The 144,179-nt window shown below is 25.3% G+C and overlaps 7 protein-coding genes across 7 annotated transcripts in view; 1 reads left to right on the forward strand and 6 right to left on the reverse strand.

Annotated features, from left to right (window-relative positions):
- Positions 1–3,771: 3,771 nt before the first annotated feature.
- LOC145842704 (COMM domain-containing protein 8-like) lies at positions 3,772–6,706 on the reverse strand. Its single transcript, XM_082950179.1, has 3 exons — positions 6,629–6,706; positions 4,327–4,485; positions 3,772–4,207 (listed from the first exon to the last, which is right to left on the reverse strand). Exons 1-3 carry the CDS (start codon positions 6,674–6,676, stop codon positions 4,187–4,189), a joined length of 228 nt encoding a protein of 75 aa, XP_082806305.1. The 5' UTR covers positions 6,677–6,706; the 3' UTR covers positions 3,772–4,186.
- An 11,140-nt stretch (positions 6,707–17,846) lies between these two features.
- On the forward strand, positions 17,847–33,727 carry LOC145842658 (uncharacterized). The gene is made up of 11 exons (XM_082950130.1): positions 17,847–17,913; positions 18,676–18,713; positions 23,653–23,737; positions 24,308–24,466; positions 25,499–25,661; positions 26,212–26,327; positions 28,266–28,345; positions 28,821–28,893; positions 29,894–30,049; positions 30,248–30,359; positions 33,429–33,727. The coding sequence occupies exons 1-11, from the start codon at positions 17,905–17,907 to the stop codon at positions 33,467–33,469; spliced, it is 1,032 nt and encodes a 343-aa protein (XP_082806256.1). The 5' UTR covers positions 17,847–17,904; the 3' UTR covers positions 33,470–33,727.
- Positions 33,728–41,692: 7,965 nt separating this feature from the next.
- On the reverse strand, positions 41,693–52,541 carry LOC145842399 (uncharacterized). The gene is made up of 6 exons (XM_082949830.1): positions 52,237–52,541; positions 50,843–50,963; positions 46,843–46,966; positions 44,306–44,361; positions 42,511–42,596; positions 41,693–41,785 (listed from the first exon to the last, which is right to left on the reverse strand). Exons 1-6 carry the CDS (start codon positions 52,530–52,532, stop codon positions 41,734–41,736), a joined length of 735 nt encoding a protein of 244 aa, XP_082805956.1. The 5' UTR covers positions 52,533–52,541; the 3' UTR covers positions 41,693–41,733.
- Positions 52,542–59,019: 6,478 nt separating this feature from the next.
- On the reverse strand, positions 59,020–65,162 carry LOC145843329 (ras-related GTP-binding protein C-like). Its single transcript, XM_082950791.1, has 8 exons — positions 64,996–65,162; positions 64,348–64,551; positions 63,710–63,766; positions 62,464–62,597; positions 61,294–61,408; positions 60,386–60,528; positions 60,078–60,223; positions 59,020–59,504 (listed from the first exon to the last, which is right to left on the reverse strand). The coding sequence occupies exons 1-8, from the start codon at positions 65,140–65,142 to the stop codon at positions 59,350–59,352; spliced, it is 1,101 nt and encodes a 366-aa protein (XP_082806917.1). The 5' UTR covers positions 65,143–65,162; the 3' UTR covers positions 59,020–59,349.
- A 5,191-nt stretch (positions 65,163–70,353) lies between these two features.
- On the reverse strand, positions 70,354–92,471 carry LOC145842027 (GPI ethanolamine phosphate transferase 3, catalytic subunit-like). Its single transcript, XM_082949374.1, has 15 exons — positions 92,124–92,471; positions 89,938–90,129; positions 88,873–89,025; positions 86,335–86,450; positions 85,139–85,281; positions 83,931–84,027; positions 81,128–81,659; positions 80,451–80,729; positions 79,402–79,579; positions 79,024–79,148; positions 78,383–78,459; positions 77,203–77,395; positions 75,845–76,059; positions 72,123–72,253; positions 70,354–70,768 (listed from the first exon to the last, which is right to left on the reverse strand). Exons 1-15 carry the CDS (start codon positions 92,453–92,455, stop codon positions 70,574–70,576), a joined length of 2,958 nt encoding a protein of 985 aa, XP_082805500.1. The 5' UTR covers positions 92,456–92,471; the 3' UTR covers positions 70,354–70,573.
- Positions 92,472–99,779: 7,308 nt separating this feature from the next.
- On the reverse strand, positions 99,780–116,666 carry LOC145843403 (putative ATP-dependent RNA helicase DDX27). Its single transcript, XM_082950879.1, has 18 exons — positions 116,544–116,666; positions 115,150–115,302; positions 112,807–112,866; positions 112,577–112,664; positions 108,891–109,021; positions 108,396–108,531; positions 107,891–108,064; positions 106,884–107,034; positions 106,458–106,557; positions 105,912–106,053; positions 105,505–105,611; positions 105,240–105,374; positions 104,258–104,435; positions 103,333–103,533; positions 102,113–102,192; positions 101,333–101,499; positions 100,038–100,109; positions 99,780–99,969 (listed from the first exon to the last, which is right to left on the reverse strand). Exons 1-18 carry the CDS (start codon positions 116,628–116,630, stop codon positions 99,930–99,932), a joined length of 2,202 nt encoding a protein of 733 aa, XP_082807005.1. The 5' UTR covers positions 116,631–116,666; the 3' UTR covers positions 99,780–99,929.
- Positions 116,667–142,984: 26,318 nt separating this feature from the next.
- LOC145842908 (uncharacterized) overlaps positions 142,985–144,179 on the reverse strand; it is a 3,204-nt gene continuing 2,009 nt past the window's right edge. The window contains exons 1-2 of the mRNA XM_082950383.1: positions 143,546–144,179; positions 142,985–143,321 (exon numbers count right to left, since the gene is read on the reverse strand). The exon at positions 143,546–144,179 is cut by the window's right edge and continues 2,009 nt beyond it. Coding sequence (XP_082806509.1) covers positions 143,106–143,321; positions 143,546–144,179 — 850 coding nt within the window. The 3' untranslated portion in view covers positions 142,985–143,105. The remainder of the gene's footprint in view (positions 143,322–143,545) is intronic.

A 144,179-nucleotide genomic window follows, 5' to 3' on the forward strand; every position in this document is an offset into this window, starting at 1 on the left:
ATTCGAAAACAATAGTAATTTAAATATAGTTTAAAATTTTGAATTTATATACAACTTCGTTGAACACTATAACACATTAAAAAAACTGTTAATAAACAGTTATATAAGTATTTCAGGTTTTTCTGAGTAGTTTATGCATGTTTTGACGAAAATGATTAAAAGTTTTAATTCTACTTTAAACCAATGAATATGAACAGCTGATTGCTTTTTTGACTTTCATGTTTTCTGGTATACTTAAAGCAAAAAAAAAAATTAAAAAAAGAAACCCCGTTCTATCCAACTATTCTTAAGACTTTGATTAGTATTTAAATTACCACAAAGTCAATTGCCGCTTGACTCCCTTTTAAGCCAACTGTGAGATTTCCAACTATTTTATGCAGCAATGGTCGTCAAGCCAATCAAAATATGTGCATCCTAAATAGTCAAGTTTTTTTGAGTGCGCCACTAGTGGTAGAAACACGTAGACACTTTTACGGGAATTTTTGCGCTATTAGTTGATTGTAATATTTCTATTTCTAAACGGAAATATTCCATAAACTAAGTCGATAATATACAAGTATACTATCAATTAATCCTGTTTCCATTCTAACAAACTTTTTGTTTAATTGAGCTTATTTTTACAACAGTATTTTACTTATACCACTCTGGTTTTAAACACTAATTAAACAACGTTACGGAATCCCTATTGAAAATCAGTATTCTTTATTTGTTAAGTTAAATAATAAATGTATATTTAAATTAATTTTATCAATTTTTTTTCAGTGGTTACTCTTTGTGTAAAGATAATGACACAAAAACTACGTCGAAACGAAAAGAAACAACAAAAAGAAAATAATCTAAGACAGTTGAAAGGTAATATCCCCTTGTGTACAAAAAACGTTTTAAAATGAGTAGTAGACGTTAATATTCTCCTGAACAAAACTTTACACTTTTTATAGAAAATTGATCAAAAGCTGAATGAATTAGATTAAATTTTTAAACTTCTTTTGTTTAAAATTTAAAAATATTATTGTCATAACTGAAGTCAAATACAGCCGAATGATTGTTTTAAATTGAAATAATCAAATTTATATATTTTTTATAACTCTTTTGCACATTGATTTTTATGAATAATGAAATACTTAACTTAGTTAATATGGAATACTATGAGTCTTCGAGTATGCCTAAAATTTGTTTTTTATTAGCCAATGTATAAAAAATTAATTTTTTGATAAAAACTTCTTTAAATTTTCTTTATTATATTATTGTCCAATGTCTATCTAAACTATATTTTACCTAAAAACTGTACTTTCACAAAGATTTATTCTGATTAGCTTAATTTTACTCGTAATTATTAATTAAAGTTTATTTTAAAGAAATTTGTTTTAAGATATAGACTTTCCATATATAAACACTCTTTTCATTCACTTTTTTACCTGATTGAACTACTCTACTTAAAAATAACCGGAATATTGTTGCTTCTTAAGTTTAAGTAAGGTAATAAATGTAGATAAGTATAAAAGTCAGTGTAAGCTCTGCACTTCAGGTTTACAATACTTACTGCTTATGTCTGCTGCTTATAACTGGTATAATATGAATTTATACATAACATCTTTTTATTTGAACTAAAACTTAAGCTAACTACTTTTATCTTCGTTTTAATTCAGCAATTTTAATTTAGTTTTTATTAGTTGAGTTGTATAGAATATACAGTTTATTTTGATTTCCAAAAGTAGGTGTTATACTTTTATTAAAATGCTGTATACTAATGTCTAGTTCACACTTTGAACACAGCCCAAAATTGCAAACTTGTAATCCTTAATACATTATAATATAATCGCTGAAACCTATTTAAACACGTGTCATTCGACTTAATTAGTCATAGTTCGTTTTTAATCAGTATAATTATTACTAATTTTAAATGGTCACATTAGTATTTTAATGAACTGACAACGTGTTATCTATGTAAAAAATCATTTGTTGTTCTATTATGGTATTTGTTCTTAAGATTAAAAGTCATATTTGTTTATGTAAAGACGTAATTAACTATTTTAAAGGTTAAACGACAATTCAAAAACCTATAAGATTTTAAAGGGGCCATAATTCAATAAATACTTAAAATTTAAAAAAGTCAAATTAATAAAGATTAAAACTATAATAAAAAGACAAAATGTCTTGCATCCAACTTTATAGTGTATTTAGTCTTGACCTATTCATTTGCAGTATACTTAGTATAACTTAAGAACAAACAATATGTGTTTTGTATTGTTCAAAACAATTGAAGATTCGTACAAAATTATGTTTATTAAGTACAAAATGTTTAATTAAATAAGAAATTTATCAACATTTTCTATATTAAAAAAGTAATGATAAGTGAACTTATATAAACAAATAATTTACTCTAATGATTGTTAAAAATACTTAATATGCTTTTTTTACCTTAAGTTTGTTTTGACATTAAAGTTTTAGAAAACTCACGAATATTAATTTATACACGTAACTGGTTCAACTTACACAGCTTTACATTATTGACGATTTTATTTCTTTAAATAATTATAAATTTCTACTTAAAGATCTTTTTTCTGAAGTAACTTTTATAAAAAAATTTAATTGGTACAATTTAACAAATCTCATTCTTTTTTATGTTTCATACCATTTAAGCATATATGCGAGGGTAAAGAAGTATTTTCAGATGCATTTTAATCATAACTAAACCTTATTTTAATTATTTTTTTTTATTGATTAATCTAGCGATCTAAAAGATCATATGTAGTTTGATAAAAATTTGCCATAGTATCTAGTGTAAGTTTCAAAACTCCCTTCAATTACGCTTCAGACCTTTTTTTTGCTCTTCATCATAAACTCCGGAATATCTAGTGAAACTTTCAAATTTTCTTGTAATATATAGTGTAATTTCAAAAATCCCTCAACAATGTCTAAGACTTTTTTCAAGCAACCTGTGAAGACCAGTGCTCAAAAATTTCCAAACAAGATAATAACTGGATTGGGCTGAAACGAGTAAGTTAATTTCCATAACATAAGGATCCGGATATTACTTTCAAATTATGATTCGGCTGGATCCTAAAAAGGCATTATCTGGCACGTTCTGATAGATCACTAATCCAAACTAGTTTTTTAATAAAATTTAGCAGTATACTATACTTAGAATACTTTGGTTATGACAGTATAATATTTATAATATATATTTAATAGTTCAAAACGATGATAATGAAAAAATTAACCTACTCTAAAGGTGCGCAATTTTTTTTTCTACTTAAAAATTTAATTTGTTATTAAAACAAATCTATCAGTACTCTGTTTTTATCTATTTTTGATAGTTCTATAAAGTTTTTGTAGATCTTATACAAATGATTACAATTAAATAAGACTAAATTTTTTTTTTGTGATAGAAAATATATAGTATATAATCTACAGTGCATGATTATTTTTCTGCGGTCTACTGTTCGTCAACTTATTTTCAAAAGTTTTGGATAAACTGATCGAAGTAATTTCAATTAATATCAACTTTAAAATATTTTTGAGACTGTAGTACTATCTTATAAAGCTTATAATTTACTAAATCATCATATTGAAATTTTTTTTTTAGGTTTCAAATTAGTAGAAAAAAAATTGTGTTAATACTAAAACTCTTATTCATAGAAGTAGTGTGGTTATTGAAAACCAAATTTTTACTAATTCTGTGAATAATATTCTTAAATTATATTACACTTTGTACTTAAAATCAAATTAACAAATAAATTCAGTCAGCATTTATTAAATTATGACCAAAAAAATAAAACTTTTTACAATAAATCACTTAACAATTATTAAAGTAAATATCATAACTAGTTAACATACACTTATATTTGTCTAAGCTGTATACTAATGAAAAAAATTAAAATTTTGCTTATAAAACTTTATATTTATAATATTGAAGTCAGAATATTTTATATAAAAAAACTCAATTCAAAACAGTATAAAAACAAAATTAATATTTTGAAATAAGCTTTATTTTATTTTTAGGAATACAATATCTTGTTTAAAAAGCAGGTTATAAATTAGTTAAATTGTGTTAAATTAAAATTTTTACTGTAATGTCATGATATTAATTCAAAATACTTAATTTTATTGGCAACAAAAATCGATTAAAATAAATGAATATTAAAACAAAATCTTAAGTTTCTTTTATCAGTTTCTCAAATCAGCATCAATCTGTTTTTTCTAGGGCCTATAAAATTGTTTTTATTTTTGATGTTGTTTTAAAAAAACTAACATGTTAGCTTTATTAGAAAACTTTAAGGTTAAATTACGTATTTTAAATTAATTAGATGATAAAAACTAAACAACCTCACTGGCTTGCTTTAAGGAAGTGTACAGTAAGTTCAACTCATCTCCGTTCATTTCTATAGATTTCGGCAGTGTTTTTTCAACTGAAGAAGAAAGCAAGAAATCGACTTTTGCAAAAATTTGATTTACTGTAGTCAGTTTATCACTTGCTAGTGCTATCTGTTTATATAAATCCTTTAACAATTTTATAAACACTACTATATAACTTAAAAAAATAACTTGTTTTTTCTGTTAATTTAAAATACTAAAATTTATACTAGCATACTACATAATCAAAAATTAAGTTGCCTAGAATAGAGACTTATACTTTCATGATTACATTTTAAAAACTTATCATGCTAGTTAATTCTAAATATCATTTGTCTTTTTACTTATGATATAGCAACCTAACCTGAGTTGTAATTTTATTTAACTTTAACATATACAATATTTTAACTTAAATAACAGTTTTTTTTTGTTTTTTTTACTTTAAAGTTTTTATTTTTCAACATTTTGAAATTCTTTCCGACAGAATTTTCTAAATATTGCAAGGAACTTTTCCCATAAACTTGAGGTAATTATCTCAAAAAACGTAGGAGGAGATATACTTTTAGTGATTTCTAGTTATTTGCTGTTTTAGTTTGCGCCTCCCATAAGGATCCTACTATTGCCTCTGACTTTGACCGGCTATATCTCAAAAAAATATTTTGACCTTTTTAAATCTGTAAAAAACACTTTGCTAACTCTATACTAAAACTATATAAAATAAGAACAAATTTCAAAAAAAAAAAGTGTTTTACGTGTGCGACTTTCTTCTAATATTGGTCAGTGACAAAGTACATGTGTGCACTTAAAGTTATTTTTACCATTATCTTTGATGAGCAGGGTTGTCACAGATCGAGCTGTTAAATAAATCAGATTATTAATTAAAACCTATTCAAAATTTAAAAACCAAGATTTAAAAAATTAATAAAACATTTAAAACATTTTAATTAATTCCAAAACTCAATTAGACCTGAAAAATAAACTAATTGCAAAACTAATTATTTTAGAAAATTAATTTATCAAAACGCAATTTTAGTGATGACAAACTTTCTTATTAAGAGCATGTCTGTATCAAACTTCCTGACTTTTTGTTTTGAAAACCCTCTTTTTTTCTGACTTTTGTCACTTTTTTTTTTCTGACTTTGTGACAACCCTGGATGGCCGTTCAAAAAAATATTTTTCACAAAGCCAAGAATTCTTAAAATATGTTGGTTTTGACTTTGACTTAATAAAAATTTCATAAATATATAAAAAATTTAAATAAGTTCTAAAAACTGATCTGAAAAGTAAATCAACAATGATTAGTCTGAGTTTAAAACTTTATACATAAAGCATTAGCTTCTGTAATATTAATTCTAATCAAACACCTTACAACAAAAAATAAACTCACTCTCTATTGCATAGTAAATACACACTTGAGATCATAAAATTTTTAATTTATTCTATAAATTCAACTACATCTTGAAAAATAAAAGAATTCCAAAAGTTTTTATAAAATAACATTAGCAAAATGCAGATTTTAGTAATGATTAACTTTCTTCTTTAGAGCATAGTAAGAATAAATTTCCTGACTTTTTATCAAAAAACCCTCATTTTTTCCTGACTTTGTCTTTTTTTTTTTCGTTTTCTCACTTTCCTGACTTTGTGGCAACCCTGAAGACTATTTTTTCTATTTAGATAATAAATTTGAAAATAAACTCAAACTATTTAATTCATTAATAAAAGTTTAGAGAAATAATCATACAAAAAAAAAAATTAATTGAAGCATTGAAAAATAAAAGTTTCACTTACAAAAAAAATAAATAAATAACTCTTAGTTATAATAACAAGGCATATTTAAAAGTTGAAGCTTATTTAAAATGTCCTTTTATATTTCAAAGAAGAAGAAGTAACCTTGTTAAATTTAAAATTCTTGTCATAAAAATGTTAAAATCATTATATTTGCAGTCTTTTAATGACCTTTTTTTGAAAGTTATTACTAAAATATTTACAAAAAACTTTACTTTTATTAGTTTTCAAATATGTATTTTTGTTAAGTTTTAATTATGTAAAAGTTTTGCTATAAATTTTCAATTTTTAAGTTTATAAGTAAAAAGTATCAAAGTAAATATATATTTTACTATGATGCACTTTCATACATTTCTGTATGCTTATATACTTTTTAATGAACCATTTTACAATTAAGCTTTGTAAGATTATTTTTACATGTTTTTTGTTTTAGAAAATAACAACATCAAATTTATGCAAATAATCTATGTAAAGGGTTAACACAACTTACACGTAATTGCCAGTCTAAATCTTGAAGGTTGAGTTGATTTGTATTCATAATTTATTTCAAAGAAAACTGCAAAGACTTTGAATATTTTTTTATAAACAAGATTAAATTATTAAATGTAATGTATAACACAAAAAAACTGTTAGCTTTTAATCAATCTCTTAGTTCAACCAATTTTAGATGATGCATTTGTTATTAGTTTGAATATGTTTTTTTATTAACACTTAAAAACCTGTTTTGTTTCAAAATTGTTTAATCTTTGAAAAATTATACTAAAAAAAGAGCAAAGTTCATACACGTTGGTATATATTTAAATAATTAAATCTATATTCTCAGTAAATATTTTAACAAAATAAAATAAACAATAAATTTAAAAAAAATAATTTACTCACAGTAATGGTAAACCTTTCTTACGTACAACTAAAAAACTTAGGTTAAATCTGTACTATAACTTAATTTTTTGAATACCTTTAGTGATTAACCAGTTTAAAGTACACATTGATATGAACTTATACAGAGTTTAACTTTATTTTAAGACTAAATTCTACTAGCTTTGAAACTTATTTTATTTAAAAAAAATGAACAGTGTTAAAACATAAAAAATCGACTATAATATAAAGTGTTCATACTTTTAGTCTTAGATTCAAAACCGTTATTTCTAAACTACTTATGTTTGCCTGAAGTTCGGAAGTATATCTTTTTAGATTAATAGTAAATGTTACTTAAGAATTAGAGACACAAAGTGTTTTAAATTAGTATAAGTCAAAGGGTTTCTGCAATCTGAGAAAATAATAAAAACATCTAGTTTAAATTTGACACAATTAGTTATATTGAATATTTTGTAAACTTACAAAGAAAAAGCTTCAAAAAGTTTGTATAACTATTTAAAATTAGCATGTAAAACTGTTACAATTTAATTACAAAATATGTCTACTCAAGTGTCAAAATATTATCTATAGCTTTGATCAAATCTTGCACATTACTTTGAATTTTTACCATTAACATAATAAATAAAGGATCTTTTGATAACCAACTATCAACGCATCCTAAACTTTCTAATACATAATCAAAATTACATCCATCACTTTTAAGAATAAAGCTCAACCTAGAACTAGTGTTACTGTTAACAACCTTGTTAATAGACTTATTAATTAAACTATGGTCTATTCTAATATTACATTTGGATTTTTCTTTATTTTTTTCAACTTCATTTTGTTTGCTGTCTTCATTTTCATGGTACAACACAAGATCTATCATTAATGTAAAAAGTTTAGACACAAGATTCATTAGATGACCAGTATTTGTAAAAAGACAAACATTCAGTCTTGAATTGTTTGAATTATCTATACCAGAAAAAATTGTAGAAGCTAACTTACTTATAAATGTAGATAGACAATTGGAGAGTGTTTTTACAATAATTGTAAACAAGCTAGAACTGAGAGAAAGTATTTCAATTATTTCTGTGTATCTTTTTATATAGAAATAGTCTCGAAAACTAGTTGCTTCTAAAATATACAGCTGAACTAGACCTACAATCTCAATTGTTTTATTCAAAATAAAGCTTAGTAAAGCTTTATAAAAGGGGTCACAACCCTCAATATAACAAAATACTTCAAGCTTGTTAACTATCTTTGTTATCAACTTCATAGCTACTTTGATATTTTCTGAACACTTGTTGCTTACTAAACAAGACTGTGTTTCTAAATATATAATTTCAATTTTATCTGTCACAGTAGATAAACAAATCGAGTCTTTCTTCAAAGTCACACTTGAGAAATTCAAAAGTTTATCAGACAAAAAATTATCAAACTTGTTTAAAAAGGCAACAGACAACAAAAAACTTATTTGTGTGTCTGGAGAACAACTTTTTGAAGGCAATACTGTAAGACTTTTATCATATAATGAACATAAATTGCGTTTTCCAGGGCTCAAAGTATTTAAACTCGAAATGGAATTGAGTAATTCCTTGATTTCTTTCTTTTTCTTTGTATCATCACTCTTTTTATTTACAGTTAAGCTGTATAAAGCTTTTGCAAACTCAACTCCACTTAAGTTTTTAGGCTTGGTTCTTATAACTGCTAATCCAACTGCAACTTTTAAACCTTTCATACAATTTGATAGAGGTAATTCTTTGTGTGTTATATATTTTGTAGAGTTCTTACAGGAGTTCTTTAATACAACACAAGGTAATTCCATTACAAAAGTTTTTCTAAAGTTTGTTTGTAAGACTTTTATTATAAGTTCAATTTATTATTTGTTATATAAACAAATTCTAACTTTTATCAACTTTGAAACACAAAATAAACGGTTCTGTTTAAAATATATAAAACAAATTTTTAATATTGTACATTTGATACAGTATGTAAACAATATTACTAGCTGACTTTTACTTCTCAAAAGTTAACAACGTCCACCAAAAGATAAGCAAACTTTACTTTTAAAAAACAAATTAATCTAAAAAAGGAGGTAAAAAAATATTTTTAAATAAATCTTAATAAAAAAATTAAAAATTTATCAATAAAAATCAGGTTTTTGAACAAAATTAGCTACAAAAACAACTAAATCTCATTGAAAAACTAGACAAACATTTCAAAAAAATTTTTGACTTCCTCAAACTATCAAAAACTTTACGTTAGTGGTAGTGACAGTTTTAAGTTTTTGATAGTTTCAGGAAGTCAAAAAACTCACAATCAGTTGATTGTACACATACTCTGCCACATACTTTGAGACAGCATAAACTTGCTCTTTTTTTTATTATTTTATAGTAGATTATAAACTAACTAAAGAAATGTTTGATGTTTAAAACTTTCTTTTCAACTTGCATTTTTAATACATGCCAAATATTTAAAAAAATATTTATGAACTTGTAAGGATGTAAAACATTTATTAGTTTACATGGTTGTCACTATTTAAGTCAAAAAAACTGCCCTGAGTCATCCTGAGCTTTTTTTTTGAATCCTTAAAAAAATTTTGCATCCAGTGCAAACTACTTATACCTCATGTTCGTTTTTATTCTTTATAATTAAAAAGAAGGTTGTATGTGTATTGTGCATGCTTCTGCACTAAACTTATAAGAAATACTGTTTTCGAAGATAAAACAAAACTAGTCCATATTCAATTTTTTTTACTGAAAGCAAGTAATTATAAGTTATAACAAAAAACTTTATTTATGATTTAAAGATGTTAAAGACGTTTAAAACAATATAATTTTACTAAACTATTTAAGTAACTAAAATTATAAGTATATATAAGTATATATTTATAAGCTGATAATATTCATTTATTGTATATTTAGTTTTTTGTTTATTTAAATTTAATAAAATACAATTAATTTTAAAATGTAATACTTTTATAGTACTAATTTTAGTTTCATTTTTATAATTTACAAGTTAAAATAGTTTTGTGTTATGTACACAGCGTTTTTTAGTTAAAAAGTGCATACCCAAGTGGTAGGTTACTGTAGTTAATTTATTACTTTTATACAAAAAATTGAAAACAAAATGACATGTATATTTAAAAAAAAAATCTTATCAACTTAGAGAATAAAACAATAAACTATTCACATACAAACTATTTACACAACGCAAAAAAACAGATAAAACATTTTAGTCCTTAACATACATTTAAATAATGATTATGCCACTCTTTGAGTCAAAAACTGTCCAGGTTGACCTTAAACTGTCTTGAGTCGTCTTGAGTTTCTTCAAGTTCTTAAACTAACATAAAACATAAAACTTTTAGTTTTATAAAATCAATAAAATAGGTTCTTTATCAAAGCAGGTTATAAAATAACAAAACATTGAAGCTAACAACTTAATCTCATTCAAAATACAAAAAAACCTGGGTTGAGATTTTAAGAAATAGTTAAATTATTATGAGTATTTTGCATAAAAAAACTAAACTGGCCTAAGCCATCCTGAGTTATTCTGATTGCCTAAGTGTGTGGCAACCTTGTTATGTACACAAAAGCAATAACAAAATATTCTCACCAAAACTTCACAAATACATAAATTTCAAAAACAAAACAAAATTTTTTTTTTATAAATTTGCTCGGCTAAAACGCCTTTTTTTTTTCTTAAAAAATATATTTTATGTGAATTTATTTTTAATCCTTTTAACTTGATATTTATAATAATTAAGCTTGCTTTAGTAAAAAATACAGACAAATGATACTTAAGTTGTAAATATTGTTTAAAATGCAGTAAATCGCTTTGACAGAAAATAACTACTCAGTCTCTCACATACAAACAACTTAGAAAAATTAGAAACGATAGTTAGAAGAGAAATAGGTCTATAATTGTTTAGATCATCTTGTTAACCTTTTTTTTAATTGACACAGTAAAAGCATGTTTAGTAACTAAGAAAACACACCACAATCAACAATTTTATTATAAAATTTAGAAAGATATTAAAAAATAACTTTTGCACTAAGCTCCGCAAAATTAATACTAGGAACATCAGAAAGCTGTTATTAGGATTCATAGTTAAAATATAACTTTCAATTTTAAGCATGATATATCCTAAACAAAAAAAACTTTAAGTCTAACGAAAACTGATCATAATCAAAAGTATTGTTGAGTGTGCAACTGAAATAGTTTTAAACTAACCAAGTCTATACAATAAAGTAACTACAAGTTTTACACTAAGTTAGTTTTAGATAGTTAGTTAGTTTATTTTTAGACTTAGTTAGTTTAATATTTTTTCAGTAGCCCACGCAACATAACATTTTTGAAATCATAAGAAACAAGTTAGACAATTTTTTGAGTTTTTAAACTTGCTTTGCTAGGATCTATATTAACAAACTTTAAGCTTGAAATATTAATTATTTATGTAATTTAATAACTAACTTTGCTTTACATTTTACCAAAAAAAACATAAACATCTTGGATCAAGTAACAAAAATCACCCCAAAAGTTTTTTAAAAAAAGTAAAAACGTTGATTCCAGATATATTTTAACTAAAAAAAGAAACTTTTCAAGTTAAATAGTATATATTAAAAATTTGTTCAGTTTTTAGAGTTTACTTAAACAATTAGCAGAATAATTAAGTTTATATTTACTTTTTTTATTTTACTATCACTGTTATGCCTGTCCCAAACCCTTGGTTGGTAACTTTTTTATCAATTATTATTTTCTATACTATTACTGTTACCCCTAACCCTTGGTCAGTAACTTTTTTTTCTTGTTATTTTTTTTTCTATTTTCTTTTTTTTTACTATAACTGTTATCCATAACCCTTACTCTTGGTTGTTTTTTTTTATAGTTTATTAACTTGAAAAAGTAAAAAAATATCCCAGCTTTTAAAAAGTAAAAACAATGACCATGGGGTCATTTTTTTAACTTGATGTCAATATTTTAATTTAAGGACAATATTTAAACTCTTGTAGACATACTGCATTAGTATTACAACAAAAACAAGTCAATGCACATTTCATTGATTAATATTTTTATAGCTTTGGGGATTTTTTTTCAAGCTTCAGTAACTACATTGTTTTTTTTTTCGCTGGACAAATAAACATGTTTTTTCAAGGTAAAATATTAATGGTTAAAAAAATTTTATACATTAGTCAATGCAAAAAAAAAACGGGTTCAAAATTGTCCAGATAACAAAAAATTGAATTGCTTTTATAAAACTTGTTTTGTGTTAGACTGTTTTGAATAAAGAAAAGAACTATACTTTGAAAAATAAAATATAGGTGCTTTTAAGGCATAGTTCAAAGTCTGAACTGAACTTCAGTCACTTGTAAATTTTTAATACTTTAGTTAGAACAGTAAAAAAAACGTGTCCATTACTTAAAATTTAACAACATGACTTTAAAACTAAAACTATTTTTATAAAGAATTGTTTTTGTAAGATCGCTTTGTCTAGTTTTTACAAGTCTAACTTAGTCCAGTGAAAAACGACTATTCGCTCTTTTTCTGCTCTTCATCAGTACAACATAAAATAGCCTTTTGACGTAGTCAAACCGATTTTAGATTGTAATTAGCGCGAAGAAAACTTGTAAAAGAACAATTGTTTTTTTTTTTTACAACTTTTGCTTTGTTTAAAAAAACTTAATTGCACCACTTTTAAAAAGAACCTTAAAAAAACAGGGTATTATACTTTTGCTTAAAGATAGTCTTATTTTGAAAACTAATTTTCGTTCTATGGAACAATAATTTGTTGTTGAAACTTAAAATAATAAAAAATAAATCACAACTTTTTCAACAACACGGATTAAGGTTTTTGCAGAAATACCTATTGTAATAACAAACTTTCACAGTACTCTTTCTTTATTAAACTAATATACTTTTCTTTGTACATTTTCTTTGTTACACACAGAAAAATATGTTAGTTTAATAAAGAAAGAGTACTGTGAAAGTTTGTTTTACATATTTCAGTAAACTTTCCTCGCTAAGATCTCTTTTAGCAAATGATTAACTTTGAATTTTGAATATATTCTTTTATTGTATGAATAAATCTGATCTTAAATCTATGTTGTGATATTTTTGATTAATTTCGTATATATATTTTTAAATTACGTCCTTTTTCTGTGTATTAATTTTAGTTACTCGAAACTTACAAAATCTTATTAGGAATTAAAGTTTTTGTTTACGAAAAATGCATAAATATTAAAACTTTATCAAATAAGATTCAGCCAATATACAGAAGTTTGAAACTCAGTGTTAGTTAAAATATCAACACATACAATCAAACACAAAAATAAACATTACTATAAAAAAACGTACACATTTAGAACCAGACCAGACTTGGTAAAAAGCACTGTGTTTAATTTTAAAAATCATCGGAAGTAGGTTTAAAATCAATTAAATAATTATTTAAATCATACTGCTGGGATTTGTTTTGCACAAAACACAGTGCTTTTTAAATAATCTGAGCCAGACTGTAAATACAAAACAAAATCTTTAAAAAACGACAAAATGAAAACAATGTTAACCTAAACATTATTATAATACGCACTTTTTAATATATAGTACGTACGACATACATAATATTTATTACATATAAAAACAGATTGTTAAAGTTCAAGTATAAAAGATGCAGTAAAGTAGTCTCTCGCATCTTTACGCACTCATGACGTTACGCACTCTCGTTTAGTTACGCATTTTAGAATTCTTAAATATTCAAAAAATAAAATTTTTATTTTTCTTAATATTGCACAAATTAGTTTTATTGTATATTTTAAATTTAAAATGTGTTTTTAAATGCTAACTAACCTCTCTTTATCTTAAGAATTTGTAAACTTATGTTTCTAGACTATAAACATTAAGTTATACCTCAGTCAGTATATCTGAAATTTTGTTAACAATAAAAGATTAAATTAAAATTCTGAAACAAGTATGACAGTGTTAAAATATGAACGTATAGTGAAAAAATGAGAGTTTGAAATACAAATAAATAGTACAGCACTTTTGCTCTATTTATGAATAAACATCTAAAAAAGAAATCTAATAAAACTTCCTAGCAAAAAGTAGCAGCGGTACTTAATAAATATAGAGCTTACACTTTATATAAATCTCAATTGTTTTTTTAGTAATATATCACTTTTAATTTGACGTTTTTTTTTAGTTTAAGTTCTTCTTCTGTAACACTTGATTTGCACAGCAAGAGTTAAAACTTTTCGCCTGTTGCCTTCCATTCTTCGTAATGCTCACCAGTTACAGCTTTAAAGGAACACAACTACGAGTTAAAACTGATGGTTAAAACCAAATGCATATTTTGTAAAAAGCTATAGAAACAAATTTTAATATAGACACAACACCATTTCTTAATTGTAAACAAACGCTTATTATAAATTGAATTTGCTAAGTAGAAATGTTAAATATCAAATAAGTTGAAGTCAGCAGATACTGATGGCTCAGTATCTGCAAGACCCGTTAACTTATTTTTTTTATCTTAAGCCCTTCTTAGTCTTAATCATTTTAATGGTATAGTAGTCACTTAAATAGTAGCTTAAATTAAAAACAACCGGTTATAAGTTACACAGCACAGTTTAATAAACAATATTTAAAAACAAATGTGATTTAAAAAATACGTATTAACTCAAGTAAAATTATACAAAAAGTTGATAAAGCTAAAGAATAATTCAATAATTTCTTTAATAAGCAACAAAGTTTAGTCTATAATTTGGTACTTCTTTTAAAGCAACAAATTTACAAAAGTTCAAACACTCAACTGCAATCCACTCAGAGTTCCAATTCAATAAGGTAAATGCGCTGTCATCAACCAGAATTCATCAATAACTAACCGTTGCTACAACAAGAATAGCATTTTGTATTAAAAATTCATCGTTAAGCAAACGTCATATTGCTTTAATAAATTTAAGCTTGTCAGTGTTTACAACTAGTTATTTTGTAAACTTATTAACTATTATCACAACGCAGGGACACATAGAGATTATAAAGTCACATATAGATAAGATAAAATCTACTTATTATTAAAATTAGTATAATTTTTCTACAAGTATATTATTTTATAAAAACTTAAATCCCTTTTTGATATATGTATAGTTTTACCTTTTGGTTTTTATATTTATAAATAAAGTACACAAATTGTTAAAAGTGGGAAAGTCCCTAGTCTGCTTATAACTAGAAGCAATATTAAAAAAACAGCCATTATAGTAAGTATATTTGGTACCTCTAGTATCTTTACGATCTCTCGTATCTTTACGATTTTTTTCTGTGGACTTAATGTGCGTCAATAAGCGAGAGGTTACTGTACATACTTCTTTCAATCTTAAAACAAGACTATTGGTTTTTTTACTTTAACATGATGTGAATCTAACGTAAATATTTCTGCATTTTAAGAACAGTTAGCTTAGCTCATAATATTGAAAATTAAACTGTTTAACCTTTAAACGTTTTAGTAAGTTTTTCTCATAAAGCTTTTGATTTAAGCTAATAATTATGTAACGGAAATAAACAATAGTAAAAATAATAAATCTATTTGAGTTACAACATTTTTCAAAAATGACAAACTAAATATGCATATTTTTATTTAGTAAATAATAATCTTTATTTTTGCAACACATAATAAAGTAAACAACTAAAGATAAACACTGATTTTAAACTAAGAAAAATCTGTAATATTTAATTAAACTAGTAAAATTTTCTTTTTTACGTGGAATATTTACAATTACATTCTTTCACTTGTGTTTTATACGATCCTAATTAGGTTTTTAAATAATTCTTTACTTTTTAGATACACAGTAAATTTTTGTTTATTTTACGTCTATTTGCTACACAATTTATGGTTCTCTATGTTTTTTTTTTACTTTTGTTAGATAAAATGATAGTTTTTAAATATGTTAAAAACTGTTTTATATAAAGCTAAAAAAACATTTATGTATTAAATTGAATGATATTTAAAACTATTGATAAATATATAACAGTTTTTGTGAATTTTTAGTTAAATTTTAATGTAGACCGAGAGGTTTTTTGTACACCAGCTTTCTAGTCTAGTTATCTAGACATTTTCGTTTTAGTGTTGAATAAACTTATTATCTATTTATTCATTAAATCATAATTTATTTGAAAAAAGTACTAGTTTTTTGTTGGGGAATGTTTTATTTTTCTTCTTAAATTTTGTATTAGGCACATGGTTTAACTTTTTAAAATCATACATCACTAAATATTTACTAAAACTATAAGAGCTAAGTGAGTCTTGCTTGAGAAATTGATTGCCACTTTTTTACAAAGCTTTAATATCATTAATTTATAATCTTTATGTAACTTTACTGAATTTTAAGCAGGCTATCATATAATTATGTGGCCCATTGCTGTAAATAGACTTTAACCATTAAACAGTTCTAGTTCAAAATTAAAGTCTTATATTTGACAAAGTTAATGCACATATAGTTATGAAAATTTGTACACATACTATCAAAAAGTAAATTTATTTAATTTTCAACTCAATGTATTTGATAGTTATGATGGGATAAGAAAAGATATCCAGATTAAAGTATACTACATATTATGTTTTATATGGATCAACTTGAAATTTGAATATATAACAGAATAATGTTTAATAACATGTTAAAAGTATTTATAAGTTTATTGTATTTACAGTAATTTTTCCAAAATTAAAGTTCATAATTAGAACTGCACTCTACTTTTCCTCCTATAAGAAGCCTTTAAATTATCAGTATGTTGTGTTGTTATGACCTTGAGTTTGTTTTTAAGTTTTGACAATTTATATTTATGGTTTAAATCAGGTTTAAAATAACTAAGGTCTTCTCCACATCTGGTCCATTGAACACAATTTTAAGTGTTCACATTGTACTATTTAAAAGAAATTGTTATGAAACTCAGGCTAGTTTTTAGTCATTAACATTTTTTTTTGTGGTAACTCTGATTGCATCTACCAACTATTTAAAAAGATATGTACAATATGTTGTATTTTAAAAACATTTACGATAACATTTCTTATTATAGTTTTTAACTACAGCGTTTTATTGTTTTAGTTATACAACACGAAAAAAGAAGTTTATTTAACATGCTGTAGTAATTTTACAAATTTAAGTGCTTGTAACCATAAAAAAGATGTTCTACAAAAATAATACAAGTATTACATCTTAATGTTTAGTAGTGTTTATTTTTGACTATATTTGTCACAGTGCTTTTATGCAATTTGTTGTTGTTTACAATTTTTCAGTAATTTATGGACCAATTGTCAAAGGAAAGTAAAGTAAAGTTTAACTAACTATACATTACAAAATTAAAAACATACAAATTATGATGTATTGAAAATAAATTTAGTTTTAATGAATAAATGAGCACTCAAAGTTTTATTTCTTTCCAATATATTTTGTCAAATTCTCTTTAAGGAAATTACAATTAAAACAATACAATAAAACACAACAAGTATATATACGAAAATTCTACAAATTAGTTGACTAATCGATTAAATAAACGTAAATGTAATCAACAAAAATGTAATAAACAAAAACTTTACAAATCAACATAAAATGTTCTTAACTAAATAAGGCTAAAGTATAGTCAAAGTCTTTCTTTTTACATAAATTTGGTTTATTTAGATGTAATCAATCACTAAGTATGACAAAAATTTCAAGTTTTAGTATTAAAGATTTACACTAGGTGTTGTGAGTTATTGTAATATTAAAAATAATATAAAAATAACTAAATGGTGTTATCTTTACTATATTATACTTTAAATGTTTTATGTGCTTCTTTTCTTATTTTCAATGAATAATTTTTTACAAGAAATTTTAAAGATTAGCAAAAGAATTAAATTTGTTAAAATAAAGACTGAACAAGAAAATGTCACAGGTTTGTTAACATTAATTTTAATCATATACTGAATCATATTAGTATTATCATGTCAACAGCTTCCAAATAAAAAAGTATAAAATATATTTCAGTTAATTTTTATTTTTTTTAATAAAAATGACAGTAACATTTTTATTTGTTTGTTTGTATTTACAGGTATAGGAAGTAGTCATATTTAGATTCTTTGTCATATTTGCTAAATAAAAAATAACAGAAATGTCTTTGACAAGTGTTTTAAGAAATTCAAATCTATAAAATACAATATACTCTGTTTTGTCTAAAAATTATCAATAAACTTTCAGAATGAATAACAGTTTTTAAATTAGAAATAGTACATACTTCAAAGAACTTTGACGTTTTTAAATTAATACAAACCAACTGAAAAAGTATTTGTATAAAAGCTATAAAGGTATATTTAGCAGTTGCAGTAAGCCTTAATTTTCACATAAGTTCTAGTTTTTTTTTGAGTTATTTTTAAACTTCAAAACAGTAAAAAAATGCTAAATTTAGGCTTACACAACTTATAATATACTTAAAACAGAATAGAACCAGTTACAGTTTGACTATTAAGAATTAAATAAAACTTGTTGTTGAATTTTTTAGTCACTAAAATGGTCAATGGCTACTTACCAGCCAACAATGTACTTGTTTATTATCTTTAACAAATATTTATTATGTCTACAAAATTGGTATATTTTGCTATAACTTGTTATACTTGTTTTAACTAATAACATTTTCATTTATAAACCTTTTTTTTTCAAGATACCTGATTTTTCACAAGGTGCAACATCAACTCCAAAGTTAGTTTGAAGTAATATTAGTATATAGAAATTACTTTTTAATAAAAGTAAAAAACAAGTTTTTTGTTTTATTAAAGAGCAACAATTTTGTAGTTAGCAATTCTAAAGTTAAAAATTTTTTTTGTTGCTTTTAAAAAAGATAGGCTATTGAAAATATTTAAATCTTATAAGTAAATTTTTTTTTCATTAGCTTGTGAAATTTTTAAATATATTGATTTAAATAGATTTTCCAGAAAATCAAAATACCTCAGGCTAGTTTGAAAAAATAAAAAAATTCATGCTGACTCAGGCTAATTTTGACTCTTTTTAAAAACTCACACTGTCTCAGACTTGTTTGACTTTTTTGTGCTAAAATTAGGCTGGTTTGAAATTTTTTTACAATTCTCACACTAGTTTTTCTGACTTGAAACTTTTTTTTACTAGTTATGAAGGCCTTTTGTTATTATTTTCGTGTGTTTAACTATTGAAGGTTGATTAACATATTTTAGCTTATACTACTTTTTTATTATTTATTTTTAAAGTTCAGACTGACTTAGTCTAGTTTGATGTAACTTAGGCAGATTTTAGAATACTCAGGCTGATTGTATTGCTTCAAAGAGTGAAAAGTCTCTTTTAAAAATTTAACTTTTTTAGTTTAGTTTAAGTTTTAGGTCGCTCAAGATAGTTTTTATTTTGACTCAAAGAATGGCAACCCTGAAATTAGTACCTGATTGAAGGTACCATTGCACGACTTGGTAATAAGCACTGTGTTTAGTGTTAAAATTCCCGGTAGTATGACTTAAATTAATTTAAACAATTATTGAAATCCTACTGCAGTGGACTTTCAACACTAAACCCATAGTTTTTTACCAAGTCTGACCATTACCCATATGGAGAGTTACCAGAATTCAAAAATTAAAGAGTTCATGATACTGAATAAAGTTCTTAAACTTTAAATGTAATTCTGTAGTAATCTTGTGGCAATTTTCATATAAAAGTCTTACATATACTTCCATACTCAATTTTAACTTTACAAGTAACAATCCTTACAGTTTATTTAAAGAAAAACTAGGTTTTAGAAAACTTCTTATTAATATCGCTAACCTAGATTCCTTTGAATTTCAGACTTTTAATAAAATTTTAATGAAGTTCTGATGTATTTTTTAATGATTTCAACTTATTTTTTTTCTTCACACTTTAGTATTATAAAGCTCAACTATCAACTAATATCTTACCTCTAAACAAAATAATTATCTTAATGTTGATAGTCTTAATTGATAAGCTAGGAATAACTCAGGCTAGTGCTCTTTAATTAAATAGTGGAAAATTGTAATAAAAACATTCTTATCAAAATTATACAATTAAAATAACCGAAACAACTTTCGAGATTTTCATTATTTTAAATTTAACTTATGTTCTTTTAAATTAATTTGCATCATAAAATTGCAATTGTTCATATTTAAAAAATAATTTGTTTCTCAAAGCTGTTTGGCTTTTCATAAGCCATAAAGTTTGTTTATAAGTAATAATTGATTCAGCATTTGAATTGAAAAATCATGTACAGTAACCTCTTGCAACTTTACGCACTTGTGAGGTTACACACTCTCGTTTAGTTACGCATTTTAGAATTCTTAAAAATTCTAAAGTAAGAAATTTAATTTTTTTAATATTGCACAAATTAGGTTTATTGTAAATTTTAAATTTAAAATATTTTTTTAAATGCTAACTAACCTCTCTATATCTTTAGACTTGGTAAGCTTATGTTTCTTGACTAATTGATAAACATTAAGTTAACCTCAGTATGTCAGAAGTTTTAATAAAAATAAAAGATTAGATTAAACTCTGAAAGAAGTATGACTGTGTTAAATAATGAAAGTATAATGAAATAATGAGAGTTTAAAACACAAATAAATAATACAGCACTCTTGCTCTATATAAGAATAAACATCTAAAAAAGAAATCTAATAAAACTTTCTAGCCAAAAGTAGCAGAGGTACTTAATTAATATAGAGCTTACACTTAATACAAATCTCACTTTTTTTTGTAACATATCACTTTTCATTTGACGTTTTTTTTTAGTTTAAGTTCTTCTTCTGTAACACTTGATTTGCACTGCAAGAGTTGAAATTTTTCGCCTGTTGCCTTCAATTCTTCGTAATGCTAACCAGTCACCATCACCAGTTACAGCTTTAAAAGATCACAACTGCGCGTTAAAACTGATGGTCTTCATTAACATTGGTTTAAAATCCTCAAATTCAAATTTTTCTTGCTCTGAAATTTTTTTTCATCAGTTGTTAATAAATTGTTAAAAGTGGGAAAGTCCCCAGTCTGCTGTTAAGTAGAAGCAATATCAAAAAACAGCCGTTATAGTAAGTATATTTGGTACCTCTCTTATCTTTACAATTTTTTTCTGTGGACACAATGTGCGTAAATAAGCGAGAGGTTACAGTACATAAGTTTAACGTTATGTTGATTTAGCAATCTAACAAACATATATTTAATGCTTTTGGCAAACATCAGTGTTTTACATTAACAGGCTTTCTATAAAAAGTATGTGTAGTCTGTTTGAAATAAGTTTACTTCTTTATCTAAAATGGTAATTTCTCATTTGCAGATATTTTTCAAGTAAATTGTCAGTTTGAATGCAGTGCATTCATCTTGTTAAAGAAACTGTTTGGATCATTGTTATTTTCCATGAGCCCAACCCAAACATACCTCATGTAAATTTGTTTAGAATTTGGTATTAATAGTAAGTTGTTTTAAGCCCTGAACTAGTTTTTTAATAATGGTACCTATTACAGTGTTGTCTCCTTGTTTATTGACTTATCATTATAGAGAAAAACACATTGTGAGCAGGAGTATATTTTATTTGCAAAACATTTTTTGTTAGTTTTGCTGCTTTTGAAAATTAAGTTAGATTTTACATCGTAAACTGTTGTGTAAACATCTTAAATGTTTTCATTTAAACTAAATGTGTTAGTTGATAGTTTTGATATTTTGAATATCAAATGTTTTTATATTTTGTATTTCTAGTGATAATTTTTGAACTTGATGTTGTGCTAAAAAGCTCAGTTAAAAATGAGATACAAAATAATTAGTGAGAAAATTTTTAAATTCAATTTCAAGCCATTTATCCAAGTTATATTCTGGAATATTTATAACAGACAACGTTTTAGAGTCATTTTTGTGAGTTTTAACCGTTTCATATAACTTACCAGGCTAGGTACCTTTTAAATCAATGTTGTAGTAAGTATTTTTATTAACCATACTTTTGTTTCAGATTTTTTTTTGAATTATCCATGAAGCTAGTTTACGATTTTAGTATTTTACCAGTTATTGTTGTAATCTATTTCTTGAAATTAGTTTTGTATAATACTATACATTTAATTTATGTGATCGTGTGTTTTTAAAAATTACAGAGTTACAGTTGTCTATTCTACAAACAAATATTAAAGATTATTTAAAAACATTACTTAAATTTATATGTAGTAATCCATTTGGACTATATGTATGCTTTGTGCTTTACATAAAATAATTTAGTTGTATTTTAATGAAAAACTTTTTCATTAAAAGTTTGGTCAACTTTATTATTAAATGACAATTTTTTAATTTTTGTTACTATATTAGAACGTAACATAGTTTTATTCATGCTTTTATGTTAAAATACTGTTTTTAAGTCCATATATAAATGCATCATTTTTAGTAGATGTAAATTTCTTATACCTTGAACTAACAAGAGTACAGTAACCTCTCAGATCTTTACGCACTCGTGACGTTACACACTCTCGTTTGGTTACGCATTTCAGAATTCTATAAAATTCAGAAAATAAAATTTTTATTTTTTTTCTAATACTGCACAAATTAGGTTCAATGTATATTTTTAAATTAAAATATGTTTTTGAATGCTAACACACCTCTCTATATCTTTAGAATTTGTAAATTTATGTTCCTTGACTAATTGATAAACATTTAGTTATACCTCAGTATATCAGAAATTTTGTTAACAATAAGAGATTAAATCAAAATTCTGAAATAAACATGACTGTGTTTAATAATGAAAAAATGGAGTTTAAAAAACAAAGAAATAATAAAGCAGTCTTGCCCTATATATTAATAAACATCATTTTATAATTGTAAAGAAATGCTTAATTATAAATTGAATTTGCTAAGAAGAATAGAATATAAATGTCACATATAAAATACTTAATATTAAAAAAATAAAATTATTTCTACTTGTATTATTATTTTATAGAAATTCAAATCCTTTTTTTTAGTATATGTATAGTTTTATCTGTTGTTTTCATATTTATAAATAAATTAAACAAATATTTAAAAGTGGGAAAGTGCCCAGTCTGCTTTTAACTAGAAGCAATATTAAAAAACAGCCATTATAGTGAGTATATTTGGTACCTCTCGTTTCTTTACGATCTCTCATATCTTTACGCACTTTTTCTGTGAACACAATGTGCGTAAATAAGCGAGAGGTTACTGTACTTAGTATTTTTTACTTTTTTATCAATATGTTGTTAATATTTTTTTATGTCTATCAGTTGTAGTTTTTATATGCAGTTAAGAATTCTCATTTCAAAAAAAAAATCAGCCTTGAAATAACCGAAAAGCTTTAAGAAATACATTTCATAAACAATGTGCAATTTTATTTATGTTGCATAGATTTTTAAAATCTTCCAATATTATAACTTATGTTCATTTTTCTAAACATAACATTAATTCTAAGATGGAATTTCTATAAATACTTTTTCAAATTATACTTCAGGTGTGTTAAGTGTGAACCCAGGGTACAAAATTAAAACATGTACTAAGTTTTTCAGTAGTTATTTATTTTAAAAGGTGTGATTTTAATAAACAAGTTAACAGTAGTAAATTTTCCGCATAAATGAGATTTTGTAAACAAAATAAAATTGAAATTTGTTCTAAAATAAATTTTATTTATGTTTTTTAGATCCTCAAAGCAAACGAAAATCACTAGTTTTTTTCAATCAACACCTATTAAACTTGCAAAAAGTAAAACAAATCTTCAAAAATGTGTTAGTTTCGTTGAATCATAACAACTTTATAAACTTAAATATAATGATATATTAACTAGTGTTCTACCGGATCGGAATTGATCCGGATTACTTTGGTAAGATACACTAATATGAACAGATGCTAATTTAGAAAGTGATTCAGAATTATCCGACTGATGATTTTAAAAAAGAAATTGATCCGCATCTAGTTCCTAAAAAAATAAAAATAAGAGTCTTTTTTGTTTAGCTTATTCATTATTATTTGCTATTTAGTTGATATTATTAATTTGATTTTCGTATTTTACTGCTTTTATAATTTGAATAATATTTTCAACATATTTTTTCTCTTTGTAATATTAATTATTTTAATAAAAAATTGTAATGGTTTTTTGCTAGTGTTCTCTTTGGGATTTGTTGTGAATTTAATTTATTGTAAGTTACGTTTAAAAAGTGATATGTAGTTTTTTTTTTATTGCTATTTTTTTTATTGTTGTTTAAATGGTTTTCTAAATGTAAATTATCAACAAAATAACTGTAGTTTTGTTTATTTAACTAATCTTTCTACAACTAAACTACTATTTTACAATACAGAACAAGCTAGTCCAAACTGAGTCGAAATGCGAATGTGATTATTTTGATTCTGACACTGTTGAAATGTTTAGCTCTGAAAAACAAGATCTTTCGTTTTATCAACGTAGTTGTGAGGACTTGAAGCCTATAGTTGAAGAGTTAGAAAATCGACAACACATTGTGAGTTTAACCTGAAAATTGCTCAATCTTAACTATTTACTAAATCTATTGAAATCTCTATATATTTCTGTAATTTTAAATGTGTTATATGCATTGTAGACATAATGTATATTTATTTATTTTGTGTAACTTAATAACAGTTTTAACTAATAGGATAAATTCTGGATGCAAACTTTAAATACAATATATGAAGTTAGTGTTGTTGTATTTATAATCGACTTTGTATTTTATAAAGAAACTAATGTAGTACAATTATTTGGTTCTTTGATTAATTCGGTTGACGTCGATTTTTGTTTTGTAAGACTTAAAAGCTACTATTACTCCAACTATTTTACCCTAATTTATTGTTTTAAAACTTTAATTACCTAGTCTTAATTATTTTCACATAAAATTTAAGAAATTTCAAACGTTTAACAATGAATTTTTATGAAATTTTAAATATAACTAAGTTAAAGCTTTTACAAAACACAACTTTCTAGTAGTTACATAATTTAGTATTGTATTTTGTATACATTTTATTTACTATCAATTGAACTTAGAATTTTTTACTGGTGTGTTTAAGCTAGGGCTTGGCAAGTTTTTGAGTCAGGGGGTTTGATTTACCAATAAAAAACTTTGCTTGCCTGGTAAATACACTTTTTTTTTAAAGTCCAAATTGTGTAATGTTAGTTAAATGATTAATTATTAAACACTTTAATTTAATGATTAACTAAAATAAGAAGACAATGCAAAATGTTCGTTACAAAAACGTTCAACTTCTTTTTTAACAATTTTAATTTAAAAATACGTCCCCGCCAGAGACTTTTGCATTTGGACCGAATCTAGCCCTCGGGCCGAAAAAATTACCCTGATAAAAATAGATGAAAAACTTATTTTTAAAGTTCATTTTAGATATAACCGTTTAGTACCTGAAAAAACATTTTTCGATGAGTTGTTGTCAAGTTTTATTCAGAAACTTAACAAAAATAAAATCCAAGCTAGTTTTTTAATAAAAACTTATAAACGATAATAAGTCTATATAATTTTCAACAGTTGTCGCAACAAGTTGATAGTTATAAAGAAAAAACTGAAAGCTTATGTGAAGAAAGTTTAGAATTAATGAACAAATTTGAAAATATAAAAGATTTATTGGATGATTCAAAAAATAATCACGTTGGTGTTGAATCTGAGGTAGATCGCACTCCTGATAGTCTAGGTAAGCTTGTAAACGTAGGATCATATTCGTTTGATTAGAACAGCTACTTGATAAGGATGTTTATAAAATAATAATAAATGTGAATGTACTATTATAGTCTTTAACTTAAGTAATGAAAAAAAAATCCTTTCACAAATAAAAGTATTCTAGATAATGTCTAGTTTAAACTAAGGTACAAAACAAAAAGGTACAAGTATATAAATTTATTAATTTGAAAAATATAGTGGTTTCAGTTGCAAATTATACTTTTATTTTGCTTTTCAAAAACTAAACTGTTTATAAAAACTTTGTATCACTAGAAAATGACTATAATATTAAAAATTATATTTTTGAAAGTAAAAAAATTAAAGAAACGGATAAATAAAAATTTTTCTAAAAAAAAGTCTTTTTGCAAAAGTGATGCTCTATGCAAATCTAACAACTACCTATTAAAAATTCAAAATAATTTTGTATACTAATACGCAATTTTTGGTTTAATAGATAAGTGTTTTTTTAAACTACATGTATGCTAATTATTAATTAACATTTTTTATTAAACATTATATTCCAGTATCAAAAAGTTCAGAAGCTCCGCAACTAATTCCAACTACTATCAACTATGACTCGGATGAAAGTAATACTGCTGATGAGATTGTGGAAGAAATCCGTAAAGAAATAGGTTTCAAGGTACTTATTTAAGGGTTAAAAAACTTATTATGACATATTTTTCAAAAATTTATTAATAACCTAATTAATTCTGTTTGTCTAACTTGCCAAAACTGTTTCAATACTCAATACTGATAAAAGACTTAGCATTAATTTATCTTAATAAATTTAAAAAAATAATAGTTTTGATCCTGCTCTTTATTCGCAGTTTTCGAGCTTAAAAGTTATCAAACTCTAAGCTAAGTGTTTGCCAAAAAGTAACTTGAATTTAATATTTAAAAAAATTTAAAGGTGACGATAAGAATAATTTAAGTATAAAAGAAACTTCACACATTTTTGGCCATATTTTCCCAAGTTCATTTTTATAAACGCCCCCTTGGCAGAATAAAAAAATAATTTCCCCCATTTATTAGATATCGCTTTTTACTGGTTACTTGCCCAAATACTTTTTCGCCGCCTTACTAATTAACGCCTCCGGATAGCCAAAAAAAAAACCCTTAAAGGGCGATACTCCCCATTCTGGGAAATTCTATTTTAGTCATATCAGGCTAACTTAAAATCGTTTGAAAAAAAGAACAGCAAAGTGATTGTTTCTTGTATATATTTTTAAAACTTATACAATGTTTTGAATTTAGATAGTTTAATTATACAGTTTATACTGACATAAAGTCAATTTATATTATTCGGAAATCATATATTATTTTAATTTACTTTCGTTTTAGTTTTTGCTTTTTATGGAGTACAGAATTTAATTATCCTTTAAGTTTTTGTTATTATTATATAGAATTTAACCTTTACTTATAGTTTCCTCATTTACTATTTTGTTCCTTTACTAGATATTGCCCCTGGTAGCCAAAATCGCCTCTGAGGGGCAATAACACATACTTGAGAAATCATGGTCTGACTATGTGATTTTTCAAAAAACAATGAAAAATAGAACTGAATTTTTAATATCCATACATATGCTTTACTATTTAGTAACTTGGTTGCATATGTAATCAGACAGTTGAGCTAATTAGATACAACAAATTTTTAATTTTATAAGAGATAACACACTTTTACAAATGTATTTTTGGTTTCGGTTGAGAGATATGATAGATTAATAAAATGGTTACAGTAATTTTACCTTGAAGGTGTAACATCAAAAAAAAAAGAGCAAAATATATAGTTTATTTAGAAATATTAATCCTAAGCACTTGTTTTTTTCTATATTTTACTCGAGCAAAATAGATTTTTTTTGTCAAAATATTATCTCAGGGTCGAATATTGAGTGGCAAAAAAAGTAAAAACTAAATAAAATTAAAAAATTCTATGGCAAGCATTCAATTCAAAATCGCCCTTATTTTGCCACTGTAATAGTTATTGCCCCAAAACTTACTTAAGTCACCGAAAAAGGGACAATAACACCTTTTTGGAAAATCATTTTTCAAAGTTGTTAAATAGTAAACTAAAATGAAAGGAGTTTTTATAAGCTAAAACTGGAGATTTTTGACCCAAATTTCAAAATCAAATTAACAAAAGATTTAAGAAAACTTGTTAAATGTATTTTTAAGCCTGTCTAGCTGTTATGTAAAAGTGACCTATAATTGATGTTATGTTTTACCATATTTAGTTTTATGTATTAATAATAATAAAATAATTAAATACTTTAACTTTTTTCTTTTGAAGTTTGTTGCACTCTATCAAATTTAAGTTTTTTAGCTTTCTAGTAACACTATATCAGTTTTTTACATAGTTTTTTTTTGGAATTTCAAATTAGTCAAAGGTTAATGTAAATAGCTACCAATATTCAAGTTTTTTCTTTGCTTATAAATTCTTAATATCTTACGCAATACTTTTATAATAAATTGAAAGCAGTAGTAGAAAAAGTTTTTATAAATCGAATTATTTTTTATGAACAATTTATTTTAAGGAAAAACTTTGAAATAGATGTTTATGTTATTTAATTATACTTTTTAGAATTTTGATGAGCAGTTTTCTCAATGCAATAGCAATACCAAAAAAGTAGATGCTTTGAATAAAACTATTGATGAACAATTGTAAGTTTATCTTTTATAAAAGCAAATAACCTTAACTAGTACTTAGTTCACTTATAATGGTGCTTAAATAGTACTATGCATATATAGCTGTTTCAAAAAAGCATATACATGGCTTGTATGACAACCAAATTTATTTAAATAAAGAATTTACAAAATGAATATAAAAAGGTGTTAACTAAAAAAAAGTAATATAAGTATAAAAAAACTAGTATAAATTTTAATGACTATAACAAATTAAAATACAGTATTTTTTTAAACTAGCTTGTAAGCAAACATGTTTTATTTTTAACTGATCACAATGTCTTTCATTTATTTTTTTAATCGAAATTCTCTAAATGTTTAAAATTTCTATTAATAATTTGCTAAATTAAATACTTTATTTACCCCGAATGAAATTTAAGTATTCTTACATTATTAAAGAAATAAAAAGCTTTTTTTTGTTAATTTATTTGTTTTATTTCTTCAATTTTTTCAGTGGAAACAGTAATACAAAGAATTTTTCAAAAGATGAAAACAAACAAAATTGCGAATCTGTTGTCTCGACACGAGTTTGTTTTTTGATATAATATTTTCAACTGGTGTAATGTTTAAAAGTAGTGTTCTACTAGACTAGATCTAGAATCCGGCTATTTTTTGTTAAGATCCAAATCCGGTCGGATCCTACCTAAAATTCCGACCTAATCAATTAATAAAATAAAGCAATATTTAGTATAAACAAAACCTCTATATCAAAAAGTAAATAAATCATAACAGATTTATATCAAAAGTTCCTTGAAAAGACACAAGTAATTCAGTTTTTTCACGGTTTTAGAACATTTACAAATTGTAACTAGTGTATACTATAGCTATACAAATTTTTATAAACATTGCTATAGAACAGGGTTTGGCAAACTACGACAAAAAAAAAAAAGTTTGCGATCTTTTATTTCGTAATATTTTTAAAACTTAATTAATTCTTCTGGGAAATAAATGAAATGTAAAAAAAATATTTGTAATGTTTGACGGAAGATTTTTAACTTGCACTAGATATTCTACAATCTGGAATCTGAAACTTACACTAGATAGAGGTTTAAAATGATCAGTAAAAAATGTTTTTGAAATTTGGCTCGTAAGAACCAAATGCCTGCTGACCCCTGTAATATACGAGTAAATATTAAATTCAAAGTGTAAATTAAAAGTTCAAGTTCACTGGGTCCGGTCCGATCTTAATTTGAAAATAAGATAAGGTACCGGTCGGATTTCAATATGAAAAAGTATACGAATCCCTATCTTTTTGAATCGGTAGATCGCTAATTATATAAGCAAAATAATATAGACAGTTTTATTTTTAAGTTTTATGAATGTCCAAGTTTATTACGTGACAAAATTTTGCTTTAAAAATTGATATTAGTTTTTACTGTTTGAATAAGATATAGCTTAACATTTAAAACATGTTTGTTTGTTTTAATATATAAATATGTTATATAAGTAGTAAATGCAGCATTATCATTTCTAGTGACAATTTAAAAACAAAGTATTATGTTGTGTAAAAATAACTGTATTGTTAAGTCGATGTATACACAAGTATCACTCTGTTGCACCTGCGATTGGAACGATGAAGATCATGTTCGCTTTATGACGTCATCAAGCTGTGAATTTTCGAGCATGCACTCCTTCAACAAGCTCAGAATGAAACAGTACGAATCTAGCGAGACTATCCCATTTGTAAGTTTTAGTTTAAAGTATTTGTTGGTTAAAGTAACATGCCACTATATACAGTGGCAAAAACTATATTGTTCATTCTTAAATGGTTATTGGTAGTATTTAGTTAAGAAAAAGTTTACTATTAATTTCCTATAAACTTTAAAGTACGAACGTTGTAAATGACTGATATATCCTTAAAGTAAGATAAAATGTTTTCAGCTTGAAGAAAGTTTACATGACTGCAAGGAAAAATACAATGTTATGAGTGAAACTCATAAAAGTTTGCTAGAAGATGTTAATGCTGCTATAAAGTTTGAAAATCAAGTTCTAGGTTGTTTAAACTGTTTTTATTTAATTAGTCTTTTTCTCTTTTTTTTTTGTTTCAAAAAATAATTTAAATTTTAAACTTTAAGAAATATGTGTTATATGTTAGTACAGCTGTTTAAATTGATATATTTAAAAACTTTTCAAAATATAATTTATTTTATAACAAAATTTCAATTTACCACCCGAACTATTTTAATTAAGCCATTTAAGCTTAACTTAAATAATTAAATTTATCAGATAATACTCTTCAATATTAGAGTTGAGAAAGTGAATAATCAGGATAAATTTGTATCGAGTATACTGAAATTTATTTGTCTACCTTATAAAAAAATACATAATTTTAATACTTATTTTTTTAGAATTTTTTTAAAGAAATTAACTGTTTTTTTTAATTAAAATAATCGTCTTTAACTATTATCTAAAAAGTTTTTTGTATAATTGTTGAAATAATTTCATAATATATATTTTTTTTGACCTAAATAAGTTGCTCAGTTAATTTTTTAAACTTCACAAAGTTTCAGTAAAAAAAAAAAAAAGTTGTTGTAATACACAGTGGGCTGGCAAGCGGTCATTGACTTTTCTGGTTACTAGAAAATCAAATCTAGTGTTATACTAAATTGGATGATAATTAATGGATAAAACTTAATTTGTTGTTTTCAAAACGTTTTTTTTGCACTAAGTATTTGAGAAATAGGGTAATTAAAAGTGTGACCAATTTTTTTTTAATTGAAAATTAACACAAAATATCGCACAACTTTACTGAAAAATTAATACTTCATTAAAATACATAAAAATACAAATATTACCTGATATTAGTTATAGTATATAACTAAACAAAGTTCTTTACATTTAGTTAAAAAATTAATATCCATGAATTTTAATATTGTTCTTATCATACTCTTTTCAAGGTTTCTTAACAAAGACTCTAAAATACCAGTCTTTCGAGCAATTTTTATATAAACAGAATGTAGCGAAAGGTGTTTACACAATTTTATGTACCAATTCATTGCTAATAACAAGACTTTTTTTCATTTAAACAGTTTATTGAGCAAAGCTTTCAAAATTTAACTAATTTCCCTTTCAATACAAAATAAATACTTACAAAAATAAATTAATCAAACAAAATACGAGTAAAATAAAGAAACAATCAATATAAAACTAATCAAATTGGTCATAAAAACTAAAATAGATAATTAGAACAAAAACGGACTATTTAAAAATGTTAAGTGTAATTCTAGATCCTTTATCAGGACCTAGTTGATGATTAAGTCTAGGTTTAATTTTTTAAATCATAATAGCTTCTACTGCAAGTAGAATATTTTGATATATAACTAAATTTTGTTCTTAATTTTTACTGCTTTTCTTAGATATGGTATAGAAGTTATAAGAAATTATGAGTTTTTTAAAAACTAATATATTTTAAGCTTAACGCTATTTTTAGGAACAGTTGAGGGTCATAAAAAAAACCTCAAAAAGTTTAATTTCTTCCCAGACAAGAGTGTTCATATAACAGGAAAGTTTAAAAAAAATGTACTTAAAATTCTGTTCCTAAGCACAAAACATTTTTTTTGTTGTTTTTGTAAGCAATATTTTAAAGCCTATTTACGTTTTTTGTTAGCATTTTTGAAATAAAATAAAAACTACAAATGTTGAGTTTTCAGACATTTTATTTTATTGGTGTACAGTACACTTTACCAGAGATCTTCAACCTTTTCAAAATCTTTCTCCTAAAACCTATGAACAATAGATTATCAAGTATAAAAATAATAAATTATAAAACACTATTTTTTGGCGTCTTGTTATAAAAATAACATGTTACGGACTGTTAATTTATTTTATGTTCAGATTTATCTGATATAAAGAGACAAAGCAACTGTTAAAAAAAGATCACCATACTAAATATTAGTGCACATTAAAATAATTTCAATGCACACCGTGAAAGACACTACATTATACCATTAAAAAAATGTAAAAATAACGGAGATAAATAAGTATTTCGGTTGTTTTTCAGAATTTTTGTAAGCCATTATCTGACAAAAGTTTGAATGTTTTTTTTTTACTTGAAAAATATACAAAAACTGGTTGAATGTAAACTAACATAACATACTTAAAACAAAAAGACAAAATTATATACTGAATATAATGCTAAATTAGTCCAGGACACAATCAATTTTTTGTTTGTGATTTTTTTACGGCATGGGTAATTAAAAAAAAATCAATTGGTAGGTATTAGTTTATTGAAATTTTATTTGGACAATGGTTGTGAAGCTGAAATCGTTTTATACTTATATGTTGTGCAATAAAAAATTTGGAGATTTTCAAAAACAATCATTTGATTTTTTACCATCAATTGAAGCAAAAAGGAAACAAATCCAGTTTTGAAAACATTTAATTTAGTTCTGTCCAATTAATTATATAACTTAATTTGTTTTTATAACCACCAAAAAAGTTAATGGCGGATTGCCTTTCCTTTCTAGCCCACTGTATTTTACAGATATAAAAAAAAGTCTATTCATAAATTTTTTTTTTTTTTTTCAAATTATACATAAACTCATAAATAATGAATCATATATTAAATCTTGAGCTTGTCTTAAAAATTCTAAACTTTTAATTTATTTAAAAAAGTAAAATATATATAGATTTTGTTAAATTCATAGTGACCTAACTTAAAAATTTATAAAAGAAACTTTTAATTTTCACTCTTAAATTAAAAACTGTAAACAATTTTAAAACATTGTTTTATTAGTTTATTTGCTGAAAAAGAAATTTAAATTAAGAATATTTATTTACTAATAAATGTTATATGAATTTAAACATACTTTAACTAATTTTATCATTTTTTTTCATTTTTAACAACTTAATTTAAGCATTTTAAGACAGAATATATAGCATCCATTGATTAAGTTATGATTATCTAAACTTAATTAGGTTTTAAAGTTTAGTTATTTTATATATTATATTGCATACTCGTACATCAAAAAACAAGTTACAGAATTTAAATTTCTTAAATAAATATTTTAAAGACTTTAAAAATATTTATTATAACCCTATTAATATTTTTTCTTTCTAACAGATAAAGAAACGGGAGATCATGAAACGGACAAAAAAAATTAAAATAGACTTTTTGTATAAAAATAGTAAAATTGCAATTTTTAATATAATGCATTAGCTGATACTTTTCATTTTTTTGCTAGATAGTTTTCTTTTATCGTGCAGTTTGAATTATTCTGCTTTATTGAAAACATAACTTAATAACATATTTGCTTGCAACACGGATATTGATGCCAAGTCTTTAGTACCTTTACATGGCTTAGAGTTATACAACTGTGAAAAAAAGCTAAGAATAACACTTTAGCGTGTTAGAATATTTTTACCTAGTTCTTATTGTTGTACTCGTTTTTGAATTTCTCTTGAAAATAATACTTAACAAATGTACATTATAAGATGAACAAAATTAGTTTTTAAAATTTGCTGTCATTATTTTTGTACTTTTTTTATAAATGGATTAAATTTTTAAGCTTTTTCAAGTTTATTTACAAAAAATAAAAACAGTGTTTAGTATATAACTTAAAAATAGTATTTTAAAAGCTGAATAAATGTTTGAAAAAACATATACATAATTTTCTACTAAAATAGAATTAAATTAAAATAAAATTCTAAAATATAACATTAAAAAAAAAAAACATTACAATTGCTTTACATATGTTTTGCATTTAACTTTGTAATATACAATAGCAAACTAGTTTTTTAAGTAAAGATTTGTTTTAAGTGAATATTATTTGTTTTTATTCATTTTTTTTAGCACTGTTTTCCGTGACTATCATATATCTTTCTGGATTTTTTTTAAAATAAACACTTAAGAGGTCTTTGACCGAAACTGAGTCTGCTTTAAAATATCTTAAAAGAGTTAAATAAATATAGCAAACTAGTGTAAAAACTAGAATTTTATGTAAGATTACACATAGTGTAGTCGCCTGAAGTGTTGCGATTACCCAGTGTGAGGTTTAAAACAGAAGTTATAATTATTATTTATGGAGTTATGTAGTTACTATTTATTATTTTTTAAGTAATCAAAAAAATTTGGTTGCAATAAAGCTTTTTACTTAAAACAATAGTTGGTTTTTAACATTTCAGTATTCATAAATTAACACTTCTATGTATAAAAAACGCATAAAATTTTAGGTATTGCAAGCCAGTCCTGAGATAAAGTTAACACTTAAGTTAATGGAAACTTTCTAAAAGTCTTTATTGAAGCTATATCTCGGAGGATGTTTTTGTAAAGAACGATTTGATTATAAGTATGCACCTTGAATCCATCTGGATCCTAATTAGGATCTAGTAGGATACGGATTAAATAAATTGGAAGGAGTAAAATTCAATTTCATGACAGAAAAAAAACGTATATATTTTAAATAAACCCTGAAAACACGCAAAAAAGAAAACATAAACAAATACATAGTATTAATATTTTTACAATTTAAAATAAGTGTGTTCTGTAGGCTTTCAAGAATTTATAAATAAAATTTTGTTGCTGTAGAATCTACATAAAGTTTTCTTTGAAAGTTCTAAGATTTATTTCTAACCAGCACTTTATTGGCAAATGTTTAGTTTTATGGATCAAAAAAGGATGTTAATTGAATAATTTGAAGTAGTTTATATACTACTAAACTCTTCTTTTAAAATAAGCATAAAGAAACAACTGCAGCTTATGATTGCGCGTGATTGACCAAAGAATAGATTACTCAGATCTTGAAGGTGGCTGAATCTACCATGGTATTAAAATATTTAATGAATTTGGTATATTCTAAATAGTCTTAGCAATTGTAAACGTACTCTTTGACCTAATAAGATGGTTAAAGATGCTAAGAAAGGATAAGGATGAATCTGAAGAGATCTGCAACACAAATGGCTAATTAAAATATGTAAAAGTAATCAAGGTCATCATAAAAAACGATCTCAAACTGCTTTACTATAGTATATGAAAAAGATAATACCTCACACCTGTCAAAAAGCAAAAAGACTAACAAATCGAAGATTACTTTAAAATTTGAATGCTGGCTCGTTTTTTTTTTCTTAATTTGAGTTTTTGTTAGCAATCGACAGACAGAATGTACGCAAAGTGGTCTGCAGTCATTTATGAGTCCGCTACATGATCTTTACGCTCAAAAGTAATTTACACCCATAGTGTTGGTGTTCAGTTGTGACATATATATGTATATATGTTTTTAATTAAGTTATAAAATTATTCCCAGATAAACCGGAAAACAATTTATTTTAGATTGTTCTATTTGCCTTTTTCTTAAGAAAAACGCCATAGGACTTAAGAACTTTTTTTTTATTGATTCATTTGAAAAAATTTATTTTTATTATTAAAACTTTATACTTAACATTTAGAAAATATTTAAAAGCTGTTTCAGCAAAAAAAAATATATTTTTGTTTAAGTTGTCTCTTTTGAAATTAAAAAAAAAAAATATTATGTTGTACTTTAAATTATTTTAAGTAGCAGATTTCACAGTTAAAAGTATCTAAACTAATTGTTTGTATTTAATTAAACATAAAACTTTGTATTTTTTTGTTTCGTACCGTAAACAATTTTTAAACGTAATTAAGTCTTTGTAAACTTATACTTCCATGTTCTGTAGATTTTAAAACAAAAAACGATATTGGTTTTGTAATTTTGGTACGAACAACCATTGACGAGAGTTAAGTATGTATAGTTTAATGATGTTAATATATTTAAGGGCATACAGTCTGTAGTTCTGCATTGACTACATTTATTATTTTCGTACCATCTTTTTTACTCAACATCTACTTTATGTAAGAAGGTTTGATAAACAAAAATTTAATAAATTTATCATTTGTAAGTAAGATCATATGGATTTATATGAAAAGGATTCTACATCACCAAAAATAAAGGTAAGGGTTTTTTTTTTATATACATAATATTTAGTATTAAGTTTACTTAGATAATAACACTACTTTTACTAGGTAGCTGTCTAATTTGCATGAGCGTACAAAATTGCACGAGTGAAAAAATTGCCAGAAGGGTAACTTTTGCACGGAGACATTTTTGCACAGGTTAAAATTTTTTAATTAATTTCTTAATTTCTGTATTAATTTTTTTTTTCCTTTTTACTATCACTGTAACCCCTAACCCTCGGTCGGTAAGTTATTATCTTTTTTTTTATTTTTTTTAATTTTTACTTTTATTTTTAATTTTTATTTTATATATATTTATTTTTACTATCACTGTTACCCCTAACCTTGGTTTGGCTTGTTCTTTGGTTTAGTTTTTGTTTGATTTTATAACGAGTCTATGACTTAAGAAATTAAGTTGGATCTTTTCTTTAAAGTAAAAGTATAATATTACTGCTTAAAAAGATAAAAACTTGATACTATTTTAAGCATTTATGGTATGTCTTACATCGCAACTTAAAACCCTAATTTGGTATTATAAGGAAAGAAAAAGTTATTCTATGAGATATGGTACAATATTATGACTTTTGAAACAAAGTTAAGACTTTAGGGGTTTCAGATAAATAAAAAAACTTTAAAAATTTCCACAACCTTTTAAAACATCAAATTAGAAACAGATTTTGAATTTACAGATGCAATTAAAAAATTATCAGACGAATTTTTCACACGGCTTTCTGACCTTCATCTATTAGAAAACAAATTCAGATACTATATAACTTCCATAAAAAATTATTTTGTTAAAGTGTAGCGCACATTTACAACCAAAGTTTAATACGTGCGATAGCTAGATTGAAATTGTTTTTTTTTTGTAAATTAGTGAGTACTATAATTTATTAAAGACCGCAAAAAAATGGCCAAAGAAACAAAAATTTGCCAAAAAGTATTGTTTGAAAATAAAAATATATACCTAACAAAAACTAATCTAATTTATGTCATATATCTTGTTTTAAGCGTGTCTGTACATTTTAGATATTACTTTTAGAAACAACAATAATAAAATATTTTTAAACTTAAGTTAATCTAACTAAGCATTAAATAAAAAAGTATTTCAAAAAATGAGTATCTGAGTACATTTGTTTGCAAAGAAATAATTTTAAAGTGCACAGAAAAGTTCTAAAAAACCAAAGTGTTGCGAAACCAAAGTATGATAAACCTAAGTTTTTATTATTATGTAATTTTTAATGTATTTGTGTACACTTAAATATAACATATAGTTATAAAACATCTAAAAGAGAAATATAGGTATAAATTACATGTTAAACTACATACTTAATTTGTAAAAAAATGACATTTTAATTAAATACTGTACATTACTCTTGTACATAATGGTAAACATTTGTAATTACTTTATTTATTAAGTAAGTATTATATATACAACTTACTAAATCCAAGCACTTTTTACTTTCTGTTTCAGATAATAACTTGCTGTTGTAACAAGAAAGTTATTATGAAACTGTGAAAAAAGTCCTAGTCGAATGCTAATCTTTTTAGTCTGTAATTTTATTTAAGCCAAAGCAGTATTGTCTTTTTTTTTTTTTTTTTGTTACACAGGGACTTAAAACGAAACTGGTCAAACTAAATCAAACTACCAAAAAATTTGACTAAATATATATTTTTGCTCAACGGGCCACATTTACATGCTCGCGGGTCACATAACTTTCTTTCGCGGGCCGCCCTCGATTTAAAATATAAACGTGCTCGCGGGCCGCAGTTTTTCGACCCCTGGTCCTAGACTATCTTTTACTTTTATTCTAAATATCTTTAAAAACTTTATTATAGTCTAACTTTGAAATCAAAGCTTTTTTATCTATAAGTAAAACAAGTTACAAAAACTTAAATACTAAAACTATTTTCACTGAAATTGTAAAAGTAAATATTAGTTACTTATGGTTTAAAACTTTTAAGAATATGGGAGTTTACTTAGATTAGGGTAAATACTTCTTTTTTATTAATATTTTAACTTTTTAGCTTGCTACACACTTGCTGGATAAAAACTGCGAGTATTGTACGCATTTTTTAGCCGAAAAACGCTGTGTTAAAAATAAAATTTCATTTTGGTTTGAATTGAAAAAAACCTTAAACTAGTAATACAAAAGCATTATATTGGAAAAAATGTTGTACTTTATCAAATTAAAACAACTTCAAACTAAAGGAACCAAAAAATAAGTTATAAACTTACGGACTGTATATCAAATACAATATTTAAAACAAGCATGTTACAGTTTATTTGTATACAGAAAATTATGCACAGTTAAGTTAGCATTTACATACCCAATGGTTGTATCATAAATATAAAAAGCGTATAAAATGCGATATTAACAAAATTAAAGAACACTGCAATTGACACTTACATACCCAATGATTGAAACATAAATGTAAAAAACGTATAAAAAAACGATATTAATGAAAAAAAAACATTGCAATTGAGATTTATTTAGAACCAGATACTTTTGAAAACATTTCTGTTAGTATAGCTTGCCGTTTGAGTTTAGCAGAATTTTTTTGTTGCTTTGTTTTTTGTTTAATTTTAGAGCCCTTAACCAGCGTTTTAGAGTGAACACAATTAAGTAAAAGCATGGTTAATGTTTTTACAAACATTTATTTATTTGAAAATAGTATCTACATAATTATTTGTACTATATAAGTTTTAAAGGTACAAAAGTATATGAGATAGATTTTAAAGAAATTGTGGGTTGTATATAAAATACATACATAAAGTATACAAATTAAATAAATACTAAAGACTTCTAATATAATTTCAATAAATATGCATTGCTTTCAGGATAAAAGTTTTTGTTTTTGGGGTTTTGATTTCATTTGTAAATTTTAGTGGCTTTTAACATATTTATATTAGGCTTAGTGTAGCTAATTAAAAACCAAAATTTCCTTGTTACGCACTGCAAGCTGGGTACACACTTTTGTGCTGTGTTTAAAGTGCATACCTAGTTGGCGTGGTAATATAAACTAATCTAAATTACAAAAAAATTATGCTGTTTTGGCATATAAACTAAAACTATTAGGTTGGCTATTAATATTTATCTGCCTTTTAAATAATTCTATCTTGAAGTCTATAAGTAATTATTGTTAGAAGAAAAAAACTACTTGCTTGTAATAAAAGAAAATCAGAAAAGTCTATGCTAAAATTGTGTAGTTGTTGTAGGATTCAGAAGCCTTTTATAAGTTAAAGGCAAGTTTTCCTTAATAAAAATTTTCGCGGGCCAAACGTTTTAGAAAAAGCCTTCCGCAGGCTGCACTTTTGATAATAATTGTAGTAATCATTAGAAATACTACTATATTAATTAAATATGCGTTAAAATATGTAGTAATAAAGAACTAATAATAAGGAACTTTTGATTAAAAGGCCAGATTTTAAATTTTTACCATAATAACTTTATTTTAAAAGTATGGTTTTAGCTGTTAATTATACCATGGGCCTTTGCTTTCAGGAATACAGTTTGCCTAGACCGGTATTTTTAGGCTTAAAAAAATAAAAACAAATATATAAAATTTTAGTCTATAGATATAATTGATAGACCTTTTGATCATACAGTTGCATAAGTTTAATTTTTTTAAATTATAACGTTTTATTTTTTAGAAGTTTCTCTTAGTATTTTAATATTCAGTTGAAGTATAATTATAAACAGCCATAAAAAGTAACTAAGAAGTATTTATTGAAGTCGAAAACTATTGACTTGTAAACTTTTTTTCTAAAAATTCGGTATAAAATTTTTTTACATGATGTTTGTCATACACAGGCAGATCATCTTATGTATCATATTAAAAACTTTAACTTATTCTACTTAAATATTTTATGTTTAATTTAACGTAAAAATACATATCGAATTGAAATAATTAGTGGCTAAAAGTTCTAAGACTTATTGCCAAGTTTGAAAAAATTTTTTTTTTTTTTTTTACAGGTGTTAAGTGCTGTTGCTACTTACATTTTTAAGTTTGTCTACTATTAAAGATCTATTTTGTACATTACTCCTTACTGTTAATTTTTACTAAACTTCCTGCACTAAAGCCTTGAGTTATAGCTTAATAATTATTAAAGATTTAGTTAATTTTTGACTACATCGTTTTATTGCGCGACTTCGAACAATCGCTGTTGTTAGACAGAAGTTTCATTAAAAAAGATAAACAACCCAGCTTAAAAGCGTTTAACTTTTTTTAACCAAATATAAACTTAGACACTTTAGTATCAATTAACATACGTAAAAACTTTTCTAAAGTGGAAATTATAACTAAACACGACTATTGAAGAAATGTCATTATTAAACTTTATTATTGAGTATAAGATTTCATAGTATCAAGATGATAAATCATCTTTAATTACAGGGAAGAAACCTTGAGGTCAACTTAAACATTTGTCTTTGTTGATTATGAAGTTATTTTAAAATCATGAGCAATTTTTGTCATGGAACGTTTGGGGTTGCTCCTTACTCTTTCTCAAACAACTTTGATGTGAATTTCATTTCGTGCGAATTAGCGAACGCAATCTCTTTTAGAAATATATTTGTTATTTCCGAACACATACCTCCTCACCGCATTATAAACTGTAGATTTTGTTTATTATAACTGATATGCATGTCTCCGCGCAACATAGCCAAATAATTGCACCACGGTTTAGTGATTTTAATAGTATAAAATGATATTTTATTAAACTTAGCTGGCCTGGAAGAAAGTTTAGCTACACAGTATAATACGATAAACTAAAAAATATCAGACGACTGAAATTTTAAAATTTAAATAAACTTCAGGAAGCGTTTCTTACTGCCTGTAAATGTTATCTTCGAAAAATACAAAACAATAGAATTTAAAACTAAGCTGTTAGCTTTAGATATACCCTTTAGCTAAATGTCAAAATTTAAGTAGTAAAAATTTAAAGTCTTAATGATAAAACTCTTTATTTCAAAGTTTATAAAAAAATAAAATAAATAACAATTAAAGTTAAACTTTGTATACGGTAAGTTTTACAACAAATTTATTAACCTCGTGATGTAAAAAAGTTTATCTTTATATGTCATACATACAGCATCTTACAAAAAATTTGAAAATTACTTCAGTAAATCACTTAAAATATCTTAAGGCAGTTTTAATTATTTTTAAAAGCTAAAAATCTAGTTTTTTTTTTCAAAATCTATGAAATACATTTTAGATATTTAAAAACAAATCAAACTGTTTAAAGTGTTAAAATTTAAAAAAAGGATAGCTAAACAAATCTTTCCTAAATAAATAAAAGCTTTTAAATTTTAGTAAAAAGCAATGTACATACACAAACTTTTATATAAAATTTGCAATTAACTCAAAATTAAAATTTACAGTTAATAAGTAATTTTTATTTAGAGTTTTATACATTTCTTTCCTAATAGTTTTTTAAAATCTAATATGACGTATACAGTCAAGATAACCACAGTTTAAGTCTTAATGCATCGACTCCATTCAGATAATACCTGTTGTTTAATTTGTTATTAAAAATATACGCATTTATTCTATAAAAAAACCTTCAAATTAAAACAAAAATTCTAACTAATAAAATATTATGAGTAAGTTACCGTATAAATCTACATAACATTAAATAACTGCTATAAAGATTAAAAAAAACATAATTGTATGTAAAAAATAGAAACGCTTTAACTTCAAGCTGATTCTTCATTAATATGTCCTATAAAATACTCATGTATACTTCGGTTTTTTTACACATATAACAGTAATAGAAAGTATATTTTGTTTTTTAAGAACTATAAATTTTGTAACTTCTGATAAAACCAAGCTTATAAAATTGATCATTGGATCAATAAGGTGCATTGTCATCTTAAAATATTTTTTATTAAAATAATAGTGATTATAGATTTATAGTGATTACACCAACATTTTTTTTTGTCTATAGACATAATTTATTTCAGTAAGACAAATGCATAGCTTATGTAGATATAATAAATAGAAAAAACCGTATTTAGTTTAATTAGACACGTAATAATACAAATAAAGATACTAGCTGACAAATCAGCAAATTAATAATCACTTTCAAATCGTTTGAATCGGTTTCATACTTCTTGATAATAAACTTTTTAAACCTCCGTCTTAATACAAAGATCACACAAAAAATTAGTCGATAATGTTATTCTTTTTCAAAAACAATATAAATTTTGTTTTCAAAAGAATTAGTAGTACCAACCTGTATAGTCTCTTGTCTCGAGTAAATCCAAGATTTTCATAAAGGCCTAAAGAAGCTGTATTTGTTACTTCTGTTTCAAGTACTACCTAAAAATTATTAAACAACTATAAGTTATAATAAAAGTGCTATTTTACAGTAAAATTTTATTAGTAACCGGTTTCAGAGAGTAAAAAGTCAGACCTTTTCAAACAATTAACAAAATAGAGAACATACAGTGAATAGTGAAAAATATTAATCGGTTAATTGAGAAACATTTTATAGTCAACACAAATAACTTTAAAATAACTAGAAAAATAAGTAAAAAAACGACTGTTTTTGTACGCAATACATTATTGACTTACTGCGTTTCACTATTCATAAAATATGAACAGTTCTACGGAGTCTGTAAAAGATAAACATACAAACATAAATCATGCAAAAATATGTATTTATGTGTTAGATTTACTTACTTTAAACGTATTTTTGAAAATAAAACGTGGGTTAAAATTTTGGATTTAAAGTTATATCTACAACAAGAGTACATTTGTATGACAAAACTTGCTTAAGTTTTTACAGACTCTGTAGAGCTGTTCATATTTTATTAAAAGTGTAAGTATTTCAAAACAGCTGCTATGGTTTTAAAATGAGCTCTGTTTGTTTGGATCATGAGGATTTAAAGCCTTTTTTCGTTATATCTTAAAATTATCTATCATTAAAAAAAAAACATTTTTCTTAAATATTTAAAATAAGAAGTCAGTAAACTTTACTGAAAGTTTCAATAAACTATGGAAAAGCTAAACCATATGTATTTTTAGCAAAAAAACTCTTTCCACTGTTTGTGTAAAAAACTTATCTGTACTTTGAAAAATTAGGAAAAAATAACGGTTTGTGCAAAAAGTCTAAAAGTTAAAAGTAACGAAACTTAAGACTAAAAATTCACAACAAATTAATTAAAAAATTGTATATATACAAAAAAAAGCATGTATGAAAAATATAAAAGAATAGTAATATTTTAACGCATGACAGCATATTTAGTGTTAAACTACATGAATGTACTATTTTTAAGTGCGAAAAAAAATTAGAGAGTAACCTAGTAATTATAAAAAAGCTAATTTTTAGAAAAAATTATAAATATTTAATAGTAATTAAATGTATGAACTTATTCTTTCAAGAATTTATTTTACAAACTAAGTTTCGGTCAAAGACCTCGTCAGTGCTTAATTAAATCTTATTCAAATAGAAACTAATTAAAAGTAAAACCAAAATTGAAATTAAAACCAAAACATATAATAGTATTTAAATGTATATCAAAAATTGAATAATCATTGTTTTATTATTCATTAGTCACTTAGGTTCTTGACATGCAGAAACAGAAACTTAAACTTATTTAAAACAAAGTTTTAATTAAAAAAAATGTAAAATCTTGTTCTTCTTTCCAAATGATTTTGTACAGCAAACACCAAAGCCTAGTTAAGATACTTACTAGATAATAGATACTTTTGATAGTTTCTATACTAGTTTTGCTAATAATTACCTTAAAACTTATTTAAAATTTTATTTAGATTAGTATCATATAAATATTATGAAACTTTCAGACATAACAATTTATTAAATTTTTGGTTGTTAATAAAAAAGCTGTTATAACAAATATTATTTTATACAAATTTTTTAAAACGTTGTTATATAAACTAACAAACTATAAATTTTAAAACCAGTGATATACTATAATAACAAATATGTAATATTATTTCTAACATAAATTTGCAATTATTTAATAAAAAAATCAAAGTGTAAAAAGCTGTAATTTAAAACCAACCTCATCACAGCCCTCTTCTATCATAGACTCAATTGCCAGCTTGACCAGTGTGGAGCCTGCGAAAATTAATTGTTATGTGTCAATTTGGATTGATTACAAACTCATTATTTTATAATTTAATTGTTAAATTGTTTTCTACATTACAAAAAAAAAACAGTTAATAAGTCTTAAGCAAGCCTGATGGCAGCTAGACCCTCTAGTACCTTGTTGTAAAGCGTGCTACCACCTACCAACAAAAAAATATTTTTCAATGATACATATATCCTAGTTACTCCAGTCTAATATACAGCAAGCCAGTCAGAACATCAACAAAACAGTAAACTTATGTTCTAATCTTATAAAAAATTAAAAGGATAATAAAGTCCTAAATTTCACAAAAAAAATATTTTAAGACCACCAATTTGTTTAATTTAGAACTTTATTTATTTTTTATTTGTCTTATAATTTACAATCTTTATTTAAAGCTCTTTAGCATTACTTTTACTATGTATTAATCACATACCAATTACATAGACCAACTATAAATAAGTAAATTCTTCACACAGTTCGTATGCAAAATTTTAGACTGACTTAGTCAAATTAGACTGACAACTTCCCTAATCTAAGTTTAAAACAAGATACTTTTCGGAGAACAAAAACTAATTTAACTTTTAAGATACAACTAGTTTCAGAAACAGCTATATGAAGTAAAAAATTAATTTTATAGTTAATTTTCTCTGAAATTTTAAAAAACTAATAAAAATCTATCTTCTCCTTGATTTTTAAAGCAATTTTATTTAAATGCTTAGTATTCTTTTTCAATATTTCGCACAACTTGTAGGAAACTGATATAGCAAATAAAAACATATTATGATCAAATTAAATAAAAAAAAAATTTTGTGTTTTTCATTTAGAAAATTACAACATAAAAGTAAAACATTTTTTACCAACAATTTCTTAAAAATTATCAAAGATTATACTGTGAAAATATCAAAAATAATTGTTAAAAAACTGAAGGAGGTGACATATTTTTAATGAAATACTCTATTTTTGTCTTCTTAGTTTGTGCCTTCTCTTAAGAGCTATTCGAACTCTTTAACTTTACTTATTTATATCTCAATATTAGTTTAACTTTTTAAAAACAGTAATTACCAACTGGTAGCTTAGTCTTTTTTCGTAATAAGACAAACTTTAGAAAAAACTTACCACCTATGGTCTTGAAATTTTAAGTTTAGATTGCTTGCTCACAGAATGCTGGGCTACAAAAACCAAAAGCTTATTCAGATAGAACTTTACAATTTTATAAGCTCTTTAAAATAAAACAAACTGAATCTTAATTTTCTTTTAGAATTCTGAAAAACCCTGAAATTTTGACACATTGGCCTTGTATTCAGTTAAATGGCTTTAAAATTAACCTTTATTAACAATATAATTTCAAAACTCATGCTGATCAGTCATTCAAAGGCTGATCCAACAAGCATGAATTAAAATCTCACAAGGAAGCTGACAATGTTTAATGTGTTGAGTAGTGAATAATTTAGTAGGATCAATTTTTTGCTGAACTAACAAACGAGCCCTTTAGTGAAAAAGCTTTTTAGCATGTTTGGTTTTGACTGTAACTAAGGGTTATCATGAATATATCTGCCTAATGATTTGTAATAAGAACAAAACCAGGTCACAGTTTATCACATGGATAGTTTTTAATGGTCATAAGGTGCAGTATAGTACTTTATCAAACTTAAAAATATAATTTAGTATACAAGTTAAGTTATAAAAATTTAACTAAACAAAAGTTTTATAAGTACAATAATTAAAGGCATAGGAGTTTATAGAGTTTTAACTGAGCAATCCGACATTTTTAACCGCTTGAAAGAATAAAAAGTAATTTTTGAGATATGAGTTATCAAAGTCGGTGACCTCAATAGGTTCCTAATGGAAGGCGCAAACTAAAAACGCAGAAAAAGACCATTCCACTAAAAATCTATCTACTCCTTCAGTTTTAAGCAATCTTCTTCAAATTTTCACAGAAAGTGTATTATTAAAATTTCAAAAAGATTAAATGCAAGAATTTTTTAAACTTCATAAAATTAAATTTTTATTAAAAAACCACCTATTTTTTTTCTTTAACTAAAACTTTTATTTTTTAATATTTCAACGTTCAAGTCTTTTAAATTATAAAAGAAACGTTTCTTGAAAGTTTGAGGTCTCTAGCTCAAAAAAATGAAGGAGAAGACAGAACTTTTGTGATTTTCTAAATTTTCAAGAAATTGAACCCAAAAAATTTAAGGTCTATACGTTTGTATCAGAAACTTTTTATAAAAATCACAATATCTTAAATGTTAAATAAGATTTTTTATTCTATAAAAACTGGCTTGTAGTTTGTACTTTAAGCTTTCATATAAGATTCAACGTTATTTTTAGTAAAAAAATTTTGGACATCCCCCTATGCCCTTAAGTAAAACTCAAAATTAATAACATAGTTTAAAATACTTATTTAGGATATTAAACACAAGTAAGTTAATACTTTTTGAAAGTTACAATCTAATACTTGTTTGTACCTATTTTTCTTCTGCGAAGATTTTTGTTAACAGCTAACATAGCAATATATCCTCTCTGAATTGAATTTTTATGCTTATCAAGCTTGCAAACAATTGCTCCAACATACTCATCTTCGTGCACTGCCTTTTATTTAAATTAATAAGTTTATTGTTATTAGAGTAAAAATCAAGTAGTAATTTATTTTAGTTTCAAAAGATAAAAATTATCATAACTGAAGAAAACTCATGCGACACAAAACTTTATTTTTAAGTTCTTATTAGGATCAGTTTGTTTAACTTGAATACATTTTAGTAACATTATTTTATTTTGAAATTTCTAAAAATTTAAACTTATAAAAAATAATTTTCTTATAACTCTTAGTACTAATTTATTAAAACTAACTGTTAAGAAATTGCTTGAGATCAAAAGTTAAAAAAAAAAATTCTACAACAAAGTATATTTTTTTAAATTAATAACTACATTCATAATTGCTAGAAATAAATACTTTTTCCATCACTATACTTTTACTTTTTTTTATGTTTAAAATTTTTTGAGTAATTTCAATAATCATATCTAGACAAAATTGGTAAATCTTAATAAAAATAGGTTCGTTTAGGGGTACTAAATATAATTAAAAAAATAGTTAAGACTCAAAATGCTGATACCTAAAACTAATTTTTTAGCTTATGTTTAACTAATCTCTCATCATACAATATATATAAATATAATACATTTTATACAGGTACTTTTCTTAATAGGATTTTATTATACATTTTAGGTTGAGAAAATAATTATTTTTACATTAAAAAATAAAAGATCTCATCCACTTATAAATACTGTAAAACTTTTTAGCAACTAAAATATGATATGGAGCATAATAATAAATATACTTAACATTCTAGTATTATTTCAAACTTTCAGTAGTATAAAATAATGTCTTTTAACATTTTAACTTTGTGTAATTCTCTAATTTAAAATCAGTAGGAATATAGTTGTATTTGTGAAAGAATTATCTTTGAATCAATCTAGCTTATATTATATGTCATCTCCAACATATACTTGCTGTGCATTAGGGTGCATTTGTTGCCCCTCAAAAAAGAAAATTTTTGAACTTCGCTTAGTCCATTTTTTTGAAGGTGGGGAATCACATAAATAAACAGCACAAAAAAAAAAAGCTTACCAGCTTTTACCACCGTCACGCTATTTACATTTTTCTGAAAACAACGCCTGTGTAAATTGTTTGGGACCTTAAAACTTCGACCTTTAAGTTTTTGGTTGAAATTTTTTTAACATGTAGCAATCATCACATAAACACATTCTACACGTTTTAAGACCATTTGAAGAAAGTTTCTTTGAGGTATTTCTTGGTTTCTTCAAAAAAAAATTAAAATAACCAAAAATGATAAAAAAATAGAGAAAATCTAAAAATACCTCAATGAAACTTTCTTCAAATGGTCTAAAATCGCGTAGATTGTGTTTTTGTGATGATTGCTACACATAATTTTAGCCAAAAATTGGAAGGTCAAAATTTCAAGGTTGAATACAATTTACATAGGGGTTGTTTCAGAAAAATGTAAATAGCTTGACGATGGTAAAAGCTAAAAAGCTAATTTTTTTTGCAGTTTATTTATGTGATATCCCACCTACAAAAAATGGACTAAGCAAAATTCCAATGTCAGGGCAACAGATGCACCCTACTGTGCATATGAATTTCAAAGGATTGTTTTTACACTACACAAATAGCAGCAAGCTTATAGCAATTTAATAAAAATATAAATACTGCTATAATAGAGAGACATCACTAGCTTTTATAAACAACACTTAATAAAAAAATGAAAGGTATTTAGTTGCTTTCAAAAACAATTACTACTCGAAAGTACTTAATTTATGTTAAAAAGTTTTTAATTCATAATATTTATTCATAACATATTAACTTTTCTAACAAAATATAAAGACCAACAAACATAATTTAGATGTAAATTGTATATTCTTATATAAAACTTTAAAAACTGTTATAAATTTTGGAGTCATTGTTGTAAACTTGATGTTTTTTAAGCAAGGTTTAGTAGACTTTTTTTGAAAGCTTATGGTTTTACTAAATTATTTGTAAATATTACAACAATATTTCCTTTGTTAGACTATATACTATATATTGAAAACTTATGTTGAACATTTTTTTACACTAGTGGCTTTTTGGAGTTTTAAAACATACACACAGCATATCATTTAAATTATAATAATTTAAATTTTTTATGTCTATTTTTGTCTATTTTTTATGTCTATTTTATGTCTTTTTTTTTTTTATGAATAATAATTTTTTTTTAATAAAACAACCTAATACTTAAAGTAAGTTACAGAGAAATTAATAAAATCAGGCACTATTATTAAATGATATGTCAATTATTTAGAAAATTTTATGTACACACTAAAGTAATTACTACTTGAAGAAAACAATTGGGTCTAGGTGCAGGTGTTGAAAACACTGCTTTAATGATTTGACTTAAAGTAAAAAATAGTTTATAGTTTACGGGTAGGAGTCTAATATGCACAAAGGGACACTTTTGCACAAAGGGTGAAATATGCACAAAAACACTTTTGCACAAAGGGTCACTTTTGCATAAGTTGAAAACATTTTTAAATCTATTTTTATTAACTTTAATGTTTAATTTTTTTTATTATCACTATTACCCCTAATCAGGCATGGTAAAATTTTAAAACCACTAATTACAGCTTTTTTTATCGCTATAGTAACTAGAAATCTAAAGTAACAAAATATAGCTAATTTTCTTCTATTATACATTGGATAAAATTTCATAAGTTATTCTTTATTACTTTTGTTATTATAAACTTACTATAGTGTTAAATTACTCAAGTTTCAATTTGCAATGTACTAAAATAATTTTTACACCTTGATTTCAAAACTAAAACAATTTTTAATAATATTTTTACATACTACCTTATCTTTTTTTTTTTCAAAAACAAAAAATAAAGTTCTTCTTAAATTATTTTTAGATTAAAGTTTAAAAAATAAAACAGAATAAATAAAAAAATTAATATAAAATGGTATTTATATGAACTTACTTTTTTATTCAACATTATTATTTGTTTACTTTTTTTTTTTGTATAATTTTTTTATTTAATTAAATACATAAGTTCTTTAAGGTACATTAGATTTAAATGTTTTAGTATTTTTATTAATCAATAAACGTTAGAAACAACATTTTTAGAGAAATACTTTAGTGTTATATTTACATTATATAAAAATAAGTTTTGTTTTGTGCATGCTTTGTCCTTAAATGAGAGTTGTAAATTATAGGCTGAATTGTTCTAAAGAAATAACTATATAGTTTAAATTGAGGCTACAAAATATATCAAAAGTTTAAATAATGAAACTAAATACACTTTAGTTTAAATTAATTTTGATATCCTCAGTATGAGAAAATCTATCTTAAGAATATAAACTAACTATTATAACTATTTTTAAAAGTTTGTTTACAATTGAGATCAAAAAATCCTACTGTCGGGGATTTTTGATAGTGATATATTTAATTTGCGACGCTTGTTACCATGTCTGCCCCTAACCCTTACCCTTGATCAATATTTTTTTTTCTATTAGTTATTTATATTTTTTCTTGTTTTTTTTTTATTAATAAATTTTATTAGGTATATATAAATCTTTTTTATCATTGTTACCCCTAACCCTCACTCTTGGTCGGTACTTGGTATGTTAATTTCATTTTTTCTTCATTTTTATTAGCTTATCTTTTTTTTTTTTTTGTTAATTTTTATTTTAATTATCACTCTTAACTCTATGTAACCCTTATCTTAGGTCAGTATATATTTTTCTTTTTTTGTTTTTTTAATTCACTTTCTTACTCTTGTGCAAAAGTGACCCTTTGTCAAAAAGTGTTTTGTGCAAAAATGTCCCTTCGTGCAAAACGTCTTCGTACATATTAGACTCGTTCCCATAATTTATAAATACAGTTTTCTGAATGTTTTTCTTATTCAAAGCAAACTTACCAAAAAACAAAGCTTTGGCCAATTATGAATAAAGTATCTGTATGTGTAAATACTGTAAGGTTCAGACAGATCTTTAGTTATAAGGTGCATGATAGGTGGCATTTGATTCTCATTCTTGTACCTATTTGACAAAAACTATATATTAAAAAAAATTAGAAACTTTAAATTTTCTTAACAAAAAAAATAACAAACTAAAATGTTTTACTTAAAAAGTGTTAAGTGTAAACAAGCATAAAGTACAATCAAATTTTAATTATGGACAGTTTTACTAAGTTACACTGACAAAAAATATTAATTCCTTTTTAGTAATATTGAGGTAAATTAAGAGTTTTATTATGTAAAATAAAAACTATAATCATCTGTAAAACTAAGGTATACAAGTTACCTGTTTTCTCGTCAGCTTTGACCTTTCATATCACTTTTAAGTAAAAAACGTTTGAAAAACTTTATCTTAAAACTAGTAAACTCAAGTTGGATATAAAGTACTTTGATAAATGTCTAGAAATAAAACTTGTCCATAACTAATTTAAATTCAAAATTTTAAGATTCTTTGAAATTGTTATACATTTCATTTAAACTTTGACAAAGAATCAAGGATCGATTTATAAGCTTCAAGCATATAAATTTGTAAACAAAAAATATAGTTATAATAAGTTGCAAATAGTATTTAAATGATCTTATTTGATCATAAGCATTTTTTTAATTAAAAACTTCTTTATTGCAAATTGTTTGTAATATTAAAATGAATATTTTATAAAAACTTGAAATAAATTGAATAAAATATGAAGAAGATAAGTTTTTTGTAAATTTTTTGTAATTCAATGAAATTTATTTTACAGAAAAATAGATGGTTAAAATTAAAAGTCCATTCTCTACAATTTGTAAGATTTTTTAAATATCAACAAAAATGGTTCAAAAGTTATAACTCTACTTGTAGAACATATATTTTAGTGATTTTTTTTTTTTTTTTCTTGGTTGTTGCTTTTAAAGCAACCTAATGAATTTTGATTACTTTACTTAAAAACATACTTTTAAATACTAAAAACAGTAGAAAATAACAGTTAGTTTAGTTATTACTGTTTAATAGTCAAAGTTTAAAAACAAAATGGTTTGCCCTCATGCCCTTAAACCAGAATCTCATTTTCACAATTTAACTTTATATAAGATATTGCCCCTATTACTTTACTCATTTACTTTTTGCTCTCATTCTAGTCAATATTGTCCACAAATAGGTTATAATGCCCACTTTAAAAACCCTGTCTTAAACTAATCTTGATAGTTTTACTTTTAATTTCATATAAGCTTAAGTAAGGGAAACCATGTAATGAGTTAATGTTAAAATTTTTAATAAATTATTTTAAAAAATGTAATAACTTAAAAATTTTATAAATAACCTTGTGTAGCAAATCCCTTGATTTGCTGTTACAATATGATTTATAGTATCTTCAGTGTTAACAAACAATTGATTATTGTTGTTGCTTTGAAGATTTTTCAAACATTTTTCAGCTAAATCAGCTTTGATAGAATTATTATTGCTTTCAGGCAGAAGTTTTTCATCAGTTTTGGTAATAGTATCACTTGTTACTCCAAGCTCTCGACTTTGAACATTTTTCAGAGAGTTTTTTGCAGAATTTAAAGTATGTAAATCCAAACTTTGAACATTGTTAAGTTTCTTGTCTTTTTTTTCCATTTCAATTTACCAAAAATCTAAACATATAACACAATTTTAACCAGTTTATTTCCAAATTTAAAGTTAAGGCTATAAATTTACAAAAGTCAAAACTCAGCTGAGTTACTTTAATGAGAACATATACAGTTTTAGCTCTGTATTTTAATTTTAATACTTTTTTTAACATTTTGATAGTTTAGTTCCCTTTCTTGTATGTCTTTTAGAAAATGATAACATAGCATTAACTATTACAGGGTTGCCATTCTTTGAGTCAAAAAAACTAATCCTAAGTTTTTTCAAATAAGTAAAAAATCTTTTTTTTTTTAATTTTTTAAAGTTCATAAAAACAAAATTTTTCAACAAAATTGATTATAAACAACAAAGTATTGAAATTAAATCAACTAAATCTTATTCAAAATCTTTAAAAAATCTTAGAACTATTATGAGTATTTTAAAGAAAAACAAAACTATCCTGAGGGAGTCTGAGTTCTTTATTAATTCAAAGTATCTTGAGTTATCCTGAGTGTCTCAAGTAATAATAATATTTATAATGTTTATATTATTAATAATTAATAATATTTATAAACTACATCAATACAATAGTAATGTTTAACTTTTTCTTAAAATTTCATAGCCAAAAATTTCAACTAACAATGTTCTTATATTTTAGAAAGCTTTTTAAAAACTGCCATTAAGGGCATAGGGGGGGGGGGGGGGGGTAAACACCCTTTTTTGGTTTTTGATCTTATTTTATATAGTTTTTACTAAGCTACAAGATGCTTTTTACAGATTTTAAAAATTCAAAATAACTTTTAAGATATAGCCGGTCAAAGTCGGATGCTACAATAGGATCCTTATGGGAGGCGCAAATTAAAACGGCAAATAGCTAGAAATCACTAAAAATCTATCTCCTCCTACGTTTTTTGAGATAACTACCTCAAATTTTCAGGAAATGTTCCTTGCAATATTTAGAAAATTCTGTCGGAACAGAATTAAAAAAATTAAAAAATAAAAATTTTATAATGAAAAAACTAAAAAAAACTGTTTTTTTTTGTTTATTTTTTTTATAGAATTTTTATTTTTCAATTTTTTGAAAATTCCTTCCGACAGAATTTTCTAAATATATCAAGGAACGTTTCCTGAAAGTTTGAGGTAGTTATCTCAAAAAACGTAGGAGAAGATAGATTTTTAGTGAAATAGTCTATTTTTGCTGTTTTAGTTTGCGCCTCCTATAAGAAACCTATTGTTGCCTCCGACTTTGACCGGCTATATCTCAAAAATTATTTTGAATTTTTAAAATCTGTAAAAAGCATCTTGTAACTTAGTAAAAACTATATAAAATAAGATCAAAAACCAAAAAAGGGTGTTTACCCCCCCCCCCCCTATGCCCTTAATAAGCTTGAAAATAAATAGTCTGAATTTTTAGTAAAAATTCTAATTCTTGTGAAATATTTTAAGTTTCACTATACAGAATTGCCAAATGTTTTTGAAAAATTCTCCCATGTTTTCTTAATTTCTTTTAGATTTTCAAAAGTACTTTCTGAATTGTGTATTTGCTTAGTAAGCATTTTTTTATATACCTTTATTCTTAACCCACCTTACCTAACATATTAAAATTAATCAAAAATAAATTTCTTATAACTTAAATAAAAACATCATGAAAAAAATATTTTTGATGACTCAGCATATATCTACATGATATATTTTTGTGTCAAATCTAAATGTTACTACTTAACAAAAAAAATGGCAAAAGTCTGCAGAACAGAAGTCTGGACTTTCGTTTGCCGTGAGACAAGCTCAAGTTAAAAGCAATTTGATGACCAAGAGGTCTTTATGCATATCCAGGTACTTGAACGAAAAATGTTTAGCAATTTTTTGTTTTTGTTCAATGAACCACTTTATTATATCAATTCAATTTATTTTTTATATGTGCACACTAGATTTTGATATTGTAATGTTAAACTCAGAGAGCTTTAAAAGTGTTGATTATGAACTCTACAACAATAGGCGGTTTTAATAGGACAAAAAAAAAACCTTAAGTTTAATTACTAGACTTAAATCAATTATGAAAACAATGGTTATTACAAATCAATTCAAGTTATTTTATATTTCATTAGATATTTTGCTCATAAAACAGCTGATAAAAATTGTAATTGTTCATCTTGCAGTAGCTTTATTTGTTAAGAAATACCCTACTATAAAACAGTAAACTTCATTGGTAGCTTGATGAAGCATAGCATAGTTTCCAGGGCCAAAGCAAAATCTAAAGGTTATACACGCTATAAAATAAATTAGACTATAAAACATCTAGTCTTCAAGCATACTATTAGAAAAATAAAAAAGACTTCAGTAAATACAAATTTTTGTTCTGGTTTGAAAAAATATAAACAAAATAATCCAAATACGAATAAAAAATGTCTCTTCCTGGCAAGTATGGCCGAAAATTAATTACAACTAAACATATGATACTATAAAAGATAATTGGTTATTTATATTATTAGTCACTTAATAACACAAGGTTTAAAATACTATTGAATACTTAGCTTTAAATGCTCATAAACGTTAGTTTTTTAACTTAAAAAATCATTTTAAAACAGAATTTAGATACATGTTTTTCGTAGCAAACATAAACTACAAATATTGAATTTGTTGTTTCTATCTTTCAAGTAAAGAAGAATGCAGAAAAAAAAATATTAGAGAGGAAGTTGATTAAAAGGAAAAAAAAAATCTTAGGCTTCAAGTTAATATAGACTTAAACAACCAGTTTTATTAAATAATTTACATGTAGTATGTGATTTACAAAGATATAAAATCAACCTTTTACTTTATTGTAATTTTATGATTATTTTTTAATAGTAAAATACATTTTTATTTTTAATTCAAAGCTGAACATATTTATACACTTTCAAAAACCTTACTAGTTTTTTTGAATAAAGCTTAGTTTTGCAAAAACTAAAACTCTAAACTTGTTTAGATGCATCACTGTATCTCCTTTGAATTAAGTCGAGACTCGAGTCGAGACATACACTCACCGTGAAATATTTTAAACTCTTTATCTTATATTTGCACTCCTTAACAAATAAGACTTTTTTTTTTCGTCTGTAAGGATAAAACTTATTTACCATTTCAAGTGTTTTTTTGTGTGGTTATTTACAATATTGTTTAGGTGTAGTTAAACTTCAATATTTAGATATTTATTAAAGATTGTAAAAACTGATAGTTTTAATTAAAACGATATATTTATTTTATACTTTTTATCTAGTTTAAGAATTTTTTTTTATGGATACAGCTTTATTTTTTTTAATTGTGCAGGTTTATTTTATATATTTATTGTTATTTTGTTTTTAATGTTACAACTTTAATTTATTTTTACTTAATTTTTAATAAATTGAAATAAGTTTATTGTAGAGTATAAGTTCTTAAACATACTTCAAAAAAGGAAAAAACTACTTCAAATTTATTTACTAATAATTTTTTTTTATCTTTTATTTAACTCATATAAAAAATATTTATTTGCTAAAATTATTGATGAATTTAAAAATAAATACATTTCAGATAGAAATTTTACATTTTGACGTAGAGTTCAAAATATATTTTATGTCTATATAATGTTAGATATAAGATGTATCGTTAAAAGGCGTTAAATCCTGGAGATCCTGATAAGCTAAGCTTGTCGGAATAAATACCACAGATGTTCTTGTGCTAAAACTTTATTTCAACTAACGGCGTTTCACTGCTCTCAAATAAATTTAAGAACAGATCTACGGAGTCTATAAAATATTAACACACATTAGAAAAAAAGCAGAAAAAGCATGTATAATTATGTATAGTGTTTATGTAGGTAGCAACTATAAATGAACTTTATGGTTTAAAAAAAAAGTTTGGGATAAAAACATAAAATTATAAAATTGTCTACAAAAAATACAAATTTAATAAAAGTAGGCACTAACCTCAAAAATCTCTAAGAATAGGCAAGTTTTTAAAATGAAAATTAAATTGAGTTGTGCAGAAATCTTACGTCATAATAAATTTAACAAATTTGTTTGTCCCAAGACCAAATACTTTGACCGATTTTATTTTTGTCGTTCAATAAAATCAGTATCTCCTACATCGCTTGAATTTAATTTGTTAATTTTGTCAGTTTTAAAAAATATGAAGAAAAGGGCTTAAATACCCGAGAAAGCGCTGCGTAAATAAATTAATAGTACTTAAGAAAAATTTATTCTTATTAAAATTTGAAATATCTAACGTAAGTTAATTTTTTTATTTATAGTTAGATTTGGATCCAATCAAGAATTTAAGTCCTAACAAATATATGAACATACAAAAACACAATTTTACTTTCCTTTAAATTCTGCATTATAATCATAACAGATTCCAAAGTTTTTTTATAAATCACAAGCAGCATAACGCTCTTAGTAGAATAAAATAATTACATAAAAAAAGAGTTTGTCTTTATTTTTATCGAGCTTTGTATTTCTAGATCTTTAGGATTGAATTCTTTGTTTCATTAACTGTAGTTATTATTAATACAACACTTTTATATAAATATTAGTAATAGTTTGATATTTTTATTTTAATCTGTATGTTAAATACATAATTAACTATTTTCTCAAATATCCATAATAAATTAATTTAAAAGGCGTTTGTGATTAAAAATAATAATTCGAAAATGTTGTTTAGTTACGTTTGAAATTTAAAAACGAGCTTAATTTGCGTGCAAATAACCATAACTGCTAACAACGTTTGCTTATAAAAATCTGAATAAAACAAGCTCCTTTAAATATATCAATATAAATTTGTAGGATACTTACTTTCTTACAAAATATGTTTTTTAATTTCAATTATTAACACAGTTCTATGATATTATATATTAAGAATGACATAGTATAATTAAAGTGTTCCACAGTTATTGACGAGAATGTTAGAAGAGGCCATTGATGACAAAAGTCCACACTGCAGTTTCCACTCACAGTGTGGACTAGAGTCTCGTTATCTTGAAAATTACCTTTTATTCTTGGTCAAAAAGGGTTAGGACTAAGAAAAATATTTTGATTTCAGATTTTGAAAATATATTAAACATCAGCTTTTTACTCTTCAACAAGACGAAGCTCCATTCAATACTGATAAAAAAGCCATTTTCATAAATTTTTGAGTAATGAGATGTTGTCTTCTGTTTTACATCTGGTAAACTTTTCGATGTCGTCTATGATAAAAGAAAGTCTCTTTTGTTCTTCATCCAAGTGTGTTGGTTTTAGGACAAATTTCCTGAAATAATTGTCTAACACAACTCATAAAAAGATGCGTGCCTCGGTCGATAGTTTCGGAGAATGTTCTATACTATTATTTATAAAGATAATTACTGGCAGTTTAAATTTGTCAGTATGTACTTATTATTCTTATAGTTGGTACTTAATTTTTACATATAAACTGGTCTTGAATAGAAACCTATGCCCCACTTTGTAAATATACGCATCTTGTACAACAAACAAAAAATATCTTATTTGTTTAACGAAAGCAATACACAGCTATAAAAATCGAAAATATGGAGTTTAAATTGTTAACTAGCGCTTAAAGCCAAATAAAAAACCAGAGGTAAAGCGCGTATTTGTTTTATCTAAATTCTATAAGAATACATTGTTTTAAAATTTTATTGTAATACACAAAAGTTATTTTCATCAGACAAGAGTCAGATAGAATTTTTATATAGTGCACAATGCACAATAAAAAAAAATTAATAGCAAAACTAAAGCGTAGTTTGAAAAATAAAGGTCTACTTTAAAGCATAAAGTTAATTAAGACTTGTCAGGTGTACTTCAGGTAAATCTCAACCCTAATTTTTTTTTGAAAAAAAAAACAGAGATTAAAACAAATCTTTTTCAAAAAAAAACTCACCTGTATACTTTACAAATTTAATAAATAAGTTACCTAATTCAAAACCGTTCTGTTACTAAACCATAATTATAAAACTAAAGTGTATTTACGTAAATTAGTTGCATATCAAAAATATATTGAAAATAGAAGAATATAATGTTGATCTAGATGTTCTTATTTCACAAGAGCTTATGAATAAATTTGAGATGGTTTTAAAGACTATAAAATACTAAATAGTCTTTTGGATATATATTTTTCAGATAAAAACAACTCAACCATATATTTTCACATTAGTTACTTTTTCGAAATTTGAAACTAACTTAAAACTACCTCATACTTTTTAAAGTAAGATTGCGACCAAAGAAATTTTCTTAAAAATCAAAAACACAATTTTAATTAAGAAATGTTATTGTTTGTTTATTCTATATAGATTACAGAACCTATCAAATTTCCCTTTTCACTTCTTATTTCTTAAGTTGTAGTTTAATTTTTTTGCAACGGTTATTTACATACAATTAATATTACAAATTTTCATCAAAAAATAGATTAAGGCAGCTATCAAAGACCTTATATGCTAAATATGACTAAAATTAATAAAACAAATTTATTTTATGTTAAAAAAAACTGTGACGCATCGTTTTTTTAATCTGAATGTAAAAAATATCAAAAATTGATATAAGTCAGAAGTTTTGTTAATTATACTAATGAAAGAAGTACATAAAAATAAAAAAAATCTCCATGATTGACTAAAAAAGCAAAAACTTGTTTTAAAATGTCCATATTAAAGTTTTATTTGAAAATAAAACCATTACATTCATTAAGCTAATCTAAAGCTTTTAGAAAAAATATGGCTTATTTCACTTAAATAAACATTTTTTAAAACAAAGTATTTCTTCAAACTGTTAATAATGAATATTTTATAAGTAAGATAGTTTGAAAAGGAATGAAGAAGTTTGTTAATATGTCAAAATGATGGCTCTCCACATGCCAAATTTGATGTGTCTAAAAGTTGTTGATTTCTCAATCCTACAGCTGTTTTGTTCACACTCTTTTGCTTTTCTATGTTAAAAACTTCTAAGATAGCGTTTTGGAGGCACATTAGATTATAGTCAATTATATCTGAAAATTTTAATCTATAATTAACTGTTGAAAACTTAAATCTTCTCAGCTAGTTTCATTTATTTTAATTCAACAAGTTTTTCAAACAGCTAACTTTTAGTATAAATTAAAAAAATCTAAGGTTGTCAAGTATACACCTAAACATAGAAATATTTATTTTATAATAAACTTAAAACAAAACTAAAAAACACCACTAAATTTAGAAATGAACTAGTAATCAACCGGATCTGGCCATACATTGACAAGATCTGGATTCGACTTGGTTATAACTTTTTTTCAATGATTCAAAACTGGTTCCAGTTTGATTTTAATTTAGATTTAAGATCTAAATCGGTCAAACTTATTTTAGACAAATCAACATAAATAAACCGTATTTAAAATTTTTATACTGAATAAATGATTTAAATTCTGTCTTGTGCAATAAAGAAACAATTAAACATGTTTAAATATGATACAAAACTATTCTACTTTCATAATAACTTATGCATCAATACTTTTTTTTTTAACTTAAATAAAACAATACTAATAAAAATACAACAAAAAAAATACGCATAATAATAAAAACGTCGTCACCTCTTTTATTGAAAGCTTCACTTCGACACACACCAACCAAAACAAGAAATCTGCTTATTTCTCTAAGATACAATATGTTAGAGTTATTTATCTTAATGATACAAGTTGAGTTCTGTTCTTTAGTGCTAGCTCCCGTTTCATCTTTGCTAATAAAATAAATAACTTGTAACTTACGTTGTATTCAGGTATTTTAACATCGTTGAACTTATAAACAGGGAATTTTTTTATCTTATTTATAGTACATGATGAAAACGAATCATCGATATTTTTTTAATCTTGTAAGCAATACTTATATTGATTAAACAAACCCGTATATTTGATTAACGTCTATCATGAGATCAATCATTTCGCAGCAAAGTTCGTACGATTGCATGTCAACCGCACCACCGTCAGTCGCTATGTATATCTTGCTGACAACGTCAAACAAAAATGCTCGTTCGACACCACTATTCTGTAAGCAAAATACTAAATTTTATGTTTTAGTTTAAAATTAGCATAAAATGAGGGAATATTATAATATGATCAAACTTTACGGTAATATAATTTATAAACATAGTTATTAAGTTTTAAAGATTACGTAATTTATCACAATGTAATATTTTATCAGAATTAATAAATTTTAGTAGTCCAGTCTTTTTAAAAATGATAAAAATATAAAACAGTTGTTACACTTAAAAAGAGATACAGTTTATTATAAGTTTTACAAACTTAAAGTCTTTTTTAGCATATAAACAAACTAAAAAGCAAAAATACTAATATTATTGTAAAAAGTTATTATTAAAAAATATAATTCTTACACAGTTATCGAAACATCTTTGATAAAAATAACAATTTGTTTACATAAATATACTTAATTTTTTTTTTATATACAAAACACAACTCTTTTTGTGATACAGTTCAATGGTCTATAAAACTAATTCAGCCTATCAGTCACTATATTGGATAAAGTAAAAATCAAAATGTACAATGTACATATTTAAACTAAAAGTTTGTAAGCACTATTACGTCACTAAGTTAATAAGATTTACTTTAAAAACAATTGTAAAACAAGTTAGATTAGTGTATAAACAGTAATGTTATTTAAAGTCATAACTTAGATAAGATATTTATAGTTTATAACTGATCCAGTATCAAATATAAAAATATGGCTGCATTTTTAATAGTAATAACTATTAATGATTTAAAACACAAGTGTACAAATGATATTAATATCAACCTGTACAAATATACTAAGTGTGAGTTCTAGACTTGACAACTGAGGAATTAATTTCTGCACAACCTTGCTAAATGCTTCAAATATTGAATGATCGTAAATTGAAGTCAGATGATAGCTGTTAAATTTAAAAAATAACATATATATTAATTTATACAACAAGAAAAAAAAAGTAATTGATTTAATAATCTTTATAATTTTACTGAAGCTTAAAATAAAAGTTGGGACCGACCAAAGTATTGAAAATGACCGATCCGTTAACAACTTCAAAAAAAATTATTGCAACCCAGGTTGTAATTCAGTTAACTGTTTTGTTAAGTTGTTTTTAATTGAAATAAATTAAATGATGAATAGAAAAAAAAAACAAATTATTTTGTAAAAATAACATATATAAATAGTTAAAAAAGGCAAACTTTGTAAGTAATTTATTACGTATGGCCAAAAAATACATTTTTATAAATTTATGTATGTTAAAAATGGTAGATCTTTTGATAAATATGCCTCTACAGGAGTCATATCAATGATCAAGCTTTTAAAGTTATGAGTATTGTGGAGTTTCGTATTGTTACTCAAAAAAAGTTTACATACAGATGTTAAACCTTGAGCACTAGTATAATATTCTAAATTGCAACAGTTTATTTAAATTTTTATTTGAAATACATCATTTATATCTTAATAGTTTCTATCAAATTTTATAACTAATATTATATTTATATTATAATTTGAAAATATATACTATAGATTAACAATAACAACAACATTCATAGTACTTGCTTTGTCGTACTTTTCTCTGTGTTAAACTATTAACACAGTTCCACGAAGTTATTCATGAAGCTTCTTATGTATAGTTTAGTCTTAGTCTTATAGTTTGTTTGTAATATTACATAAAAAGTTTCATTTAAAACTCTGTGAAACGAAGTTACTAGCTTAACACAGAGAAACATACATCAATTTAATAAACCAAGTACTTCGCAAACGGTTATTATTGCATATTCCAATGAACTTGTTTGTTTAGACCTCTTTTAACAAACGTGTTAGCAACCTAATAAATTTTTAAACATTTATTTTAGATTAAAAAACTTAAACTGTTTTGTAATGATTTTACAACAGTTAAAACTTTATAGTTTTTTGAGTTTAAATTTTCATAGAATGTAATACAAACTTTGAATCGACCTTAGATTTACACCAACTTGTGAAAGCTCTTCACCACTTCTCTTCGATATATCCCTTTGAGTTTCAATTTTTATATCATCTGCTAAACCATCTACTTTGTGAATGAAAGTTTCAAATTTTATGTTAGGATTCACCTGAATAATAAAATGAATTTAAATTAATAACCTATTTTACTTGAAAATTCCTGAAGACTTTTTCTGAAAAGAGTTTACTGTAAAGCAGTATTTCTCATCAACTTTTAAAGTAGTGCATAGAAAACTACTGAAGAAAAATTCTGTGCATGCTAAATAATTTTTTTTGATATTTTTGCTAAAACTTAATTTATTATGACTTAATTATTTTTACTGGTGTATATTACAAAGAAAACATTACTTATCTACTTAATTGTCTATTCATTTATTAATTAAATAATAAGTTCTAGATAAAATAAAAATAGTTTTGTCCTCATTAGGACTCATCAGGAAGACATTGTTACAATGGCTCACTGTTTATTTTAACTTGGCGGGTTAAGTGCATTAGTACTGAAGATAACGTTTGTAAGTCTAAAAATATATAACCGAATACCCTCCCTGCATATGTTTATTCTTTAGAAAACTTTTCTTTATAAAAATACAATAACTTCAGAATTTTACATAAGCTTTTAACTTAATTGAAGCTTGTAACTGTGGTTTCTATCGTAATTTGTTATATTTAACTTCTGGCAAATTAAATATTACTTTAAAAAACTTTAATTTTTACTGTATCAGTACAAAGTTTTTAGTACAAGACTTGAAATATTTAAAGAAGTATAATGACAAGTACTAAAGCTTAGTAAATATAAACATTTGATTTGACATATGTTATTCAAACTATCATATTAGTTTTTTATTAACAAAACTATTTTTTTAACTGTACTAAATTTAGTTCTGTTATCAAAAAATGTTAAAATTTCTATTTATTAAATTTTAAGTTTAACTGGATTAAAAAAATGTATTCATTTAGAACAAAACTAGATTTTCAAAGAATTACTGAGTACTAATTTTAAGATAACAGTAAAAACTTAGTATTTTTGATTTTCTACATATTTTTAATAAAATGTCTTTTTTTAAATATCACTCATTTAACTACAAAATGTAATATAATGATTAAATAATTTATTTTTACTTTAATAACTGAATGTTTACTGATTATCGAAACTTAAAATAAAGAACGTTTATTTTAGTCATTGTTAGTTTGTTTAATTTTAACTATAAAGAAAATTACAAACCGTTGCTGCTTTCATCACAACTGAAGTAAGACAATTCAGAGCTTGAATATAATCATCCTGAATGGATTAATAACATGTTAATCATTAAGCACAACTTTTTATACTCAATTAGAATCTTAAAAATAATTTGTTTTTTACACAGTCAATAAAGATTCAAGTAAACATAACAAATCTTATCTAAAAAGTTATTAATACATCTTAAAAAAGTTAAAAGATAATTTAAATCTAAAATCTCTAAAGTATAAGACATTCAACTACTTGAACAAAACTTGATGACACATTTATTAGTTATTGTAGTTAAGTGCAGGGACTTTTATGAGATGTATTTTTCAACTTATTACTACTAAAGCTCATATTTTTTTTAAAGTATTTTAGATCCAGATTTAATTGTTAATTACACTTTTTTTGCTTGAAAAATAATAAAAGCTTTGTAAAATTCTTTATGTTTTTTTTGTAATTAGTTTAAGTAATTGTGAATTAGAAATAATAATGGACACTTTGATGGTCAAAAGTTTTTTTTTTTTTTTTTTGATATACCTTTATTGAAACCTAACAGAGTTTTGCTTTAAGTATACATGAGTATGGTTATTTATTTCAAGTAAATTGAATTGTGTTTAAAGTACTTTCGAAAAACTTACCTGAGCATCAATAACAAATATCAAAGCTCCAGTAGACTTAAAAATTGCTTCAAAATCAAATGATGCATCATTCACATCTAATTGTCCAGGAATGTCCCAAATTTGAAAATTGATGAAAGAATTTGAAGAAATATCATCCCTAAAAATTTTGCATGTTGATTCCAGGAGCAATGTGTCATCAGGGTTCATTTTGTGAAAAACAACCTAAATTGTTCATTTTACTTCTACTTTAGAATTCAAGTACTACATAAACCATTATGGTTTATAAACAATAACAGATACAGTCAAATCTTTTTTTTTTAGTATTGCTTTTAATGGAGAACAACTAAAAATAAATCCTGGGTATAGTTTAAAAGTTGCAGTTAAATTACTTAAAGCTTTTAAGTTAAATGTATATTTCAATATGAATTATTTTCTTGTTAGTGCTAAATTTTTTTAGATTTACATTAGTCCACATTTTGATTTTTAAGTTTTGACTTATGTTTGCATTTATATTATATTTAAAAAAATTACTGATGAACTAATTTTTTCTAAAGACTAAATAAATATTAGTATCAAGAATAAATATTAGTACCATTTATAATAAATACATGTTTTAAATATTATAAGTAATTATGAGATTACAACTTATGAGATTAGATATCATACTTTTTGAATTGATGATTTTCCACTTCTTTGTAGTCCCATCAGTAATATTCGAGGCTTAACTGAATTTACTTCCTCATAATTTGTTTCACTTTCTACTTGATTTTCTCCTTGATCCAAATCGAATAACCCATTATTAAATTCTGACATTTTTTGTCAAACAATATAAGTAATCTATTATAGTGTAAAACAAATAACTAAAATTTGGTGCAATTCTAAACTAATGATCAAAAACATTTACATATTGAAAGCAAAAACAAAACACTAATGATTTTAAAGAAGGATGAAAAGTACAATATATTTTGATAACAAATTTACAGGGCTTATATCATTATTTTGTACTAATTTCAACTACTACATGTTTAAAATAAAAATTAAGGGTATATATGGGGTAAAAAAAAATTCAACTAAATATTTTCATAAGAACTGAAGAAAAATACAACAGGACTATTCTTAGTTACCCTGAGATTTTAAAATTTCTAAACATTCTGAGTTAATCTTAATTTTTGGCAACCCTGAAAAAACCTATTGTTCTCTTTAACTTAAACTGGCTATAACTAAAAAATAAGTAGGCAAAAAAAAGCAACTTGTATCTTAGTTTTAATAATATATACAGGGTTGCCAAATATTTCTGAGAAATTTCTTCTATGTTTCCTGAATTTCTTCCTAGTTTTAGAAAAGTTTAAAATTGAAAAGTGTATGAGTATATTGTTAATTTAAACAAGTTGAAAGTAAATAAAATTGTCTTAAATAATATAACAACGGATACAGGAGCTGTAAAGCTAATTTAAATAAGTTTCTAAATTTACAAAATATTTAGTATTAAAAATTTTAAAAATTATGATACATTTTTTTTCAAATAAATTTCATTACTTAACATGTAAAAACTGATTAGAATTTCAGGTTTTTAGTGATTTTTGTACAAAATTTCAGGTTGTTTAAATCTTAAATTTCAGGTTTATTAGACAAGATTGTCAAATTCTAGGTTATTCAAGCCTTTTAGGTTTTTTGGTAACTCTGTATATAAATAAAATACTGGAAAAATACTGTTATGCTACTTTAAATTTGTTTTTTAACAAATAAAATTTAATTGTTAAACTACTATGTAATAGATATCTTGAATCTAATTTAGACTTAAATTTTGGATTGTTGGTGTGATTTTTTTTTGTTGTAGCACTGGTGAACACTTACTTGGGGATTTGAGCTTCATGATTTTCCCAAACTTTGTAGTTTTTAGTGTTGAGACTTTAGCCTTGTGAGTGTTCTCTAAATGGCTTGTCAACAAGGTTTTTTTAATTTGTTTAAAAGATAGTTTTTGTTTATTTTATTTTTGGACAAGTTAAAGTTAAATATTATTGGGGCAGGTAAAATACATATGATGTAACACACTCACTTTTCCCAAGAAAACGTTAATTGTTACAAGGGGTAGAGCTTAAGACTGATGTTTTTTTGCCATAAAAAAATTATTCAAAACTCTAGATTTTTTATGGATTTGATAGAAATTCAAGCTTTCTTTTGAATTCTAGGTTTTTTCGACCTAAAACTTCAAAGTAATTCAAGTATTTTAGGTATTTTTGTCTATTTTTAGTTTATATACCACTTTAAAACAAAAATTTTGAAGAATTTCTAGTAACTTTTGAGTTAATAGTAAGCAACAACTGTCTGCATTGAAACTTACATAATTTCTAAAATATTTAAGGACATAAGAGGTTGTAACATTTTTATTTACAAAACTTAACATTGGCTCCTATATGAACACTTAAAGTATAAACTACAAGTCAGTCTTAAAAGAACATAAATTATTTTTAGTTTTTGAGATATAGAAGTTTTTGTAAGAAATTTCCGATAAATATGTAAGCAGATTGTACGCAGTATGACTAAAATTTTTTTTGAGTCAATTTTCTTTGAAGTTTAAGATTTCACTAAAAACTCTCTTCTCTTCTTTTTTGAGCTAAAGATCTCAAACTTTTAGAAAGCATTCCTTTTATAATTTATAAGACTTCTAATGTTGGGTTTTTAGAAGTGTTTAAAAATAAATATTTTAGATAAAAAATAAATAAATAAATTGTTGGTTTTTATAATTAACATTTTTTTATTTTTCAAAATTAAAAAATTCCTGCATTATATCCATTAAATATAAGTAATGAGCTTACCGTAAAAAATTTAAGAAGATTAGTTAGAAAATGAAGGAAGAGATAGATTTTTAGGTAAATAGTCTTTTTTGTTTGTGCCTTGTATTAGGAACCTATTGAAGTTACCAACTTTGATTGCTTACATTTTGAAATTTTACTTTGAATTTTGTTAAGTGGTTAAAAAGGGCTGATAGCTCAGATTAAACTCTAAAAAAATAGATAAACTTGTTAAAACCAAGGTGGACCCCCTCCCCCTATGACCTTAATTAATAAAAGAATCAAAACCAGCTATAATAAGAAGAAATCTTCTCAAAAATCTTCAAGAAAAAAACTAAAAACCTCTGAGGTGTTTTAAGAAGTTACAAAAGCAAATTTTGATATTTTGTATTTTTTTCTCTTCTACAACTGTCTATTAATCTTAGAAACTGTTTTACTTTTTATAAAAATCCCCAGACTAACTACTTTTATTAACAAACTTAACCAGGATCATTTTGTTATTAATTACTGTTTCACTTCTAGTAAATGTGGTTAATCTAAAATATTAAAGAAAACTATATCTTCTATAAAAAATAAAGTGAAATTTTTATAATTTGGTCAATATAAAAAAAAAATATTTTTTTTAGAAATAAGTGTTTTGTTTAACAACTTGAAAAATATCGTTAAAATGTTTAAAAATTAATAACTCTAAAAAAATATGTTTTTTAAATTAAAACGATGTTTATTTGACAAGCGTTACATTGGCTCGAATGAATTTTTTTCTTTTTTTTTCAGTTTTTAATTATTTTTGATTTCTGTAATGCTTACTTGGGACTTTTTTTCTTAAAGATTGTTCTTTTTCTTTGCTTTTCACTATAACTTCCTTCGAAAGTTCCAAGTTAGTATTAAAGAAGTTGAAAAATAGTAAGTTTTAAAAATTGGTTGAAAAAATAGCAAAAATGTCATTCGAGCTAAAATAACGCTTGTTATTTGACTTTTTGAATTGTGTTCAACTAGAACTTTAACAACTATTGAACGGTAGTTTTTAGGAAAACTAATTTTAAAAATTAGTCAAAAAACTAAATTGTACTATTAAGTATTAATAAATGCAAAAAAGGAAATTAAACAAAACTAATTTCTGAAAGTTTATATTGTAAAGTTAGTTAATGCTAACAAAATTTAAATAAATACAAAAAAACTAATTTGAAATTAGTTGCGGAAATATATGTACGTTTAAATTATTTAGAATAATTAAAAATTGTAATAACATATCTTTTTTAATTAAAATAAAAGTAGGTTATTATTTATTTCAAAATATTATTTTCAATTTTTGCTAAATGATTTTGTCTTTTTATTGCTCCTTGACTACTTTAAAACTACTTTCTTACTAAACAGTTAAAATTTTTTATATCACACTGACTTCGTATCGTAGTCTTCTGATAAGAATAACATGACGTGAATAAAAAGTAATATATCTTGTATAATAATTTGCACGTCCTGTTGTTCGTTATATACTTCTACTTAAAATAATAATAATACTTATTTTTTGTTGTGTTTAGGTAGAAGTTGATCTTTAATAAATACGCATTTATACTATCTTAAGACTTCGATGTTTACTATGTCATATAAACTATAATGCCTTTTGTTTTATAAAACTTTCATACTTAGTCCAGTAATTAGGAAACTCATACTTATTCCGAGTAAACGATATTTTATCAATTTTTTTTTGTATTTATCTGATCTTCAATAGTATAGTCAATGTTTTACTTTCAATTAGTATAGTTAAGTTGTATTGTATACAACTACATTATTAAGTATAATGACAATATTTGTTTTATTTGAAAGACCGGCTGGAATAGGTTGCTAACAAGTTTACAAATAGTTCTGTGCTAAAATCAATGTAGTTAACAGAGTTAAAATAACTTCAATAAATAGCATACACTTATAGTATACTATTGAACTAATTTGAATATCATGTATTGTATCCTGTAAGTTACATGTTGTAAACATTATTTTACTTAATTTTTTTGGAAGTTTTTAACTTTAAAATACACCATAGAACTACTTATATGTAATGAAAGTAACTGAACAAACAAGAATTTGCACCGAAATACCTAGTTGGCAGGTAACTGTATTTTTTCCAATGTTTTATAGCAGTGGTGTACCACTTCTCTATAGAGCAGCCAATTGTGACAGTCTTTTGTACATAGTGAGCCGGTTTTGATCAAAATAATTTACCGCGGACTGTTTTAAATTAAACTAAAAAAGATTTTTTATTTGTCTTAGCACCAAATTAGCAACCCAGTTAATCTCAATTTTATAACTTTCTTTTTAGACATTCTTATCAATTACTTCTTTAGAAACTTTGGAACCAGCCGGATCATACCCGCGGACTGTATATTACAAAATTAATATTTAATACACCATATTTTTTTTCATTTTAATAATACCTTACGTACATAATCATGGCATGAGGTTAGACGACATACAGCCATTATTTTGACCGCTAAGCAGAAACCTCTGGCTTAAAGCATATTTTTTACCTTAAAGACAACTTGTACAACACTGTATTTTTTTACAACAAACTGTTTTAAATTTGCTATATAATTTTTTACTCAGAAGTATTTAATAAAAGTATAATTAAACAAAATTTTGCGTTTTGAAATTTAAATAAAATATCCGTATCCCATAGGTCATTAGTTTTAGTACAGTTAATTAATATTAAACTAAGAAACCGTTCAACTTGAAGGCAGTTGAAAACTCCATACTACTATTTCTATTCGTATGTGAAGTTATTTATTGCTACTATAAGATATATCATTATATCTATTTAGAAAAAAATCACATTTTTCATTGAATTTATTAAGAAAGATAAAGCAGCACAAATAAGTAGTAAACCTTAGTAAGTTGCATCATGTTTAATTAAATTTTAGACAGTACTGTAGAACTATAAACATTTGACTAAATATAAATTAACTAGTAATAAATTAAAAATAGCATGTAAAAATTGTACACAAAAATATTTTTTTTTATCTAGGAACCGTTTAATATTTCGTTACATAAAGTGCATACAGAATTTAATAACCATCAGATTATTGTAAAAAAATATAAACTTTACGTTTAGAAAGTGACTGTTAGTTAGAAATAGTAACTATGGTATATTTTTTGAATAAATACGACAAAAAAAAAACTCAAATATAGTTTTCATTAGCTTAAAAGATTTTTAATAATCATATACCTTAATAATGGTACTTAGTTGTTCATATCAAAAACTAATTTTAAATCTATTGTAGAACTACTTAGTACAACATAATAATTTATATACAGTAGGAAACAACACTTCTAAATAGTTAAGTCAAAAGTGTAACATTTGATTGTTCAAATTTATAAATTACAAGAATTGTAAAACCAAACTAAAAAGTCTAGACTAGTGTGCCAACTATTTAAGTTATTGAAAACGGTGCCAACGAAGATCAGCTTTCAAGATCAACTTTTTTTAGCCATTTCCGAAAGTAATAAACAAACAAAACAAGGAAAATGTACAGAAACAGACTCATCGAACAGACAATAGCAAAAGAAAGGAGCTCGTACAAGAACCTCGGTGCAAATATCTTCCACACCATCAGATGTCGATTGTGTACGAAGCATGATAACATGCTCCCGAATAACTGTAATTTTGTTAAAAATAAAAACACAAACAAAAAAGTGAATAATACTTAAGTCTATTTCTGATATTAAAAGTTCATGTTGAACAATGGAAAAACAAAGGTTAAGTTATTTTACAATGGAACTCATTTTAATTAAAATGACCATAAAGTTGAGAATTAAAAAAAAAAACATTATATGATAAATTAAGACAATATGTACTAATTTATTTTGGAAATTAATTATAAATAACAATAATAATCGTAATAAATTCACGAATAAACGTTTAGATTGTTTTTAGTATTTAAAGCAATACGTAAAAACAATGAATTTTCAAAAAGTACTACATTTGTACTGTATGTATCACCTGGAGGGAACTTTGGTTAGTAATTTTTAATATTAGTGTGACGCAGTTGTTAAAAGTTTGTTTATCAATTTTATTATTGAGTTTCAGATAAAAAATTATTGAAGAGTTAATTTTCATAAAAGTTTTTCGTTCGATTATTGCAACTGTTTATACTGTATTTACTGTCTTATCTACACACGTTTACAAACAAACGGTTTTTAACTAAATTGCTAAAACAAATCAAATAATCACAACATATTATTTATTAACTTTTTTAGACAGTTATAGCAGACGTATTCTTCAGAAATACTTTTTAGTAATTATTTTTTTAAAGTATTTTTTTAATTAATTTCTGTAGAATAAAATCTTTTTCACTATCAAAACTTTTTAAAAAAATATTTATTAAGCGCTGTTATAAAAAAAACTTATCAAAGTATTAGTTTAACTTTCCTAATTTTTATATTCAAAATGAACCAATTTTTTAATAAAACAAAAGCACAAAGCAAAAAAATTTTAGAAAGCTACTACTTTGAGTCTAATGGTTTTTGTTTTAATAGGTTATTTTTACTTAACTTGAAAAAATGTAACTGATATAATCATGAGATATACTTTAAAATTATGAAATGATTTACATCTATTGATTCTATACATAAATTCACTTTATATTTTTTCCATATAATAAATGCGATAACTGTCCACTGTGAGAAGATTGACTTTTAAGTTATTTATAAAATAAAACTAGCCTGTATTTGGAAAAAAAGCGCGTAACCAGTTTGAATAACATATAAGGAACTCAAAGTACCGTGAAAATTTAAAGTTTAAAATATCAAGAACTATAATGAGTTTTTATTTCATTTTAGATCATTGCAAATTTGTCTATTTAAATGGCAATCCCTAACAGTGCTTAAAATGACAATAAAAATAGTTTTTAACAGCAATTATACATAATACAAACCTAGTGAGATTAATCTTAATGCGTAAAGTTTATTAACCTAATTGTAGAACTGTTTTAAAATGTTTAGTAAACTAACTTTGAATGCATTCAGCACTATGTATTTGGTTATCAAGTTTTCAACAGCTGGAGTAAATTGCTTGCTCACCAGAAAACTATGTTCACTCTTCGTTGAATTTCTCGGCCACAACAATAACAAAGGCAACAAAACTAAAATTAATTAGGTGGGTAAGGACTATCAAACACAAAGTAGTCTTTTAGTTAGTCTAAATTTAAACAAGTTTTATGCATCTTAGAAACACAATTTTACACTTGCTTACAACTTCTTTATTTTTGTAACAAGGTACACTAAAAGGCGTGATAAAGTTAAACAATAAGTCTGGTTAAACACACAAATAAAATAATGTACAACAGTCGCTATTTTTAAACAGCATTAAGTATTCAAATTTAAATCAGCATCAACTCTGTAAGATTTATTGTAAAGTTTAGTTTATTAATGTTTTAGGAACCATAACTGTTTTAAACAAGTTATGGTTAAGTTATACTAAGTAACAAACTCAAAACAAAATGAAAATAATTTTTACCAATCTTAATCTAGCTAGGGAACAATGTTAAAATGAAGATAAAGTTTAATAATACTCAGAAACTTTTAACTATAAAACTTTTTTATTTTTATATATTATTTAAATAACTCACAAAATATTACGAGATCACAGAAAAAAAAACGACAGTATTCATTAGAGTTGAAGCCTGGGCTTTCAAATATTCTAAAAAAAATTTAACAACAAGTTTTTAGCACACATCTAGCTAGATCATAAGACCACATGTTTTATTAGACTGAAACCCAGTTTTGGTTTCGTTGACACTGATCAGTCGTATCACAATAACCCTGCAGTCGTCAGTCTACAAAAAGAGTTGATGTTTTACCATGCAAATGACTTCAGAATTTTTAAATTAAAATGCATCCTATAATAAAATGCCCATTACCATAACAGCTGGTATGCTTGTTGTTTAGAAAAAAATTCGGCTTAAGTTTTAGAGCCCAAACCCGTGTCAGTCTGCCAAGAACTTGTAGTCTGATAACCAAGGTGATGTGATCAAAATTTTTTGTTAACAAATTTTTAGCACCGTCTTATAGTTAATTAACGCCGTTTTTTCAAACATTGTTAATACTTATATATAGTATTTGTAGCTTGAAAAAACAACTATTCAAATTACATTAATAAGTACTTTTACTAGTAGTGCGATTAATAAACGATTATAAGTATAAGACGTATACTTGTTGTTTTTTTAAGACTTAACCTCATTTGATCGTATTGAAAATCTTTTTCAATGTCATTCAATTCAAAGCTAAGAAATAGGAATAACTCTGATATAAAGCCTTAAGACATTTAATTGATAATAAAAGTTTTTATAACCCTTGAATATACAGTCAAATTTTTACTAATGAGTTTTCAATGTAGGGATCATCATTTTCTATTGTTAATGTTCTCAGAAATTTACTAAAGATCTCTCTACTTTGTTGCTTTTTTAGATAGAGACTTTGATCAGGAAATATCCTTTAATAGTACATATGTTTTATGTATTAATCATGTTTCAAAAACGCAAAACTCCAAAAAATACCTTTTCTTTTGCAAAAAAAAATTCTCAAAAATAAAAAAATATCTACCCACAATCGCAAGAGTAGTCTGTAAAAAAATGAGGAATATTGGTTAAAAATGAAGAAGAAAATAAATTTTATTAAATAATCTATTTTTTAAATGTTAGTTTGCAACTTATAGATAGACGCAACATATTGAGCTCATCCACTCAGAATTCTTATATCCCAAACAGTACTATGATTTTTTAAGCTGAAATGACTACCTGAAAGCTGAGATATAAGTAAACAGAACAAAACCAATTAACAAAAAGGCAAAATAATACTTCCTATGCATGGTTGCCACTGATCAAGCTGAGAAAACTTTCCTGACTTTTTACCAAAATTTTCCTGACTTTTATAAATCAAACTCTTTAATTAAACTTATTCTAAAATACATAATCTAACACTTGAAACTATATAAAGCTTTCAATCTAATTTTAATACAGGTTAAAAACAACTGTTTTTTGCTTAATTCTATCATCAAACTTCCATTAAATCACTTAAACCATCTGTGTATGATTGATGTATTTGCAATAAACAGCTCTACCAGCAAAATACTTGTATTATTACCTTAAAACACAGCTTGTCTGAAAAAAGGCACAATTTTTTAGCATTTCCTAGCATAAATGTATCTAGCAAACGACATATAAGGAACTTTCACAACTAAAATCTTAAAACAATAACAATTTTTTACAGTTGAAACCTTAAAACAAAAAAGAACACAATTTTTCAGAATTTCCTGGCATAAATGTATCTAAATAAACGAAACGACATATAAGGAACTTTAACAATTAAAACCTTAAATAAATAAGGAACTTTCACAACTCAAACCTTAAAACAATAACGAACTTAATCAAATACTGTTTTTTTAAATGAATGTACTAAAATTTATTTTCTCTGATTTTTTATTAGCACTTTAACCTATTCATCTAATGAAGTATGGTTTCCTTCATCTGAACTGCATTTCGCTGAGTTTTCTTGGCAGTTAAAATCATTTGCCTCATTATATTTAAATCGCTCTCATCTGCTGCCCCTACACTTGTTGAAGAGAATCTTTTCTCTAAATCAAGCCACAAATTGTGGGCTTCATTTCTTTTCTTTTGGCACTCATTTATTTTTACTTTCATTTATAAAATATTTCCTCTTATCATTTAGTATAAAATTTGTAACAAATAAATACTCTTATTTACTTTAAAAACTTAAGTTACTCTACAAAAAATACAAATAACTTAGTCTTGGCATATACCTCTCTTATAACTTATTTTATAAATTTAAACAACTTTAAAGAGGTAAAGTATACACATTAACTTGTTACATAAAATACTAAACTAACTGCTTAGTTATAAAGAACTCAACTATTTATACAAAAAACATTTTGATTCTAAAATTATACTAGATAAACTTTTGTGTATATATCACAGTTTCACTATGGAATTGTCCTTGCTACAGATCATCAATACTAAAAAGTTTACAAAATCTGCTTGTTCAAGTAGGGTACTTGTTCAATATGTAAATAGAAAATTTTTGCAGTTTTATAAAGGATGTTTTACTAATTTATACCAGGTGAAGGCATTGGAATAAAATTAAATATTTTTGTAAATTTATAGGAAAATTTTAAATTTTTTTTTTGACTTTAAAGGACTTTTAATTAATTTTTACCATTTGAAGGCTTTGGCAAACAAGGAATTTTGTAAATTTAAACTGACAAAATCTGACTTTTTATTTTATTTTATCAAATTTCCTGACTTTTTTCAAAACCCCCATTTTTTCCTGACTTTTGTCAATTTTTTAAATTTTTCCTGACTTTTCCTGATTTCCTGACCGAGTGGCAACCCTGCCTATGGCTAAGATTAACAGAATAAAGTAGGAATAAATGTATCCATACCTATAAAATATAATTTAAAAGAACAACATGAAGCTACCAAAATGTTTCAAATAAATAAAATATTATTGTAAAGCATATAACTTACTCAATGTTTCTATAGAAAAAGCTTACTATTTTATCTCTATATAAGCGTTTTAACGCATTAAGTGTTAAAAACAATTTCAAATACTAGTAATTTTAATAAAATATTTCAAGTTCACATTGAAAACCTAAACTTGTTGTCTTACTTTAAGGTATCTTATCACTGCAGTACTAAGACTAAAAAATTAAGACTGACGAGTATGTAGAATATTTGAAGCGAACACATTTGAAGCGACCATCAAAAAGGGGAGCACTACAGTACCATGACTCCCTACAACTCCAACGTAAGCGGAATTCCACGGAATGCAAGATATGCATGACTGGTGACCAGTCATGTAGAACCACGTTGTTGCCGACAACACGTACGCTGAAACAACACTCCAGTCGACAAAATGCTCTTCCCACTCATAGCTGTCAACAGTAATGAAGAGTTGAAAATACAATAATGTACTATTCTACTACACTTTTAAAGCACAAATGAGTAGTGTTTATTTTAAACTATAAAATTAACATTTTACTGATAATTTAAGACTTACAAATCTTTAAATGTGAAAAAATGCTTAGTCAGTCTGAAATTATATGGAAAACTTAATAAACTTATAATATAATACGTTAAACAAGCATTAATCAATTGCTTTTTAAGTAATTAACACAATGACTTAAATAAACTATTTAAACAAATAAAACAAAACTTTAGTTGTACACAATTTTTTACTTATTATAATACCTGCTTTTAAATTTCAAGAAAATATATAAATTTTGGTTTAATATTTTTGAGCATTTTGAATTTAAAGGTATTTAGTAATATTCTAGTTTAGAAATAATTTAGTGATAGCTCAGTAATATTCAATAAAAAATAAAAGTTGAAAGATGAAAAAAGAAAAATATATAGATTTAAAATACAATTTAAATTTCAGGAAACTAAATGATAAGCTTCTTTTACTTAAAAAAAATTTTCGAATTGAATTTTTTTTGAACAAGCTTATGATTTTTTTTAATCTTTATATAAATCCATACAACACTTGCTATACTGTATGTGAAAGTAGTAAAAGAGAAACAAATTGTAAAACAATGATTAATGTGAATATTAGTGAAAATATAAATATTACTTTTAATTTTAAGCTAATTTTGTTAAAATAGTTTGTTTAAGTGTTTAACTAATTTACATATAATCCTTACTTTAAGTTAGTGAGCAATTATCAAACTTATACCAAATACATTAAAATTTATAAAATAGTTTATAACTAACTATAAAAGAAAAAAATTTGGCGATACTTTTCAGAAATAAAACAATATAGAGTTTGAAATATTTTTCAAAGTTTTTAACACTATATTATATATAAAATAATTAAGTTTAAGTCTTATGAAAATAAATTAGCAGTTTACAGTTCAAATATAACTAATTTTAACAGTTATTTTTAGTTAAAGTCGTGTAACAGTAACACTCTTTATTATATCTAAAATAAGTTATAAGAAATATAGAATAAAGATAAAACTTAATAAACAAACTTAACTAATTAAAAAACTTTTTTAACTATAAAAAAAACCACAAACTTTTTATTGTTATTATAAATTTCAAACGGGATTTGTAAAAACAAGTAAAAACTTGCTACCATTAGGCAAAACACAATAGAGTATTCGTGTTCAGATAATAAGATAACTATTGATAGCATGACTTGACCAAATCCTATCAAACTTGATGAAAGTAAAGTGAATAGACCAAATGCCATTGGTTTCATCTCCTTTTCTAAAAAAACTTACTTTCAAATTGTACAATCAGACAAATCTTTAATAAATAAAAACTCATAAAATCAATATTTGGTTTTAATATCTAAATAAATGGAACTAGCTTACGAAAAAACTTACAAATTTCTTATTTAAGTCCAATTAAAAAAAGTATTCACATAAATAAGAGCTTATTAGTAGAATATTGAAAAAATATTCTATTAAGTACAAACTTATGTAAGATCATTTTAATTAAGAGCACGTATGAACTAAGAAATTTTCAGTATTTGAAAACAAATTAAATCAAAATACACTTAATAAAAACTTCTGTATTTTCAAAAATAGAATTATAGAATTAATACTTTAGGAATCCTTATTTCGGGATTTAAAACTTTACTTAATGTAAGAGTTTTTGACCGATCCAATTTTATTAAATTAAATTACTTTACTAGTCTAAAGCGTCTTAAAATCTAATTTATTATTTGTATAAAATCACAACAAAGTGAGTATTATGTCCAAATATTGACTTAGCTATATCTGTTAACTACAAAGCTATGTTTTTTGTTATATTTATTTGTATCCTTCATTTACAGATATTTAATCAATCTTAATATTAACAAACTACAAAACTTTATAGTTTTAAAAACAAGTTTTATAGTTAAGTATTGGACGTAAAAAACTTTGGTAACTTGGAAAATCAATCAATGACATTACTCTGACTGTTTGTACTTAATAAAATAATCATAAAAGTACTATTTACTAGGAGAGGTGATTTAAATGATGAAACTATTATAACCATTAGATGTCATTTTTATTAAGCTAAATATGTCTGATAGTATATATCTATATTTTGTTCTATCATATATATGGTCTTTATATAATTGTAAACACTTCTCGTTAAATGAAAGGGTTTTTATTTTATATAATTATTTTATTTTATTATCAGCATCATTGAATTGATATTTAACGCTTATTAAACAGAGTGTGTCTTAAAGTTATGAGTTTAAACCTTTGCTATTAAATGAGGTATTGTATTTTTTCATCATCTGGTAATTAGACGTAGGAGAAGTGTAGTAATTTCCATACCTAAATATAAACAAAATGTTATTAAAATAAGTACAATATTGTTCTAATATTTAATTAAACAAATTTATAAAAATATTAAAACGCTTTATACACTTCTACTTCATCTTTGAAAAAAAACCTTCAAAACTCACTGTAAGTATAATTATTAATTCAAAAATTTATATTTCAGTTTTATGCAGTTTTATTTTAGAAATAAGAATTATAATTAAACTTGAATTAAAAAACATACAAACACTGTATACAAACAAACTTTGTATATACAATGAAATATATATAACTGAAAGTAAAACTATTGTTCTACTACATGCTTTGTAAATTATTATTGCAAAACAGTATTTCATTAGATAACAATAAAATTTTGTTTAAAAGTATTCTTTTATAAACTTATGAATGGAAACATAACAAGTAAATACATAAACATATAAGTAGTACACATGCTAGTTTTAATCAAAAAGAAATAAATGTTTTAGTTGTTCAGTGAGAATTATATAATAAAACTTTGAGCTACAACAACATTTACTCGTGTTTAATTAAAAAGTTATGAAAGCTTTTTTTTTTTCTTACTTGTCAGGGTAAAGCAGGTGTACGTCAAAAGGCGAGATCAAAAAAGATACTAAACAGGCGATTAATATAATAAATGCTAGTTGTGGTATTTTGCTCAGAAGAAGCCTTGTTTCTACAGTTGTATCCTGCATAGTATAAAAAAGAGCTTTTACATCGTAAAACAAAAACAAAAGTTTGTAACATAATTTTACTAGTAATATCAAACTAACACTAAAATGTTTAGCAAGTTTGGAAAGCATGTTATGTAAACTCTTTACAGCTAAGCACTTGAAATATTAAGACTGAATAACTTACACTATAAAAAGTATTTGTAGAAAGCAAACATCACTAACAATACGTTTTAGAGCTTAGATCCTACTTGGTAGTTGAAACACTAACCAAGTTTTTTGAAGCAGACTGGACAAACCAGTGAACTGTAATCAACAGATTAGCCAACGGGAGCGCGTACTTGCAAACGGACGCAGCCGACATTGGAACGCTTGAGTTGCCTCTTTTCTGCACAAAACTTCTTATCACGTAGTTCACTGCCATCAGCATTATCGAACTTGCTAACAAGCTGTATATTTTAATTGTTTAATAATAAATCATTATTGTTACCTCATAACTTAAAAATAAACAATGTTAGAAATAAGGCTAAGTAAAATTAAAAACAAATTATCTGCAAAAAAATAATCAAGTTACTTAGCAATACAAACTTTTTAACAAGTCAAACATTATAAAAAACACACACATTTAAAAAGTCATTATTTTTATTTAAAAAAACACATCATTTTTATTTCAACAAGACAAACATATTGCAAACATTTTATCAGTGTGTGTACAACTGCAATAATAAGTATTAACTTTTACAACTTTCTTATATATATATATATAATTTGAAATTTATTCAATATTGCACTGTACACTTTCCTTTTAAACTTTGTGGAAACATATTTGTGCTGTTAAAAAAAATTGCTGTGTTGTCTTGTATTAAAACGTTTAAATATTAGATCTATGTTCAAAAAGTTAAATATAATGTATTAACTTTAATAGAATTTTATAATGGTATGGAAACATTAAAAAGCTTTATATGTAGCTCTAGTCTGTTTACACTAAAATGTTTATATTATGTATAGTAGTTGTTTTTATTAAAGCATTTTTATGAAGTATGATGATGGTATTTGCATGACTATTACAACTTTGATAATAACAAAAAATAAATACTTTTTTATGACCAAAAAGGAAAAAAATAAATTATGGTATTATAAAAATATTTTTTATATTATATCTAAACAAAATAATTAACACCATTTTTAATGACTTACTTGGTTAGTATTTAAATTACTTAAATATGCTTTCTTAAGACTTATTATATGGTTACACTAAGATGGAAAAAAACTAAATTTAATACTCGGTAACATACTTTTCTGTAAGTTTTTTTTAATTACCTCTGAGAACTTTCTTCAATTTTATGACTGCCAGGTTCTTTACTGTCCAAACCTTCGTCATAGCACCAAAACTGTTCAGGTCTGCACTTGTAGTAAATCCTCATGTATCTCAACAGCACAATTAGTACAATTGTGGCAAGAAACTTTTTGTTTGAAATTAGCTTAGTCAATAATTTTGAATTTCTAAAGGTCTTTGCAGACGAAAGCGACGCAATAAAGATGCAAACAATGGTTGAGGAATACAAGTAGAAAGATGCGACATCTTCATTGATTACAAAACTGTTTTTTATAAAAACTTTTTAAATAAATTAAACGAGACCTTCAGTTAATTAATAAAATCTTAATCAAGTGAAAAAACTATTTATTGTTGATTAAATAATAGTTTCTATTTTAATATAATTAAATTTCTTAAATACACTTCAAACAACTATAACGAAAGATTTATAAATAACAAAAAACATCGGACTGTGACATTAGAAAGAGTTTTTATTTTTAAGGTTTTATTAATATTTTAATTAAATATTTTTTAATATTAATTTTAAAGAAAATATACATAAATGATTATAATGAGTTAATTATCTGGATTCACAGTAAAACTTAATTGTTTAGTAAATAATAATGCAAAAAATATAATACAATGTTTTGTAGTAATTTAAGTCAAACAGTGATTAACTTACCTGTTAGAAGTAATTCCAATTGGAACAATCAAAGTAACAGAAAGTAGTGCTAAAGAGAAATTTGGTAGTTTATTTTTACGGTTGTTTGGTTGCAAAGATGCTAAAACTCCATTAAGAACAGTTAAAAAACTAGTAGATAGTAACAAAAAGGTTTCTTTTTGTCTTGCTAAACACATCAACGTGGAAAATGATGCTAAAGTAGACCAAAACAAAAAGTTTTTTACAGAGCACAAGAAAAAAAGGATGCTTGTAAAGAAAACAATTATTCCAGTTGTCATCAAAGTGACGTCAAACTTGGCCCAAATCGAGCGGATTTGTTCTCTGGTATCCATCATAACTTGCAATAAATTTTTGCTTTCAAATTCAAAGTTTTCAATATTACTTTCGTTTACATTAAGTGCTGTCTTAAACTTTTTTCTCATTTTTTGCAGCTCTTCCTTTTCAAACAAGTTGTGTTTTTGATTGTATATATTAATGTAAGAAATAATTTGTTCTGCATTCTTTTTAATAGCTTTCCACTCCTCCAATGAACCTTAGACAAAAACCATTTTTAGTTATAATAAAGCTAGAGTAAACAAATAACAATAAATATTTAAATATTGTATATGTTTTTATAACTTTTATTATGAAAGTTTTTCTTTACATAAAACTAATACATTTGATAATTGTACATTTAGTTTATAAACTTTTTTAATATTGATATTTAATAACATTATCTCAAGTGAGTTAGTACAGGGTTTCTAAGAATTAAACAAAAATAAACAATCTAATTTAAGTAACTCTACACTAGCCTTAACAAACAATTTTGTCCCTTTTTAGTATAAAATTATAACTAAGATAAAAAAGCTGTTATAATAGTTTAAAATATTCTTAAATATATTTTATTAACACTCTACATGTTTGATAGATCATTGACACCTGTATGTTTTTTTATAAAGTTTATCAAAGACTTTGTCGTAAGATTATTATAGAAACTTAGTCATAATTACTATAACACTAATAAAATCAATACACTATTAAAATTTAAAGCTACCTAAAACTGCTGTCTTTCATTTAGTATACAAGTATTAACACTAGAATTGTACAATTAAGAAGCTTTTCTTGAATGTTTTTTCTAAGAATTTTCAAAAACAAAGTATATCATTTATCATGAAATTTAAATGTTAGTAATAATACTTTTCTAATGTGCTCTATCGAATCCAGGATACGACCAGATAGGGTTATTTTTTGCTAAGAGCAGGAGCCAGCCTGGATTCTATTTTAAAAACAGATCCAAATTACGATTTCAAAACTAGATTCGTTTAATCAAATAGAGCAATATAATTTTTTTTAAAGCTATAAAATCTCTATATTTAAAAAACAATAACAGTAAATTTATTAAAAATTGTTTCTCAAAAAGCTTTACAAACCATTTTTACGTTTGATTCAAAAACGATTTATGACAAAAACCCTAAGGAAATCTTTGTTTTTATAAAATTAGAACTTTAACAAAAAATTTATAAAATCCTGAGTTAAAACTAAGGACAGCTATTTAAGATAATTGTAGAATTTGAAAAAAAAAAGGTTAAAATCTTAGAATAAGATAGATTTTCATGGCTTAATGAGTTTTTTTTTCCAGCAATCATACCGAAGCTTATAAACTTTCATTTTGGTCTATATAACTAATAATAACTTTGTTTTGCTGTAAAAAGTGGAAACGGGTCGAAATTGCACGGAGACGAATTTACACGAAGGGTCAATTTTGCATGAAGATACTTTTGCACGGGTTGAAATTCTTTTATTTTTTTTAATTATTTTTATTTTTACTACCAATAATACCATTAACCCATACCCTCGGTAAGTAACTTATTTTTTCATCAACTAACTTATTATTTTTTATTTTTATATCATTTATTATTTGTATTTCATTTTATTTCTAGTATCACTGTTACCAATAACCCCTTCATAAGGTGATTAGCTTCTTTTTTTTTTTACTATTTTTAAACAAATTATTTTTCTTGCTTTTTTATAGTAATTTTTATTATTTTTATTTTTACTATCACTTTTACCCCTAACCCTTGGTCGGTAACTTTTGTTTTCTCCTTGTTTTTTTATTGATTTATCTTTTATTTATTTATTTTTATGCTGTTTTTTTTTTATACAACTTCTTTTTTCTGTTTTTTTTACTCTCGTGTAAAACTGTCACTCGTGCATAATTGTCTTCGTAAATTTTTGTACCCTTGTGTAAATTTGACACCTACTCGTAAAAAATATTCCCTAGGTTAAATAAAAACTGTAAGTAAGAAAAAGTTATTAAAATTTAAGTAAGACACCTTTACAGCCTTAATTAGAAATTGATTTTAAAAATACCAATTATAAAATATGAAATGAAGTTGTAAAATACAATTTTTTTATATAAAAGTCAAAAGTTCAAGAACATTTAATGATTTTTCCAAAAATTATCAGATTCAAATATTTTCCATTGTTTTTCCTAATTATTCTAATTCCATAACTTTCTAGCACTTCATGATTTTTAGCCACCCTGACATATGAAAGTTATGCTTAATCAAACTGTTGATAACTACTAAAACTTAGCAACAGTACTATTTCTATTGAATTTAACAGTTTAATGTAAATAAATTTCTGCAAAAGTAATAATAGATAACAGAAAATTTTTAAATTTTATCAAAAACTTTGAAAAAAAAGTTTAACACGTTGAAGAACTAATCTAATAACAATAATTTTAATTGTTATTAATGTTGATGTTATTTTTTTTAACTAAAAGTAGTTGTTTATCACTTACTTATTATTATCAGTTACTAACCCTTTTTATAAGGTAACAGATCAGTTATCACCGAGCCAAGGTTAGAAAATGGAATATTTACATTCATCAAATTTGCTATAGTAGGCACTAAATCTATCTGTAAAATAAGGATCAACTTAAAATAAATCCTATAAACTAAGTTTTAAAATACTTGTGCATGGTAATTTTTATGTTTTGTAAACTCAGTGAAGAACATGTATTATTTAGCAATACGCATTTATTTTATATTTATTTAACTTATAATCTTTTTTTGTAATACATCTAATGTTTAGTTTTCGCTCATAATAAACGGTAAAGTATTATAAAGTACAAAGATATTATTTAGCGCTTTAAAAGATAAAAACAAAACAGTTAATTATTCTTACTTTTTTATTTAGCTATCAATGTGAACTAATTTTTATAGACCAAAACAACTTTATCTAGTTTTTGAAATAAAATCAATTTATAATTTTTTATAGATACCATAATACTTCCACTGTCAACTTTTAAGGAAACAGGAATTTCGCTAATATTTAACCTGTTTTTCATTTATTTTTCTAACTATAGTAAAACTCTCAAACGTTGGATTTTTGAAATAATTAAATTTTCTGACTGTTTTTATAAAAGAGGCGACCATTTACGTTAACTTACAAAACATTCCTGAACATGTTTTTAATCATTAAATAGTATTCAGTAAAAAATAAATATGATTTGTTAAAAGTTGTAAGAAAAAATGTATCTTAAACGAAATATTTATATATATAATATAATAGTTATTTTAAACCATTTCAATTTTAACTTCACACAAGTTGTTAAATTCACTAACTTTGACCGTTTTAATCCCTACTTTAAGGACTACTGTAATTTTTCTTAAACAGTGAAAAGTAAGTGGTAGCTGAGATAAAAACTCCAAATAAGACTGATTTGTAAAAACAAGCAAGACCCTTTATGTTGTTAGAAAATAATCACAAAACTAAAAAATCTAAAACAAAAACAGTCAGTACTAAAAAGCTAAATAAAATAACTAAAACTAATAAACTCAGCAAATTTACACCTCTATAAAAGTGTTGGGTTTAATAATTGAAAAATTGCTATATTTTTTTATTAAAATAAAACTATGATTTGTGAATCAAAATTGAACATAAAATATATTGCTTCAAAAGTGCGTTTAAGTTTTTTCATATATTTTATCTGAAACTTATGAGATAAAACAAAAAATGTAGAAGTACTTGTTGGACTTCACCAGCAAGACAGTTTTCATCATGCTCGTTTCGCCACAAACCATTGAATGCAGCCGTGTGTGAATACGCGAACAAGGTTGCCACCACCTCATCGTTGCTATCTCCTCCGTGATCTCCCGTTTGTGTCATACCTGTTTTATGAAAATGGGAAATAAGTTGTACGACTAGCCAGTACTAGAGACACTAGAGCAGGGGTCGGCAAACTTCGGCCCATGAAGGGTAAAAGTAGAATTTCTGTTTTAAATGGGACAAATGTATAACATGCGGCCAGCGAAAGATTTTTTTTGAAACTTAGACTAGATGTTGTGAAGTTTAAGGTGAAGAGCAAAAAAAGGTCTTCGGGAAATATTATGGGAAACTCGAAACTTACACAAGATATTCTGGAAAAGTAAAAACTGCAACTAAAACTGCAGACAACAAATATTTTTATTTTCAAATTTTAGCCCTCTACCACTAAATGCCTGTCAACACCTGCACTAGAGCAAATCAAAAATTACCTAATACTTTTAAAAAAATTATAAGGTTATTAAATTAAACAGCTGAGTCTAAATACAGTTATTTTCAAATACAGAAACTAGCTTGAGTTTTTTCTATGCTGTTCAAACCCTGTATAAAATTTCAAGAAAAATATTTTATATAAAAATATTTTAAATAAATGATTTGAAAAAAGTCTAATAAGGTTAAGTTTTCGAATTTTAATAACTTTTTAAAATGAATAATAACTTACCACATATATTTACCACAAATACAAGTTTAACTTGATGTTTTTCAGTGTATAAAAAAATAAAAACTTGCGAATAAAAGGCTTCTTAACATTTTACGTTTTTAACTTATAAACTACTTAAACATTTGAAAAAAAAAACTATCAAAAAAAGCTACTACAAAAGTATTGAAGTTTTTGAAACCAATTTTCTGAGATATGTAAAATTATATTTTGTTGACATTGTTAAAAACTTTTAAAAACAATACAAAGGTAAAAACAAAAAAAAAACTGTTAAAAAAATTTTAACAAAATATTTTACACAATAGCCTACAAAATATAATTGTTTTTATTTTAAATAAAACCTATAAAATTGTTTCACTACACAAGTTACAATATTATAGTACTTTTTAGTAAATAAAAAAGTTAATAAATATCATATTATTTCTGTTTAGCAAAATAAGTACTGTTCTTTAAATATTACCGTGATCTCCAAGTACAAGTAGAATTGTATTATTGTCCATTTTTTTAACAACGTTTTCAATTACTTGGTTCATTTGCTGTAGTTTTTTGCTCATTTCTATGTGATTTGGTCCATACCTTCATTACAAAAACATTAAGCAAACAAAACTTCCTAAAAGTAAACAACACACTAAAAGATCAGTTATAGCTTTATTTTTAAGTAGATTTGACTAGTTTATAAACTCTTGAAAGAAATATGTACAATAATTGAACATTTATGAGTTTTGAAAATTGTTTCAGTAAATTTTTTTTTTGTTTTTAAATAACTGTTATACATATTGCTTATTGAACAATAAAAAAAGGCGCTCAAAAAGTTTGGTCTAAGGATCTGGTGTACAAAGTAACCTTTCGGTTATCGAGTCGTACACCACATGCTTGTAAAGTTTCTTATGAGCTATTACACATAGTTTTTTTTATTATTTAAATATTTAAATCTTTACTAATAAAACAATCAGTTAAACAAAATGAAAAATGAAAGAAAATAAAACTAAACGAAAATTAACTGAATTTTATGTTTAATAATGTACTATGAATTCTGTTTAGTAACGTAAGAACAAAAAAAAATATATATATAACTTAAAATTAAGTTTTAAAAGGAGATAAACAACACTAACAGCAAACGTTTGGATATTTGAATTATAGGTTACAACCTCTTTAGAGAAAGTAAAATGTAATACGCTGTAAATATAATTTAACTTAAAAATAAAAATATTTTACATTTGAATAGCTAAATAAACTATTCTAATTTTTTTTAAGAACTTTAAAGAAGCAATTTTTACAATAACTGATCTTAACTTTTATAAATAAAAATATGAAGATAAGTACTGAAAAACTTATGCTTTTAATAAGAAAAAAAAACAATAATAATTTTAACAATAATGATATTAACAACAACAAATTTCTTTCCATTTAAAAAATGTTTCTTATTTTTTTGAATATTTGTCGAAGTCTTAACTGTAATAATAGAAAGAAAACAACATTTGCAAACATAAAAAAGAAGAATTTTTTCTTTGATTTCCTCAAAAAAAAAAGAGATTTATAATATAACTAGACTAATATATAACAAAGTAAAACTTTATAGATTAGTACTATTTTATCAGAAATATTTTTTTTAATAACAATTAGTTTTTTTCGTAATAATTAACTTAGTTTTATACCAAACCCTTTGTTAAGACCATATGGGTGATTAAACACTTTTTATTTGTAAACATTTAATTATGTTACGAGCCTTTTAAAAGCCTTTAAATACAAATTACTTTTTGAGATATAACGGGTCAAAGTGATGTATTTAATTGGGTTCTATATAAAAATTAAACACAGCAAAAAAAATTAACTTAATAATATATATCTTATCCAACGATTCGTAACTTTTTCAGTCAACTCATTATAAACTAATTAAAATATTCGACTGAGTTTTCAAACCTATCAGTAAAACATTTTTTTAACTAAGTTGTTTTATAATAATTTGCAAATTTTTGAAATGAAATGAAGGGAATGAAAATGATTCTTTTATTCTAAAATTATATGATACCTTACAAAATACTTTATAAAAAGTATACATTAGTCAATTAAAGTAAGTATTTGAAAATAATAAAAAAGGTTAAGTATTCTAAATACTTTATTAAAACTATTTTGTAAATAATACTTTTTTCATTGTAAATAAATATTTAATATATAACAAATATCTTTGAGTTTAAGAAAATTTTAATTTTTATTAGGGTATAATAGTAGTTTAAATTATCTGATCATTACAAAAATAGCTTTATAAGTACTTTAATATTTTTAGGCTTTGAAGTAGTATTTGTTTGTACTATTTGTTATAAAAAATATCTAAATTTTACTTTTTAAAACTGTAATACTTATGTGGTGTTTAGTATATGAATGAAATTGGATACTTATTTATTGTATAATTTGTTTAGACTTATATCAACACTAAAGTTATTTTACATAAACTAACATTAAAATTGATAAAAGACAGTGTAAACAAAAACAAATTGTACAGTAATCTTCCTTTATTGTGCCAACATATGTTTCTGTGTGTTAACGAATCAACACACTTCAACTGGGTTCTGCAAAAAAATAATACTGCAATGAAAGAATAGAAGCATAGAACAAAGTAGGTGTGTACATGTTTTCATTAAAATAAAATATTTTCTACAGATAATAGTTAATAATAGGTAAAATACTTAATATTAAATCCGACTGTTATAAAACTATATAATAAGTGTGTTGATTCATTAACACACAGAAACATATGTTGGTACAATAAAGGAAGATTACTGTACAATTTGTTTTTATTTATATTCCAGTGAAGTCACTTCACTAGGATTTTTTGTTTGCAAACGATTAAACCTATATTTTTGAACAGTTAAATGACAGTATATATATATAAATATATAACTTCAATTATAATTAAACTTATTAAAACAAAATACAGCTACTATTCTATCGTATTATCGCAAGCTTTAATCTAAGCGCTATAATGAAACGAATTAAAAACCTATGACCACAATGATCAACACCAAGGAAGTGAGCAATCATAAATTTCCAATCTTTTTGAAGTATTTCTTTATCTAAATTTTCTAATATGCCATTGTCTACCGTGTGTAAATCTTTGACATCGAATGAAGGAAAAGGAAAAGATCTTTTGAATCTGAAATTGCATAATACTTAAAAAACACTTGATAAAAAGTATTCATCAATCATTAAATTTGTATATTGAAAAACAATTCATAAGGTTAAGTATTTTAGATAAAATATTTACTTTTAACATTTTAGAATATTTAAGTTAATTAAAACTATCAAAAACTTTTTATACAATAACAAAACTTCATGTGATTTTCAAAATATAATCAAAAATATAATTATACTCACTATTAAACTATTATAAACAGTTATATATATATTATATTATCAATTATTAGTATTAATAACCTAATTACTTATAGAGTTATCTAAATTATTTCTTCATATATATGTTAAGTTAAATTATTTTTTTAAATGAGTAAACACGACAATAGAAAAAATCAAATGATAGTTTTTAAAATATACAAATTTATTGCTAATAGAACTAAAACATATTTATGCAACTAAGTAAAAAATAGTGAAAAATATATCATGACGCAGTAATTCAAAACTGTGTATAAAATTAAATTTGTAAAGGCTAGAAGATTTTTAGTACATTTTAATGTTATTATTGTATGTAAAAGTAAATTTATATGAAATGGAAATAAAAACAAACACTTTTCCGATATAAACTTTAAACTAAAAACTATCTTAGTAAGGAGCTGTTTGAAGTAAATTACTGTTAATAAATAGTTACTGTTATTGATGAAATAAAGATAACAAATTTTTCCCAAAAAAAAAATTAAAATAATTATAAAAAGCTATATCAATAATGCACTATATATATTTATTAATATGGGTTTTTATAATTAAAGTTTAATAACAACAAAAAATATTCAAGAAAGCAACATCCATAAATAAAAACTACAAAAAAAGTAGTTTTTACAACTTAGATTGAAGAACTTTAAATTTTTACAATTATGAGTATTTTTGTATTAACCTGCCAGGAAATAAGCCTGTCCACGTATCATCACCCATCATAACAACATCATTTTTGATTCTGTCAATAATGTTGTCTTCAGTTATTTCATTCTTGTCAAAGTTTGACGATAGGTCAATAAAAGTTGGAAAACCTCCTGTGGTCAACCCCTTTATTCTTTGCATTGTAGTAGTTGGTGCATCTGCAACAAATCTGTTCAAAATAAGTAGAACTTTTATAAGGCTTTGATACTTTAATTTTATAATCTTAAGAATTAAATATGTTATATGTTAAAGTTATAACAGGGTGGCCATTTTTTTACAACTTCTACAGGTTCTCAAAATTACTTTCAGGTTTAAAAAATTTCTTCCAGGTTTTTCTTTACTTCTTCCACGTTTTTGAAAATACATCTTTTTTGACCATTTTTAGTATTACAGTCAAAATTAATCTTAAGTTATAAAAGATGTTTTATGATAAACTTAAACTACTTTAATGATACAGTATTACTACCATTATTACTGGCATCTTCAAATTGTTTATACTGATAGCCTCTCTTAAGTATCTACTGCTTTAAACAAATATAACTTTTGTTAAAATTATTTCTATTTTATCTTTGACAAACTTATGATATAAATTTTGTTAGTTTACAGTGTCTTGCTTAACTAATAAAAACTATGAAAAATAAAATAATAAAGTCTAAAATCCATAGAAGACATAAAGCTAAAAAAAATAACTTATCAATAAAGGGTGACAAAAACGCATAATAAAAAACTCTTATAACCACACAGAGATATAAGATTACTAAATAAACAAATAAGCTTGTATGGTTTATAATAGTAAAAATCCAGACTATTAACCACAATTTAATAAAATCATTAAACCTAACAAAAGTAAATAAAACTTATTATAGATACTTTATATAAACTAGGCACAACCAATGACTTATAATTTATACTATAAAGTTAATATTTATTATAACTGCTATAGACACATTAGGCATAAAACATTGCATCACACATTTTTATTTTGGCTCTGATCTTACTTTGTTCTAGCTCATAGTTTTCTCTTAATTTAAATTCTAAACTCTATTAAGTTGCATCAATCAGAAATAGGTTCTTGTTGATTGGCCTTTAATGTCATACAAAACATTGGAAATGCCATTTAAAAAGTAATTTCATTAACTAAAGTTATAATTTAACTAATAATTTATCAATTTGTATACAAAATTTGTATACAGCTTTTTCAAGTCTTGAAATGATAAAACTTACAATTCTCATTATATCAATATTGTTAAAAAAATAAAATTTGACAAAAAACTTCAGGTTTTTTTTACAATTTTTGTACAAAATTCCTGTTTTTTTTAACTTTCTAAAATTTCAGGTTTTTTTGCTTAAACTATCAAATTCCAGGTTTTTCCAGGTTTTATTGCCAACCTGTTATAATATCACTTAATAATTCTAATATTAATTATTTAAAACTAATGAACTTTATTAGTTATTTATATTTCTAAGAGATTAAAGTCGTACTAAAAAAAATATTTCAATACTGTAAAATTTACTTAATTTGAAATTATAGAAAATAAAATAATTATTTCAACAAAAATACAAAATAATTAGTGTTCACGTGATTCTAAGTGAAATTAAAAAAAATTAACAATGAAAAATTTCTAGTTTTAATTTTTATTTTAATATTAATAATATTATTCAATAATTTTATGGGAAACTTTTAACAAATATTAATATATTTCAAAAAATAAATAAAGCTTTTAAATACTACAAATCTGGTTTTAATTTTATACTTAAAACCTTCATAAAAACCAAATGTAATTATTTTTTAATGATGTCCTATGACCTTAATCAGCAACTGAATTAGTTAACTATTGTCAAACTTAATCTACAATCATCTTCTACAATAATTTTAAAAATACAATAATAATTACACAATGAAATATAAATGATCCAAATTAACCAGAAATATTTTTAAATGATAATGACAAAGTAATTAAAACAGTAATAAACAGGGGAAGAGTAGTTAGTAACTAAAAATTTATTGAAAAGCAAATAAACTTGTTTACAAATTATAGCTAAAAAAAGGCATTCATAGAATGAATATAGCACGATTTACATAATATAATGTAGTAAAAAAAAAAAAAGTAACATCTTTTTGCTTAATAGAAAAAAAAACAAGTAAACTTAGAAGATACTAACTTAAATAAACGAGCTTTGGAACATCCTTTTTCTTTTGCTATTTCATGGAAAACTTTTAATTTGTTTCTGTATGGATGTGTCATATTTTCCTGTAGTTTAGGGTTAAAAAGAGCAAAATCATATCGTAGAGCATCTATGACTAAAAATAGTACTTTTTTAGTTGAATTCGCTCTAATTTGATCATCATTGGTATTTGGTGTTTCTAATTCAAATCTTGTAAGTAAAAATCCTTTAGTGAAAATTAAAAGTGAAGTCAACAGAAGAGAAACTTTCAACAAAATTCTAAAAAACCGAGGTATTTTAACAGCAACTTTAACTAAGGTACTTGCCATTTACAAGATACTCTCAATACCTGCAAATGTTTTATAAAGTAAATAAGATACAATTAAATTTATAAATTAGTATAAATATTTTAGCTATCAATTTACTGCTAAGTTCAGAAACATAGAAACTATTGTTTTTGCTTTTATTTAGATTCTTATTGAAATTTTACAACATTCATTATTATATAATATAATTTATATACATAATATAATTTATATCACAGATGTTTTTGTGTCAAAACTTTATTCAGACTAACGGCGTTTCACTGCTCTCATATAAATTTAAGAACAGATCTACGGAGTCTATAAAATATTAACACACATTAGAAAAAAAGCATGTATAATTATGTATAGTGTTTATGTAGGTAGTAACTATAAACGAACTTTATGGTTTAAAAACAAAGTTTGGAATAAAAACATAAAATTATAAAACTGTCTACAAAAAATACAGATTTAATAAAAGCAAACACTAACCTCAAAAAAGCTCTAAAAATAGACAAGTTTTTAAAATGAAAATTAAATTGAGTTGTGCAGAAATGTTAGGTCATAATAAATTTAACAAATTGATCAATAATTTATGCAGCTTAAAAACATGAAGTATAAAATTTGCAAGTGTTTGTAATTGTAAATGTGAATGTTGTGAAATAAATAAGTGCATAAGTAAACAGAGTTATTTAAAGTAGAATCGTCAGTTGTGGGGACAAATATTTGATAAATCTTGCCGCTTGTTCAGAAGTAGGTCTTTATCTTCTGCTGCAATTACTGCTCTTTCTGTATTGCAAGTTGAGCAAATTCTACTTACTCCGTTGGATGCATGTTTGATCTTTGAAACAATACTTTACTCCATGTTTGGCATTTTACCGTACCTGTGAAAAAAGCTCCAGACATAATCCAATAAACGCGTGCTTTGTTTTTTATTTATATTTTTAAAATTATGTTTATGGTTAGCATATCTATCCTTGAAACTACCTGCTGTACTTGCAATACAGAAAGAGCAGTAATTGCAGCAGAAGATAAAGACCTACTTTTGAACAAGCGGCAAGATTTATCAAATATTTGTCCCCACAACCGACGATTCTACTTTAAATAACTCTGTCTACTTATGCACTTATTTATTTCACAACATTCACATTTACAATTACAAACACTTGCAAATTTTATACTTCATGTTTTTAAGCTGCATAAATTATTGATCAATTTGTTAAATTTATTATGACGTAACATTTCTGCACAACTCAATTTAATTTTCATTTTAAAAACTTGCCTATTCTTAGAGCTTTTTTGAGGTTAGTGTTTGCTTTTATTAAACTTGTATTTTTTGTAGACTATTTTATAATTTTATGTTTTTATTCCAAACTTTGTTTTTAAACCATAAAGTTTGTTTATAGTTACTACCCACATAAACACTATACATAATTATACATGTTTTTTTTCTAATGTGTGTTAATATTTTATAGACTCCATAGATCTGTTCTTAAATTTATTTGAGAGCAGTGAAACGCCGTTAGTCGGAATAAAGTTTTGACACAAAAACATCTGTGGTATATATTCTGATAAGCTTAGCTTATCAGGATCTCCAGGATTTAACGCCTTTTAACGTTACATCTTATAATATAATTTATATATATAATATATACTATCTTTATTTTTTAGTTAAGCACTGTACAGCATGAACATTAATAATAATACTTTCATTACAATCTAGAACAGTTTTGTCTTTATTGCAGTGATCTCACTAAAATTTCAATTATTTAATCAACTGTTTTATTTTGAAAACATTAATCCAATTAAAATTTTTTGAAAAAAAATTAACAGCAAGAAGGTCAGATTTTTTTAAAACATATTTTCAATTGATTATACTTTATTAACATTAATTGTTTTACTTTAAAAAATCATTAACTATAAATTAGCCTTAGCTTAAAATAAATTCAAGAAGCTTAAATCTTTTAAAAAGTTAAAACTAGTCTGAGTTATCTTGAGTAGCCTGAATGCGTGACCAATTCTGATTGCATCAGAATTAAAATGATTTGCTATAAACTTGGTAAAACTTTGTGAAGGAGCAGCATTCTAGTAAATCAATTTAAAAATTAAAATACCATAGTCTTTTGTTATGTGTTAATATCACTTTAGTTTACAACTTAAATTGTTTTGCGCTTTAAATAAGCTATTATCTTTGTAGTAAGGTTTTTGAGCATCGTTGGCAATGCCAAGATGTACTACTGCCATGACTTAACATTAAAAAAAATTTATCTTTTTGTTAAAAAAACCTAATGAGTATTTCAAAAATTATGCAAAATTGAGTTTTTTTGAAAATTAGAATGAGGCATATTTGTAAAAATATTAACAAATTAATAAAAGAAAATAGCAAGTACTTATAACATAGATAAATAAGTACATTAAAAGAAAAAGTGGCCTACAACAGCCTTTTAAATAAAAATATCTAAAACAACCCATATTTTTTCAAAGGGGGCCCACTCAAAAAGTCAAATCTCAACCTGATAAAAACTATTGTTAAAGTCAAGGTAAAAGAACGTTCTCTATAATAAATAAATTTAGATAGCTTTATAAACAATGAAAATAATTGGAAAAAAGTTTAAAGTTTTTTTTTTATTCAAAAAATTGCTACTCAGGTAATTTAATGCTGTTATTGTTGATTCTTTTATTTAGAATTGCTTACTCAAGCAGAATGATCTTCATAATATAAAATTCCCTTTTTAAAAACAGGTTTTAAAATATCAAAAATTTGAAGTACAGAAATATGTGCAGAATAACATGCAGAATTGTCACTAGCAGAGATGCATTTCGGCTTGAGTTTGTTAATCTTCAAAAATTTTTGCTTAAAAAAGCTTCCAAAGTTAAGCTATCCGCTCTAAAGTTGTATATTTTTACCAATACTTTATCAAAACTCGATTGCATACGTTTTAGACTTTAGAGCAATGGTTCCCAACCTTTTTGATGCCCCGCCCCGCATCCCTAAAGTATTATACTTTGTTGTCGCACCCTTGCAGTACATGTAATAAACTATTTAAGAATAGCTTGAAAAAGAATAATGAAGATTTATATATCAATTTTTTTTTGAAGGCATACCGTATTGACAAAAACTAAAAGATATTACAAACTGCATTAAAACAAATTTTGTTTATTTTTTACCTAAGGTAGAAATCATCAGAACTTAATCTCCCCTCTGCAACAATAAATGTTTCCTGAAGGTAAAGCAAAATAGTTTTGCGTTAATCACTTGATATTCTACCTGCCCTATATTTTTTTTAAATTTTAATACTCACATTAGTCTGAAACTTGTAAACAAACTTTCGTTAAAAAAAATAACTTTAAAAAACTTTAGATTCAGGTAATGACAGTTATGTTGTTGTATAGCAAAACTTAAATCAAAACAACGACTAAATAAGTATTGAGCTTGAAAGTTTAGTTGAATTAAAGCAAATATATGTAGACCTAACATAGTTATCAAAATTTTATATATTTGTCTAATTGCTAGTTAGCTTTAAATATCGATAGTTATGTTTTGTACAGTAAAAAAAATTGGTTTACACTCTCAAAAATAAAGAAAAAAAATCCTTTTTTAACAAACTAAATTGAAATGCCATCTCGCATCCCCAGAACGTTGCCCGCATTACCTGCAAGCACCCCTGGTTGGGAAACCCTATTTTAGAGAAGTCTAAATGCACGAACAGGCGAAAATCCCGAACGAGTAAAAATTGAAACAAAACTAGCAAATATTTTCGAAAAATTTTAAAGTAAAAGCAAGTTAAAATAAAAAGAATACAAAATGTTAAAAATAGTTATTATGTTTATTAATCTCTATTTAAAAAAAAAAAGTAAACTCTCTCTTCAAAACTTAATTTACTATTTTATTATTATACGATATTCTTAAAAGATATTAGTGTTTTGTTTGCTCAAATATTTGTTTTAGTTGTTACTTTTAAACTGATCACTGAGTATAAGACAACCCTGCCGTTTGTTTTTGAAATTATAAACTTGAAAAGTTATTAATACAGCATTACAAAAATAAAACACATTTAATATTTCTTTTTATCAAACTAAGATATAACTTCAGTTTCAAAAATACAAACTGATTAACTTAAGAAATTATTGTTGTATTGTTTCGAAAAAAAGGGAGTTATTTAGTGCTTGATAATATTTAAAACTTTTTCTTTGTTTTACCCCGAAACAGTCATCAGGAAGAAAATTAAGGCAACTCAGACTGAAAAAAATTGCTTACCCTTCTTTGGTCCACATCCTTGCTTAGTTTACCTTCGTCTTCCTCACATGAGTAAAACTCAATTAATTTGGTCAGGCAAGCTTAACTAGCTGTTTAATCAAGTTTTGGTAGCGATTGTTTCGTGTTGTGTATAACATCAGTCGTCCGCTTTATGAAATAGTTTAAGATGCTACACTACAGCAACTTGGTATACGTTTTTAGTTGTTATTGCAGAAATGACTAAGTAGGTCGTACATCTGAATGTTTCCATGTCAGACGAAAGCAGAATGCAATAGAAAAACTAAAACGGTTCACTTTTAATGGTGACGCAAAGCCTAAAGGTGAACTATCATCAATATATCCATGGTTGCCACTGATAAAGCTGAGAAAAATTTCCTGACTTTTTCCTGACTTTTTATCAAAATTTTCCTGACTTTTCTAAATCAAACATTTAAATTAAACTTATTCTAAAATACATAATCAAACACTTTAAACTATATAAATCTTTCAATCTAATTTTAATATACGTTAAAAACAACAGACTTTACTGAGTTCTATCATTAAACTTCCAGTACATCACTTGAACCATCTGTGAGTGATTGATGTTTGTAATAAACAGCTATATCAGCAATATACTTGTATTATTACCTTATAAACACAGCTTGTCTGAAAAAAGACACAATTTTATAGCATTTCCTAGCATAAATGTATCTAGATCAGGGTTTCCCAAAGTGGGCCAAGACAAAAACTCAGGGGGCCATGAGCAGCAAAGGGGGAAGAGGGGGGGTGCCATAATTTGAAACTTACACTAGATATTCTTGAGTTGCAGATGAATAGCAAAAAAAAAAAAAAAGGTCTTATGTGTATAGTTTATGAGTAAACTATATGCTGAAGGGGGCCATTGCTTTTACAAACTCTTTAAAGGGGGCATTTGCAAAAAAGTTTGGGAAACCCTGATCTAGATACACAAATGACATATAAGGAACTTTTACAATTAAAACCTTAAATTAATAAGGAACTTTTACAACTCAAACCTTAAAACAATAAAAAACTTAATAAAATACTGTTTTTTTAACGTATGTACTAAAATTAATTTTTTCCGTTTTTTTATTTGCACTTCAACCTTTTCATCTAATGAAGATATGGTTTCCTTCATCTGAACTGCATTTAGCTTCATTTTCTTGACAGTTAAAATCATTTGCCTCATTTTATTTAATTCGCTCTCATCTTCTGCCCCTACACTTCTTGAAGAGAACCTTTTCTCTAAATCAAGCCACAACTTGTGGGCTTCATTTCTTTTTTTTTGGCACTCATTTATTTTTACTTTCATTTTTTAAATATTTCCTCTTATCATTTAGTATTAAATTTGTAACAAATAAATATACTCTTATTTACTTTAAAAACTTAAGTTACTCTACAAAAAATACAAATAATAAGTAAACTTAATCTTAACATTTACCTCTCTTACAATTTATTTTATAAATTTAAACAACTTTGAAAAAATTATAAAGAGATAAAGTATACACATTAACTTGTTACATAAAATACTAAACTAACTGCTTAGTTATAAAGAACTCAATTATTTACTTAAACAAAAACAATATAATTCTAAAATTATGCTAGATAAACTTTTGTGTATATATCACAGTTTCACTATGGAAGTGTCCTTGCTACAGATCATCAATACTAAAAAGCTTACAAAATCTGCTTGTTCAAGTAGGGTACTTGTTCAATATGTTAATAGAAAATTTTTGCAGCTTTGTAAAGAATATTTTACTTGTTTATACCAGATGAAGGCATTGGAAATAAAATTAAATACTTTTGTAAATTTCTAGGAAAATTTTGGAACTTTTTTCTGACTTTAAACGACTTTTAATTAATTTCTACCATTTGAAGGCTTTGGAAAACAAGGAATTTCGTAAATTTAAACTGACAAAATCTGACTTTTTTTTTTATTCTATAAAATTTCCTGACTTTTTTTCAAAACCCCCCATTTTTTCCTGACTTTTGTCATTTTTTTAAATTTTTCCTGACCGAGTGGCAACCCTGTATATCAATACCTCCTTAAACAATACTAGTTTTCTTAGAGCTACATAGATATTAGTTTCAAATATTTAGAGCGAAAAACACATACCACCAATGGTGGTATGTGTTTTTCGCCACCATCAAGTTTTAGAACAGCTGATTATTATAATTCGCGAGCTGAAAAACTTGAAAACAAAGAGATGTGTATAACTTTAAAAATAATGTGTTATCACTGTTGTAATATTTTATTTATTAATTCAGTGAGTAGTCTTTAACATGTTTTGTTCAATAAAATTTATTTCAAGCTTAACTTTAAATCGGTTCAGAACTATTTAATCATGATGTTAACAGATTAAATTTGACTCTTAATGTAGCTATTTTTAGTAATTGTGAAAAGTTTTAGCACCTTCATTCTGAAGAGAGCTATACGGAATAATAACTAAATTTTGAAATTAGTGACTTGTTCAAAGTTGATTTCATTTTAATTAAAATCATTAAATAGTGATTTTAATTAATTTTTTCACATTTAAATTAAAAATATCATCGGAGAACGGAGATAGCCGACCTCTGGTTTAGAACCAAGTTTTTTTTTTATTAATTAACCTCTTAAATTCTCTTAAAATAATGATTTGAGAACTATTTTCTTGGATTTTTACTAGTTTTATATACATATATATGTAAAAAACTTATTGAGAAAGGTCGAGTTTAAAAATAACATAACGTATGTTTCATAAAACAATAAAATTGTTTTATTTAATCGTCAGCTGTAGGTTCGAAATAAATTGCTAATTATTAATACAAAAGTTATAATAATATTTTTATTTTTATATATTTTATTTTATTATAATTTACAAAAATTATACAAAAGTTATACAAAAAACAATGATACTACAGTTGATGATACTACAACTGATGATTAAAAACAACCTTATTGTTTTTATGAAACATATGTTTTTTTATTTATAAACTAGAACTTTCTCAATAAATCATTTAAAAGCCCTTCAAGTGGGCTCTGTGGAAGGTGATTTAGTTTATATAACCACATTATTTTCTATGTATATACTATAAACATATTTATTTAATTGTTTATTAAAACGTAATTTTATTATAAAGTGTTTTTAACAAAATTTAAATTACAAATCTAACTCACATAATTATTTATTTTTGAAAACGAATCTAGTTTAACGACAAAAATTTACTATAAAACAATTAGCTAATATATGTTTCTATGCTTGTAATTTAGCGCATCTTGTTTCCCTTTTTCTTGTTTCCCTTAAACCTGTTAAAATTAATTTTTGTTGAGTTTTTATTAATTTTTTAGTTTTATAAAACTATTTAGCAACTGACCTTTGGTTTTTACTTTTCTTGCCGCTATTAGAAACTTCTTTGTCAAAAAATCCACCTGATTTCTTGGCTTTGCTGTCAAATTATATACCAAGTAGTAATTAAAGTTTTATTTATTCTGCTACTTATGGAAAGTAAAAAAAATGTTCTAAAAAAGTCAATAGTAAATAAAACTATAATTTTAAATACATTAAATAATTAAGCAGTTTTGTTAAAGTAACAAATACGGTACAACTTCAGAACTACAGACAGAGTTGCCGCTCATTCAGGCAAAATTAGTCTTCGTCAGCTTGAATTTATCAAGAAAACAAAATAAAAAAGCGGTTCATGCATTTTATAAATTATTTATTTACACAGTTATTTAATTTCAAAAACATTTAGAACATTTGTGATAAAATAAATGCTTTCAGACTCTCAATTTAAAAACTCAGTAAGACATAAATTTGTAAAGGAGCAAAATTCACACTAGCCGTCAAAATAGATCTGAGTTTTCTAGACAAACTATAAAAAAATCAAAATAGCCTGAAAGACAACCCTGTTTAGTTTTTCAAATTTAAACAGAAATTTTGTTCTCTGCGACAAATTAAAAAAAAAATATTAAGAAAAAATAATTACTACCAATTATAATTAGTAAGCTGTTTTAAACCCATAAATTAGAATACAAAATTTTTATTTTTACAACAACTTAATCAGATTAAAAAACTTTGTTTTTAAAGAATTACTTATAATTATAAATTGTATGCTCTTAAAATTACCAATTAATTTATATTTCAACGTTAAAAATTAAAACAATTTTATTATATCAATGAAAATGAAGACCCAATATTATTCTAAATAAAATTTAAACTTTTAGATATGTTAATAGCAACTGAAAAATGCCTACTAAATAACAACTGCTTAGCAAGCTACCTCATTCACCAAGCCACAATAAAAACAAATTTAAAAGCATTTTTCAATTTTTTAATGCTAAAAAATTTGAAAAAAAATGATAAGAAACGCATTAAATTATATTTTTATTTCAGTACTTTTAAATAACACATTTAAGCTAAACTTTAAATACAGATTCAAATTTTATAATCAAAAAGTTTTTACAAAACATTTAAGACTACTTTAATTTTTTTTACTACAGTTAAAACTATTAAAAGTATAAAAACTATATTTAAAACACTATTATTTCTCAGTTAATGAGTGAGTATAAGTATTTTATTTAAAACATTGAAAAAAGTATTAAACAGTTTAGTTTCAACGTCAATTATTAGCAATCTTTAAAAAAAATATTTTTAACAAATAATTTAAACCTTGCTTCCTTTCTTTTCTTTTTTGGTGGCTCCGGATCAACGCACCTGCCTACTTTCTTCTGTTTACCTGATTTTTTGAAACGCCCCTGTCTCACTTCCATCCGATTTGCTGACTTCAAGCGAAATTTTTCACTTTTGCTCAACTCCTGTTTCATGCGACTATCCGCCTGTAACAGTTTTTTTATTAAAATTATTTTTCACTTTTTTACATGCGCTAGTCATTTTAGCTCGATTAATTAATCTATAGTATCATTTCTTAAAAGAAAATCTAACTTTAAAATATTTTCTAGTTCAAAAATTAAAAAAAAATTACCGCTATAAATTTAAAGACTGTTTTTATTATTTTATGAGTAAAATATAGCAATTCCTAAAATTACTCTTAATAAAATAATTAGCTTTAAACTTAGCCGCAAAACTATCAACAACAATACATGTGAAAATAATCTTTTATAAATACATTATGGAGTGTGAACTATTATAAAAACATTTGTAGCTATTGAAAGTTCGCCATTCTTAAATAGATAATGTCTAGATAATGTAATGTAAAATAAATTTTACGTTAAAAAAGCTAATAATATTAATTTTGTAAAGCAAAACTGTTTATATAGGTATTCTTATACTTAAAGTCACTGAGTGCATATATTTACATACAATGTAGCTGATAAAGTCTTTCAATAAATTTGTATGTTAACAAGAATACAATGATTGCTTTCTGATCTTTGGTATATTCAATAAAATATTGTATTTGTTAATAAGCTAAATATTACAAACAAAACATACATTGGACGGTTTAGCAAGGTTTGGTTTGTGCTTTTTCTTTCCTCCTCCTGCTGATGAATGGTGGTCTAAACTCTTCTCAACTGAATGTTTTATTTTATTTTTTTAATTTAAGTGTATATTTGAGGTAAAAAGCTAATAACAAGTTCAACTTAAATAAATAATAAATATAATGCACATGATATAATTTCAAAATAGCTTATAAATACATTAAAAACCAACTAGACAAATTAGAAGCTGATTAAGGTAAGTTTTATTTCTACCTTAGATATCAGGGTTCGTAAGCTAAATTTTGATATTTTAAACTGACATGCCCCTATTCACACAGGTATTTTTCTAATCCTGGTTAATCAGCGCCTAATTTGGCTGATAACAGTAAAAAACTACGTTGCCTATTAGTTTGGTTGTAATTGCTTAACTTAATAAAAGCAGGACTTTTTTTTTTTGTTTAGAATTTATTGTTATTTTATTAAACATGGCTCCCTCAAATTACTATAACAATTTAATTTGCATGAACTTGAACTGTCACGTAACCATTAAAAGACATATTTAACATTCTACTTCTAGAGTCCTATCTCACAGAGTGCTGGGTAACTAAAACCAAATGGTTATTAAGAAAGAAATTCAAAACTTATTAGTTCAATCAAAATAAAAAAGTCTGGTTTTCAATTTTTCTTATAGTAATTCAGAAATTTTTATAGCATTTTTACTGACTAATCCTAATACTTTACCGCTAATAGCTTGACTTTAGTAAAATTAAAGTTACAAAGACCAAAATGCTTATATATAACGAAATTTACTCTTCAAAATTGTATTCAAAAAATAAACTGATTTTCAATTTTGTTTTAGAATCTCATAAATTTGAAGCAAAGGTATTAAAAAATCTTGATATTTTCGAATATTGCCTTAATTTTAGTAAAATTAAGGCTAAAAAATCAAATTTTTATTAGGGAAAAATTTAACATTTTAACAATTTAATCAAAAAATGACTGATTTAGCCTGATGCGTGTGAACCGTGGATGTAAAATGATTTTTGTAAAAATGAACTATTTTGGTTTTAATATCAGGTCAATAATTAACAGATCATTATGGTAAACTTTATAATTTTATAATTAAATTGATAAGTTTTTACATTCACACTATTTTTATATTTCTATGTAAACATTTGAAAATGGTTAAACTTGATATTTAACTTATACATCAAAAGAAAAAAAAGATCAAACTTCTTGAGATTCTTCGCTCAACTTCACTTTGAAACCAGCTTCTCTGAACAGCCGGGGTTTCGCCTTTGACAAACTTTTTCTCCATTCTGTTTATTTGATTTTCGGCCGCCAAAATTTTTCTCTCATTTGCCTCCATCCTCAAAACTTCGCCTACTTCCGACTCCAAATTGTCCAAAACATCTTTGTATGCAGCAACAACACCTATTCAATATAATTTTAATGAAAAGTTTTCCCTTTTCTTTATTATTTTATCAACAGGGTTGACATAGGTTTTTTGTAAATTTCTTCCAGGCTTTCTTAATTTTTTTTAGGTTTTCAAAAAAGAAGGTTTTTCGGCTATTTTCAGTATAAATTAAACATAAAGTAAAATAACTGTCTCAAATAGTATAATAACATTGTAAAGATACTGTAAAACTCCTTAAAAGGTATTTTTGATGAATTTTCTTTTATTATTCTAAAAAAAATCGTTTAGATAGGTTTTTAGTATCTAATCGAAATTTTGTTACTTTACATGCAAAACTAGTTTTTAACTCGAAGTTTGTTAATTAATTTTGTTCGAAATTCTAGGTGTTCCAGTTTTTTTTTTTTAATATCTCAAACTCAAGGTTTTTTGGTAACCCTGTATCTACTGTAAATTTTAGTTTTTCAAAAAGGTATAACTCATGCCTTTTCAAATATTAATAATTATATTAATTTAAAAAATACAATACCAAGCTTTAGTACTTTTAAAACATATAGTACAAAAATAAAATAGAATGTTTAACATTACTTAAGAAGTTTTCTTTAAAGTTTAAAGCATTTAAAATATCTTTTTACAATAATTAATCTTTTAAATTATAATATACAGTTACAAGTATATTAAAATAAATATTTAATATGTAAGAGATGCTCTTGCAAAGACTTCTATGACTACTAAAAAACAAACTTTCATGAATTTTACGTTTTTCCACACTTCTTTTAGCCATCTTAAGGACTTGTTTCAGCAATGGACGTTCTGTTTCGCCCACCAAGGAAACACTGACACCCTTTTTGCGAGCTCTGGCCGTTCTGCCTACCCTTTGAATGTAATGGGTGAGGGTGTTTGGCATAGTCAGGTTGATCACCTTTTGTTACAAAATTAAATGGTTGAAATTATGCTTTTATTTTTCAAGTAATTGTAAACTTATATTTTTTTAGACAAAAAACACAACTGTAAGTTTTTTCTTACTATTTTAATATTAAAACAAGTTCATTCCAAAATATTGAAATGTTTAGCTAACAGTATAATGTATAATGAAAAGTTAAAGTATCAGAATCATAAAAATCAACAATCAAATAATAGTTACAAGATTTTAGTCTATTTTGCACTAAACTCCTTTTTTTTTGTTATGTGCGCAAGGACTTAAATCAAGTATTTTATATTTCACAACACATTAGATTTGAACAATTTATGAACCTTTAAAAAAACATACATCTATCTTAAAAACTCATTTAAAAAATATTGAATTTAACTTAAACTTGCTGAAAACATATTGTATAAAACAAAAAGCGTTATACTTAAAACTACAATTTTAAAAAGACATGAAACTCATAATTTCTTAATAATTGTTTCAAAAACTTTACTTTTAAAAACTTAATTTTGTTAAAGATAGCAAATGCTTTAAAAATTACGTGTTTTCAAATATTATTGATTGTGTAAGTCTGTAATAAAAAACTTGCAAAATTTTAGAAATTTCTAAGAAACTTGTTATATAAATATAAACGGTTTTAAACAAGCTACATTAAAAAAAGATACTTATGCAAGTTCAGTGAAGACTTAACATTCATTCAGTAGTAAATATGTTTTTTTTTTTACTTAAAGAAATTTTGAGTCAATATAAAGTAAAAGATATTTACTTTCTATTTGAAAAATGTCAAAAACATCTTACAGTTTTAACGCCAGAAATATCAAGACCTCTTGATGCAAGATCTGAGCAAACAAGCACATCCGCATCTCCATTCTTGAACCTATTCAAACTTTTCATTCGTTCTGCTTGGCACAAATCTCCGTGTAATTCAGCTGCCTTTATAACAACGCTTTTTAATAACGGTCTAAAAGCTTCACAAAAGCAAAAAAAAAAATCATCTTTAATTAATTGAAAAAAATAGAACAATACTAAATTTTGAACTAATACAAAATAACTAAACACAAACTTTTATCTGGGGTTTCAATAGCCCAAGTACTATGTGTAGTCTGTGAGCTTGTTTCTTTGTTTGACAGAAAACCATTACATTCGTTAAATACGTTCTACTAAGAAGAGCTGTAAAAATAATTGTTTGTATTTACTTCAATTTAAACCTTTAAAACTGATGACTATTTAGTTTATTTTTTTTATTATGATTTAAAATATTATGTGGATATTTATTTTTCATACTATGTTTCTGTGACTTTTTCTTATACATGCTGATAAAAATTTTAAACACTTTATTCCAAGAATACATTTTTAATGATTATAGTCAAGTTAAAAAAAAATTAGTCAAAAAAAAAATTATTTATATTAAACTACTTAAAATTTGTGTTAAAATAAGTCGATTTTAAGGACAAATACAAAACAACAAACCACACAAGATTGCTTCGCGGTCGCCTTCTCTTTCTTCTCTGATTTTTATAAATTCTTGTTTGAGGAAAGGTGCCACTTCTTCCGAAGAGTTAACACGAACTCTCACCGGCCGCTTCAGCGCTATATTCGCCAACTGATCCAACTGACAATTAATTTTTATAATTAGATGTTATCTAGATGAAATAGCATTTTAGTTGATCTACTAAACAAAGAAGAATTTATGTTTAAGTTGAGTAAACGTCTTAAAGGTTTAGTTTAGAGCAGTTTTTTATCTATTTTCATTGTTTGAGTTTAAATCAAGGAAAATTAACATTTTACAAAACAAATTATAATATATATTAGAACCATAATATAAAATAGTAAGTAAACGACTTAAAGAAAAAAAAGAAGCTCTTAACTTCATAATAAACAAATTTTTATACCAGAATAAGTAACTTTAGCATATAATATTATGTTAATCTAAGTAAGCTTTTCGTACACTTAATCGGAAATGTACATTTATTATTTACTCAAGTAACTTGTTTTTATTATAACAACAAAAAATACCTCTGTAGACACAGTTGCTCCAAAAAGCAGTGTTTGCCTTTGTTTTGAGCAAACATCTAATATTTCCTTCATTTGATCCTTAAAATGTTCATCTAACATTCTATAATACAAAATAAAGATAATATTTAAGTAAACTTTATTTCAAATCATGAGAAATTTTCAAATTTTAATTACCAATAAAAAGGTTTTAAATTTTAAATTAAATTAACTTCTCTTTCATCATTGACAAAACAAGGTAGCAACAAGTTTTTAAAAGCTTGTTAAGGATTTTCAAATACAAATTTATTAGTTTTGTAAAATTTGAAGTTAAGAAAATAATATAGGGTTCAAATTCTCTGAACTTGCTAAGTGTGATTTAAATTTTATATGTCATTGTTTTAAATGTTTTAAACAGTTATGTAATGTTTAAAATCGTGTTTTACACACCTATCAGCTTCATCCAAAATCAAAATTTCAATAGAGTTTAAATCAAATGAAGGACAGTTGTGCAAATGATCTATCAGACGACCTGGAGTTGCTATGACAATGTCAGGATTTGTACGCAAAGATGCTTCTTGAGTTTTGATGTCATGGCCACCTAAACAAAATTAGTAAAAAAATTTAAAAACATTGTTCATTCTGAATACAATATGAAATACAAATAGTTGAGCTGTTAACAAATTTATAAGTTGTAATGATCGACTTTAAATTTTTTAAATCTCAGATAAAACAGAAAGAGTAATATCACTTGAATATAAATATGAGTATGACTTTAATTTTTGTGTTCTGTTCGAAATGGTTTCTATTGACACTTATTTGTATATAATTATTCAAAATGGTTAAAAGACACCTTATCCTTAATTATTTTTAATAATTAATACTGCGTGCTTCATAAAAACCTTATGAATGCTTTTTAAAGATTTTAATTCAAATAAATTACATTTGATACAGTATGGAAAATGTTCTAGGTAATTTAAAGTAATAATATAAATCTGTAAATAAATAACATATTTAACTTAAATTATACCTATGTATTAAGTTTTTATCAAATATTTTATATCATTATGTTTAATTTACGGAAAGTTTCGAAACAAAAAACAATATGTCTTTATCAAGTAATATAACAAACTTTACTAAGTAAAAAAGTTCAAAAATCAAGTTCAAAAGGTGATTATATCTTGTAACTGTTTTTGCCATGATAGATACAATTGTTCTGCAGATCAGAGAATCTCCTACATAAGAAAAACATCAGATAAGTTTTTCGAAGGATTGCAGACCACTGTGGAACAGACAAAAACAGCACAATATTTGATTACCTTTTAAATTCACACTCTGTCAAAATTCTGATATTGTACAAAAGAAATATGAACACAAATCATCAGTTTTGATAGCAGCATTGAAATACTTATTGAAAATGCTGTTTCACTTATAATTAAATAAACCAAGGAACATACCAACTGCAAGACAAATTCTGATGTTGGTGTACTTGCATAATTCTGTGGCAACAGTGAAAAGCTGTACACCTAACTCTCTCACGGGCGCTAGTAGCAAAACTCTTGTTGTGGCAATCGTCGTGGGTCTATTTATCAAGCGCTCTATTACAGGGAGCAAAAACGCTGCCGATTTTCCTGTTATTTGTTAGTTCGTCTTAAAAATTGTTTTTAATGTTGATATTTTTTTAACTTGATATTTTTTACAGATAAATAAGTTTAAATAATTTGTACAAATGTATTATATTTTTATCTATCATTTTTTTACACTGTACAGTATTTATAAAAGTCTATAAATTACTGACATCATGATTTAAGATTTTTTTACATTTAGACAATTTAAGATACTTTATTATCAAAGAAATACTATTTTTCAAAAATAAATAATACAAACAACCTTAAAACAAAATGATAGGTATAAATGCATAACGTAATACAATTGCTTACTACAAAGAAAACTAGAACTTACCAGTACCAGTTGCAGCACAACCACTTACATCTCTTCCTTTTAAAATTACAGGTATGGCTGCTTGCTGAATAGGAGTTGGTGTTATGTAATCCAAATCGTTTACAGCCTTCATCAGAGGTCGAGATAAGTTCATATCCTGATATGATTGAATTCGTTTTTATTTCAGGTTTAAGATATAATTATAAAACATTTTTTATTATCGTTACTGGAAAAATTATTAACAAAATGAAATAAATTAGAACAGCAAGTGACAAAAACAGTGTAAAAAGAGGACAATATTACATGTCATATACAGAAAATAGCCTAATCACTCACTATGTTTGTACAAAAATTAACAACAAACAAAAGAAATATATAATGCTTACAGAAAACAGGAAAAAATTAATACTTCATTACAAAGCATCTGATACCTTGGATAAAATTATACAACTTTTAAAAGTATTTCTTGTACATAAATGACAAAATTATAATAATAAGCCTTGTTAAGGAACTTACACTAAAATGTATGTTTAGGTTACATCCAATATTGTTATGATCATGATCATCTATGACTTCAGCCAAAACTATTTCATCTTTAATATCTTCTTCTTCTTCAACACTAGTTTTACCCTTTATTCTTAAACTGTCTAAAATTTATTAGGTTTTAAAAATTATTTACATACATAAGTTCACAAACTACAAAATAGTATTTCTTTATTTTGATTATTTACAAAAATATATATTTTAAATAGAATAAATTTGTAACTTAACGTTTTATAATAAAACACACCATTACTATTAGTCCTACTACCAGGGTTGCCACTCTTTAAAAAAAAATAAGTTTTTTAGACTTTTATACAATACAAGGTTTCAACTAAAGTCTAATCAGTTATAAATTTCTTATTTAAGTATAATCTATATACCTCTGAACTCTTTGGCCGAAATTCCATATTATATTTAAGTCTTATAAAATAAATCTTGTATATTACCACTTTCAAATTAAGTAAGTTAAAAACTATAATTTTTTGCTTTAATCTAAAAGCTTTAACAAAATAATACTGATGTTTGAGTTTTTGATAAAATATTAATTTTAACACTAAACAAGCTTTAATACTAATCAATGAGAAATGAACTAGATGGTTGTAAAATCTCAATATAACTTAAAATTAAAGAAAAACAACAAAATGTTATTTCCTTGATGTTACACATTAAAGAGATAAAAAGGAAAAAAAAAAACAACATATAAAAGAAGTTTTCCAGCTTCCCTCTTTTACTATAAAAAACCAAAACAAGGGTTCTGTTAGAGAAATTGTAAAGTCAACGAAAACAAGTTCACAAGAACACCTTTTTTAATTAAGATATTGATTAATTTAATAGACCAATATATAACAAAAAATGTAAGGTTTTGTAGCTCATTATATTCTTTTTCATTATTGTTGAGGTATTCAAAACTAACTTTATCAAAATGTCACAGATTTTATAACAGTTCACTCGTTTATTTCCAGGCAAACTGTAAAGACTTCCCTGTCGTTGAAACTAAACCGCCTAATAAGCATTCGAGTTAATGTGAGTTCCAATATACCAAATAAACTGTACTCACAAGATGATAACTTTACTGGTGAAATATCACTAAAGATTAAGGTGCCTGTTCAAAAACTTTATCATAAACATTTCTAGCATGTGGGTGGAATTATGTAAGTTTATCATTTTGTGGCATTTTTGTTGAAAATAAATTGTAAAAATGACACAAAATTACAAAGTTCTTTCAAACGTAAGTAGGTTTTAAAAGAAGTTTGAAGTTTAAAGAAGGATATATGGTTGTCAACTTACTAAGTGTGATGATTTATCTAAGTGAATGGAGTCATACTTTCGCCAAGTGGTGGTATCCATTAGTTCACAGTCCCGCTTCCTTAAAATCCTGTATTACACACATCTAGGAGTAATTTCTAAGCAACATTGTGCCAAATAAACTGTCCTTTGGCTGAGTATCACACAAGACAGAGAAGCAATTTGTCAAGTCTGCAATTACATTTGAGTGACTCTAAAGAAAGCAAAAAGTTGACTGAGATCCAGTGTTGATGTATCGAAATCTGGACAAAATGAAATAAGCCTAGAGAAAACTACATTTGTTTTTTAAAGTTTTCGAGTTAAAATTGTTTTTATTATTTCTTTATACTTTTTTTTATCCAACAAATCCAGTTTTTTGTAAATTTGTATCTTCTTCAATAACCTCTTTAAAATATTATTTTTTTAAATAAGCCAGGGGGATGTAGAGTTATGTAGCTTACTGATATTAATAATAGGCCTGCTATCCGTCGCGATCGGCTATGCGTAATTGTGCATAGAGAATAAAAATAAATGACAATTATGAATTTAAAGCACAGTGATGCAATTAATAAAACAAACAGACAATAAAAAAAATCATTCTGATTCTCATTTCTTCATCTTCTTCAGTTTCTTAAGTACTTTTTTTCCCTTACTTTCAGTCTTTTGTGTACAGTCAGGTCATTTGCAAGCAACTCAGATAACTTATACTCAAGTTTTTTGGGTCGCGCTTGCATACATCCTTTAAACGTAATTTTGGTGGACCTCGGTTGCGTTTGCCAACAACCAAATCGCCATACAAAACAAACTTTGGGACTCGCTCAGCACCCATCCTCAGATCATAACCGAGCCAGCGAAGCCTGTGCTGACTGAGGGTTAAGTACATGGTGGTAAGATTGTTACGTCTCAAGAATTTCTCGTCGAATTTTGACTCGTGCAACTTTGGTCATGTTAATAATCAACATGAGCCTGTCGCTTAATCTTAAAAGAGGAAGTAACACCTTGATGTTTTCTTCAAAGCAGTCTTTGTTGGTATGTTTGTTCTTTCCAAAATTTCTAGGCATTCTGGTTTATACTTTTTTGGACCCTAGACAAAGACTCGGAAGCAGGTGTGTCCAACGAGGAGACGGATGACATCAGAGCTAAGAAACTTTCAATATTTTCATTATCATGCATTTTTCCAATATTTAGTCGAAACTTTCAGCCTAAATTATTTGATTTGTGCATGAACTTTTTTTTATATGCATTTTACAGCAGACCAAAAAATGATCACTGCTGCAATCTGCGCTTTGATACGATCTAGTTAGAAGAACAACTTAGCTTATTATATTCTATTTTTTCAATTAGAAAATTCAGAGATCGTTCATTGCTGAAAAAAAACTAAACACACTTAAACAATTAGTTATTCTTCACAAAATATAATTCAAATTAACAAAAATTTATCAATTTTAGACGTACTTCAGAGTTATGACACAGCACCCGTCCATATAATCGAAAATGTTTATGGCATGATAAGGCCAGTAGTTAGTAAGAGAAAACACTTCAGAGGAAAAAATTAAGGTATCTCACCCGCGAAATATCAATATTATTTATAAGTTTAGTTTTCACTGCAGTAGTGTGTATAATCTTAGTTGGTAAGACTACCTAAAGGTTTCATTCAAGATAAAATTAAATAATCGGATAAAAAAAGATATAATCTATATCAGTTAAAGCTAAGTTCAATTTTTGCAGTAACTAACACTGAAATTTAATTTAGCAAATTTTCCTGTGTTAACAATGAGTTTAAGTAACACAGCCAGATAAAATCTATACAAATTTCAAAACCAGAGCTGTTTATACATATAAGAAACTTGTGGACTGGAACAATTTGTAACTGTATTTATTTTACACTTATTTGTAGATTTTCAATATTTAAATGTAAGTATAAAATTTTGTTTTTACTCTAAAGTTCACATCGTTTATAAAAAAATTATATGCAAAATTATAGGAATTAATTAGAAATGTTATAAAACTAAGAGTCGTAACACATTACGCTATAATTAATAGAAGACTGTTTTCAAATACTTTTCTAATTCACTTGTTTTTTTGATAAGGAATTTATAAAAACATAACAAAAATATAATTACTATATTAGTTTAAACAAAATATGTTTACTTGAATCAGTTTTGCTTTATTAAATGGTAATTGACTAAAAAACTTAAATAATAAAAGTTAAGAAAAACATGATTATAATAACATCTACTCACTTTAATTTAAAATAATCCAACAATATAACTATAAATAAAGCTATACGCCAGGTAAAATATGATTTTAGAAAGTTAACTTGTACACAATAACGTTTTCATTCAATTATAAAATTTAGAACTTATTTGAAATACCTTTATTGCTAGGTGCAAATTCTTCGTCACTATCAACCTGCTCGTCTACATCATCTTTAACAATAATTTCTACTGTGGCTTGATTATTCTGCAGCATAAGTATTTTTAAGTATTTAAGATACAAATTTCTACAAAACCATAACTATCAATGATAAATTAGTTTTATGCTATTAAAACTTATTTTTATAAAGATTCAAGCAAACAATGGTGCATAACTTAAAAATACTAACTTCTTTAGCTTTCGAGGCTCTGATGTTAGATATTTTTTCTTCTACTGTGGTTCTTGCTTTCTGTTAGAATAATACTAAGTTTAACACTGCTATACAAAACTTAATATGTAAAATAAATATAAACTATTTTAATTTTTTCAATTTTTGGTTTTAGTTATTCATTAAACACATTCAATCTGTTCTAATTTAAGTAAGCTATAGTTAAAATTTAAATTTGATCAGTTATAAAACTTGTAGTTACAATATTGTTTATATTTTATTGATGAAAATTGAAATCATATAAATAGTTAAATTAAGTTAATAACAATTTTGAATTATTTAAGTTCCCCAAAATAATAATTTTAATGCACAAGTATAATTCAAACAAAATATACAAAAAACTGAAATCAAGTTACAAAAATAAACAATTAAATCCAACGGTTAATTGTATTATAAACCATTTGGTAGTAAAAATACTTTTACAGAACTTGATCTGTAGATTTTTTAACCAGCTAAGACTAAAAATACACATACGCAAAATCTTGCATTTTTGGACTGACATTCTTTGACTTAGACCGACTTAAACTTTAATTCTTCTATTTAATAACTACCTCAACACTTATAAACTCACCTAATGGTACTCATTCTTTGTTAATAAACCTTCTACGCGTCAGTTGAAAAGTACACCACAAGTTAATAATATTTACTCAAAACAAAAAAAAAAACATCAAACTTCTTTTAGAAATTCAAAAATTTTTAATAATTTATACATGACATATTGCCTACAAAAACCAAATGCTTATAAAAAAATTTACACAATTTAATAGTCTCTGCAAAAAAAACATATTCTTAAATTTGTATTACAAATTTACGTTAATGGGAAAGATAACTAATTCAAATTTACTGTTGTTAATCAATGAACGAAATACATTCATTAAATCTAATAATTACGTCACAATATAAATGAGGTTATTTTAACTGTTTAATTTGTATTGCAAAGTTTGTTAATTTACTTTTTATGTTTATAATCTATTTTGAACAAAATAAAACATCAACCATTAGTTAGTGAATCAATAAAATTTAATAAAACTTAACAACGGCAAAGACAATAAAAATCACAGAAACTCGATATAACATGTATATTATATGTTAAAGCTTGTAAAGATTAAATCAAAGTTATATACAATTAGGAAGCAGATTTAGTTTAAATGTAAAAATGAAAAATGAAATAATTAAAATTTAAGAAATCAAAACACAAAGAAAACAAACTTGTTTTTGAGCTTACAAAGTACTAACCGATAATTAAGTTGCAGTGACATACATAAAATCACAATGACTTAAAATTACATATATATTGTGTATAATAATTATAAAAATATAAAAATATATATATAAAAAATAATTGGTTGATAAAGTAGCAGTCGGTTGTTTAAATTAAATATCCCATACAGATATTTTAAATATTTAATAAGTAAACTGTGTTATATATGAGAGTTAAAATGTAAAATAACAAGGTAGTCATATGCTAAGTATAAACCTGCAGTAAAAAACCTACTAGCTCTCTTGGGCGTAGTAGGTAAAAAAGCACGGTTTATCTGTGATTTGAATACAGGCTTCCAATTAAACTTGGAACTAAACACATAAAGGTATGAAGAATTATAGTAGGAGGGTAAGTTTAATATATGAAATGTCAGAGAATAGAAAGTGACTTGTGTGAAATAGATATGTGAACAGTAAATGAATAAAACTATATATTACTTGGGTAATATATTAATATTAATATTAATAAATGTTAAAAGAATGTGTAAATGTGTGTGTAAAAGGTGAATGAAAAATATGTAGTAAAATACTATTTGCAATTAAGTATTTTTATAAACAAACTAGGGTCTTTATAAATAAAACTAAGATGACCAAAGTAGATGCATAAAATTAAAAGCAAAAGGTTTAAAATTATAAACAAAATATACTGGCTTACAATAAAAATTTTCCTTGTTTAAAAAAGTGTGTTTTTATTGTAATAAACATGCAATTTTTTTAAAACCCTTATTTTACTTACTTATTTTGCTGACATTTTGATCAAACACTAGTAGTATTGGTAATACTACTTGATAATATGTATAATTAACAAAACTGTATCAAATTTTACCAGAAAATAGTCCAAGTAATTTTTTTTAATCTCGACCTAGTTAGAGTAAGATGATGCAACCTTATTAGTTGTACCTTTTTGTGTGTATAATTATACTAATTGTATTAATTAGCTACAATAAAAACATATGTGGACATCATGAATTTTATTATACACATTATGTACTAAAAATTTTTAAGACTAATAAATATTATACTAAAAATTTTTAAGACAACTACCTTTTTTTTTAGTCCTTTTTCTATTGCAGCCTCAATACTACTTGTAGGTTCAAACAAATTGGATCCTTGAAGTTCAAATTTAAATCCTGATGAAAACAATTTAGACTCAGCTTTTTTTTGAATTCTTGCTTTTACTGTAGTTACATGAACTTCCTAAAAATAAACTGTATGTTATAAATTAATTTTAGAGAGAGAATTTGATGCATAAAGAAATAAATAGACCTTCTAAATACTTTAAGGGCATAGGGAGGATAAAACACTTTTTTGACAACTTGATCTTATTTTATATTGTTTTTACTAAGCTACAAGATGCTTTTTACAGATTTTATAAATTCAATTTACTTTAGTTATAGCCGGAGGCAACAATAGGTTCCTTAGTTATGGGAGGTACAAACTAAAACGGCAAAAATAGACTATTTCACTAAAAATCTATCTCTTGCTACGTTTTTTGAGATAACTGCCTCAAATTTTCAGGAAATGTTCCTTGCAATTTAAAAAATAATTGTTGGTACATAACTTAAAAAATAAAAATTTAATATAAAAAATAAACAAAAAAAAATTATTTTGTTTTTTTGTTATAAAATTTTTATTTTGTACCAATAATTTCTTTTAAAGATTACAAGGAACATTTTCTGAAAATTTGAGGCAGTTATCTCAAAAAACTTAGCAAGAGATAAATTTTTAGTGAAGTAGTCTATTTTTGCCATTTTAGTTTGCGCCTCCCATAAGGAAAGTATTGTTGCCTCCGACTTTGACCAGCTATATCTCAAAAATGATTTCGAATTGTAAATGATAAAAAAATCTGTGAGGATAAGTGTGAAAAATTTTTTAATTAAAAAATGGTATAAGATAAATTCCAGACTATTTTTTTTCAAGTCAAGTCTATTTTGCAATTAAGCTCATTTAGGCTTACTTAAACAATACAAGCAGTGTAAATAGCTGGCTTAGTCAATCAACAAATAATGAAAAATATTTTTCATTTATGTAATACTTATAGTCTTTTCAAGTGCACATCTTTCATTTAAATTTTTAATTTATAAAGAATAATAAGCCTTCTTAAATTAATTACAACATTCAAATACTTTTAATTATTGATTTTAAATTGTTCAATTTAAAAATAAACTATTATGCAGTAAGAGAAAATCACAATAATTCAAAAAACATTGTTTATATCATAATACAAAATGTATACTATTTTGTTAGATATAACTTTTTTGTATACGGTTTACAACTGATAAATACAACTTATATATTAGTAATTCTCATTGTCTGTTAGGCAAAAAATTAATTTAGGTTTTGTTATGTAAAAAAACTATAATATTCTATATTTTTTAAATTTACACAGTGAAACTTATCACATAATACAGTCATTAAAAAATTGAAAACAGACTTACTTCCTCATTTTCACTATCATCAAGTTCACTGTTTATTACCTCATCATCACTGTCAATTGTCATTATTAAGTCCAAATCAGTATCCATTGTTTTAGTTTAAGCTTAATTTAGTGAAACTCCTTAGAAATGTAAAGTTTGTAATGGACTTGATTTATACAAAATTTTAAATTACTATTTTCAGGCAATTATTGTGAGATAATTAACATAGCTAACAAACTACTAGTTATATAATTGATAATGACAAAATCTTGTATTTAGCCAATTGACTAAAGTGTGTAAATAACTTTTGGCAATATAAACACAGCTTTTATACCACTACACATATGATTTGAAAAAACATAAATTTTAAATAAAAAAAAATATTAACACCACTTTATCAATAATATCTCATACTTGTCTATTTTAGTCAGCGAGATTTAAACTTTTTGTTTAGAGGGTCTGACCTACCAGAAAAAGTTGTTTTCAAGCCCGACTTAATAAAACATGTTAGTTGGTAGTTGATGTTTATCAATTTACTGTCAAATGTCTATGCAACTCAGTCAGGAAAATATGATATAACTAAATCATCACAACTCAATTTCTTCTTTGGCATTGTCAGTTTAAACGTGAGATTTATAGTCAAAATTGTATAAACTAAAAACAACTCTTTATAATCAAATTATCAATTTAAAAACTATTAAATAAGCTCTACTTAGAACTGAAAACTAATTTAAGAGTACTTTTTAAGATATTTTTTCAAGTAATGCTCAATTATTTCTATTGCAGAATTTTTCTCTAGCTGAGCAATATGTCACCTGTCAGAGATTTTTGTTGGCGGGTAGGTTCACCCCTGAAAGCCCTACCTTGCTCATCCCTATCATTGTACTAGTTTTATAACAAACTTACAAAGACACTTAAACACTAGATATTTGTGGAAAGGGGTACCAATAAATTCTTATGACACAATTAAAAACCAATATTAAGAGTGTTTTGTTGATTATGTTTAAAAAATATATAATTATTTATATTGACTTTAGTTTATATTTAGTTTATATTTAAACTATCCATTTATTTTTATACAAAATAACTTCCTACCGTGTGCTTATGTAAGTTTAGAAACTAGTGATGAAACATCAAGGCCACAGGGGTTTATTGAATTTTCATAAAATGTTGATCCCAATTTATTTTAAGACTTTTAAGGCTATAGGAGATTCCCACTTTGTTTTATACTTGTAATTCCTTCTTGTAGGGTTTATTTTTTTTATCAAACTTTATTCATCATCCAATAAAGTTTAAAATAGCTTCTGTGATATAAGCAATCAAATTTAGAAAGTTTATAAATTCCTTGTAAAAGGTACAAAATTGCACTTATAAGCAAAAAATAAACTATTTCATAAAAAGTCTATTTTTTCTATCACTTTCAAGCAAGTCATCACTATTGTTGAAACAACTTACTTCAAAAAAAAATATACATTTTATTGAAATCTTTTTTTTTGATACTCTTAGGTACTATTATATTTTATTAGTCAGATATAATTTTGAAGACTGTTGTTTTAAAAACAGGATAGCAACCAAAATTTAATTAAAATCAAGAAAATTTGGGAAGTTTTTGTAACAAATTTTATCTACTAAAAAAGCCCTGATTTTCAGTACATGTTTTATTTTCAATTTATTAACATTATTTTTTGAAATAACTTGTAAAATACTTTTTTACAAATTGAATTTAAATTATAGAGTTTTTTAATAAGCTACAAGTTTCTATTTACACCTGTTTAATAGCTAAGCCAACCTAATTTTTAAGATATAGCTGGTTAAAGTTAGAGTGTATAAAAGGTTCTATTTAGAGAAAACTAAAAAAGTGAACTAATTAAAATCACAAGAAATCTATTTTCAACTTCATTTTTAATATAAAGATCTTAAATTTTAGAAAACATTACTTGCAGCGAAAAAATCCAACATAACATTTTCTTGATTAAAAATGAAACATTTATTTCGACAAAGAATAAAAATATTTTTTGGTTATTATTAGAAAAATTATACTCTGTGAATTCTTTTTGTACATGTGTCAGCCATTGTTTTAGATCTTACAACATTTAAAATCCAGAAACCATCTTTCTAAATATTGCAAGGAACATTGCCTGAACATTTGAGATATTTATCTCAAAAATTTCTACCCAAAAAAAACCTATTGTATTTCCTGACGTTAACCAGCTATATCCAGGGTTGCCCCAGATCAAGCTAATAAATGTTTCTTAACTTTTCTTTATCAAGCTCTTAGTTTAAATTTATTCTAAAATACACAATCTACTACTTGAAACTATATAAAGGTTTTAATTTATACTGGTTAAAACAACAGTTTTTCTGCTGAATTCAACCATAAACTTTTGTATATATATCACAGTTTCACAATAGAAGTGTTCTTGATACAGATCATCAATACTAAAAAGCTTACAAAAACTGCTTATTCAAGTAGGGTACTTGTTCAATATGTTAATAGAAAAATTTTGCAGTTTTATAAAGGATATTGTATTAATTTAATTTATATATTGTAGAAAATTTTGCAACTTTTTTCTGACTTTTAAAGGGTTTTTAATTAATTTTTTACTATTTGAAGACTTATGAAAATAAGGAATTTTGTTAATTCAAACTGACAAAACCTGACATTTTTTAAATTTTTGTCAAATTTTCTGACTTTTCCTGACTTTTTTTTCAAAACCCCCAATTTTTTCCTGACTTTTGTCTTTTTTTTTGGTTTTTCCTGACTTTTCCTGTCCTTCTGGCAAACCTGTATTTCTAAAAATTAGTTTTACTAAAAAATGCTGAAAAAAAACAATTTATAGCTTAGTTAAAACTCTATAATTTAAGACTAAGATGAAATATTAAGATTTAGCTACTATTTAGTTTAGTAAAGTTATCTTTTAGACAGGGTGGCCACTGGTTTTTGATAAATTAACTTGTAGCATTCAAAATTTTTTCCAGATTTTTCAGAACTTCTTCCATGTTTTTGAAAGTCCATCTTTTTTGATAATTTTTAGTAGCAAAATTCGACCATAAAAAACCAAAAGAAAATAAATTAATCTTAATTTTAAAAAGGTGCTTTTTGATAGACTTGAACTATTTAAAATATTTATGATTACTATTATTATTTAACCTTTGTTTTATTTTATTGCAACCCATACTTAGGGTTGCTAACTGTTTTTAGAAGTTTCTTTGAGGTTTTCTGAATTTCTTGCAAGTTTTGAAAGTTCATGTTTTTTAGCTTAAAATTAAGTCTAAAAAATGTGTTTAGTAGCACAACAACTTTGAAAACATACTGTAAAGCTACTTTATATGTGTATTATAATAAAAAAAATTGATGATGACAAAAAATAATTATATATGATGCATTATTGTGTCAATCAAAATTGATTAAAATTCAAGATTTTTTGGTGATTTTTGTCTAAAATTCCAGTTTTTTTTTTTCAATTTATCAAATGCCAAGTTTTCTAGCTTAAATTGACAAATTAAAGTCTTTAATTTTTAATCTGCTTCTTGGTTAGATTACTCTGTCAAATTTGTGTTTAACTCTATAGTTAAATTCCAGGTTTTTCCAAAATTCCAAATTTTGTGGCAATTTTTGAAACACTGACTAAAGATACATTTCATATTTATCTATCACTTAGGTAGGTTTTGTTTAGCTCATTATAATTGTTTTATTTTGTATCTGTTGATCCTTGGTCTTAACAAAAAAAGCTAAAAAAATATAGAAGTGCTTTATTTTAACCTAAACTTGGTTGTATCCAATCAAGGCACACATTATTTGACATTATTTGCAGGAACTTTTTTTCTATTTTATATGATATTCAAAATATATTTACTACCAGGTCTAAATTTCTACAATGTGCTTTAAAAAAGTAAAAATTCATGCATATAACCCTAATTTTGAAACCTAATAGTTGAAATAATCAAAGTATTAGATTGTACTAGTATAAAACTTTATAAAAATAAATTATTCAAATGAAGATCTTGTTTAAATTATTTAAACAAAAAAAAACATTGATTTAGTATAAAAATTAAAAAACTTGAAGTTATAATCAAAGTAAATAGAAAGCCAAAAAACAGCATAAGTTTGTTTCTTTTTTTCAAACTAGCTTGACTCAGGTTGCAATAATAAAAAGCTTTTCTATGAACTAGTAAATAAATTACATAAGGACCAATATAACCAAAAAAGTATGGTAATAATAAGCTAGAGTTTGTTGCAAATATGACAATGTAGGTTTATCTGGTTATCTTCTTGTTTAGAAACATATTTTACTTATTAAACTTTTATTTTTAGAGAAACTTTTTTTAATATTATTTTAAATTATTTATATTAGCAGGGCTAAAATAAATTTATTAAAAATAACTGAAAAATAAATGTTATCATTAATAAAAAACAAGAAAAATAAGTAAATAAAGATAAATAATTAAAATAAAGCTAATGACCGAGGGTAATGGTTGGGGGTTACAGTGAAAGTAAAAATAAAAGTAAGAAAATAACTAATAAATACTATTTAAAAAAAATTAAATTAAAAATGGTTGTCTTGCTAAATAGGTTTCTGCAAATACGGACCTGTTTTTTATGGCTCACTGATCATGAAAAGCATTTAATACTAACTTTCAAAATTCAAGAAAAACTAATCAAAGACAATATGTAAGCTAACAAGTAAATTAAGCAACAAAAAAAAAGAAAGTCAATAATAAAAGATCGTTAATTTCAAATTTACTAAGGTATATGAGCCAATAAATAATATAAGGAACTAATTTAAAATTTAAATATTTGTAAGTTTTGTGCAAAATTATAAATAAAAAAATATTTTTTTTTTATTATAATTACAATTTATTGCTAGTTTTTTATTATACTTAATGTACTAGAAAAAACTAATTATATTCTTTAGCGTTGTTTTAATACTAGGTGAAAATACGTTGAATCATGAAAAGAAATATTTATTTTATTCTTTTACTTAATATTTATTAATGTAATTAATCACTTTAATTTGGTCATTAAAAACTAAAACTGCGTATGACTAATTTACTAATTACTAACTTATAATATCAATATTTGGTAGATAAAAAATAGTTTTTTTTTTATTGAATAACTGAAAGTAATGCTGATTAGTTTAATATAAAATATATCATTTTTAATTGTTTAGCAAATTTTTGTAAATAAAATTTGATTTTTAAATAATCGTGCAAAATAAAACTTATATTAAAACGAAATAAATTTTTAATAAAATTAGAACTACTTGGCTAAATCTTATAAGATTATACACTTTATTATGAAAAATTAAATAATTAAACTTTTATACATAAAAATGTTTCATTTAATAAGTATTTCAAGTATCTAAAAAGGCTAAATACAGATCATCTGAGTAGACTTTTCTAGTTTTTGTTAAAATTTTATTTTACTAGACATAATATTGATATTATTAGAATCCGTTGTTAAACTACGACTTTGAAAAATTACTCAACACATGCTAAAAAAAATAAAAACTAACTATCATTAAAAAAAACGAATTTACATTCTCAACCAATTTCCATCAAATCATATATTTTTTTAATTGTTTCTTTTTCATTAATAGGACTATCGAAATATCTTTACAACTCATTAAAGTTTTTGAAAACAGTAATTTCATTCAACCCACACTGCCTACGGTAAAATACTATACATGAGTTAATTTCGATAAATGCAATCTAATAATGAACCTTAACATTATATTTTACTTTATTAAATCAACCAAATTGCATTTAACAAAACTTGATTAGTAACTGTATTTTGAAACCTTTATATTAATTTTTTTAACATAAAATTAGATTTTTCACCAAAAAAAGTAATAATATTTACGGTATTTTTAAAGAATAAATTATATGTTTAAGCTGAGTGGAAAGAAAAACTCTTTAAGTTTATGATTAATAAGTAAATGTAAAAATAAATGATTAAAACTAAGAATGATGTAATTTATTTGTACTCAAAACATATAAAAAAGACATAAAGTTTGTAAAGGCAGATTTTAGCTTTTTTGTAAGTTTAAGACAAAATATTAGCTATATATTTCTTCATAACACCTTGAGTCAAAGAAATTAATACTTACATAAAGTTCGTGAAAATTACTGCTAGTTATGTTGTTTGGTTTTTGTATTATTTTTATAGTGTATCAATTGTTTTTTGTTTACTAAACAGTTTCAATAATGTACATATATTGTAGTGTTGTAAAAAACAATATACTTTTTTGTAAGTAATAAATTATTGAATCAAAATTGTGTATAGAAAGGAACTGCAATAACTAATTTTGTTAATAAAAGTAAAATATGTGAAAATTATAAACCCGAAATCGGCGAATCTAATGCAAACTCGATAGACGAACGGTTTAAGTCATCTGGCTCTTATATATGTACATGATCCTAAAACCCAAGTTAGGAACCACTCGGGTATACACTTTTATTTGAAATTATAATTGAATATTATTTTATTTTTAACAAATGAGTTATTTATAATCAAAGATTGGAAATTAAAAACCATCAATTGTTAATTAATTTGTTTTTGTTAGATTAAAAGTAAACTTATTTTATTGTTGGACATCGACGTGAAAATTTTATTATTTTCGCTTCGATAGTCCAAAAGTCGAGTTTATAAGTAATTTCATATTTAAATCCTTTTTTTTTACTACTAATTTTTAAAATGATTAAAACACTTTGGTTTTTAAATACATTGTAATCGATATCTAATCATATATAAATTTGAAATCACCAGCAGTGTCTAGAGAAGTGTGACGAGTTGCAGGCGGGCAACCTGTTTCAGCTGCAAGAGAAAAGAAGCAGTTTAATGAGTGACGTCAGTAGTTGTTTAGCAAACCAGTATGTGTGATTTTTCTTTCCTGTCTACTCATGACCCTGAGGCTTATCATTGGAGCCTGGCCAAGAATGCCAAAAAAGGGTAAAAAGAAAGGAAATTGTAATCGATATCTGCCCTGCGTTGTGATAATAGTTAATAAGTTTACAAAATAACTAGTTGTAAACACTGACAAGTTTAAATTTATTAAAGCACTATGACGTTTGCTTAACGACGAATTTTTAATACAAAATGCTATTCTTGTTGTAGCAACGGGCAGTTTATTGTTGAACTCTGGCTGATGACATATCATTGAATTGGAACTCTGAGTGGATTGCAGTTGAGTGTTTAAACTTTTGTAAATTTGTTGCTTTAAAAGAAGCACCAAATTATAGATTAAACTTTGTTGCTTATTAAAGAAATTATTGAATTATTCTTTAGCTTTATCAACTTTTTGTATAATTTTACTTGAGTTAATACGTATTTTTTAAATCACATTTGTTATAAAATATTGTTAATTAAACTGTGCTGTGTAATTTATAACCGGTTGTTTTTAATTTAAGCTACTATTTAAGTGATTACTATACCATTAGAATGATTAAGACTAAGAAGGGCTTAAGACAAAAAAATAAGTTAACGGGTCTTGCAGATACTGAGCCATCAGTATCTGCTGACTTCAACATTGTTTCGAAAAATAATAACAACCGCTAGTTGACGCATTTTTGCCATGTAGAATTAACTACCGATCACACCGGGTTTCATGCTTTAATCAGCATGTTACATCATGCAACAATGTCTTGACCAGGCGATTGTTTTGTAAAAAAGACGTATATAAACAGCAGAGAAAACGAGAAAGCAGATCATTTGGATTTCGACGTTAACAAGAAGCACCACTACGCCAGTTTCAAGTCCGAAGCGTAAGCCGCCTTCTTGGAAAATCTAGATGATTTCTGGTGAAACATTCTTATTCAAGTATTTGTTTGTTTGTCTGAAACATTTACTTTGTACTTAACTTCATAAATTCGTAGTTTTTATATCTTGTTCTATATACATTTTGTATACCTACTTTAGCAACGTCGACGGGGTGTACAACTTGATTTAAGTTGTTAACGTGCCATACTCATAAGCCTACGCATATTGCAGCAGACAAGCAGCAACAACTTCCGGTTTGGATCATTTTGAACATTGAACTCGACCCACAAGTCCACGCATTCGGTGGCATAAACTTATTACTCTTATCTTTCGTTTTCTTTATTTAAATATTGCATCTTTTTATCTCGCGCGCTCTACATCCAGTGTCAACGAGGAAGTATAAGTCCCTACTTTCTGAACTAGTAAACTGTACGAGCAACCATTTGTTACAGCTGAACTAGAATTGTGAACTGCAAGAATCCTTCTCATATAATACTTTTATTATCGTTCTTTGATTGTATTTTATAATAAAGCATATAGATACTTGTTAGTCTATATTTAAACTTAAACTATAAGTAGAATGAGAAGGGTATTAGCTCTTACACACTCTTGCACTCGGTCGCAGACCGAGGTAGCAACTAAAGATAAAGATGGCCCTGAAGCTACTGCTAATCTGGCTCCTGTCGAAACTGCCGAACCTGTTACAGAGGCGGTTTCCCACAAAGCTAGAGACCGTAGTAGTTCGGAGTACATCATTATATTTATCAAAATAAATGTTTTATCTTTATATTATAAGGTCATATTATTTTATCGGTGAATACTAATTTAAATATGTTTATAGGTCATCTTAAAGAAACATAAAACAATTTAAAACTTTTAGTGCATATAATACTTGTATTTCTTTAATAGATTTATATTTGAGGTTCTAAACTGAACAAAAATAGTTCTCAACTTATTTAAAAACAACGAGACAAATATACAAGATTAATTATTTAAGATTTTTAATTGCAAAACTAATTTTCACCCTTTAAGGGATCTTCAGTTATAATTGAAAAATAAAAATTAAGCAGAACATGGAAGATACTATAAAGCAAAACAAAACAAGTAATTTATAAAATGTAAATTATGTTATTAAGAGAATTGATCAAGAACTTGAATAAATGCTAATGATGTTTTTTGAAGTTAAAAGTTTCACATTCAGTATAACTAAGTTTCAATTTAAAAACTCAAAAGTTTCTCTGTACACTATTATTAAGTAGCTTGTTTTATTGCTTAATTTTTGAGCCACGAATCTTTTTTTTTTTATACAACAGTTTCACATTCAGTTTTTGTCCTGGACATGACTTTAAACTGTATCCTGGTGTATGACTCGATAACCGAAAGGTTTTTTTGTACACCAGGTCCTTAAATCAAATATTTGAGCGCTTTTTTTTTCGTTCAATAAACTTTGTTTTAGAGCCTAAAACCCATAGTATTTATTCAAATACTTGATTAATTTTCTAACTTTCATAATTTAAAGTTTTTAAATTAATTGTTTTGTTTTGCTTTATAGTATCTTTCATGTATTGTTTAACTTTTTTTTTCAGATTTAAATTTTTATTGCAGGTCCCTTAAGGCTAATAAAACATTTTACTCTTAAAATGCCTTTCCAGATTAATTTAGGTTAAAAAACTAGACTTATTAATAAGACCAGGGAAACAAACCAAAAGAATTGAAGTAAATCTCTGGTTAACAAGTTCAGTGTTCATATTGGTAAATGTTTTTAAATTTTATTGTTAACGTTAGTTATAACAATAATATTTTTTTTTGTTTATTTATGTTCTGAAATTTTTAATCCCAAGTGAGTAGTCCAATATTAATTTACATGATTACATATTTTATGTGATGCAACTAATCTATTTAAGAAACTTATTTAGTTATAAGAAATTAATATCAAAAATAGAAAATTTTACTGTATAGTTATGCTTTGAAAATAAGTCAAATTTTATTTCAATTACATTAAAAACATTAAATGATTTAAAAAAAGCACAAAAAATATCGCTAGCTTTCTTAGCAATTAATATTGTAATAAAAATACTAAGTTAAAGGCGCGTGTTTGACTGGCTTTCTTGAGTCTGTGCAACTCATTGTTAAAAAAGAGAAAAAAGTAAAAAAAAATTAAAGTTTTTACTAAAAACGTTCATTAAACAGAAACCTGAAAAATTTTATTTATTTGCTTGTAGTCTTTTAAGTTTTAAACATTGTTGTTGTTGTTGAATTCATAAAATTAAACGATAAATTCATATTCTGCTGGTGCGATACTATCAATTAACTTTGTTTATTTTTTATTAAAAGTTATTTGTGAAGTCATATTAAGTTAAGAACTTTTTGAGAGCCTAGTTTCATTAGATAACTTATTATAAAATAATTAAATTTTGTCATACAAATACGCCTAACATAAAAAAATAAATGAAGCATGTGAGATGTTTTTGAAATAGAAACTAATATTTTACTTTTATGTTTTTACTAAAGTTTAATTTCACTTAGTTACTTGAGAGGATATGTGAAAAGGACTTTTTTTTTATTTAAATCAATTAAGAATTGCACGTTGAATTTTATTCAAGCAGAAGCCGCATGTGTTATACTATAACATTCTTTTAATATTGTTTAATTTTATTATAAATTTTTTATAGTTATGATTCTTAGAGTTCCGTAAAAACTGGCTATCTCAATTTAATTATTCATGCACGACATTAGTATAGTCGTGCATTAGTAGTATTAACACTTTCTCTAAAATGTCATTAAAATAAAAGGTACCTTTAAAATTAAAAAAAAAAACTTTTAAAGATACTTAAGTTTTAGGGAACGGTTCAGAAAAACACCGCGTCAGTTTAACACAGAGTGACACTTTAGCACAAATTGTCACTTTAGCACGGAGTTTATTTTTCAATTTTTTTTGGTTGAGTAACATTTGTACTACTTAGTATAAAAATCTAAAAACGAACTATATGCAACATGTAAACTAAAACTTGATGAGCTCTAAATTTGTTACAAGTTTAATCTTCAATTAAAACTGAAATATAAGTAAATCTGCATAGTTTATTAACATGCAATTTTTAACGAAATATTTTTTTTTTTTACTTTCACATTTTCGATATAAAACTATTTTTATAAACCTAACAATATATAAAAGCTCTATGTTATATCTGAAAAGTTTTACTTTTTAAAAAAGCTTTCAGTAATTTTGTTAAGGTTAAACTTTAAGCGTAAATTTTAAATACAAGTAGAGATGTATAAAGGATACTAAATTTTGAAAAACAATTTACCTTAACAGTTATTGATTAAACATCATTTAAATGAACATTTAAAAAAATCAAAAGTTACTCCGTGCTAAGATGTCACTCTGTGCTAAATTGAAGCCGAGCTTTTCTGACACCTACCCATGTAAACAGTTGCTAAAAAAGTTATTGTTCATCTTATAGTTCGAACTTTTGTAAATAAAAGTATAATGTTAAGCTTATCATAAAAAGATATAATTAAAGTTTGTTATTTTCTAAAGTATTGTAAATTTTCTTTTTTTTACTTTTACGTCATAAAAAGTACATAATTCAAGTTTAGTCGTATAAGTAGCTTGAAGTTTAACATTTCAACTGAGATTTCTTGTTATACTATCAAAATCCACCCATTTTTTTACATATTTTCTTTATTAATTTTATGTATTTTTTCATTTTTCATTTATTTTTTATTTATTTTTCACTATCACTGTTACCCCTAACCCTCGATCGGTAAGTGGTTCTCGAATTTGACTGGGTTGATTTTGAACGCGGGTAGACGTGTCCCGCTTACTGCACCTATTATGAAAATTAAACATAGCGTCTGAATATTTTTTAAACATGTTTTATGCGTAGGCTTTAAAGTGTCGGCTGAATTTGTAAGACTGGTTGACATATATAATTAAAATACACAAAATTAACTTTTGTTTAATATATCCCAGTTAAGTATATCTCATATACGAAACGGTCGTATAAACCTATTGTTTCTATATAATTTAATAAATAAATAAATTTATATTTTTGTATAAACGAACAATACTGTATAATTTGTTGTTATTATTATTATTATATATCCCAGTGAACTTGTTTCGCTAGGATCTTTTGTAAACAAACGCTTAAATTTGTATTTTGAATAGTTATATATATATATACTTTTTTATTTGATTATACATAAAACAATAGGTTTATACGACCGTTTCGTATATGAATTGTATTACCTCATCTGTAAAGCTAAAGTTTATTAACGATGATTAAGAGAGATTTAGAATTTGATAATTCTATAAGTATTATGACGGGTTTTTGTAGGGTAGGACTTTTTATGGGTATTTTTCGAGCAATATTGGGTACTTTTCATGAGTATAATTGCAGTAATTTTGCAAAAAAAAAGGCTCCAATATTTTGATGACGTCATAGCATATTTTAAACTACATTTAAACTAATATTTAAAACTACCCATAAAAAGTCCTACCGGCTTTTTTACAGCAAGTTAAGTTTGAAAAAATACGCTGATCTTGTTAGTTTAAGTTAAGTTTTTATTTATTTTGAAAAATTTCGGAAGGTTATAATAGATTACTAACTAACTTAATACTAATTCGAAGTAAATTAAGCCGCGAACATGAATAGTTTAAAAATATTTTTTAATACAGCTAAAATTAATTTTTTAATAAAACCTTTCCAAACTTTTCAAAATGTATAAGTTCTTAAGCTAACAAGATCAGCGTATTTTTTCAAACTTAACTTACTGTACGAAAACCTTCATTATTATTACGTCATTATACTTATAAAACTTATAAATTCTAATTTTCTGATAGTTATTGTTAATCAACTTTAGCTTTACTGATGAGTGTATGAGGTAATATATCTCATATACGAAACGGTCGTACAAACCTATTGTTTTTTATATAATCAAATAAATATCTGGCTCCAATTCAAATTTTCGAGCGCTATCGACCAGAAATTAAAAAAACAACTATTAAAATATATATTTGAATAGTTTGGTTTTGGTACTGGTTTTAATTAAAAAGTTTAAACATAACTGACTCATTTTCAAAAAAAAAAGTTTATTTATTAATTTCGTTTAGCTCTCTTCAGAATAACATTGCTAAAAACTATGAATATTGTAGAGTAATTTTAGTTATATATAATGAATTTGAAAAGTCTAACAAAAAATAGTTACGTCATAAAGAATAAAAGTCTGTTTAGAAAAAGTTTGAAAAATAGAATAGAGCTATACTGAACTAACTTAAAGTAATTTATAAGACAAAATTGCTAAAACAAAAACATTTAAAATAGTAGAAATTTTTACCTTAAACTAAATTAAATAAAAAGCACATTAAAAATACGACAATAACAACAGCAAAAAATAATACTACTAAAGACCCTATTTGTAAAGTTTTAAATTGTAAAAATCTCTTTGTTTGCAAATTTTTGGCTCGCGAGATCTAATAAATAGAGATTCTAGAACTGAAAGATGGTAGGTGTTTCTAGCTCGGGATAGGATTTCGAACCTATTATCCAGGTAGTTCTCGGCACAAACAGGGTTGTTGAGGAGGTGCTGATGAATAGATGACTGTTCACCTTTAGGCTTCACGTCGTCATTAAAAATAAACCTTTTAAGCTTTTTCGTGACATGCTGCTCTCGCCTGACGTGGAAACGTTGAGATGTACGACCTACGTAGTCATTTCCGCAATGACATTTAAATATGTAAACTACATTACTCAAATCATGGGTAGGTGTGGCATCTTTTACGATTCCGTTAAGTGGGCGGTTGGTGTTGTACACAACACGTAGCGAAACGCTGTTAAAGGTGGATTTTATAGCCAATGAAGCTTGCTTAGCCAGTCCTATTGAGTTTTCACCCATATAAGGAAGGCGGAGGTACACTGGGCAAGGATGTGGGCCGAAAAAGGGTAAGCGATTCATTTTGGACTGAGTTGCCTTAATTGTCTTCTTGATGACTGTTTCGGGGTAACCTAGTGAGAGAAAAATTTTGTAGATGTTGTCAAATTCTAGATTCAAACAGTCAGCAGTGCAAATTTTAATAGCTCTGTTAGTAATGCATTGTATGATCTTCAATTTTTGTTTAGTGGGACAAAACGAATTCCAGGAAATGTAGTGTGGACTAAAATTTTCTTTTCTGTAGACAGAAGTAGAAAAGGTGTTGTTACTGTTTCTAGTAATGTTAATGTCTAAAAAGTGAATTTTACCGGAAACTTCTTCTTCAACGGTAAAAGCTATGCATTTGTGCATCTTATTTAGCAAAGTAAAAAATTTATTGACATTATTTTTTGAAGTAAAAATAGCAAAAACATCAAAGCTATGCACAAATGAATCTCAACGTTTCCACGTCAGGCGAGAGCAGCATGTCACGAAAAAGCTTAAAAGGTTTATTTTTAATGACGACGTGAAGCCTAAAGGTGAACAGTCATCTATTCATCAGCACCTCCTCAACAACCCTGTTTGTGCCGAGAACTACCTGGATAATAGGTTCGAAATCCTATCCCGAGCTAGAAACACCTACCATCTTTCAGTTCTAGAATCTCTATTTATTAGATCTCGCGAGCCAAAAATTTGCAAACAAAGAGATTTTTACAATTTAAAACTTTACAAATAGGGTCTTTAGTAGTATTATTTTTTGCTGTTGTTATTGTCGTATTTTTAATGTGCTTTTTATTTAATTTAGTTTAAGGTAAAAATTTCTACTATTTTAAATGTTTTTGTTTTAGCAATTTTGTCTTATAAATTACTTTAAGTTAGTTCAGTATAGCTCTATTCTATTTTTCAAACTTTTTCTAAACAGACTTTTATTCTTTATGACGTAACTATTTTTTGTTAGACTTTTCAAATTCATTATATATAACTAAAATTACTCTACAATATTCATAGTTTTTAGCAATGTTATTCTGAAGAGAGCTAAACGAAATTAATAAATAAACTTTTTTTTTGAAAATGAGTCAGTTATGTTTAAACTTTTTAATTAAAATATATATAAATAAAGTTGCACAAAAATAAACTTCTCTTGGAATAACTGTTTCTGCGTTCAACACGTGTCCTCAGCCAATTATTTTATTCAATTAAAAGTATTTATTAAACAATGTAACAAACTAATATAATTCTATAAATAATATAATATAATAATATAATAAGGTAAAGTTATAATCAAAAAGTAAAAAAGAATAAGTTTTTTTTTATAGAAATAGCATTTTTAACTCAACCGTTATTTTTCATTACCAACCTATTTTAACGGCAAAGTTCTGATTGGTCATGAGCGAACTGAAGTACTTGTGGCCGGGCGGAGAGTTGGGCGGCTGCGGTTCCAGCTTTAACTCCTTCAAGCTCCCCTCCTTCCTGCTTCTGCGCATCTTCTTCGGCCTGGGGGGATTCCCAAGATCGCGACACTGCTGGCACATGTAAGCGGTGTGCTTCACCTTAAGGTGGTCGATTTTGACGCATTCGCAGTGCTGCCACATCTGGTGTAGTAAATAAAAATTCAAACTGACAATAATAAATTTAAACTGTGATGTTGTAATAAAAATATATAATAATATATAGGTTAATATATAATAATAAATAAAGTTGCACAAAAATAAATTTCTCTTGGAATAACTGTTTCTGCGTTCAACACGTTCAATCCTCAGCCAATTATTTTATTCAAGTAAAGGCAAACTTCTAAGTACAGTAACAAAATTATAATGATTATATATTACGTAATAATAGAATAATTAATTATTGCATTGAAAGAAAAGTAGTAACACAGTTTTTATATAAATTGTTTTAGGTTATGTAAACAAAAAGTATGCAATTAACTTCTTTTGTTTACAGATCCTGGTTTTTTAATGTTTAAAACATCTATTTTTCTGCGTTACATAAACTACATTCATTTTTTAAACTATATTTGTTTTTTGTTCTTGTTAATATTTTCCAGTAGATTTTAAAGTTAACTTTGTTTTTTTGAGTTTCCAAGTGTACTGTGATAAAGTTATCGCATTTCCATGTTTTTCATGTTTAAAGCTGTACCTGTGTTTTGTGTCCTTAAAGCTGTATCTTTGAATGTTAGTCCAGTAGAGCCAATGTAAAACAATATATATATATATATATATATATATAATTTATTGGAAAAAATAAGATTTTAAAAATACTGGTACACGTGTTTCATAAAACTAGACGCCTTAATCATCTAAATTTAAAATAAAAAGCACTTTGCTAAACATAGATGCAAAATTTATACAAAAAATTAAAAAACAGTATGACGTAATATTGTACATTACAAAAATCCAGTACAAAAATCGATCTACCATCTAACTTTGAAACAACTAAAATTAACAAAAACCACAGTTAAGTGACTATAAAATACTTAAAACTTATTGTATTATAAGAGGAGCTTTTTCATATGTCGACAAGACGGTATAAGTTCACTCCTCTTCTTTAAACAACATTCCTTTTTCAACATATATACAACGGCTGTTGATTCTTTTAAGCACAGCCTAAAAACAAGGTTATTACTATCTGCTATTGGCTGCGCTCTTTTTATCACCCACAAGTTAATTTAAAATCAATGATTTTGCGCTTTAGGCCGCAAACATACTTCGAAAACTCAGTTTCATTTTCGTATACACCACCTTTAAAAGATTTTTTTATGGTTAGCATACCAAAATCTGAATTGAGTGGAGCGTAAGCCGATGTAGAACTTCTTTTCAAGGTCAGAGTTAACTGTTGCCTTGTAAATAATGTTATCTGAACGGCAATTGCCCCCCTTCAAATCATATTTACAGCCACCAGCGCAATTACACTGATTTTTGAATAAATTACTTTTTTTTTAATCCTTTGATTGTGTGACTTAATTAATCTCTCCAAATTACAAATTCCTTCCACCTCATACGCCTAACTAGATGTTTTTTGTATGAGGGCTTCCTTGTATTCTGCTTTACTTGCATTTGGAGTTTTCTTCGTTGAATGCTTGATTTTAAACTTCTTTTTGTTTGACATCCTGTTTGATCAAATGAAAGTTTATTTAAGTTTACTGTGCTCACTATAGCTAGGAGGAGCAATGATAGAAACAAGTTACTTAAATAAATTTTGTTAACTTAAATTAATTTAAGTTTACATACATTTTATATATATAAAATCATGTGATTAAATAAACTTAAACACTTTCCACAGAGCCAACTTGAAGAACTTTTAAATATTAAATAAAAAGTAGATTAAAAAAACACCAGAACATACGTTTCAGAAAGCTAATTGCTTTAATCTTTAGCTAGTACGGTTTGAAAAATATATTATATATATGTATATATATGTAGATTTAAGTTATTTAACTTGATAAATCAAGTCTTTCACACTGAGCCCACCTAAAGGGCTTTATTAATAAAAAGGTTTATTTCAAGATGTAAAACTCAAAGAACTCGAGTTTCGTGCTTATGCACTCATCAGCTTCAAAACAAGTTTAAAATAAAGCACAAAACAAAACACACAAATGAAAGTTAAAATATTTAGCATAAATAGATTACGACGTAATTTTGAAACTATCAAATTCATGCAAAACGGCTTGTGCAAAAATTGATTTACCAATCGACAATAAACTGAAGAAAATTCATAAAACTTCAGTGAGTAACTATATATTAAGACAGATAATTGAAAGAGATAAAGATAAGATAAAGATACAAATTTAAATTTAGATTATTTTAAGATGAAATTAAGACTTGTTAAGCTTTAAAAGCGATTTTTTATATGTCTACAAGACGATACAAACTCGCTTCTTTTATTTAGGCATCTCTTATCTTTCAGTGCATATACAACGGCGTTGTTTCTTTGGGACACAGCCTACATCTTGGGCTACTGCCGTCAGCTATAGGCTGTGCTCTATATATATATATATATATACATATACAACTAAGATACACGAAAATAAACTTTTGCCTAGAACAATTGTTTCACCGTCAAGCGCTTCTTCAGCCAAATGTTTTAATCAATAAAAGCAAACATATAAATACAGTAAAAAATAATACAAAACTAGATACTACGTAATAATAGAATAAGAGGTACATTTTAAACAACATTTAACAACACTATTAGCAAAATTAAAAAAAAAAATTGTAATTAAATATTTTTGTTTTGCTTTGTTGCTAGTAAATTGAAAACAGTTTGCCGCCCCCTCTTCTATTACAAATTTAGTCGAACTGAAATCATAAATTATTTATCTATGTTTATTACAAGAAAAAGTTGTATTTCAAAAGTAGTTAATCATTAATTTTTAAATTATCCGGATCTGGCTAGATCCTTATTAGATAATATCCCAAACAGTTTGGCCGGTTACTAATTCGTGGATCACTATTTTAACTTATTTTATGTTTTTCTTTAAAACTGTTAAAAAATTTAAACGACAATTTACTAGTTTTATTCTTTAAATATGTTTTTTTTTTCTACAATTATATACTGTAAACAATTGAATGTGAAGACTACATTTCTAAGTTAATTAAAAGTTAGTAAATGAACATGTTTGACTTATTTATCAACTTTAACATTTTTTAGATGGTTTTTAACATGTATAGAACTAATAGCACAAATAATCATTTTTAACTATATCTTTTACAAAAGTTACAGCATAATAAAAATATTTATTTTACAGTATATAGAGTTGTCTTCCTATTATAAAAAAAGTTTGTTAATAGCTTATTCTAAGTACAATTATTTTGCAACAATAATAGTTCAATAATATTTGTATTATATTAACGTAAATACCTGCAATAATTTGTATACACTGTCTGCAATAATAGATTCATTTTTTCTTCAATTGACTTTTTAAATTATGTTAGCTAAAATATTTAAATCAGATTGTAATGTTAGTTTTTATTTAAAACTGCTCTTTGTTACTTTAAAAAGATTAATTTATGTTACGATATATTTTTAAACCACTTGTATTAAGTTTTGTTTATAATTTCTTTAAGCTTTTAGTTTATTTTTTCAAAACTTGTTTATTAACTAGCTTTTAGTTTATTATTGACTTTTTTAATTAGTAAATTTTTTTCGGTGCATAAGTATTTTTAAAGGTTTAAGAAAATCTTTTTAGAAATAAAAGGTTTCAAGATATCATTTTTAATTTGTATTATAAAGTCATATAGCTTCAAAAAACAAAATCATATGTTTTTTGTGTATTGAATTAAAAATTTAAGTTAGATCAAGGAAATATTAGCTTTTAATACTTTTATATACTTACATTAAAGAGTGTTTATGTATACATTTAGTGAAAAGATTATAGAAACCATATATATTCTAAACTGAATTATTTTTGGTGTTGCTGTAAAAATTTAACTTAAGTTTTTAATCTTAGTTTGATTTCTTATTAAAAAAAAATATTATTAGTAGTATTTTATTGCTTATATAAACCTGAGAATATTTTTCATTTCCAGAACAAGCAAGTATTTAATAAAACAGAAGTTTAAAAGAAATTTTATTAACTAATAGTTCCAGTTTTAAAAAATAAAAAACTTTGAAAAACTATACTTTAGATATAAAATTTTAGAAACAGAAAAAACAAGCTTTTATATAAAAATAAAATATATTCTTTTAACTAAGATTTATACAGGTATGTCTTGTACCAAAAAACTAATTATAAACAAAACTTAAAGAAAATTAAGTTTGTTAATTTGGCTGAAAAGCTAACTTCATACTTGAATAGTTAATAGTTTTTATTTTTATTAAGACTAATTAGCCTTTAAAACTGCAATAGTTTTTAAATGATTCCTTAGAAAACCTTTATTATGCTTTAACTTATGTACATAATTTAGTTAAAGTATATAAAGGATAAACAACATTTTTTCTAAATATTTAAGATATTTTGAAGTTACTTCAAAATATAATCATATATAGTTACTTTATATTTTAAACTTTATATATTTTGTGTAGTATTTGTACTTTTATGTATTTATTTACATGAAGCACATTAGTTCTCTTTTATTTAACTTATAACATACAAAAGCTATAATTATTACAATAAAGTATTAAAGTTGCCACTTTAAATTATAAGTACTATATTTTAAACTTACAAACCTGTTTACACACTAGACAGCATATAAAAATACTAACACACGAAAATGACTGAAATCAGCAGGTTCACTGAAGTAATCAGCAACTACGAGATCGACAAACTCCTGAGCATCGGAGGCGGTGAGAGCGTGTACGGAATCAGCACAAAACTCCTGCAAGCTCCCTTCGAACTCTCCCTGTACTCAGACTGCGACGACGCGCTCAAGTCAAAGCTGAAAAACTTCGCAAAAGTCGCTAAACTGATGCAGCACCGCGGCATCGCCACATTTTACGAAGTTCACGAAATTCAAAGTTCTTTCTGCTTCGTCTACCAGCGCGTGGAAGGGCCGAGCTTGAACGAGGCTCTGACAGGCAAGACAATATCCAAGGAGCTTGCGGTTGAGATCTTCGTGCAGGTTTTGAGCACGGTCAAGTACCTACACGATCACGAAGTCTTCCACCTACCCCTGTCCCTCGACCGCTTCAGAACGGATGAGGAAGGCGACGCAAAGCTGGTGATCTCATTCCGGCCCCTCGGCGAGCCGGAAGCGCGCTACAGAGCACCGGAAACCGTCAACAAGGAAAGTTGCTTTGAAAATGTGTGGGCGCTCGGTGTGATGCTGAGGCTGCTGCTCCACGCCGCCGATCCCTACCAGTTTACCATAGAAGAAGAGTTTTTCGAGGGAGATTTCAGCTTGCCGTTTCATCTGAAAGAGTACGAGCCTCTTCTGAAAAGCATGTTGGACACGGAAAGGAAGACAAAAGTCGTTGACATTTTGCAGAATGAGCTTGTGAAAGCTGCGAACAGCAGAAGGCACGAAAAAGTTTTGAATCGGCTGAAGCTGGGCGGCAAGGGCTTGGAAACGCAAAACAAACCGAACGCCTCAAGCTTCGATACCATGTTTGAGGAAAAGTGCAGGAAGCAGTTGCTCGAGCAGAAGCCGTTTTACAAAAGCAAAAGTAGCAAAGCAAATGCAACATCAAACAATGAAGAAGACAAGTTTGTTTTAAGAATTCCGTACCAGCTGAAGCGGACTGAGGAGTTTGTTAACAAGTTTCTGCTTGAAAGGGAAATAGTTCACACGGTAGGAGATAAGAAAAACGTTTGGGTCTGCTACCACTTTGACGCTAAAACGGAAATAGTTACTTCTTTCAAGATATTATTTCGAGAAGTAACTAGATCTTTGTACTGCAACTTGAACTTCATTTTTCTCAAGGGAACAGATTACGTATACGACCGCTTTATTGAAGCAATATATACCAAGGTTGATTTTTTCAATTAAAAGTTAAGTGATCTTTCTGTCATTAGATAACCTTGAAACGTTATTTAATTTTTTTTCAAATATTTTCTTATAATGCTTTCAATATATAAAATTATATTTAAGAATGACTAGACATACTACAAACGTTATTTTAGACGTAGAAAAGTTTATGAAACTTATGGTGTAGTATCAAAATGTAAGTAGTGTCTTCTACTAGTTTAAAATTGAAAGTAGTTTTTTGTTTTTTACACGGTTTATAAAAAAATTATTTTAATCGGCAAATTGTTATTAAAAAAAATTTGAAAAACTTTTGAAAATTATCGTATGATAGTTATTCATTCCTGTTTTTTTTTCATTAAAGTAAAATGTTAATGTTATAAGTTTCGTTTTTGTATTTTAAACGTCGCCTATGACTTACAAAGTAAAGGTAAATCATTTTTTTTATTGTACTACAACAAGAATTACCTTTAAAACTCAAATAAGTAGTTCTTATTTAGATTTAAAAGATAAAATTCTAAAAACGTTTTTGTTGTTAAACAAACTACAAATTATATTATATATTTTATATATTAATAGTTTTAACTTGGTGTAGATAACTTAATCAGTTTTCTTTAGTGTAAAAAAGTAAGTATTAAAAACTTAGTAAATTCGATTGGGATCAAATAAAGTATAACAAGTTTTTTGCATGCACTCGCTTAAAAATTAAGTCACACAAAACTAAGAAATATACATAAATATTTACTAACTTAAAAAGAGGTTAATAAACACGTATTAAATAACTGGAAGTTTTTAGTTTCATTAGAATTTGAATAATAAAAATTAAACTTTTGAACAAGCTTTTAATTTGATCTTTTTATTCTTTTACTATAAAGAGATTAAAATTAAATTTTTTTAGTAAAGTTTAGTGATATTTGTACTGTTAGAACAGATATCGTATATACTTAAGTATATATATATATTTATTTATTTATTTATATAAAAAACTATAATTTAAACAGCTGTTTCACACATTGAAATGTAAAATTTCATGTGATCGTCAGTAAGTTACAGTTTTAAGTTTGTCTATCGATCAGAACTTTGTATAAAACCTTTAATATATATATATATATATACTCCTGCAAGTCTACAATATTCAACAAAAATAAAACATGGAAAAATAAACACCTCTGACCTTTTTAACGTTAGCATAGAATCCTGCAATGGAGCCTAAATGAGCGACATTGTAGGACTCTTTATGGTAAGTGCAATTAAAAAATTTAATATTACAACGAAGAAGAATTCGAAATTTATAGAGACGATGGTCTCGTGGTCATACAATCTTAATTGCCGAAAACCGCAGAAAACACAGCAAAAGCGCTAAATAAGATTTTTTATAAAAACGGTTTCAAAATAATAAATAGGCGCAGGCCTAATTCAAACAGACTTTCTAGACATCGAGTTAATTTTGCCTAACAGTACATCCCATTTATAAAACCGAATTCTGATACCCTATATGTGAGCAACCAATCAAAACACCCTAATGAAATATTAAAACAATTATTTATAACTATTAACGCAGGACTAAACAATTTATCAAGTAACCAAGAATCATTTAACCGTATAGAACAGGGGTTCCCAACCAGGGGTGCGAGATAGCATTCCAGGGGGTGCGAGATGGCTTTTTATTTTGTATGATAAATAAGGAGATTTTCACTCTCTGATAAAGTTTATAAAGTTAAAAAGTACATTTTGTTATAAAAAGAAGTTAGCTCTAATTTTCTAAATAAATTAATTTTAACAATACGTCATACAGCAAGAGCGCTTTTCTAGAAGTATATTCATTTTACTAATTTCATATAATAGCTGTTAGTTTAGAATAAACATTTCAGTAAAGCTTTCTTAGAGATTTACACCTGTGAATTTTAATCATCTATTCTTTAAATATTTTATTTTCTTAACTAGCTATTAATTGTTTAAAACAGTTTATGAGCTAGCATCTATTTTAGTTGAAATACTTGGATAAAAATTAGTATTTCAGAAAGTTGTTTTAGGAACAAATTCTGATAAGTTACATTTATAAAGTAATCTTTTATTAAGCTTAGTTGTGCAGAAAGTGGTGCTTAAAGATTTAAGATCAGTAAATTGTAAAGTCCACTGAATGTTATACCATTTACCTTGTTTTTTAGCTTTAGTGAAACAAATTTTTATAGATCAGCAAAAGTATTCAATGCATCAACTTTATTTATATTCATTCCTTTTTTGAACTAAAATCAAAACTTTTTCAATCTAGTTTTTTCTATTTATGTTGTAAGCATACAACCTTTTTTTGTATTTTCTTTTATACATACCTTTTGACAATTTAAAACTAAATATTTTTAAAATTTTTAAAATCTTAAGTTAGACCTTTATTGTTTTGAAACCTCCTAGCTGCTAACAGTTTTGAAAATAATACATTACATAAGCTTAACTTAGAACAGCTGATTTTTATTTTTCAAGTACATATATTCATGACAAAATGTATAAAAAGTTTAGTTTTAATTTTAAGCCTAATATTTATTACTTTTCTAGTGCTTTATAGTTTTATTTTTTTTAAACTTCCAAGTATTTTATTTTTGTTAATATAGTACACTATCATAAAAATTAAAATACAAATTATTAATTAATGAAATCAATGATTTTATAATCAAATTATTAATAAATAGTTATCGCATATTAGGCTAGTGTTAGGGGTGCGAGATCAAATTGAGAGACTTTAGGGGTGCGGGGCATCAAAAAGGTTTGGAACCACTGGTATAGAACATAATTACCAATCAGCACTCAAATCAGCCAACCACAAGTCCAATCTAACACCAAAAAGCAAACAAATCAACAAAAAAGCAAAGAAAAAGAAAAGTTATTTATTTCAACCCACCTCTTTCCCTAAGTTCAAAACAAAAATTTTTCAACACAATAACAAAATGTTAAACAACCTAAACCTCAAACAACAAGAAAAAACCTGCAACTGCAGGAAAGAAACATACCCTTGAGACAATAACCGCCTAGCAAAATGTATAATCTACCGAGCTACTATAAAAGCAAACAACATAACAAAATTTTACTTGAGTTCAACAAGGACGACATTCAAAAATAGATGTAGTAATCATAAGGCAACCTTTCATAATAAGTTAAAAAGACATAATACTGTGTTATCAAACTTTATATGTGAGTTATAAGACGTAAAAGAAGACTATAATTTAAAATGGGGAATACTCTGCAGAACTAAACCAAAACCAAAAAACAACAAAACATGCCATTTATGTAGCCTAGAAAAGTATGAAAACGAAAAAATAATAAACGAGTTATCACTAAATAAAAGAAAAGAAAGACAGCAACCCTGTCAAAACACCAAAATATGTATTAAAAAAAACAAAAAACGCTAATCAATAACAAAAATAACAACTAAATAAAACTAAAAATAAGTACAAACAAAGCAAAACAAAGCATACGTTTACTTGTACATAAGTTGTTTTTAAAATTATTTAACTAAAATTATTCAATTTTATTTGAAACGTCATAATGTGTTTTTTTGTAATTCTTTATAAAAACTTTGCTGTTTGTTTTATATCGTTCTGGTGAAACATGTAATACTTTGAAACTTTAGTAAACAATACGAAATTTAGTTGTTTTTTGTATTATAAATATGATATATATGTATATATATATATATAATAAATTTTAAAAGTCTGAAATATATTTCAGTTCTTGTTATCATCAGGTTAATCTAGGTCAGACCGAATCGGCAAACTTTAGCCTGCGGGCCACATGCTGCCCATGAAAAGTAAAAGTCCGGCCCGTGAGCAAGCCAAAGAAAATTTTTAAAACTTTTACTAGATACTCTAAGGGTTTGAAGTGAAGAGAAAACTACAAAATATATCTTAGGTGCATTTAAACAAAAATTCGAGTCTTACACCAAATATTTCAAGTATATTATGAGGAGTAACAACTAAAACTACAACTACGACCCGCGAATGTTTTTATTTTCAAAATTTGGCTCGCAAACACAAAATGCCTGCCGACCACTGATCTAGAGTATAAAATCCTAATAATTGTATCAAAACATGCAGAATTTTTAATGAAAAAGGTGCTAAAAACTAAAATGTATCCAACGGGATTTTCTTATCTTCGTAATAAATTTTAGCACATTAACCTGTCACTTAAAATCGCATGTTCAACTCTGGGTGAAAAGCGCAAATAAATTTATAGTTTTCACAGTGGCAGGTGTTGAGCTTTTACTATTAGACCCAATTTTATTTTGAAAAACTTGAGTTCAGACTTTTGGTGAATTTATAGAGTTGCGAATTTATACGAAAAGTATTTCACTATTAATTTAACTTTTAGTAGTTAAATTGCATAACTGGTGCTTTTTTATTTCTAGTTTACCTTATATGTACAAAATGTATAGAGTAATAACAGTTAATTTTATTAAAAAGTAATATATTGCATAAATTTATAGGTGTTAAAAGCTATTTGTTAGACTAATATCTTTTAGTCAAAATTTTTAGATAACATGATAAATATCGAGTTATATATTAGCCTAAAAAGAAAAAAATGAATTAAAATTGTATTGGACAAGCAAATGTTGAAGTAAATCTTAAGTTAATTGATGTAACTTAAAAGAAAAAGTATTTATTTGATATATAGCGTATGAAAAACTTAAAAACTAACATCAAATTTTCAATAAATCTAAAAAAAACTTTTAAAGTTAGTTCAATTTGTTTTTTTCTATCAATATTTTTAAAAGTAAGCACTTTATTATATAAAAATTAGGACGAAATACGTCAAACAATTGCAAAAATTAACACAGTGATATGAGTTTACAGTGATAAAGCAGTGCAGTAATTTAGCAAGATTGAATAAAAAGAAATTTGAACAGCATGTAAAAAGCAGAATAAAATTTTAAACAAAAGTACTAGTATAAATAGGAAAAGACAAAGATTGTTTATTTAGTTATGTACGTCATTATAAACTTTACGACTTCTTTAGTTTGGTATTACAATGATGTTTTTCCTTACGTTTTTCCTCTGTTTTGTTTACTTTTTTGGTTACAAGCAAAACAAAACGTGTACTTTTGGCATAAAATATTTATCACATCAACATCATAACTTGACTTTTATAGTGAAATTTAAGTTTAACTTTTGAATAAAACAAGACTTTAACTTTAAACTAAAAACATATTTAAAGATTTTTTTAATCATAATTGAAGTATGCCTTATATATCATTAGTTTGATATAATAGCTATTAAAAACAATATATAAAAAGTTATTTAATTAAAAAAGTATTATCCAAAGCTTAGTTAAGTGTCATGAACTGTGGTTTAAAAGCAAGTTTTTGACAATATAACTTAAAAACAAAATATATCCCTCAAAAATTTAAAGCTTTGTAAGTGAACAAAATGTATTCACTTAAACTACAGTAGTCAAAAAAGAAACCTATCAGTTAGTATTTAGACAACAAAGGACTTTATGTTACTGTAGAAATTAATTAACTTTTCAATAATCTTCGTCTACTTGCTCTCCATTCTTCAACTTTGCGATTATCTGCTTCAACTTGGCCACTTCCTTCGAATCGGCGTTCTTTGTCGCGTTGTTCGTAATCAGCTTCACCCTGCTGGCGTAAGTCAGCGAAATGGCCGATTCGGCCGTGTTATAGTCGGCCGGAGAGATGTTGACGAACATGAGCGTTTTCGCGTTTCCTCCCAACGAGTCCTGTTTGTGTTTTTGGTTTTCTAATGATATTTGCAATGAAGATTAATTACTTTTAAACAGCTTTAGGTTCAATTTTAACATTGAAAAAAGTTATAATTCATTCAGAGATATGCTCTTATTTATTACAATCATAAACTATACTTTTTATTAGCAATTTTTTTCTAAATTTAGATAAAAAATTTTTGATTCAATTATTTATCCAAAAACATTTTCAAAGTTGTAACCTGCATGAGCATGGTCAGCTTGTTGTTGCGGAACGGAACAAAGCTCTGCTCCGTGCTCAGAGCGGAAATGACGTCACCCAAAGCCGACAGCGACTTGTTGATCGAGTTGGCCTCCTTCAGCTGCTCCGCCCCGGCCCCCGTCTTCGCCACCCGCTCACTGCCCGCCAGGTCGACCAGCGACAGTTTCCCCCTTGTCACCGCCCCCGACGTCAGGTTCGTGCTCTCGATGACGATGCCGACGACGAGGTGCGACCTGGAACTCTCGGCGTTCATCTTGGTCGAGGCTACGTGCCGGTTCTCCGATCCGCTGTGGAATATCTCGTTCAGCTCCTCGGCGTTCACCGCCTCCCTCATCACCGCTCCCTGCACCACCACCATCTCCTTCTTGTCCTTCTTGATCACCAGCTGCTGCTCCTCCTTGCCAACCTTGAGCAGGTCGATGAGCTTATCGTTGTACAGTTCTAGCATGTAGCACGACACCTTGAACGAGAACTTCTTCCGCTGCTCGTACGCCAGCTCGTAGATCTTTTTGAAGGCTCGCGGTGCGATGCCCGGGAAGTCCTGCTCCTTGTCACCGATCATCGTGTACGTCTTGCCCGAGCCGGTCTGCCCGTAAGCGAATATGCACACGTTG

Source organism: Thalia democratica, chromosome 8, assembly GCF_965202585.1.
Source record: "Thalia democratica chromosome 8, ktThaDemo2.hap1.1, whole genome shotgun sequence".
Lineage (NCBI taxonomy): Eukaryota > Metazoa > Chordata > Thaliacea > Salpida > Salpidae > Thalia > Thalia democratica.

Coding starts and splice junctions, on each gene's coding strand:
- LOC145842704 (XM_082950179.1), bottom strand. CDS start 6,676: ATGAATACAAATCAACTCAACCTTCAAGATTTAGACTGGCAATTACGT. Junction 4,486..6,628: donor ATTTAGACTGGCAATTACGT/GTAAGTTGTGTT, acceptor TTATATAAACAG/ATAGCACTAGCAAGTGATAA. Junction 4,208..4,326: donor CCTTAAAGCAAGCCAGTGAG/GTTGTTTAGTTT, acceptor ACAATTTTATAG/GCCCTAGAAAAAACAGATTG.
- LOC145842658 (XM_082950130.1), top strand. Junction 18,714..23,652: donor GGTGCAACATCAACTCCAAA/GTTAGTTTGAAG, acceptor TATGTTTTTTAG/ATCCTCAAAGCAAACGAAAA. Junction 26,328..28,265: donor GTAAAGAAATAGGTTTCAAG/GTACTTATTTAA, acceptor TATACTTTTTAG/AATTTTGATGAGCAGTTTTC.
- LOC145842399 (XM_082949830.1), bottom strand. CDS start 52,532: ATGGAAAAAAAAGACAAGAAACTTAACAATGTTCAAAGTTTGGATTTA. Junction 50,964..52,236: donor CAAGGGATTTGCTACACAAG/GTTATTTATAAA, acceptor TTTGTCAAATAG/GTACAAGAATGAGAATCAAA. Junction 46,967..50,842: donor GGCCAAAGCTTTGTTTTTTG/GTAAGTTTGCTT, acceptor TTTAAATAAAAG/GCAGTGCACGAAGATGAGTA.
- LOC145843329 (XM_082950791.1), bottom strand. CDS start 65,142: ATGTCAGAATTTAATAATGGGTTATTCGATTTGGATCAAGGAGAAAAT. Junction 62,598..63,709: donor TTGTGATGAAAGCAGCAACG/GTTTGTAATTTT, acceptor TTTATTATTCAG/GTGAATCCTAACATAAAATT. Junction 60,224..60,385: donor GACGTTAATCAAATATACGG/GTTTGTTTAATC, acceptor TTATTTTATTAG/CAAAGATGAAACGGGAGCTA.
- LOC145842027 (XM_082949374.1), bottom strand. CDS start 92,455: ATGGCAAGTACCTTAGTTAAAGTTGCTGTTAAAATACCTCGGTTTTTT. Junction 81,660..83,930: donor TCTGTTACCTTATAAAAAGG/GTTAGTAACTGA, acceptor TTTTTGTCTAAG/GTTCATTGGAGGAGTGGAAA. Junction 70,769..72,122: donor TAGTGCTGAATGCATTCAAA/GTTAGTTTACTA, acceptor ACAAAATTACAG/TTATTCGGGAGCATGTTATC.
- LOC145843403 (XM_082950879.1), bottom strand. CDS start 116,630: ATGGATACTGATTTGGACTTAATAATGACAATTGACAGTGATGATGAG. Junction 109,022..112,576: donor ATTTGCACCTAGCAATAAAG/GTATTTCAAATA, acceptor AATAAATTTTAG/ACAGTTTAAGAATAAAGGGT. Junction 105,612..105,911: donor CCGCGAAGCAATCTTGTGTG/GTTTGTTGTTTT, acceptor TTATTTTTACAG/CTCTTCTTAGTAGAACGTAT.